This window comes from Camellia sinensis, chromosome 4 (assembly GCF_055761805.1).
Source record: "Camellia sinensis isolate YWXY chromosome 4, ASM5576180v1, whole genome shotgun sequence".
In the NCBI taxonomy this organism is placed as follows: Eukaryota; Viridiplantae; Streptophyta; class Magnoliopsida; order Ericales; family Theaceae; genus Camellia; species Camellia sinensis.
In genome coordinates this window covers 216,738,700-216,882,878 of record NC_138964.1, presented here as the reverse complement: position 1 = coordinate 216,882,878, position 144,179 = coordinate 216,738,700, and the positions used below count along the sequence as shown (strand labels likewise).

Below are 144,179 nucleotides of genomic sequence, written 5' to 3'. Positions count from 1 at the left end.
GGATGGAGCCGAGTAGCATCTATCTTGCAGAGTGCGCTTCTGATTCTGCCATTTATTAAGCTCCCGCAATTGCCCCCCCCAAACTCCCAATTGAAGGTAGTTATTGGGTGTGTTTGGATTCAAATTTTGAAGAGTCAAGAGCACTAAAAGTTAGGCGGTTTCACTTATCCCAATGTGAATGTCAGAACGCACACGCCTTTTGTCACGACCCAAACCCATCCCTATGGGTTTAGTACCGTAACCGGCCAGTAATCTGAGATTACCGAAGGTCTGCTTAACAGTAATAAAGTAATACAGAGTACAAGGGCTGGCGGAAGCCAAAACAGTAATTAAAAGATGTCCAATGAGCTGTGACAGTCTGTATGCAAAAAGACTTTTCAAGACACATATAAAATCAGTACCAAAACAGTATGTACAATATATACAATCATTCAGGACAGGGACTTAATCCTTACTAGAACAGTATAGTACAACATTATTCAGTCTATATAGACATAAACAGAGAGGGGGGAAAACTAAAACACCCAAAGCAGCCTCAACTTGAACAATTTTGGAACCTCAAAGTGAGGCACACAGGCTGGCTTGACAAAACATGAGTTAAGCTTGACGCCCCTAGCAACGGTCCGGTGCCTGAACACCTACAAATATATATGAGTAGTGAGCTAAAGCCCAGTGAATAACATATGCGTAAAGAGGTTAAGAATGAATGTCATTTCAGTATTGAAAACAGTCGTTTAAACAGTATATCAGTCGTTTAGTTTGTGGCTCATAATTCATGCCATACAATAATTCAGAAACTATAATAGTCATATGTGGTACATCCAATAGCAAAGCAGTACAGTAGGTCTTAGCAGACCGAGCAGTCAATGATGGCCATCATATCAGTAAACAGTAGTGGTTCCAACGTGGGAACCGACAGAGATCTCTGTAACAGTAGCAGTAACAGTTCAGTAACAGTAAATTGCTATGGATGCCATGAATACAGTTCACAAATAGGACAAACATTCATTCAGTAAATAGTATCATTTTATAAAGCAGTACAGTCATTGTTCAGAAAATAATCTCAATTAAACATATCTTTACAACATTGTTACTCACAGAGTTCTGGGCTACAGATAAGCTAGAGCGCCTCCGGATGCCAACCCTACACAATTACAGAGTGAACACACACAAAGCTACACAGTTGGAAAAATAATAACTTAATCTCCAATTTGCCTCGGTGTAGTTCTACATCAATATCCTCATTAAGATGCCTTAAACTAGGCCTAAGAATGCCTAGAATGGGATGAGGATGCAAAGATGCACTTTAAAAACATTTTCAGAATTTTCAGAAAATAGAGGTCCCGCTCGAGCGTGGGTTTCCCCGCTCGAGCGTACATGCAAACAAAAGGCGCCGCTCGAGCGTAAACTTTACCGCTCGAGTGAACTGCAAAAGTACTGGATGTGTGAAAATCACGTTCGATGGGCGCTCAACACCCGCTCGAGAGTGTGACACAAGTTGTAACGCCCTCAAAATAATACATAATACCCAACATTTTAGACATGCATTGATACAAAAGAAATCAACCATTTCTATTTATCAGAGTAATTCTTACAACTGTGTTACATGTTAACAACAAAAGTAAATGCCCTATGGGCTTACAGCTTTCCAAGTTAACACTTGGTTACAAAAAGAAGAGTACTAACTCAATATATATTAAGCCCTTGGCTTGAATTTACATGTAATACATCAAAGTAAACAAAAAAAGAGTCTTCAACTCTTATCATCATCCAAGCTATGTCCTTGGAGGTGGCATACTACCTGTACCTGAAAATGATGTCCCATAAAGGGTGAGCCAACGTCCAGTAGAGATATATTAAACACAGTATGAGCAATAACTAAGACATTAGCAATTGATAAATGTTCAATTTCCATAAATCAATTCATAACCCATTTTCATTTCATGACCACCATGCTCATGTCTCATTTCAGTTTCCATTTCTTATCAATTTCACATTTTTGCATCAACGGCTCAGAACCTGGCCAACCACTTATATGAGACAATGACTCATATTAAAAACTTCTCATTTTACAATAGATAAACATATTAGTTGTATCAACATCTCAACAGGTAAGCCTACAAGCTGTATCCACATTTCAACAGATATGCATATTAGCTATATCAACACTTCCAATGACAAGCATAAGAGCTGTATCAACACTTCTAAAGATAAGCATATGAGCTGTATCAACACATTATCTAACAAGCATATGAGCTGTATCAGTGGAGTCCATCCCCTATCTCCTCCCAAACAACATCCGGTTTAGAGGTCCATCCCCTATCTTCTCCTAAACCGTGGAGTACATCCTCTATCTCCTCCCATACACACAATGTATATACACAAAGGTCATATACACAATCAATCAATACATAACGTTAATGTATTCTATCAACCGTCATACTCTATATCATAATCAATTGATTAGTTTTAGTTTGCCTAATCGTCATGCATTGTCTACAACAATCAAAACTACCCTCCACCGGTAGCCCAAGCAATTATTTCTAAACAGATAATAAAAGCTTCAACAGATAAAAATATCAATGTTTTCAAAAGTGAGCGATTTATAAATCCAACTCCATCATTTCACAACATAATGAGCCAATTTCATTATTTCCAACTCAATTCCATAAGTTCACAATTTTTCCAAATTAATTATACCAATTAATTTTAAATAACAAATTAGGGCTTTCACCCCCAACTCTCGATGTTAACCCAAAGGTTCCAATTTCACCAACCAACAACTATCTCATCATTTTGAAACCCAAATTACAAATTATGAGCCCAATATCACAAAACCCTCTTTAACACATTTTGAAATCCTAAGTCCCAAAATCAACCATTTAAACAATAGGCTCAAAATCTAGGTTAAAACCCATAAGAGTGAGTAGGAATCCCTACCTCAAAAGATGAGACCCAACGAGGAAGATGGTGAAAATGAAGTTGCTCCAAACCACGAGTTTCTCGAATCAAAAGATAGCCCTCGACGAACAACAACCTTTTTGCAAAGGCCAAAGGTGAGGAAAACACCCTAACTAGATCAATATCTAGAGAGAAGGCAAGGTTTTAGAGAAAGGGGCTCTCAAATGGCCTTTTCGGAAAAGTAAGAGAGAGAAAGGGTGAGAAAAAGTGATTTAAAACTGCCCCACAGTCAACTGATATACGACATTCACGCTCGAGCGGAAAACACAACGCTCGAGCGTCAAGAACAAAAACTAGGTCCACTCGAGCGCAAAAAGGCCCGCTCGAGCGCCAAGACACAAGAATAAAGTAAATCCGCTTGAGCGTAGATTTCCCCCTCCCAGAACTTACACCCAAAGGTACTACCCGCTCGAGCGCCAAAGTACTCGCTTGAGCGCCACCGCTCGAGCGTAAAGAAACCCGCTCGAGCGTAAAAATCACACCTGCAGAAGTTTTGCAGGGACACGAAAAACTGGGAGCGTGCAATCTCCGCTCGAGCGCAAGAAGACCCGCTCGAGCGGACCTCCTAAAATCTGGGCAACAAAGAATTGAAACCAAAGCCAAACCAACCTGTAACAACTCTACCCAATACATCCTAAAACTCAATCAAGTGGAATTAAAGGATGATAACAAGGTATACCACTACCAACATCACGGAACCGAGTCCGGAATACAACAGAACAACAAAGGGACAACCGGGATCGCTATAACCTCCTCCCCTTAAAGAATTTCGTCCCCGAAATTAAACACAAGTTTTTCAAAAACAGGTTTTCTCCATTTTCAACAATATTACAACATAATATTAAACAACCCGACCCATTACCGGTCAATCCCATCTTTTTTCATGAGGCAAAACACATTATTTAAAACAACTTGTATTATCAACATGCATTCCTTTGAAATTTACCAATTTCAACTCATTTTTCACAATTCAATCATACATGCAACATTATCATCATGCTTGCATTTCCACGATACATTAACATACGCAATGTTAAAACAAATTTCCATTAGCCAAAACATTCACAATGCTTTACAACTTAAGACACATACAATGCTCTTAAAGTTCAACAGTATTATAGAATTTCATTACAAAATTACACATCGATAAACATGTCCGGATACTTCTCACGGACTTCCAACTCACGTTCCCAAGTGGCTTCCTCCACTCCGTGATGTTTCCACAAAACCTTTACCAAGGGAATGGTCTTGCCTCGCAAGACTTGATCCCGTCTATCCAAGACCCGCACCGGTCTCTCCTCATACGAGGCATCCTCATCTACCTCCAAGTCGGTCCAATCTAACACATGGGATGGATCCGGCTCATACTTCCGAAGCATACTAACATGAAAGACGTCATGAACCCCGGACAACTGTGGTGGCAAAGCCAAACGATAAGCAACTTCCCCAATCCTCTCGAGGATCTCAAAGGGACCAATAAACCGAGGGGATAACTTCCCACTCTTCCCGAACCTCATCAAACCTCGCCTAGGTGATATTTTCAAGAAGACATGATCACCTACCTCAAACGCCAAAGGCCTCCTCCTACGGTCGGCATAACTCTTTTGGCGACTCTGGGCTGTAATAAGCCTCCTACGGATAAGCTCAACTTTCTCCGTCGTCTCCCTAACCAATTCCGGACCCAACAAAGGTGCATCACCCACCTCGGCCCAACACACTGGAGACCTACACGGTCGGCCATACAAGGCCTCAAACGGTGCCATACCGATGCTAGACTGAAAACTGTTGTTGTAGGCAAACTCCACCAAAGGCAAGTGCCTCTCCCACGTCCCATTAAAGTCAAGGACGCAACCTCGAAGCATATCCTCAAGGATCTGAATAGTACGCTCGGACTGCCCGTCAGTCTGAGGGTGATAAGCCGTACTAAAGGTCAACCTAGTGCACAAGGCACTCTGCAAGCTCTGCCACAACCTAGCAGTAAAACGAGGATCTCTATCTGAGACGATCGTCACTGGGACCCCGTGCAATCTCACTATGTCCCGAATATACAAGTCGGCGAGATGATCTACCGAATCTCTCACGCGCATAGGAATGAAGTGCGCCGACTTAGTCAACTGGTCTGCAACCACCCAAATAGCATCACTACCCCGCTGAGTCCTCGGAAGACCTACAACGAAGTCCATAGTGACATGCTCCCACTTTCACTCGGCAATAGGCAAGGGTTGCAACAAACCCGCTGGCCTCTGATGCTCGGCCTTCACCTGCTGGCAAGTAAGGCACTTCGATACGAAAACAGCCACATCTCTCATCATACCCCGCCACCAAAACTGGCGACCAAAATCCCGATACATTTTAGTGCCTCCCGGATGCACCGCAAGACGTGAATGATGGAACTCTCGGAGTACTTCCTCTCGGCAAGACTCCGGCACAAACAAACGGTCTCGGTATCTCACACTCAGGTCGGGATACACCGTCAAACCCTTCTCAACCTTCCCATTTGAGATCCTCTCTCGGAAGGACTCTACCTCAAGGTCACCTCTCTGTGCCTTTAACACTCGAGTCACAAGTGTAGGCTGCACAACAACAGAAAATAAGGCCGCAGCCTCAACAGATTCGCCCAGATGCAAATCAAACTCGCCAAGTACACCCAACATCCCCCATTCCCGGATGGCTATACAGGCTACATCACTAATGGATTTCCTACTAAGGGCATCGGCCACAACATTGGCCTTTCCCGGGTGATAGTGCAACTCAAAATCATAGTCCTCATTGAACTCCATCCATCTCCTCTGCCTCAAATTCAAGTCCCTCTGTGTAAACAGGTACTTCAAACTCTTGTGGTCCGAGAACACCTCGAACCTCTCACCATAAAGGTAGTGCCTCCACATCTTCAAGACAAAGATCACTGCTGCTAACTCTAGGTTGTGTGTAGGGTAGTTCTTCTCGTGTATTTTCAACTGACGTGAGCCATAAGCTACCACCTTCCCCTCTTGCATCAACACACAACCCAGACCCTCTCGTGAGGCATCACAATAGACTGCATAACCCAACCCTCTCTCCGGAATAATCAAAACCGGAGCGGTGGTCAATCTAACCTTCAACTCTTGGAACGACTTTTCACAAGTCTCACTCCATACAAACTTGACCCCTTTCCGCGTCAATCTAGTCAACGGCGAAGCTAGCCTAGAGAAATCTTTCACAAACCGACGGTAATACCTAGCTAATCCCAGAAAACTGCAGATCTCAAACACACTCTTAGGCTGTGCCCAATCTTGCACTGCCTCAACCTTGGATGTATCTATAGACACCCCTTCCTCGGATACCACATGGCCTAAGAATTTGACTTCCCTTAGCCAGAACTCACACTTCCCAAACTTGGCATACAGCCTATGGGCTCTAAGCAACTCAAGCACCACTCTCAAGTGTTCCTCGTGCTCCTCCTCAGAAGGCGAATAGATAAGAACGTCGTCCACGAAAACGACTACAAATCGATCAAGAATTCCCGGAAGATCTGGTTCATCAAGTCCATAAAGACTACTGGTGCATTGGTAAGCCCGAATGACATCACCAGAAACTCATAATGGCCATACCGCGTACGGAATGCCGTCTTAGGAATATCCTCCTCCCTGACCCTCAACTGGTGGTAACCTGATCTCAAGTCTGTCTTAGAAAAATAGCGGGAACCCTTCAACTGGTCAAACATATCATCTATACGGGGCATAGGGTACTTATTCTTGACCGTAGCCCGATTCAACTTCCGGTAGTCTATACACAATCTCAAGGCACTATCTTTCTTTTTAGCAAAGAGGGCCGGTGCTCCCCACGGCGAAACACTAGGGCGAACAAAACCCTTATCTAGCAATTCCTGGAGCTGGATTTTCAACTCACTCAACTCGGCTGGGGCAAAACGATAAGGTGCCATAGAAATCGGCGCTGTGCCGGGCACTAAATCAATAGAGAACTCTATCTCTCGGTGAGGTGGCAAACTAACGAGATCCTCGGAAAAAACATCCGAATACTCACAAACCACCCTCGGCAAAACAATCTGGGTCTCGTCACACTCACCACTCATAAAGCTAGCAAGTAGACCACTAAGCTTATTCCGCCCTCGCGGATCATACATCGGTGGCAACACACTACCAACCCGATCCCCCAAGAAATGGAAACACTCCCCGCTCAAGGTACAAACCGTGACCCTCTGGCGGTAGCAATTAATAACAACCCGGTATGACGATAGCCAGTCCATACCCAAAATAACATCAAAACCCTTCATGGGCATGACAACAAAAGGAAAAGGAAGGCTATGGTCGGTGACCTCTATATCACACCCTCTAATACCTTGTTTCAAGATCAACTCACCACCAATAGGCGATACCACACATATAGGAGATGCTAACTATGCCAACTCCAATTCCAAAACAGATGCAAATGCAGCAGACACAAAAGAATGAGATGCACCCGTATCAATCAATACATTAGCAACCGAGTTGCAAAACAAGAAGGTACCTCTCACAACTGATGGAGCCGGTACTAGATCCTGCGCGGTAACAGCATACACGCACCCTGTAGGCCCCTGATCTACCTGCTCACCTCTAGGAGCAAAAGACTGCTGCACTGACTGGGATGACGAAGCTCCCGGATTGGCCCTCGAGGCCTGCATAGACTGAGTTGGTTGATAACTCTGCGTCTGCCTAGAACTAGACGCTCCTGAAGTAGCACTCAACTGTGGGCAATACCTTTTCAGGTGCCCAGGCTGACCACACTGATAGCAAGACAAAGGCTGGCCCTTGCCCTGACTCTGGCCCTGAGGTCTAGCTGAAGAAGAAGCAACTCGCTGACCCCCTCCCTTCTGCGGGCAAACTGAAGACTTGTGACCCAGCTGGCCACACGCAAAACAAGTTAAGCCTCCCTGACTACCTCTCCCAGAGCCCGTACTCGGCACTGGAAAGGTCGATCTAGCCACACCACCCTGAGACTGTTGAGGGTTAGAACTCCTCTGTCTCCTACCGTCACCCTGATCATCATGGCTCCTCTTGGAGCCTCTCTGCCCCTCATCCTCCTCCTACGTCATAATCTCTATATGAGCAGCAGCATTCACCAAACGTCCATGCTCTCGGATAAAGGATCCTCCAACCCTCAGCTTGAGCCCACGCCTCAACTTCCCCTCAAACTCGAAGCAACGGCGTTCCTCGGACACCACCAGTTCAGGTGCAAACCTGGACAGACTAGTAAAAGTAGCCTCAAACTCGGCCACTGACAAGCCCTCCCTCTCAGCTTCTCCCTAGCAGCTGAAGATAAAAACTTCTCCTGGAAGGCATTCACAAACGCCTCCCATGCACCACCAACACTGCCCTTCTCGTACTTCCACCATTGACCTGCATCTCCCTTCAGCTGGAAGGATGCCAGGGTCATCTTCAAAGCCCCGTCCTCGATGCCCAGCATCTCGAACGTCTTCTCCATCTGTTCCAACCACTCATCAGCCTTAAGTGGCTCCTTCGGATCCCCAACAAACTCGTCCGGGTTAGACCGGAAGAATTCCCTCTTCAAGAAGGAAGGCCCTGCCTCAGCAACCTGATTCTCAGCTTTGAGAATCCCCAAAGCTCCCACTATCTCTCGGGCCAGGGCGTCCATAGCCTGCTGACCCGCTGGCTCGGCCACGTTGGCCTGACCAACTCCCTCCTGTACTGCCGGAACGTCATCCGGTAGAGGTACCTCCTGCCTACCATGCCTGCCACGCCTACTACGCCCTCGTCCTGACATCCTAATAAAGGTAACCAAGACTATTAGCACATTCACAAATGTGCCGAAGCTAAAACACTCGCGTCCTAATGCATGGACAACTGTAATTCACTCCACGTAAGCATATAAACGCATAAACTCTTACGAATTTCATTTCCGGATAATGATAGTCCCGAGGCGTTACTAGAGTTCTGGTTAGAAACAGCATTGATCAGGTGCTTTTCCAACAAGACTCACAGAAACCCAAGGATCCAATCAACATCCTAGAAACTACATTCCATACCCACATAGTCACATAAGCATGTTATCAATTAAGCACATAGCATATGACACTACATCTAAGTCTCTATCAAGCGAGACAAACCCATTGCGATCCTAATCACTTCCCACGTACCCAAAGTATTCGAACTCGGTACGCTTTGATACCAAGTTATAACGCCCTCAAAATAATACATAATACCCAACATTTCAGACATGTATTGATACAAAAGAAATCAACCATTTCTAATTATCAGAGTAATTCTTACAACTGTATTGCATGTTAACAACAAAAGCAAATGTCCCATGGGCTTACAGCTTTCCAAGTTAACACTTGGTTACAAAAAGAAGAGTACTGTAGACACCCCATTTTTGACCGACCTTAAGACTCAGACGTCACCGATTGAGCGCTCGGTGATGTTGCATATTGTGCTCATTCAAAGGTCGCGGAGTCTCGGCCGTGAGCATTGCCTCCGGACTTCTGGGCTCTTTTGTGCTTTGCCTCGGTTTGCGAACCAGGTCCCGTTTTCTCTGTCTTCTTTTCCTAAAGGGAGGGAGAGGTCTCGTAGATCATCTCTCAGTGGCCGTAGGCTACGTTTCGTGGGTGTAGGCCGTTTTTCCTGTTTTGGAGCCCGGTTTCCGATTTTTGGAACCGTCGGCCGTGTGCCTCGGTTCGGGACTGCTTAACCACCTCCGTTTGCTCCGATTTTTGGTATACACCCCACCACTATCCATTCCAACAACTTGGAGCTATTTTTAAGAGCTTAGGAGCACCATTTCTCAGACCAAGAGCTGCTGGTCCATTGGTTTTCAAGGGTAAGCTTCTTTTCCTCTTTTTTTGTTCCTATCTTGCTCTATATCTAAGCCTTGCTTGCAAGCATTTTTGGGCTCCGACCCAAGCTGTAAATAGTCATATTTTGAGCTCCTTTTCATGTTTGATTAAGGAGCTTTTTCTGTTTAAGGTCTCCTACTATCACTTTCCTCTTTAACTCTCTTTTAGGCCTATTTTTGCATGGTATTTTAGGCTTATTTGTGAGCTGTTTCGTGGCTTGATGTAAACTGTAAAATATCTTGTTTTGAGGCCCTATTCAACTTTGTTGAAGGGATCTCTTTGGTTTGAGGCCAGCTACTATCACTTGTCTCTTTAACTCTCTTTTAAGCCTATTTTTGCATGGTATTTTAGGCTTATTTGTGAGCTGTTTCGTGGCTTGATGTAAACTGTAAAGTGTCTTGTTTTGAACCCCTCTTCAACTTTGTTGAAGGGCTCTCTTCGGTTTGAGGCCAGCAGCTACCACTTGCCTCTTTATCTCTCTTTTAGGCCTATTTTTGAGGGGAAATTTGAATTCATTTTCCCCCCCCATTTCCCCCCCCCTTTTCCTCCATTCCTCCCTCTATAAAACCAGAAGCTCCAGCTGCATTTTGGGTTAGAAAAAAATTTTGTTTAAGCCTCCTACATTTAATTTCTCTCTCTCTCTATATTCCTAGCATCAAAACCCTTTTGTTTTTTTTGGCCCATTTCTACACCACCACATAGCACCACCTCCCCACCATCCTTTCCAACACTTGGAGCTGGTTTTCCAGAGGCAAGGAGCACCTTTTCTCAAGCCAAGAGTTGTTGAAGCATTGGTCTTCAAGGGTAAGTCTTCTATCCCTCTCTTTGGCCCTATTTTTGCTCAATATATTAGCTCCTCTTGATTGCATATTTGGGCTCCGACCCTAACTTAAAATAGAATTATTTTGAGCTCCTTTTCATGTTTGTTTAAGGGCCCCTCCCTGTTTGAGGCTTAATTTTTACACTTGCTTCTTTACCTCTCTTGTATGCCTCTTTCTTGCATAGTATTTTAGGCTCATATTTAAATTGTTTCGAGCTTGGTTATAAACTATAAAGTGGCTTATTTTGAGCCCTTATTCAACATTGTTGAAGGGATCTTCACTGTTTGAGGCTTCCTTTTGTCACTTGCCTCTTTATCCCTCTTTTGGCCTTATTTTTGCATGTTTTGTTAGCCCCTTGTGCTTGTATTTTTGGGCTCCGACCCGAACTGTAAATAGTCATATTTTGACCCCCTATTCATGTTTGATCAAGGGTCTTTTGCTGTTTGAGACTCCATTTTTACACTTTGTGTTTAAACCTTCTTTTAGGCCTATTTCTTGCATAGTATTTTAAGCTTACTTGTGCATTGTTTTGGGCTCGGCCATAAACTGTAAAATATCTTTTTTTGAGCCCCTCTTCAACTTTTTTGAAGGGCTCTTCATTTTTTGCGGCCAGGAGCTGCTACTTGCTTCTTTATCTCTCTTTTGGGGCCATTTTTGCATGTTAACTTAGCCCTATTTGTGTTCACTTTTTGGCCTTGCTTAAAACTGGAAATATGCATGTTTTGGGACTGCCTTGATTTTTTCTTTATGCTTCATATTCAAATAATGCATGCTTTGTATAGCTATAAGTCATTCCATGCGCCTAGTTTCGAGTTTCGGGTTTCATTTCATGCATCGGGTGCCATGTTTCCATGTTTCGGGGCTTTTTTGCATCATATTTTGGTACTGAAATTTGCATGTTTGCATATCATGTTTCATACCTTGCCATGCTTTGTTAGAGTGGCATTTGTGCCTTAGGTTCGGTCCTCGGTTTGCGTGCACGTGTGCATGCACCTCGAGTGTCTCATTTTCATCTAATGGCCATTGATGTGAGTGCGGCTGAGGTCCACTCATGTTGGTGTAAGTCCATCGTGCATTGTGTATGCCATTTCAATTCATAGCATTGCGTATGCTAGGTTGTATGTTAGAGCATCGTGTATGCCATGTTACATCGCGCATTGTGTATGCCATTTCATAGCATTGCGTATGCTAGGTTGCATGTTAGAATTGCATTCATGCATGTCATGCATATTGCATTGTGTTTGGGATAGGCGTTAGCCCGAGCACGGGAAACGAGGGACGTTTTGTACTCCGAGTGACGGAACGTGTCTCAATTCCCAGTCACCGACACTCCGGATTATCCATGATGGAGTCTCGGTCTTGTTGTGTTTATGTGTGCATTCATTTCATATTAAGTTGTGCAATTCGACTCCTCGGCCATCATGCATCGAGATGCGTGATTGGTGGCACGAGGATCGAGGACTACACTCCCTGAAGAGTAGTCAAGCACACATATGTGAAAATACTTTGCCATGCCCCTTTCTTACTCTCTGTTACAGTAAATCAAGAGTCAGCAGCCTTTCGGAGCTTAGTGCGCATCCCGAGAACAATTGCAAACAGAGGCAAACCGGGGTATCGCAGTGGATTTTCACGCAAGGCGACTCAAGCATTCATCATCCATGATTCGGAACAGAGTCGAGGCAGTCCCTAACTTGCATGCTAGTTTACCGCTTTCCTAGTTAATTTGTTAATTAATTAGGGTTTTGTAATATTTAAGTATTTAATCGGGACTGTATTATTTATCCATTTGGGACTGTATTATTCTTTCGGACCCTCTGCGCGAGGGCAATGTTGTAATAAGTGTGCGTGTGTGTGATGTATGTCTTCCAACCCCACGTCTTTCTCCCTTTTATTTACCAGCTTATGATGGTTAGATTAGGGCATATTTCAATTAGCATATAGTATGATAGCATGTTTGCATTCATTCATCTGTTTTGCATGCACCGGGCTCGGCGCATCATACTAACTGCATTGTATTTTCAATTTCAAGTTGAATACATGTTAGCTATAGCATTTCATATGCCATGTTTAGAATAGCCGAGCCTGCTATAGTTGCATTTTTACATGTGTTGCATTAGACATTTCTGTATAGTTAGGATCATGCATGGATTTCTAACCTAGCTTCTGTTTTGGCTTGGAGTACTCGGTAAGTTTTACGCTTTAGCATCCTTGCATGCGTGCGAGTGAATGCCATGATAGCATGCTTACCATGAGGCTATGTGCTTATGTGATATAAACTGCCTGAATGCCTGTGGGTGAAGGTTGGGTTATTTGAATTAGAACAATTCATTAATTGTGAGTTTTAAGCCCACTAGATAGTGGTAAAATCATGTTTTCTAAGCCCACCTGAGGGTGGCAAATCCACGTTTTAGCGTACTTGCGGGTAGCACCATCAAACCATTTTCAAAATAAACAAACATGAAATGTTTTGTTCCAATTCAGACGATCCAATCTATACTTGTATGCTGTGCGCATCACATGTTTTGTTCCAAGTGACCTTCCCCAATCGTACCCAAGTTTCCGAGCCGAGGCAACTTTGGTAATGACGGACACGTGGCTTTAGGCAAACGAGTCAGGGTTTCCTAAATTTCCCCAAAATAAAATATTTAGGTGGCGACTTGTAGCACATCCGCGAGGGACCTCGCTACATTTCGGACTCGATTTGTTGTACTGGTTCTTAATCTGAACCAAAGAGTCCAAATTTGGCAAATCGTTTTGAGAAAACAGATTTTTAGAAAAGAAGTGCCAAACATGGACTGCTTTGCCAGATACAGAGTCGCCACCTAAATATTTTAAAATGGGGGGGATTTAGGAAACCCTGACTCGGTGCCAAAGGCCACGTGTCCGTCATCACCAAAGTTGCCTCGGCTCGGGAACTTGGGTACGATTGGGGAAGGTCAGCTATGAGCACCCCCTCTCGCCCGATCCGAAGATCGGCCTCTACTAACCGTGATATCCGTTTTTGAAAACATTATATGTTCTTATTCCAATTATTAACCTAGAATCACTATGTCATGCGCACAGCAAACAAGTATAGACTAGATTGCCTAATTTGGAAAGAAGCATTGCATATCCGTTTGTTTTGGAAAAATACTTTGGAATTTGCTACTCGCAAGTAGGCTAAAATACGGATTTCAATGAGTTTTTCCAACTCAAACAATCCAACCTTCATCCACAGGCATTCAAATAGTTTAACACATAAGCATCTAGCCACATGGTAAGCATGCTATCATGTTAACATTCTCACGCATGTGAGATGCTAAAGCATAAATACTTACATCGTACTCCATGCCAAAACAATAAACTAGTTAGCAAACATGCGTGATCCTAGTTCATGTTAAGTGCCTAATGCATCACATACAGAATGCAATCAGAGTAGGCTCGACTAGTCTATAAATGACATGTGAAAATGCACAAGTAGCATGTATTCAAGTTAGATTTGAAATACTTATGCAATTAGTATGATGCGCCGAGCCTGGTGTATGCAATACTGATGAATGATGTACGCATGCATAGCATAAGGTATGCTAAAGTAAACATGTCCTAATACTAACCATCAAAAGCAGGTAAGTAAAAGGGAGAAAGAAGTGAGGGTTGGAAGACACGCACACACGCACCCACACTTATTACAAATTTACCCTCACTCGGAGGGACCAAAAGAATAATACAGATAATTAACCTACAAGCTAATTAATTATTACAAATTGCCTAATTAGCTGACAAACTAACTAAGCTAGAAAAAAACAATAAACCGCCTCGGGAGGAGAGCTCGATGCAATGCGTGCTCGGGTCTTGCTCGGAAGTGCACCGCCATGCATAGGCTGCCTCTGTTTTCCTTTCTTTACTCCTCTGGAGGCTGTCAAAACCTCAGGATTGCTTATCTGGATACTGGGGAATGCCATCGGCTGGGTAGAATGCCCACCGGCAGTGGAATGTAATCACCGGCCATTGGTGAAGCTATCGGCAGAGGGAGGATTGCCGGTCAGCACTTAGAACTGCTGGTCGGCAGAAAGCTCCTGCAGAATCTGCAATTGACAGCAACAGAGGGCAAGGCAGAGCATGGCAATACAATTCAAGGCATATATGCACCAATCATGTCCCTTATCATGTTAGTGACTCAAAGGGACATGCTCCTTAGTTCTCGGACCATCAATCGCACATTTCAATGCGTGACCAAGTTATGCATTTCCATGTCAAATGCAATGCAAACAATCAAACCAATGGGGACTTAACCTCTATCATGGATAGTCAAGAGGCCAAGCATGCATGCCAATGCAATGCAACCTAAGCATGTTAACTAGGCATGCAATACGACAATGCAAATGAGCATGCAAGAAATGCAAGGCATAGAGCAATGTGACTAACAAGTGTGCAAGGCTAATGTAGGCATTCAAGCATGTAAGCCAATATGTGACTTCATTCAATCATGTGATTTCAAACATGCAACAACTCACCAATATGCTACAATATACAAGGAGAGCATGCAACAAACAAAGAGATGGACTTAAACATGACTTGGGCAGCTCTAATTAGGCCCAAAACTGTGGCCATAGTGCTATGAAATAAGGGCTAAATGACATGCAAACATGCATGCAAATATGGTCCAATTCCTAAGGCCCACCAAAGAAATATTGAACTACACTTAGTGCAACCACACATGGAATGAATTAAATGACTAAAAACAGAATTTTAGCATATTAAAACAAGGCCTAAAGATCACTTAGATGGCATCCAAATGACCTAAATTCAAAAGGCATGCACAAATGCCAAAACATGGAGCATGCTACACAAACTTTGAAAGCATTAAAGAGGTGTCCAAGGCAAGCATACAAGCATGTCAAAGGGACTGAAATGATGCTACAAATGGTGCCAAACCAATAAAACAAAGCAAATAAAGCATGCTACATACTCACACACTTAAGGCCAACAAGCCAAATGCAAAGGGGCTATACTAAACATGGAAAATGTGAATCTAAAGACCCAAGACAGACCTTAAGCATGTTAAAACATGACCAAAAACTTCACAAAGCTAAGCCAAAATATGCAAGCATGGTGGTCCAAAGGCAAGATGTATTTCTGGGCAAAATAGAGGAATACAAAGCAAGTGTATGATGCACATGGAATCTCACCAAACCATAAAAAATTAGTGAATAAAACATGTGAAAATAGGCTTAAATAACCACTGATACGCAACCATGGCATGCAAAAATGATGAGTTACTTTAGAGGGCCATGCAAGGAGTTATTAAGCACATGCAAGATAGACATTTAGCAAGGCCAAATCAACTCTGGAAATGGCTTATGGGGGTCCTAAAACCCACTGAAAAATTCTTGAAACAAGGTTTGAAAGCATGAAAATAGGAGCCCCTTTGGAAGGCCAAAAAGGGCAACAAACAAGGCAACAAGGGAGAGGGTCACCCCTCTCCTTCTTAGGACCTTAAACCACCATCCTCACCACTGAAATCCCTCAAGATTTCAGTGGTGAGGAGGCCCAAACAAGGTGGTCCCGAAGTTCACCAAAAATAGCACAAAATGAGGCCAAACAAGGCCTAAGAGGGGGTAAACGACCCCAAACACAAAAGTATCCTTAATGAAGTATCTTAAACACAAAAAAACAGAACTTTTTTATGTTATACACAAAGCTCAAATCAGCAAGCAAGACAGGCTAAAAGGGTGTGCAAAAACGGAGAATAAAGAGGGAAAATGGGTTACCTTTGTAGCCAAAAGGGGACAGCAGCCTCTAGACCCAAAAATGCAACCTTCAACCTCTGAAAACAAGACCCAAGAACCTCCAAGTGATGATGGAAGTGTTGTGCTAGGAGGTGTAGTTCAAATGGCCAAGAACTAGACCCTTTTGGACCCTTTAACCCACCCAAATGTAGAGAGAGAGGGAGATATATAGAGAGAGTGATATATATATCTTATATATCAGATTTTTTAACGCCTAAAATGGAAGGAGAGGCTCTCTTTATATAGAGAAACCAAGGGGGCAAAGCTTCTCTTGGAAGCTTTGAGCAAAAAGGCCAAGCTTCTTAGAGAAACTAGGCAAAGGGGTCAAGAGGTTCAAGCTTCTTCAAGAAGTTTCAAAAAAAAGGGTCAAGCTTCTTGGAGAAGCTAAAAAAAAGTCAAGCTTCTTGGAGAAGCTAAAAAAGGTCAAGCTTCTTGGAGAAGCTAAAAAAAGGGTCAAAAGGTTCAAGCTTCTTGGAGAAGCTAAAAAAAGGTCAAGCTTCTTGGAGAAGCTAAAAAGGTTCAAGCTTCTTCAAGAAGCTTAAAAAAGGTTCACAAGGGTCAAGCTTCTTGGAGAAGCTAAAAAGGTTCAAGCTTCCTCAAGAAGCTAAAAAAAGGGTCAAAAGGGTCAAACTTCTTGGAGAAGCTAAAAAGGTTCCAGCTTCCTCAAGAAGCTAAAAAAGGGTTCGAAAGGGTCAAGCTCCCTCAAGAAAAGGTCTCGGCCAGGAAAAGTGGCCGATTGATCAGAAACAGTGGCCGGCCGACCATCAATAGTGCCAACCGGCCATCACCAATGGCCGGTGGCAAGGAAACAAGGCCGGTGGCCTTAAGCCATCGCCGGTGAGGTGTGGGGATGGCCTACAAGCTACTTCCCACCCTCAGAAGCAAAACAACAAGTGTTTGGTGCAAAACCAGACACAAAACAGACAAGTCGAGAGGTCTTGAGGTAAGGCGCGTAGCCGAATCCTCCGAGAACTCAAGACGAACACAAACAAGGGTAATCATCGAGTGTTCAAACGATGACGTCCAAGTCTTAAGGACGGTCAAAAATGGGGTTTCTACACGACTCTGTATCTGGAAAAGCAGTCCATGTTTGGCACTTCTTTCAAAAATCTATTTTCTCAAAACGATTTGCCGGATTTGGACTCTTTGGTTCAGACTTAGAACCGTGACAATTTTAGAGTCCTGAACTGTAGTGAGCCCAATATCGAATGGAACGGGGGGGCTCATTCCTCCCGGGGTGTTCGGGGACGTCTACAGTTTCTGGCGACTCTGCTGGGGATTTAGAGAACTTGACTCGAACTCATGATATCTGGTTTTGACTACACTTATGTGTTTCTTTGCATTGCATTTGCATTGGTGCGCCTAGGACGCCGTGTTTGCCATCTGCTATTCCTGAACGGTTTGCCGGAGGCTTGTCTTGTCAAGGCATGACCATAAGACTGACCGGTTGTGGGCTCTGCCAGTATGGGAACACAAACCCCGGTTTTACCGGGGCACCCTTTTTGACCATTCGACCTAGTGCATATTCGAAATCCATAGTGACCATTCCAAACTAGGACAGGTTGCTTACCGGATATAGGTTGTTTGAAACCGTTGCGTGCGTAGTGAAACCCTAGCTCCTGACAAAATAGGACAGGGAAACCCTACCCCAACATAGGGTTGTTTTGGCTCTCACTTGCTTGCTATGTGCTTTTAGAGTGCGTCTCTACAGGAATGCATGTATCAGTTTGCAAGTCTGGGTATCAGGCCTACGGGCATCAGAATGTGAAGAAACAGTTTTACCCAAGGGTATCAGATTTGAGGCAGAATTTTGGGGGCAGAATTCAGTAGAGGGCACAGTCATCCTACTATGCTCGTATCTGTTTTGGTGAAGTTAGGCTGAGATGCTGCATGTTTTCTCTTTTGCTAGGTAGTCTGGGAACCATAGCTTCAGAAGGCTTCGATATCCCCCGTGTACATTGAACTAGTGCTGATAGACTTTGGTAGGTCAGAGATTCAATTCAAGGGCAACCAGTGTTCTTTCGCTAAGGCAAGGCAAAAAAGGGCCAGACAGGGCTCATTGGTTCATCTGATCCGACAGTCACCAGTCACATCATCAGCAGACCCGTGATGGCACAGGGTTCGGAAGACTTTGTGGCCGTGATAGCTGCGTTAAATCAGGGAACTGCCATACAGGCTCAGACCAGTATTGAAACGCAGTGCCCATCTGGGGCATCTGCTTCACATCCAGCTTTGGGACCCCAGCCGAACTTTGACCCACTTCCGCCAGTTGAAGATTTGCAGTGTCCAAATCCTCGAGAAAGGTTGACTCAAGCTCAGGTGCTCAGACCCCTGGTGCAGCCTAATGAGAGAACTCAACCCTTTCATGTTGATGAGTTCAATCTAACTGCAGTGAAAATTGCAAACCTTGAGAAGCAATTCAAAAAGGCACAGGGCCTTAACTCCATTCCCGACATTGAGGATGGGTACACCGAGGTTGCCGTACGGCTCACAGACAGATTCAAAATGCCACATATTGACCCTTTCGACAGGTCTGGAGATCCTATGGTACATATCCGGCTTTTCTTGGATATCCTGAAGCCGATGGGTCTGACTAAGCCACAGAAACTCTCTCTGTATGGAAGAACCCTGTCGGGTGTAGCAGCCACTTGGTATGCCAAATTGGAGGATACAGTGAAGCAAAACTGGGAAGAACTGGTTGAGGCCTTTGTTGATCAGTATTCCTACAATACCCAAGTTGAAATGACCATCCAAGAACTTGAAGCAACTCGCCAGAACCCAACAGAGCCTTTTGTGGAATTTGTTACAAGGTGGAGAGCAAAGGCAGCACAGATGACAGATCGTCGCCCTTCTGAGAGGGATCAAGTGCAGATGATGGTGCGAAACCTCGAGCATGATATGTTGCAAAAGTTGATAGTCGCTCCGCTATCCACTTTCAAAAGTTTGCATGAACTGGGGGTCCAGATCGAGAATGCGTTCAACAATGGGATCAATTCCAGAACAAGTGAACCGACAAAGAGGGTGATTTCAGGGAGTACCAACGCTGGTAGTAGCGCTATTCCCAAACCCACCGAAATCAATACAGTCGCCACAGCCGACCCTTTTGCCAAACCAAGCCTACAAACCGTCGGCCCAGCCCGAGCTCAAGGCAGAACTTTCACCCCCCTCTATATGAGCCTGACTAGCGCACTAAAAGCCTTGATGGAAAGAGGGCATCTCAAACCCCTCGATCCTCAACCTCTTCCTGACCTACTCCCAGCTAGACATAACCCCTCCAAGTACTGTGTGTACCATCAGCAGCGCGGTCATGGCACCGACCGTTGCTACCGCCTTCATCATGAGGTCCAAAATCTCATCGACAATCGGACGATAGCTCCACCTTCAGACCCCAATGACCGAACATCTCCTGCCTACCTCAATCTTATCCATATACTGCCATCCACCTATGACCCCAGCATATACATCACCCCAGCCCATCTACCCAAGCCTGAGGTGTTTATCCCAGAAAGCATGGACTTATGCATGATGGGTGCACCTGAACCTCAATCATCTCAAACCCGTGAACCCACTACTTCTGAGCTGAAGGGAATGATCGAAGATCTTCAGAGAATTGTGACAGATTTGGCCTCCGGGACATTGGCTCTGTCATCAGCCACATCACATACCAGGGAGTTCGTGTCAAAAGGCTCCTCAGTCTTGGAACGGGCTGTATTTGAGGAATGCCAATCCCTTGGCAAAGTGGAGGCGAGTGGAAAGAACAAGATAGGGGCGGACATGGATCCCCATGAACATCTTCTGTTGGCTGTTGAGGCTTTGAAAGTCGAGGGACTGAACAAAGAGCAAGTGCTCGCAGTTGTTGCAAAAACTGTGGATGAAACTTTCGCTACTCAAGTTGGGGGCAGTCTGAATCAAAAGGAACATCGGGAGAAGGGCTGTCATACCAGAGACGATCTTATTATCTCTAATCCTCCACTCGGAAGAGATCGGCAAACCAGGCCAGCACCTGCCAATACCTTTGTTGGTGCGCCCAGTAAAAATTCACAAGCCTTGAAGTACTAACCCCGAGGTCGGAGGGTCTTCCATGCCCTCTATATGCCTTTGTCCAAAGCTCTCCAAATCCTTGTTGGACAAGGCCATCTCAAACCCCTTGAGCCTCGGCCTCTCCCGAACCCTCTTCCGACTACACATGATGCTACCCAGTACTGCGCGTACCATCAACAAACTGGCCATACTACCGACAATTGCTCTCGTCTTCACCACGAAGTGCAAGATCTGATTGACAATGGGGTCATCCTCCCGCCGAGCTCAGCAAAGTCTATCGGCACTAGATCGGTGAACTTGGGGGATAATGTGACCATATGATCGGGGGATAAACCAGCTGCGGGTCGCACTCGATTAAACTCCAGACGTGAGAATGGCACGCACTATTCTGAGAAATACGTAAACACCAGTTTTTGTGCTTTCTAACTTGGGCATTGAGTCAGTCTTGTTGTTTTGTATAGAGTTAGTCTTTCCTTACTGAGTCAGTTGGGTCTGTCTTGTTGTACCGAGTCAGTCCTGTTTTGTTAGAGTCAGGTGATTCCGGGGGTGTTACCTCAGGCATCACTGTTTTGTTTTGTGTTTGTCTTTTTGCTTTCTTTTGAGTCTGTTTCTGTCTTGGAGCCAGTAATGCCAACAGATTTGAATGAACAGCAGTGATTTTCACATTCTTGTGTTCGCTTCTACCTTGTGCCAGTTGTGCCAGAAGTTCTGAATGAAACGACAGTGCTTTTCACCTGCTTTTCTGTGCTTTGAAAATCATTACATTGACCTAAGTTTTTCAAAACCTTTTAAACATTGTGATGAAAACAAAGGGGAAGGAATTCCTCAGGATTTGCAAAACTTTGATCAAATTGAGAGAAAGAGAGGCATGCTAAGCCCTTAATGAATGAAATCATGTTCGTTAACATGAGTACTGAGAAGGATCCTAGCTTGATCCAGATTGGTCCCACACCGTCTTCAGCGCGAGCGATTAGTTGCTTTCTTAAAAGATTTCAAAAAAAATGTTTTACACGGTCCGGCGAAGACCTGCGTGGAATCTCTTTTGAGATTGTGCAGCTTAGGATCGCTCTCAGCCTCGAGACTCGACTCCTTATTTTCAAACCTTGGACTAGAACTCAGAAAGTTCAAAGGTCAACTACAATGTAAGGCCTATGTGGCCGGATCCAGAGCAGCTCGTGAATTAGCGGCAACAAAGTCAGATCAAGAAGCTTGCGAAGCCAGATCAGGAGCACCCCTCGAACTAGGGGCAAGAATTTCAAATGTGCTCGAAGAGTCCAAGATGAAGATCGGCAAGAATGCCAAACCCCAGAAGGGAGGAAAGAAGAGGACATTGCTGAAGGACAACCAAGTTCCTATTCACAACACTAGGGGCAAATTCAGCCCTCGTTGGATGGACTCCTACATCGTCAGCGAACAGCAGCCACTCTCTTGGATTCAGACGGATTCGAGATCTCAGAACCATTTGACATGGACCAAGCTACACTTTTACCCTTGAGAGGCTCGCTGGGCCGAAAACCCGGAAGGGCTACCCAGGCAAAAGTTAGAGCAAGAAAAAGAAGAAAAAGAATAAAAAAAAAGAAAAATGCAAAGAACAAAAAAAAAAAGAGAAAAAGAAAAAAAATGAAAAGAAATGAAAAGAAAAACAAAGCTCGCAAGGTTGAAAACCCGGAAGGACGGCCTTGGCAAAAGTTAGAGCGCAAAAGGAGAGGTTAATACCCGAGTGTACCTTAACCCCAAACTACGTAAGGCTTGATTCCCATCTTTGGGATATGTAGGCAACTTCATTCTGAAGTCCAGCCGTAAAACAATTCAAATTCGATTGTGTCCATGCGATGGTTCTGGTCATCTTTGTCTTCTCTGTATCTGAGGATTTGGTTGTGTTCGTCACTCTGAGGACTGCCTACAATGGGCTGCGGTGCCATCCAAACAAGGGCAACTTTCCGTTGCCATTCAATGCGCCGCGGTGCCATTCAAACAAGGGGTAACTTTCCGTCGCCATGCAGCTCTCTTCAAGCACGGGGCAGTTTTCCTTTGGATCCGAGGTTGTGCATCTTAGGAGTAGGTTTCATGCTCGTTGGGTAAGTGGCCGTTTGCAAAAATAGTTTTTGAAAATTTTTACTGAGGTTGACTAGTTTTTTCGAAAATTGTTCCATCTTTTCCAAAAATTGGACTGTTTCTTGGACCCAAAAAAGGAAAATTTTCAGTGCTCATAGCTTGACTTGCATGATTTCAAATAAAAAATTGAACAAGCATGTTAATCAAACTCTTATGCTGATCAAAATTGTTTTAGTAGAAAATCAAAATAAAAAATGGTCAAAATGGTGAGCTAAGGGCACAGTTGAGTCGGGCTTCCTGTCTTTTCCCTATTGTTAATGCATTTGCTAGAAGGGCATCATACCTGCCGGAAAAGGGCACCACTGAAGCTAACCACAAAAGGGCTGAAAGCTCTCTCACCCTCCGAGCAATGAGGTATCAAGCCAAGTGCGAAACACGAACTGGAATGGATCAAGATATTCTACTCCCTCATCTGGACAGATCTGATCATGTCCAAACTCCCAAGCAGAGCATCGTCAACCGATGTCAGTTGCAGATTTGCTACACACCCAGTTGTAGCACAGCCCTTCTGTGGGAGAAACTCACTAGCCGCGTGTAGAAGAAGAAGAATCTAGCGGAATGCTAGGGGCAAGAGCCCATAACTTTCTGTTTATCCATCAACCGCCCAGGGGAGGGATTTAAAATGAGAGATTGAAGAATAGAGAGGTGTGCGCTGAGAGAAAAAGTGAGGAAAGGGCTTTTTCAGAAAAACAGAGCCTGAGGGCCGAGTGATGTGAGAATCACAAATAAGAAAAGGGTGGGAAATAATACTCAGAGAAACTGGCTCCTCGCGTACTGAGAGGTCTCTCGTCTTTGTAACACGTTTGAGTGTTGTGTCTTTTGTTTTGTCTCGATTCTTGCTTTGAGTCAGTCCGAGTGTGTCTCGATGTGTTTAGGTTGTTTACCTTTTGTTTTTCATTATTGAGTCTTTTTCGCTGTGTTCAGTTGTAGGCTCAATACTCAGTCGAGAACTCATTTCTCAATTTCAAAAAATCATCTTGTGCTCAGAGTGCTGTGCCATTCTCCACATTTGTGCAAAACAGGATTTGTTCTTTCATAAAACTGCAGGGTCCACCCCCGATAAGTGCGAACAGTAAAGCAAGGACCTATCTGAAGCTATATAAGTTTCGGACTGCAAAGCAAAAGAAAAGAGGAAAAATTTTGAGCATCTGAGTGTGTTTCACCTTCAGAAAATTCTGAGATTGCATTCCATATGTACCTCTTCAGGCCTTGTCAGTGCTCCGAAGAATGAGTGTGCCTCTACTCCAAGCTTAAGCATGCTTCAAGTTAGAATGGCAATTAAAGCAGCAGCAGATGTTATCTCTCGCCAATATGAACAGGGTGTGCCCTTTTTGAGCTGAGTGTGTTGCGAAGCCCTCTAAGAGGCAAATCAGAGGCACCAGAGTACATATTTGATGCTCCTCTATTGCGTAGAATGTGAACTTTCATATACACTGTTGTTGCATGCGTGCCGCGCATCGTTATGATTCATGCATAGAATATGCTTGCTTTCGATTCCGCATAGAATATGCTTTGCTTGTTTCATGCATAGAATATGCTTGCTTTGAATATTGCATAGAATGTGCTTCCATACTTGCATAGAAAATGCATGTATCTTCTGCATGGAAAATGCCCCCATACTTGCATAGAAGATGCATTTTATCGCACTGTCTTGTGCATTTCAAATCACTCGCGCTGTTTAGCGTATCGCACTTTCTTGTGCATTTTATCTCACTCGCACTGTCTTGTGCACTTACACTTTGTATCTCACTTGCACTGTCTTGTGCACCTTGTGGTTGTATCTCAATCACACTGTCTTGTGCATTTCAAATCACTCGCGCTGTTTAGTGTATCGCATTGTTTTGTGCATTTCTAATCACTCGCGCTGTTTAGCGTATTGCACTGTTTTGTGCAGTTTATCATTCGCGCTATTTTGCGCACCGCAATCGCACTGTTTTGTGCAGTTTATCATTCGCGCTATTTTGTGCACTGCCATCGCACTGTTTTGTGCAGTTTATCACTTGCGCTATTTTGCGCACCACAATCGCACTGTTCTGTGTAGTTTATCATTCGCACTATCTTATGCATTTCAAATCAATCGCGCTGTTTAGCGTATCGCACTGTTTTGTGCATTGTATCATTCGCGCTATCTTGCGCGTCCCACCTGCACTTGTTAGTGCATTACATTTCACTCGCGCTATTTTGCGCATCGCACTATTTTGTGCCCATTACTTGCATTGTGCATGCATTTTATCGCGCTATCTTGCGCATTTCACCTGTACTTGTTAGTGTATTGCATCGCGCTATCTTGCGCCGTGACCATTACTTGCATTGTGCATGTATTACATCGCGCTATCTTGCGCACCTTATCTGTATCGCACTGTTTTGTGCATTCACGCTGCTCATATTGTTTTGTACACCTTTAGCATCGCACTATTTTGTGCATCTGTTTAGCACTGTTTTGTACATTCACCTTGCTCGTACTGTTTTGTACACCTTTAGCATCGCACTATTTTGTGCATCTGTTTAGCACTGTTTTGTACATTCACTCTACATCACACTGTCTTGTGCACATTGTATTTTTGCATCATTTGCACTGTCTTATGCACTCTTTGGTCTAAGGAGACCTTAAATCTTGCATCATCACTCGCACTGTTTTGCGCATCGCACTTGCATTTATTCGCACTGTCTTGTACACTCACCTGGTCCAGGAGACCTTAAATCCTCTAAAGGTGCAATTCCTTTGGTGTTTGTCGTGCCCGAACGACTCCCAGTGGTTTGGTATAGCCACCTACCTATGTTAGCAGTGAGTTCCTAGGAGATCAACTGAGACGGTGGAAATTAGAGTTCGAATGGCTCTTGCCTAGAACGCAAAGGTTCGGGATTCCCGAGACTAAAGTCTGCTTTAAATACCCAGGGGTATATCCTCGGCTTGAAATCTATATGGCAGCCCCATAGATTGAGATAGCATCTGTATGCGCCTCAATTCTGGATACTGATCTAACCTAGTCTGTCACCCTGTTGGAGAATAGGGAAAGTTGCAACCATAGTCAGGGAGAAAAGTAGTACTTGTGGTTCAACTGAGAAGAAGAGGAAGATTCCCACATCAGCATGAGGTAGGACATTGCCGAGGTAAGTCATTACCAATTGCCCCTGTAAGATACCTTTACCTCTTAGCTATAACATTGCATCTTAGCCACTACATTGCAGTGCATTGCATGAGTCCTCAATTTTCAAACCGACTTCGCGTAGCGTATAAGTCCAATTATCAAACCGACTTTGCGTAGCGTATAAGTCCAATTATCAAAATCTTCCTGCATATCATTTTGTATCTTGCCCCCCGCCTGCGGGCATGCCTGCGGGCACATTTCTTTGTTATCTAGTATGTTTGTCTAAGTCTTCGGCCTTGTCAAAAATGGGTAGTCTCTGGGCTTTGACATTCACTCCCGTCACTTACGACTTTCGAGTTCTGTCAAAGAGGGGCAACTGTAGACACCCCATTTTTGACCAACCTTAAGACTCAGACGTCACCGATTGAGCGCTCGGTGATGTTGCATATTGTGCTCGTTCAGAGGTCGCGGAGTCTCAGCCGTGAGCCTTGCCTCCGGACTTCCGGACTCTTTTGTGCTTTGCCTCGGTTTGCGAACCAGGTCCCGTTTTCTCCGTCTTCTCTTCTCGAAGGGAGGGAGAGGTCTCGTAGATCATATCTCAGTGGCCGTAGGCTACGTTTTGTGGTCGTAGGCCGTTTTTCCCGTTTCGGAGCCCGGTTCCCGATTTTTGGAACCGTCGGCCGTGTGCCTCGGTTCTGGACCGCTTAACCACCTTCGTTTGCTCCGGTTTTTGGTATACACCCCACCACCATCCATTCCAATGACTTGGAGCTGTTTTTCATAGCTTAGGAGCACCATTTCTCAGACCAAGAGCTGCTGGTCCATTGGTCTTCAAGGGTAAGCTTCTTTTCCTTTTTTTTTTGTTCCTATCTTGCTCTATATCTAAGCCTTGCTTGCAAGAATTTTTGGGCTCCGAACCAAATTGCAAATAGTCATATTTTGAGCTTCTTTTCATGTTTGATTAAGGACCTTTTGCTGTTTGAGGTCTCCTACTATCACTTGCCTCTTTAACTCTCTTTTAGGCCTATTTTTGCATGGTATTTTAGGCTTATTTGTGAGCTGTTTCGTGGCTTGATGTAAATTGTAAAATGTCTTTTTTTGAGCCTCTCTTCAACTTTGTTGAAGGGCTCTCTTTGGTTTGAGGCCAGCTACTATCACTTGCCTCTTTAACTCTTTTTTAGGCCTATTTTTGAATGGTATTTTAGGCTTATTTGTGAGCTGTTTCGTGACTTGATGTAAACTGTAAAGTGTCTTTTTTTGAGCCCTCTTCAACTTTGTTGAAGGGCTCTCTTCGGTTTGAGGCCAGCAGCTACCACTTGCCTCTTTATCTCTCTTTTAGGCCTATTTTTGGGGGAAAATTTGAATTGATTTCCCCCCCCCCAAATTTTTCCCCCCTTTTCCTCCATTCCTCCCTCTATAAAACCAGCAGCTCCAGCTGCATTTTGGGTTAGAAAAAAATTTTGTTTAAGCCTCCTACATTTAATTTCTCTCTCTCTATATTCCAAGTATCAAAACCCTCTTGTTTTTTTTTGGCCCCTTTCTACACCACCACATAGCACCACCTCCCCACCATCCTTTCCAACACTTGGAGCTGGTTTTCCAGAGGCAAGGAGCACCTTTTCTCAAGCCAAGAGTTGTTGAAGCATTGGTCTTCAAGGGTAAGTCTTCTATCCCTCTCTTTGGCCCTATTTTTGCTCAATATATTAGCTCCTCTTGATTGAATATTTGGGCTCTGACCCTAACTGAAAATAGCATTATTTTGAGCTCCTTTTCATGTTTGTTTAAGGCCCCCTCCCTGTTTGAGGCTTCCTTTTTGCACTTGCTTCTTTACCTCTCTTGTATGCCTCTTTCTTGCATAGTATTTTAGGCTCATTTATAAATTGTTTTGAGCTTGGTTATAAACTAGAAAGCGGCTTATTTTGAGCCCTTATTCAACATTGTTGAAGGGATCTTCACTGTTTGAGGCTTCCTTTTGTCACTTGCCTCTTTATCCCTCTTTTGGCCTTATTTCTGCATGTTTTGTTAGCCCCTTGTGCTTGTATTTTTGGGCTCCGACCCGAACTGTAAATAGTCATATTTTGACCCCCTCTTCATGTTTGATCAAGGGTCTTTTGCTGTTTGAGGTTCCATTTTTACACTTTGTGTTTAAACCTTCTTTTAGGCCTATTTCTTGCATAGTATTTTAAGCTTACTTTTGCACTGTTTTGGGCTCGGCCATAAACTGTAAAATATCTTTTTTTGAGCCCCTCTTCAACTTTGTTGAAGGGCTCCTCATTTTTTGCGGCTAGAAGCTGCTACTTGCTTCTTTATCTCTCTTTTGGGGCCATTTTTGCATGTTAACTTAGCCCTATTTGTGTTCACTTTTTGGCATTGCTTAAAACTGGAAATATGCATGTTTTGGGACTGCCTTGATTCTTTCTTTATGCTTCATATTCAAATAATGCATGCTTTGTATTGCTATAAGTCATTCCATGCGCCTAGTTTCGAGTTTCGGGTCTCATTTCATGCATCGGGTGCCATGTTTCCATGTTTCGAGGATTTTTTGCATCATATTTTGGTACTGAAATTTGCATGTTTGCATATCATGTTTCATACCTTGCCATGCTTTGTTAGAGTGGTATTTGTGCCTTAGGTTCGGTCCTCGGTTTGCGTGCACGTGTGCACGCACCTCGAGTGTCTCATTTTCATCTAATGGCCATTGATGTGAGTGCGGCTGAGGTCCACTCATGTTGGTGTAAGTCCATCGTGTATTGTGTATGCCATTTCAATTCATAGCATTGCGTATGCTAGGTTGTATGTTAGAGCATCGTGTATGCCATGTTACATCGCGCATTGTGTATGCCATTTCATAGCATTGCGTATGCTAGGTTGCATGTTAGAATTGCATTCATGCATGTCATGCATATTGCATTGTGTTTGGGATAAGCGTTAGCCCGAGCATGGGAAACGAGGGATGTTTCGTACTCCGAGTGATGGAACGTGTCTCAATTCCCAGTCACCGACACTCCGGATTATCCATGATGGAGTCTCGGTCTTGTTGTGTTTATGTGTGCATTCATTTCATATTAAGTCGTGCAATTTGACTCCTCGGCCATCATGCATCGAGATGCGTGATTGGTGGCACGAGGATCGAGGACTACACTCCCTGAAGAGTAGTCAAGCACACATATGTGAAAATACTTTGCCATGCCCCTTTCTTGCTCTCTGTTACAGCAAATCAAGAGTCAACAGCCTTCCGGAGCTTAGCGCGCATCCCGAGAACAATTGCAAACAGAGGCAAATCGGGGCATCGCAGCGGATTTTCGCGCAAGGCGACTCAAGCATGCATCATCCATCATTCGGAACAGAGTCGGGGCAGTCCCTAGCTTGCATGCTAGTTTACCGCTTTCCGAGTTAATTTGTTAATTAATTAGGGTTTTGTAATATTTAAGTATTTATTCGGGACTGTATTATTTATCCATTTGGGACTGTATTATTCTTTCGGACCCTCTGCGCGAGGGCAATGTTGTAATAAGTGTGTGTGTGTGTGATGTATGTCTTCCAACCCCACGTCTTTCTCCCTTTTATTTACCAGCTTATGATGGTTAGATTAGGGCATATTTGAATTAGCATACAGTATGATAGCATGTTTGCATTCATTCATCTGTTTTGCATGCATCGGGCTTGGCGCATCATACTAACTGCATTGTATTTTTAATTTCAAGTTGAATACATGTTAGCTATAGCATTTCATATGCCATGTTTAGAATAGCCAAGCCTGCTATAGTTGCATTTTTACATGTGTTGCATTAGACATTTCTGTATAGTTAGGATCATGCATGGATTTCTAACCTAGCTTCTGTTTTGGCTTGGAGTACTCGGTAAGTTTTACTCTTTAGCATCCTTGCATGCGTGTGAGTGAATGCCATGATAGCATGCTTACCATGAGGCTATGTGCTTATGTGACATAAACTGCCTGAATGCCTATGGGTGAAGGTTGGGTTATTTGAATTGGAACAATTCATTAATTGTGAGTTTTAAGCCCACTAGATAGTGGCAAAATCATGTTTTCTAAGCCCACCTGAGGGTGGCAAATCCACGTCTTAGCCTACTTGCGGGTAGCACCATCAAACAATTTTCAAAATAAACAAACATGAAATGTTTTGTTCCAATTCTGACGATCCAGTCTATACTTGTATGCTGTGCGCATCACATAGTAAATCTAGGCTAATAACCGGAATAAGAACGCATAAAGTTTTCAAAACTAGATATCATGGTTAGTAGAGGTCGATCTTTGATCGGGCGAGCGGGGGTGCTCACGAAGTGACCTTCTCCAATCGTACCCAAGTTCCCGAGCCGGGGCAACTTTGGTAATGACGGACACGTGGCCTTAGGCAAACGAGTTAGGGTTTCCTAAATTTCCCCAAAATAAAATATTTAGGTGGCGACTCTGTATCTGGCAAAACAGTCCATGTTTGGCACTTCTTTCAAAAATCTGTTTTCTCAAAACGATTTGCCGGATTTGGACTCTTTGGTTCAGACTTAGAACCGTGGCAATTTTAGAGTCCTAAACTGTAGTGAGCCCAATATCGAACGGAACGGGGGGGCTCGTTCCTCCCAGGCCGTTCGGGGACGTCTACAAGTACTAACTCAATACATATTAAGCCCTTGGCTTGAATTTACATGTAATACATCAAAGTAAACAAAAAAAGAGTCTTCAACTTTATTAATCATCCAAGCTATGTCCTTGGAGGTGGCATACTACCTGTACCTGAAAATGATGTCCCATAAAGGGTGAGCCAACGCCCAGTAGAGATATACTAAACACAGTATGAGCAATAACTAAGACATTAACAATTGATAAATGTTCAATTTCCATAAATCAATTCATAACCCATTTCCATTTCATGACCACCATGCTTATGTCTCATTTCAGTTTCCATTTCTTATCAATTTCACATTTTTGTATCAACGGCTCAGAACCTGGCCAGCCACTTATATGAGATAATGACTCATATTAAACACTTCTCATTTTACAATAGATAAACATATTAGTTGTATCAACATCTCAACAGATAAGCCTACAAGTTGTATCTACATTTCAACAGATATGCATATTAGCTATATCAACACTTCCAATGACAAGCATAAGAGCTGTATCAACACTTCCAAAGATAAGCATATGAGCTGTATCAACACATTATCTGACAAGCATATGAGCTGTATTAGTGGAGTCCATCCCCTATCTCCTCCCAAACAACATCCGGTTTAGAGGTCCATCCCCTATCTTCTCCTAAACCGTGGAGTACATCCCCTATCTCCTCCCACACACACAATGTATATACACAAAGGTCATATACACAATCAATCAATACATAACGTTAATGTATTCTATCAACCGTCATACTCTATGACATAACCAATTGATTAGTTTTAGTTTGCCTAATCGTCATGCATTGTCTACAACAATCAAAACTACCCTCCACCGGTAGCCCAAGCAATTATTTCTAAACAGATAATAAAAGCTTCAACAGATAAAAATATCAATGTTTTCAAAAGTGAGCGATTTATAAATCCAACTCCATCATTTCACAACATAATGAGCCAATTTCATTATTTCCAACTCAATTCCATAAGTTCACAATTTTCCCAAATTAATTATACCAATTAATTTTAAACAACAAATTAGGGCTTTCACCCCCAACTCTCGGTGTTAACCCAAAGGTTCCAATTTCACCAACCAACAACTATATCATCATTTTGAAACCCAAATTACAAATTATGAGCCCAAAATCACAAAACCCTCTTTAACACATTTTGAAACCCTAAGTCCCAAAATCAACCATTTAAACAATAGGCTCAAAATCTAGGTTAAAACCCATAAGAGTGAGTAGGAATCCCTACCTCAAAAGATGAGACCCAACGAGGAAGATGGTGAAAACGAAGTTGCTCCAAACCACGAGTTTCTCGGATCAAAAGATAGCCCTCGACGATCAACAACCTTTTTGCAAAGGCCAAAGGTGAGGAAAACACCCTAACTAGATCAATATCTAGAGAGAAGGCAAGGTTTTAGAGAGAGGGGCTCTCAAATGGCCTTTTCGGAAAAGTAAGAGAGAGAAAGGGTGAGAAAAAGTGATTTAAAACTGCCCCATAGTCAACTAATATACGACATTCCCGCTCGAGCAGAAAACACAATGCTCGAGCGCCAAGAACAAAAGCTAGGTCCGCTCGAGCGCAAAAAGGCCCGCTCGAGCGCGAAAACCAGTCCGCTCGAGCGTAGATTTTCCCCTCCCAAAACTTACACCCGAAGGTACTACCCGCTCGAGCGCCACCGCTCGAGTGTAAAGAAACCCGCTCAAGCATAAAAATCACACCTGCAGAAGTTTTGCAGGGACACGAAAAACTGGGAGCGTGCAATCTCCGCTCGAGCGCAAGAAGACCTGCTCGAGCGGACCTCCTAAAATCTGGGCAACAAAGAATTGAAACCAAAGCCAAACCAACCTGTAACAACTCTGCCCAATACATCCTAAAACTCAATCAAGTGGAATTAAACGATGACAACAAGGTGTACTACTACCAACATCACGGAACCGAGTCCGGAATATAACAGAACAACAAAGGGACAACTGGGATCGCTATACAAGTCCTCGCTCGAGGGTGCAAAACCCCGCTCGAGCGGGCTGTAAACACAACAAAAGTGCTGGATACACAAATTTCCCGCTCGAGCGCCATTTACCGCGCTCGAGCGGGAGTCCAAAATCTGGAATTTCCAGATTTGAACCTCAAGCTCAAAATCAAGTTTCAATATGCCAAATTCGATCCTTTTGAGCTAATTTTCTGAAAAATACTTTAAAACTCATAATATAACATGATTCAAAGCTCAATTTGTAAAATCAAGGCCCAAAGGTGAGTCAATTAAACACAATCTCAACAATAATTCAAGAACATACTGCAAACGTAACATGCATGTGTTCAATCAAATCCAAAGCTTCAATTACTTGCTCAAATGAGCTCAATTGCCTCAAAAACAAGATGAATTCATGGACTAAGCTCAAATCCAAAGCTTCAATTACTTGCTCAAATGAGCTCAATTGCCTCAAAAACAAGATGAATTCATGGACTAAGCTCAAGATATGAACATGCATATGGAATTTCATGAAGAACAACCTCAAAATGCAAGACCATGCACATGCATGCATGGATTAAGCCTCTATTCAACAATCTAAAACCAATTTATGATCTTAAGCTCCTATTTACCATGAACCATGCAACAATTAACTTGAATTCACAAACAAGAAGGTAAATGCCCTACCTTAGGTCTTGAATGCAAGATATGAGAGCTCAATTATGCAAATTATCCTTCAATTCCTATAATTTCCAAGCAAAACCTCCAAGTTGAACTCAATTTCTCTTACTCTCTCACTCTAGTCGGTTTTAGCTCTCAAAGTGGCTGAGGAAAAGGGTGCTCAAACAATGTAAGGGTGAGAAGAGGAGTGGTCTAGCATAACCCACTAAGTGGCAAAGTTGTAAATAAGGCAAACTCTTGTAATTTATCAATATTTAATCTAATTTAATCATACCAAATCACATTTCAATTAAATATACCATAAAATCATATAAATCTTAATTAGCACAAAACATCAATCAATTTCAGATTCGGCCGCCGATAAGGCCTTCAATTTGCAGTTTAAAGCATAAAACATGAACAGATAATTTAACAATCAACAGATAGAATTGCATTCAAACTAGCACAATCAATCAATCAGTTTAGTAATTCAGTCAATTAACATGCTTAATCATAGATTAGCACTAATCAGTAGTGTTATCAGTAAACAATGCTGAGGATTGTTACACGTTTCAGTCATCATTACACTTTTCCGCCTCATTCGTGCATCTCTCGCATTTAATACGATTTGAAACCCCAGTCCCTTCGAATGTATGTTTTTTCAAATATTTGAGCCTCCTGGATTGCCAGTCAGTATCCCTTCTCTGATTCATTCCTTCTGCAACTTCTCCCCGTCTCTCCTTGTCTCCTTTGCCTCTTGTAAGTTTTATTCTATTCTTTTCTCTTTGTAATCTTATTTTCCGTGTTTATTTTAGATTTGGCATACCTTGAGTCCTCATTGGAATGACAAAGCACTTGAAAGACCTCCTTTCCGAGGGTTGTATTTCGGGGTTCCGACGACATTTTTCTATCCCTGATGATGTCCACCTATCTCTAGTGACGGACAATACTCTTGATATGGAGAGGGAAAATCAAAATACAATTGTCTTTCCTCTCCTATCCATTGTGGAAGGCGGAGTTTGTTTTCCCCTACACCCATTCCTTAGGGCCGTCCTCCGCCATTGGGGTCTGATTCCTTCCCAACCCAATGTGAATTTTTTTTTGAATCATCATGGGAATCGTAGAGTTGAACCGGCGCCTTAGGATCAACCTTGGTATTCCGGCCATTCAGCACTGCTATGCTTTAGCCAAATCCTCCAGTCGGCACGGGCGCTACTTTCTCAGGGCCAAGGACACTGACCACCACCTGGTAACCATGCTTGCCAGCTCTGGCAAACGAGTTGATGATGTGATGGTCAATATTCGAGGCAACTGGGAATTCGGCGAAGGCGAAGATCGCCTAGACCCTATACCTAGACGGAGGGGTGAACCAGGTTGCCGTGTAAATCCTCGTTTTTATTAATCTTTTTTTTACTCGGCCTTTTCTACTAGTCTAATCCTTTGTTTATGCAGGCAATAAGTTGAAGAAGATTTTGATTTTGGCCGACGAGGCGATCCTTGCTGAAATTAAGACTGCATTAAAGTATTTTGGCCGTTCAAACGTACAGAAGCGAGGGAGAGCCGCCCATATACTCCTGCGATACAAGCCTGCTTATACTACGTTCTCGGCAGCGGACGACATTCCGATCCCAACCGGTGAGCAACATCTTACGACTCTTGTCTTCCCCAGCTTCAAGATCCTTAGGCAAATTGGTTTTGAAGCATCCGATTCGAAGTGAGAGGTAGAGCCAGTGGTCGAGGTAGTTGCCGAACAAATGAGAGAGTTCGCTGCAGAGGCCGAGAAGGTCGACGAGGCTCTAAAATTAGCGTTTGAAGCGGCCAGTCTAAATCAGCCTAACTTGCCGTCCACTTCGGGTCGGGGGGAGTTTTCTTTTGAAGATATTTTTACTGGCTTAGAAGATCTGCCCGGCTCCTATTTCGAGGGTATGGCGAAGGAATCTCTTTCTCAGCTGGCACGAAAAAAGAATGCTGAGCGTTTGGCCGCCCGTCAGAAGGCCGAGGCCATTACTTCCAAAGCTGCCCTCCCTGAATCGTCTGAGAAGGTTGTCGTTGTTGAAACGGCTTAAATTGTTTCTATTGAGACGGAACGGTCAGTTGAAAGTCTGAATCCAGAGGCCGATAAGGGTAGGGAAAAGCGACCGACCAATTTTGAGGCCGTTTCTGAAGAAATTCCAGTCGAGAAAAGGCAGCGCTTGGAGGAATCAGACGTGGTTGTTCCTTTGTGGTTTAGCTGAAGATAAAAAACGTGCTGATCTCCTCTGACGCATCGGCTGTGAAAGACCCAGCCATGGCGTTAAGCCTGGCTTTGTCGGTCTCGTTGCCAGCTGACAAGGCAGCTTTCCGTTCGGAGCCAGACGCGTTAACAATTGCATTGGCCGCTCAGACAGCTTTTCTGGTATGTATATTGATCTTATATTTTGCGTTTCTGCGTATATTTGTTTTGGTTTTAACATTCTGTTTTACAGACAGTCGGCAGGATAGCCGAGATAGGGCGGCGTCAGCAAGAAGCTGTTGAAGAAATAGGCCGTTTAAGATCGGAGGTGGAGAGTGAAAGGAGTAGGGCTAACTTTGAGGCGGCAAGGGTGACGATAGAGAGTGCAAGAACGGAGGCCGAAATTGAGAGAGCGAAAAATGCTGAAGAGTAGAGATTGGTCACCGAGCAGAGGGCAAGCGCGAGCGATGAAGCGCTCAAGTCAGCCTAAAAGGTAGTTGCCAGGCTGGATAACGAATTGGAAAAATTCAAGAAGGCAAAAGAAAAAGCCGACTTCGAGACTTCCAAGGCGTACGAGGCCGGGCAAGACGCCGCCCTTGAGAGCTACGCAGAGAAAGCTCCTAAATTTGAAAATCGGGGATTCAAGCATGGCTGGCTTAAAGCCCTTGTTGCTGCAAATGTGACATTGGCAATGCCAATTCCATATGAGCAAGTGGACATCGAGCCGCTGGAGTCTGACCCCGAGGACCCTTAGGATACCACACTGGTTGTTTTTGCCTAGGAATTTCAATGTATTTTATTTTATTTTATTTTTACTCAGGGTGATCATCATGTATAAAATGATACTCTGTCTGTATTTAGTTTGTCAATGAAATTTTCCCTTGTTTTGTGTTATTCAATGAAATTTTTCCTTGTTTTGTGTTATTCCTGTACTTAGTTGAATGAATAGACAATTATTCTATTAAAAAGATGGATGATTGAAAAATTGGGAGCTATTCATGATTAAGATTTAAGGAATCTGCCCTTGCCTTAGATATGAACTTGTCCGCCGAATGAGTCCAGTTCGTGAAATGGCTGAGGTACAATCTTTTTGGCACCTAGCCAGTGCATGAGCTTCGTAAGCCGAATAGGACTAGTTCATGGAATGGCTGTGGCATAAATCGATCGGCATTGGGTTTAAATCCTTGGCTGGTTAGATTAATAAATCTGCCCTTATCCCAGCCAGTGCATTAGCTTTACAAGCCGAATAGGACTCGTTCATGGAATGACTGTGGCATAAATCGATCGGCATTGGGTTTAAATCCTTGGCTGATTAGATTAATAAATATGCCCTTACCCCAGTCAGTGCATGAGCTTCATAAGCCGAATAGGACTGGTTCATGGAATGGTTGTGGCATAAATCGATCGGCATTAGGTTTAAATCCTTGGCCGATTAGATTAATAAATATACTCTTGCCCCAGCCAGTGCATGAGCTTCATAAGCCGAATAGGACTGGTTCATGGAATGACTGTGGCATAAATTGATCAGCATTGGGTTTAAATCCTTGGCCGGTTAGATTAATAAATCTGTCATTGCCCCAACCAGTGCATTAGCTTCATAAGCCGAATAAGACTAGTTCATGGAATGGCTGTGGCATAAATCGATCGACATTGGGTTTAAATCCTTGGCCAGTTAGATTAATAAATCTGCCCTTGCCCCAGCCAGTGCATTAGCTTCATAAGCCGAATAGGACTCGTTCATGGAATGGCTGTGGCATAAATCGATCGGCATTGGGTTTATATCCTTGGCCAATTAGATTAATAAATCTGCCCTTGCCCCAGCCAGTGCATGAGCTTCATAAGCCGAATAGGACTCGTTCATGGAATGACTGTGGCACGATCCTTTCGGCTTAAGGCCAAGGGATTTGGCCGACTCGAGTGGAGAGCCATTGATCATTTGTATTAAAGGATTTGCCCTGGTCAGGGGTGAAACTGGAAAGCCGAAAGTCGGCGGCTTATGGAATGCGTGCATTAATAAGGTTACCTCGGGAACGCGATGCATCCATGAATTATTTAGAGAGGGGGTTGTGTCTAAACAAAACTCAACCTGTACGAGGAACTAAACAAAACTCAACCCTGCAGCGAAGAGTGAATGTCTAACATATTATTCTTCAATAGCAAAGGGGAAGGCAAGACATTGGCGGAGCTGGACTCGATGAATCGAGGTGGCGTACTTCCCCGAACGGGGGCTAAAGCATTTGCTGAGCATGAGAGGCGTCATTTTTCTCGTCGACGAAGCATGTCACCCAGAAGGGAGAAACGCCAACGGGGCAGTTCCCTTCGTCCGCGCAGCGAAGCCAGTGGGCCACCACGCCTATTGAGCTTTACAGTTTTTATCGATAACAAACCGATGACGGAGGCGGATTCAATCATCCGAGATCCAAATGTGGCAGTAGAATTTGCACGACAAATTTTTCCACCAGAAGTTCAGCAGTCGATGGTTGGTCTACAAGACTTCAAAGTGTTCCGAGAGGGCATTCATGGGGCGGTGAAGGGGCTGTACACCTCCTACGAAATCGGTATGCGTCTTCGTGCTGCTTGACGGGAGATAGAGCAGAGAGACGAACGCATTCGAAGCCTAGAAGCTCGTGTGGAGAAGGCCGAGTGTGAGCTGAGAAACGTCAAGGCTGGTGGGGAGCAGTCGACTGAAAAGTCTAACCTGATCGTGGAAGAAAAGGTGACACAACGACTAATAAGCCATGCGATCGTCGATCGGGATACGGCTAGCATGTTTGCGATTGAGACCGCCAAGACTAGGGCTTACGAAAAAGGCTTCCATGATGGCCGGAAGGTCGAAATAGAAAAAAACCAAGGAAAAGCTCGCCGATGAGGTCTGTCGATGCGAAAATCGGGGATTTCAGCATGGGTGGATCGAAGCGCTGAAGGCCGCGGATACTCTCCGTGCAGCAGGTGTTTAGTCGGCTTCACCGTTATATCATCGCCGCAATCTTCCCTTTGATGCGTACGAGATAGAGAAGAGTGACGATGAAAGTGGCGCCGCATAAACTTTTATGTAAAAATAAATACATTTTGTATTTATTTGTTGTTTAATCAATAATGTATTCGAAAGCAGTTTAATAAGGACATATAATTTTCACAATGTTTTTGTTGTTGTACCAACTGTTTTATGAGTGGATTTAATTATGATATTATGATTTTTTTATTCCAACTCTGGTAGTATGAAATTATACTTGTTGATAAAATGACCATGACCATGAAAATATACATAGTTGGCCGAAACGTAAATTGCGCAAGGTGCCGCGAATTCGGCCTAATCATCTGGATATGGCTCTCGGAATTTGGCACCTCATTCGGCCCAGGCTCGACGGTGTCATGCACGAATGGGGCTCTAAATCTGGAGAATTGTGCTCTGAATCCGGAGTCTTAGTCGGCCTAAAGGTGTCATGCACCGATGGGGCTCCAAATCCGGAGTCTTAGTCGACCCAAACGTGACATCTGCGAAGGGTGCTCCGAATCCGGAGTCTTAACCGGCTCAAAGGTGTCATGCACCGATGAGGCTTCGAATCCGGAGACTAGCCTTGGCCAATCATGACATCCATGAAGGGCGCTCCAAATCCGGAGTCTTAGTCGGCCCAAAGGTGTCATGCACCGATGGGGCTTCGAATCCGGAGACTTGCCTTGGCCAATCGTGACATCCGTCAAGGGCGCTCCGAATCCAAAGTCTTAGTTGGCCCAAAGGTGTCATGCACCAATGGGGCTCCGAATTCGGAGACTTGCCTTGGCCAATCATGATATCCACGAAGGGCGCTCCGAATCCGGAGTCTTAATCAGCCCAAAGGTGTCATGCACCGATGGGGCTCCGAATCCGGAGTCTTAGTCGGCCCAAATGTGACATGCACCGATGGGGCTCCAAATCCGAAGACTTGGCCAATCGTGACATCCATGAAGGGCGCTCCGAATCCGGAGTCTTAATCGGCCCAAAGGTGTCATGCACCGATGGGGCTCCGAATCCGGAGTCTTAGTCGGCCCAAATGTGACATGCACCGATGGGGCTCCGAATCCAGAGACTTGCCTTGGCCAATTGTGACATCCACCAAGGGCACTCCGAATCCGGAGTCTTAATCGGCTCAAAGGTGTCATGCACCGATGGGGCTCCGAATCCGGAGTCTTAGTCGGCCCAAATGTGACATGCACCGATGGGGCTCCGAATCCAGAGACTTGCCTTGGCCAATTGTGACATCCACGAAGGGCACTCCGAATCCGGAGTCTTAATCGGCCCAAAGGTGTCATGCACCGATGGGGCTTCGAATCCGAAGACTTGTGTTTTATCGGAACACTTTTGAACTGGATGGCGCAATAAATAAACAAGGATCTTTGCATTACAAAAGTGGAGCGTGTACACGTTGAACCATTCAGAACTAGTATTATTCCCCACAAGTCGGGTTTAATGATAGAATTTTCGTAAGTGCGTTGAATTCCATGGCCGTAGAAGACTCCGTCTAGACATGTCTTTTAGCCGATATGCCCCTACTCCAGCGATCGAGTCGACCTGATAGGGGCCGTCCCAGTTAGGACCCAACTTTCCATCGGCCGGTTTTTTGGCAGCGGGAAGTACCTTCTTCAGGACCAACTCTCCAGGTGTGTAGCGGCGTAGCTGAACACGTTGATTATACGACTTAGCAAGCTGCTGCTAATACCACGCCACGGATGCAAGGGCACAGTCTCTTCGTTCTTCAATCAGAACTAAGGCCTCGTTTGGGAACAGGCTAATTTAGTAACTTTTTGGCTATTTGGTTAAAATATGAGCTAAAAAAAACTAGTATGTTTGGGATGACTTTTTGGCTTTTTACAAAAAGATGTGCAAAAAGTAGAGAGAAAAAAGAATCTTTAAATTTTTGGTATGGGTTGTTGGCTTTTTGGTTTTTTTAGTGACTTTTTAGCTTTTTGGCTAAACGGGCAGCTTCCCAAACGAGGCCTAAATCCAAGGCAAGCATCATGTCGTTTTGGCCTATATCAAAAACCTTCGATTTCCAGGTTGGGAGGCCGATTTCCAGGGATATGATTGCCTGGGTTCCAAAGCATAGTGCAAACGGCGTTTCCCCAGTGGATCGTCTCGGCGTAGTTCGATGAGCCCACAACACACTCGGCAATTCTTCGACCCATTTGCCTTTAGCTTTTTCTTGATGCCGTCCAAGATGGATTTATTAGAGGCTTCGGCTTGACCATTGCTTTGGGGGTAAGCCAGCGTGGAAAATTAGGGCCGGATACCATACTTGCTGCACAGCTATCGGTAGACGCCACAATCAAACTGGGTGCCGTTGTTTGGGATGGGAGCTCTCGGAATGCCGAATCGTGTAATGATATTTCTCCATACAAAGCGCTTGACATTGGTGTCTCGAATGTGCGTTAATGCCTCGATTTCAACCCATTTCGTGAAGTAATCTGTGGCGATAATGAAGTATCGCTTGTTCCCTGGGGCCCTCGGCAATGGTCCTACGATATCAAGCCCCCACTGGGCAAACGGCCATGGACTAGTGATAGAGCTTAACTCTTCAACAGGCAGATGGGTTAACGGGGAGAACTTCTGGCACTGCTCACATTTTTTCACATAGCATTCGGCATCGGATCTCATTGTCGGCCAATAATACCCCTGTGTTATAGCTCGATGGGCCAAAGAGCGTCCGCCAGAGTGTGCACCACAACTGCCTTCATGTATTTCAGTCAGAAGCTCTTCAACTTTGTCCGGATGCACGCATTCTAGGTATTGACCAGAAAGGGACTTTTTATAAAGCTTTCCTTGCGGATCCAAGTAGTAACGCAGGGTTTTGTTTCTCAGCTTGTGCGCTTATTTCTTGTCCTCTGGGATCTGTTCGGAAGATAGGAATACGGCAATGAGATCCATTCAACTTGGTCCAGATTCTGTGACTTGACCTGGACTTCTTCCGAAGGACCAATGCTTGGCTCCGGGATCAAACCCACCTCGATGGTTCGTTTGATCTCTGAGTTAATGGCAGAGGCTAGGCAGGCAAGGGCGTTTGCATACGTGTTCTGATCACGCGTTATCTGATTCAATTCATGATGGTTAAATTTTGTCAGCAAGGAGTTAGTCGTTTTCATGTAAGCCGCCATACGGTCATTCCTTGCCGCGTACTCCCCTTTTAGCTGATTAATCACCAGTTTGGAATCGCAAAATACAAACAGACGCCGAGCACCCAGAAGATGTGCATTCCGTAAACCGGTCAAAAGGGCTTCGTATTTGGCTTCGTTATTTGATGCTTCGAAGCCGAGTTTGACGGCCTGCTCAATTACTGCGCCGTTTGGAGCCATGATTACTACTCCAACTCCACTGCCCCGTTGATTGGATGACCCATCACAGTACAGCTGCCAAATGTCCCCAACATAAATTCTCCAGTTCGGCTTAGGTCAAATTTCATCAGACTTGAAGTCGACAAGACCCCTGGTAAATTCAGCCACAAAGTCGGCAAGCACCTACCCCTTGATTGAGGTTTTAGGTAGAAACTGAATGTCGTATTGGCCGAGTTTGAGAGCCCACTTTGAAACGCGTCCTGATGCTTCGGCACTATGTAGCATTGATCGGAGGGGGTAATCTGTTAGCACCCCGATGCTGTGCCCCTAGAAGTAATGCATCAGTTTTCTTGCCGCCATGACCAGGGCCAGGATGAGTTTTTCCAGTAGGCAGGTAGCGTGTTTCGGCGTCTACCATTGCCTTGCTTACATAAGACACTGGCCGCTGCTTCTCCAGCTCTTCCTTTATCAGTACGGCGCTAACGGCCCGGTCGAAAACTGCCAGATACAAGATGAGCGGGTCACCTGCCGAAGGTGTTGTCAGGAGACGAACTGATCGGAGGTAGGTTTTCAGACCGTTGAAAGTGGCTTCGCACTCCGCGAACCATTCGAAAGCCTTGCCCTGCCGAAGTGTATAGAAGAATTGTCGGCAGCGGTACGTAGAACGACTGATGAACCTGTTGAGTGCGGCTACCATCCCCATTAACTTCTGTACTTTCTTGACTGATCGAGGGGAGCCAAGTTCTAGGATTGCTGTGATTTGCCTTGGGTTGGCTTTGATTCCTTGGTGGTTGACAATGTAACCCAAGAATTTGCCAGAGCCGATCCCAAACGCACATTTGGAAGCGTTCAGCTTCATTTTGTATTTACGTAGAATGTCGAATGTCTTTTTCAGATTGGCTATGTGATTTTGTTCTTCCTTGGACTTTACCACCATATCGTCAATGTACACTTCTATAGTGTGGCCGAGTTGCTCTTTGAAATGGCAGTGACCAATCTTTGGTAGGTTGCTCCTGCATTCTTCAGCCCAAAAGGCATGACCTTGTAGCAGTAGGTTCCTCTTGGGTTGAGGAATGCAGTTTTCTCTTCGTCCTCTGGAGACATGGCGATTTGGTGGTAGCCTCTATAAGCATCGAGAAAGCTCATACGTTGATGGCGTGCCGTTGCGTCTACAAGTTGGTCAATTCTGGGTAGGGGAAAACAATCATTGGTGCAGGCTTTGTTTAGGTCCGTGAAATCGACGCACACTCGCCAAGTCCCATTTTTCTTCTTCACAACCACTGCATTAGAGAGCCATGTAGGGTAGGTCACTTCCCTGATTGCCCCGGCATCAAGCAGCTTGTCAACCTCCTCAACAACGGCGGCAGTATGCTCTGCGGCTGACCACCGACTTTTCTGAATGATCGGCTTGCACTTAAGGTCAACATTCAAATGGTGCTGTAAAACAGACGGATCTATGCCCGGCATCTCATAAGGAGTCCATGCAAAGATGTCAAGGTTGTTGAGTAGGAAGGAAATTAGCTGCAGTCTGTTGGCTTGATTCAGGGAGGCGCCGACCATGAAGAACCTGTTTGGGTTTCCGTCGATTTCGACTCGATCTAGGGCTTCCGTCGCCTTTTCACTCAGGAGCCGTCCAACATCATCGAGGCTCTCTCGATCCGGTATCTCAATGGAATTCACTTGAAACTCTTTCGGCGTCTTTTCAGCAAGGATATATCATGCTTGTGCTGACTTCTGTGAACTACGAATTTGTTCAATGCCGCGTGCTGTCGGGAAGCAAAGTAGCTGATGATAGGTGCTTGGCACTACCTGCATAGTATGCAACCAAGTCCGCCCTATGATGAGATTATACGGCGATGGTAGCTTCACGACCAAGAACTCCACATCCACTGTTTGGGAGCCCGCTCGAACGGGTAGTGTGATTTTCCCCAAGAGGTACTCTGGATTAGCGTTGAAGCCGAATAGTGGATAAGGGGCCGGGGAGAGATCCGATTCAGAAAAGCCAAGTTTGGTGAATGTCTTGTAGTACATAACCTCCGATGTGCTCCCCGGATCAATGAGTGCGCGCTCAACTGTGAATTGGTTTATGCGTAACCCAATTACCAAGGGATCGGTGTGGGGAAGTGTCACTCCGGCTAAATCCGAATCATCAAAAGTAATGCTTGCAGCTTCATGGGGCCGTTTAGACGGAGTGAGTTGATTTTGAGGATCGAGATTCAATTGAATCGTATGCACCGTGGATGAAATTGGCAGGCTGTATATCATGTGGATCACACCGAGTGGAGGGGAATCCTGTTTTAAGGTTATTGCTTTAGTTGAGTTGCCCTTTCGGACGTACTGTTGCAGTCGACCGTCCTGTACGAGTTCCTCTAGGTGATCCTTCAAAGAATAACAACTCTCAGTATCATGGCCATGATCCTTGTGGTACTCGCACCGCCTATCCCGTCTTCGCGTGTCGACAGGTCCCACCATTTTTTACGGCCATTTGAAGAATGGAAGATGTTGGATTTTGGACATGACCATGCCGATCGGCTCTGACAACTCAGTATATTTCTTGTTGGCGCGCCTTGTGCGCCTACTATCGACTTGCAGCTGTTCATTTGCTCGATGGGAACATTGGTCGCTTGATCGGCAAGAATCCCGTCTCTTATCTCGTTTTGCCCGATGCCGTGGTTTAGGGCTCTAAGGTGCTACAGAATTTAACGGCTGAGCAATTTCAGCAGGAGCCGTCTTGTTGGTAACATTTCCGGCTTTAACCCGCAAGGCATCATCTTCCACTTTACAGTATTCTTTAACTTTCTTCATCAACGACCAAACTGTTTTGGGGGGCCGTTTGGTCAAAGAGCTGCGGAGGGCACTGTCGGGATGTAACCCCATCTTGAAGGCGGTGATGGCCATGGAATCATTGCAAGCATCGTCTACCAGATTAAAACATTTCTAATACCGTGCCGAATACGTACGAAGGGTTTTCTCCGGTTGAATTTGCATTGCCCAGAGGGAGTCGGCTTGCTTTGGCTGGACCTCATTAGTGATAAACCTTGCCCTAAAGGACTTTTGGAGTTGGTGGAAGCTTTTAATCGAAGTCGGCTCCAGTTTATAATACCACCTGACAGCTAGTGGTCCCAAATTGCTCGAGAATATTCTGCACATGAGAGCCTCATCATCTGCATGCAGTGTCATGGCTTGCTTATAGTGGCAAATGTGATCGGTGGGGTCTGATTTACCGTCGTATAAGGTGAATGACGGCATTTTGAATTTCTTGGGTAGCACTGCCTTTGCAATCCGTCGCACAAAGAGATCGTGCTGGTCTTCTTCATCTGAACTGTTTCTTTTTCTCTTATGCCTTATATGAGGACTCTCTTCAGAAGAACTGGTAGTTTCAGGTCGTCCCTTCTTCTTGGGTTCTAGGGATAATGAGTCAGAGTCACTATCAGTGTCGACTTGTCGGGCTCGAGGTCGTCGACCACCTGTCCTCGGAGGTCGTTCGGGATCTAAGCGTACAGCTTGTTTGGACTTCATCACCTCCAAGGCCAGATCTTGACGGAGATGATCATTCTCAGCGATCATGTTCTCCAACCTCTGTTCATTTTGCTTTGCTTGTTCCATGATCGCCTGCATTGTCTCATGCTCCGAAGTTGAGGGTGAGGCGAAGTTCAAGGCGCGCCTTGCGGTGATAGTCTCCGATCCAAGCATGGTTATTGGAGTGAGGTCGTCTCTCTGCATGGTTTCATCAGTGACTATCGAAGGGTCTTCTGTTACGCCCGCCATAGATGTATTTGAGTATTCCCACAGATGGCGCCAATTGTGGAGATGTGGTTTGGAAATACTCTTCTGGTCTTGGGGGACGCTCGTGATCCTCAGCTAGCCACCTAAAAAGGAATCAACACTCCGGTCGGGGGTGCTGGAATTAGCACTCCAACCGGTAAGTCAGTCTCTACTCTCTGGATTACTTGTATTTTAAGTTAAGTGTAATAGTTCTCACATACCTTTCTTCGTTTGTTGCTCCTTTATTTATACTCGTTTCCTGGGCCTCGGGGCCTGGCCCACTTTTCACTCATTATTCTCTTATTTTCTCGGCTTCATAGTTCAATAGATACTCGGCCTATCTAATGCATTTGGCCTCCTGATCGTGTAGGATGGAGCCGAGTAGTATTTGTCTTGCAAAGTGCGCTTCTGATTCTGCCATTTATTCGGCTTCCACACAGAGTATAAAGCACTGATCGCAGGATTAAAGCTGGCAATTGCAATGAAAGCTGACGAGGTAATAGCCTTTTGTGACTCACAACTTATCGTTAACCAGGCAACGGACGAATACGCAGCCGAGATAAAAGGATGTCGACCTATGTAAAAGAGGTAGGCAGACTAGTAGCCTAATTCCAAAATTGCCGGCTACAGCAAGTTAGCCGAGATGACAATAGCCATGCCGATGCCTTGGCCAACCTGGCTAGTGCAATGAAACCAGGAGAGGCAAGGACAATAATGATCGAATACTTGTCAGGTCTAAGTGTAGAACCACTAAACACAGAGCATGAAGCAATGTGTGTGGATATGGGACCAAGCTGGATGGATGCAGTAATACTATTCCTTAAAGAGGAAAAACTGCCAGACGATCACAAAGAAACACACAAGATCAGACTGAAGTCGACAAGATTCAGTCTGACAGCAGAAGGACATCTCTACAGAAGATCTTTTACTGGACCCCTTTTGAGGTGTGTGCATCCTTCACAAGTTGAAGACTTCTTGTATGAGATACATCAAGGAGTATGTGGAAACCACACAGGGCGCAAATCACTTGCTCATAGAGCCATAACTCAGGGGTACTGGTGGCCCTATATGTAGAAAGATGCTGAAGCCTATGTCAGAAAATGTGAGAAGTGTCAAAGGTTTGCACTTTTGATATATCAACCAGCAACGGACTTGAACCCAGTGTCCAGCGCTTGGTCATTTGCCCAATGGGGCATGGATCTTGTTGAAAAACTGCCTCAAGCAACTGGACAAAGGAAGTACATGCTAGTGGCAACAGATTACTTCACTAAGTGGGTGGAAGCTGAACCCCTCGCAAAGATTCGAGATGTTGATGTGAAAAATTTCATATGAAAAAATATCATCACCAGGTTTGGGATCCCAAGAGCAATAATAACAGACAATGGTACACAGCTTGACAGTAAGCTAATCAAGAGCTTCTGTGCAAAGTACAAAATCAAGAATTATTACTCTACTCCAAGCTTTCCTCAAAGCAATGGTCAAGCAGAAGCATCCAATAAGGTCTTTTTGGATGGGATCAAGAAGAGGTTGGAAGCAGCTAAGGAAAAGTGGGTGGATGAGTTACCTAGTGTACTTTGGGCATATCGGACTACATCGAGAAGATTAACTGGGGAATCCCCATTTTCTATGGCTTTTGGCGTAGAAGCAGTAATCCCACTAGAGGTCAGCATCCCTGGGATCAGAACCCAGGCAGTAGAAAATGGGACTAATGATGCATTCTTAGCCCGAGATCTAGACCTATTGGAAGAAAGAAGAGAGAATGCAACAATTTAGCTGAGGATATACCAGCAGTAGCTTGCCAGGGCTTATAATAAAAAGGTTAACCCACGAGAATTTCAAGTTGGGGACCTCGTCCTAAGAAAGGTCGTTGGCAACAAGAAGGATCCCAGAGAAGGCAAGCTTGGCCCAAACTGGGAGTGACCTTATAGAATTATCTCGGTCCTGTGCAATGGGGCATATCGGCTTGAAGACAGTGAAGGCAAAGAGTTGCCAAGACCCTGGAATACTTGTAATCTGAAATTTTTCTATCATTAGATTTTTTGTTTCTTGTTATTTAGCCGAAGTAATAATAAAGTCTTAGCTTGATTTTTAACCTTGTGTGGTATGACTAACCAGTCACTTGGCGATGTTTCTGATTGCAACATGATGAATAACTTAAACTTATTATATGGCAGAGTTTCTACTTGCCTATAATAGAGTTGAACTAAGTTGGCGATATTTCTGATTGAAACATGACGAATAACTTAGACTTATTATATGACATAGTTTCTACTTGCATATAATAGAGTTGAACTAAGTTGGTGATGTTTCTGATTAAAACATGACGAATAACTTAGACTTATTATATGGTAGAGTTTCTACTTGCATATAATAGAGTTGAACTAAGTTGGCAATGTTTCTGATTGAAATATGATGAATAACTTAGGCTTATTATATAGCAGAGTTTTTACTTGCATATAATAGAGTTGAACTAAGTTGGCGATGTTTCTGAGTGAAACATGACGAAAAACTTAGACTTATTATATGATAGAGTTTCTACTTGCATATAATAGAGTTGAACTAAGTTTGTGATAGTTCTGATTAAAATATGACGAAAAACTTAGACTTATTATATTGCAGAGTTTCTACTTGCATATAATAGAGTTGAACTAAGTTGGCGATGTTTCTAACTGAAACATAACGAATAACTTAGACTTATTATATGGCAGAGTTTCTACTTGCATATAATAGAGTTGAACTAAGTTAAATTAACCTATAACAGTTAGATTAACAGGGCGACCGAGGTTGATGACCTCGGCTAGCCTCTGTTTGAATGTAATCTCGGCGACAAGATCAATACCACGTACTTAATGAGAACCCAAGTGGAACTTAAGTTCACATTGGGGGGCAGAGGGCTGGAAGAATGATGCTTAGGAGTTGGAATTTACAAGCCAAGATTGATTTAACACTTGTTGAAATTTTAAGAAAAATTTACAAGTTGAAGTTAAGCCAAGATTATGTTGAAAAAAAGTATCTACAAACTTGCCGAGATTACCATGTTGCCAAAACTTGGAAAATAATGGAAGACAGAGGCCTTGATAAGTAAAGGTAAGGTGCTAACACTTGTGAAAATATTTTCAAGGGTTAAGCCAAGGCCGAGATAAATAGTTGGTGGGTATATCCGGGGTACTTTACCCCGAGGAGATTGCACAGTTAAGGTGTACTTCAAAGACATGCAAATTATTCTAAGGATAGAATCATACAAGAATAAAAAGAAGACAAACATACAATCGCATTGAAAGAAAAAATTTGAGAGTGCATTCAGATAAGGAAAGAAGGCACTTCGGCATGACATTGAAGAGTAATTGTTCAGATCACAAGAGTGGCACGTCGGCCAAATTAAAGTTAACATTGTTCCAAAAGTAAAAAAAAAGTACAAGAAAGAAAGAAAGAGATTATAACAAGATTATTCGGGAGACTGGGTCTCAGTCCTAGAAGACAGTTGTGATGACTTCTCGACAGCCTTCTCAGCCTCAAGCCCGGCGTCGATCGATGCTCTTCTCGGCGATTGGCACCTCGGAGGTTGTCTTCTGAGAAGAGGCACCCTTTGAAGTTTCATCTTCCTTATCCTGAGTCAAGTCCAAGACTTGCTCATTCAGAGTTGGGAACTTGGCCCCAGCAGCTTCGGACTCCTTGGTTTCCTTGCCCTCGGCTTCCTCCTCGAACTCAGCCTCGTCCTCGGATTGGCTTAGAGTAGGGGGAAATGACGGGACGATGCGGCTGTTTTCTCGGAAAGGCGAGTCCTCGGGGACGACCAACTTTTTCAGAGCAGCCATCCAACCAAGGGTATAGCCCTTGTTGCACGCCTGTCTGACTTGTTTCTTGTAATCTTCTCTGACGTCTAGTGCCCCCTCGGCGTACGCCTTCTTGTCCGCCGCTTTGATCTCGACCTCTTTTGTGGCCAGGCCATCTTGAAGCTCTTTTTGGGCCTCGACCATCTTTGCCTCGGCCTCTCTCTTTTCGGCCGCAAGGACCTTGGCAATGGCCTTTGCAGCATCAACCTTTTCCTCGACCTCGTCCTAAGCCTTCTTGGCTGCCTCGGCCTGAAAGGTCTTCATCTTTGCCTCGGCCTTGTTGATGGTCTTCTGCAAGCCAGCAGCCTCCTTGGTCTTGTTGGCCAATTCCTTCTTGATGGCAAAGGCTTGCATTGCAAATGAGTGACCATGCTGGATCGCCGAGAAGAAATGGACAAAACAAGTTAGTAAAACTCTCGAAGTATGAAATAGCAGAAAATGAAAAAGTACCAAGTGTTAAGGGCTTACTTGGACGGAGTGTTGCAACATTAGAGCGAAGTTTTCATACTCGCTGAATTCGACATTGCGATTGAGATCTTTGGGAAGGAGCAAGGCGGTAGAGAGGGCAACGCCGACTTTAATGTCGTCGGCGTTGTCGCTAGCCCTGACCGGTTTGTCCTTGATGGTGATTGGGGGGGCCCAAGGGGCATCAGATTTCATAGATCCCGAGGTTGTAGTGGATTTAGACCTCGGTCTTTTTGACCGCGTTGACTTAGAGGGAGGAGCATCGGCGGGCCTCTTCTCGGCGGCGGAAGAGGACTTCTCGCTTTCGGTCAGTTTTGAAATTGGCAAGGTATCCTCAGTGTCAATCTGAGTTACTGTTGCCTTAGCTTAGGCTTTCTTCAGCCTTTTTGGCTTTGGTTTCGGCTGAGATTAAGAAGATGGAGATTGGATGGTAGTGACGTTCGGGATATCAGCCAGAAGATCATCAGTAACTGCTTTCTTGCGACCCATCTCGGCGGCAGCTACGGTTCGGCGTCGGCGTTTGCGTTGAGAATGAGGGATTAGTTGTGGAGCCGAGGTTGATGGCTGTTCCAAAGAACCAGATGTTGATCCTTGGTCAGGCCTTGATGATTCGGTTTGAGAAGTTGTAGCTGATAGAGGAGACTTGGTCTTGCTTTTCCTTGGGACGTCGGGAAGTACAGATCTGTAAGTCGGGATGAAATTCAGAAGCAAAGAAGCCTTGCGCTGGTTAACAGGCAAGTCCAGCAGCTTCTTGAAATCCTTGCTGGGGTAGAAGGTTTTTTGGAAGTTCTTCGAGGGTTGAGGAAGAACTACAAAGACAAAACGAATGGACGTCAGCACATGCATGAATATCAAAATAAGAAAGACTTGAAAGCTAGAAAAAGTGACACTTGGCTCTTACCGTCTCCCTCTTTAAAAATTGTTCGGCTTAGGGGATAGAGGTGAAGGTCATCATCAAGTTGAAACTCCCAGTTACTCGAGATGATGAAGTAATCGTCTCCAGTACCCTTGTTTGAGAGTCTGGGAGGTCGGCAACAAGTTTGTATTCGGTCGACCTCAGCTTAAGGTAGTAGATGTAACCTTTCTCTGACTTAAGGCCACATATAGTGTAGCAATACTGGATGTCGGCAAGGGTAACCCTAGCGTTCTTTCTTTTGGCTAAGGCAATTATGCCATTGATAACTCGATAAGAGTTAATGGCAAGCTGCGTTGGGTTCAGTTTGTAGTAGTGTAGAACTTCTCTGAAAAGGATGTCAAGTGGGAGCCTAAGTCCACATTCTAGAAAGGCTACCACTAGGAAAGGCATTGAATCTATTGTGGGCATGATGGAGTCATCTTCCCCGGCCAACCTAAGATGAACGTCGGCAAGGATGGCAAATTCCTGCCTAAGGTATTCTAACTTAGTTAGGGTATTTACTCTCCACCTAAACATACCCATAATGTCGGCTAAATGGAGAGGGTGTTGATTTCAGAAGAAAGTGTTTTTTAGGGTTTTAAGGACCTCGGCTTAAACTCAAAATGGATGTTGGGGCAAGGGTTTTGAGGATCTAAAGGGAATTTGTTTCAATTCTTCCTAAAATCTGTAAGTTCTAAAGGCAAATCCCAAAACCTAATTCTATGGAAACAAAAATTGAAGGCAAGAATCTGGAAAACACACAGAAAACAGAAACAAGAACATGATTCAGACTCAAGAAAACGAGCAAAAACTCAAAGAACACTGAGTACAGTTTGTACAGGTGAACAAGGCCAAGAACAGTGGCAAAATAAGCAAGTGTATGAACAATGTGTACATAAAGGTCATGGATCAAAAGTAGATCGAATAAACATGCGAATGATGAAGTTTAAATCACAGACAGAGGCTGAAGAACACGAATGTGTTTGTCATGGAAAGTAAGCAGAGGCAACAGAAGTATGAAAAACTAAAGAAGGGGGAAAAAGTAACTCACCGAAGAAAAAGAAGCCGGAGTGAGGTATGCCGAAGTCAGATGATAGTAGCAATCGGAGAAGGGCAGCAAAAGTCTAGCCGGAGGAGGTGAACGAAGTGGTTACAGAGCTTGAGAGCTTGAAACAATGGAGGATTTGGGAGAATAGAGAGAGAGAACTTGCACGAAAATGGTGGTAAAGAAGTGAAAAGACGGAGAGAGAGATAAGTGATTTTGATCAAACACATGAAATGGCGGCAAAATGGTAATTATGGTGCCTAGGACGACGTGCTTGTCAGTCGACGCACGCGAGTACGATGCGACTTGATGGCGTGTGTCAGGCACGTCTCAGTGGGGGAAAGACGCGTGGCAGAAATGGTTGAAATACTGTGCGTGACAGCTCATACGCGTGTTAAAACTCTTGGAGTTCTTGATTTAATGGAACAGGACCTCGGCTAGGAGGACGATGTCGGCTGGGAAATTTGAACAAACTTGGTTATTAGTTCTGAAGCATTGATAAAAACAGACTAAGTCTTGGTCGTATTGAGCTGATGAATGATGACCTTGGTAATGAAGGATAGGGCAAGCTTAGCCGACGTGCTAAATGGAAGAAACGATATAGGTTCCATCACCTCAGGATGCTGAGGTAATAGAACCTAGGGGCAGTTGTGGAGACATAATTTTTGAATGACAACACGTAACCAAGGTGGCACCGAAGTGCCAGCCGAGGTGCCATGTGTCCTGGTTATGATGCCGAGATTATCTACGAAGATATCGGAATCCGAGATAAGCGAATAAGTTGTAAGACTCCTGCAGTGAGGGGGGGCTTCAACTAGGATAAGGATAAAACTCTTAAGGAGTTTATCTTTATTTATTTGGGAGTCCTGGATGGACATTGAGCCAGAGCCCGTTGAAGCTAGGCTTCTAATGGGTTTAGGTCAATGTTGGCTATAAAAGAGAGGCACCCTCGTGGGTCTAAAAGATGCTTTTTGTATTCTGAATAGTGAGTTAAACAATTGCTATCTTTGAGAGATAACTGACTTGATCGTCGGAGTGCCCCCGGGTGGACGAACCACCGTCGTAATCTTTTCTTTTTGACAGGTCATTCGGCCTTAATCTATTCTGCCAGTGTTCTCCAGTTGAGTACCTGTTTGGCAGTGTGGTCAGAAATTGACACACACAGATGTTATTTATTTATCATCAAGTTTTTTAAAATATTTTTTCAAAAAATAGATTTTAAAAGTTGAATGAAAAAGATAATTTACACTAAATTTTAAATGATATCAATCTTAGCTCTCAATTACATTAAATAGAACATTTATAACTGCTAGATTTATTTAATTTTCATTTTTAAGTATACAAATATTTTTTAAAAATTGATTTATTTTATTATAGATAGGAGGTTAAAGTAAAGTGTAAATATCATTATTCATACTATGTAAAAACATAATTGGCCCACTCCATTAGTGTTGAATCATTTTGTAAGTTTTCTTTAAATAGCTTAATTTTTTTAAAAATAAAAAGTGACGTAGATAAGAATTGTACAATCACCTAATGCATTGTTAATCAGCGTAGAACAGTTGTAACTTGCTAGCAAGACTTCTCGACATAAATCAATATTGGCATCAATTACTTGTAGTTGCTTTTAATTTTTTAAATTTTTGTGTAAATTGTATTGTATATGTATTATTCTATGATTAAGTTGTCCGAGGTAGATTTCTTTGAATATTCTATAGTCTAAATTGTGAAATTAAATAAATAGATTCACGAATAAATCAAAATTATATACGAAGAACACATGCGTAGAATTATAACTAAATTATAATAGAAATACCAAACAGATTAAAATGGTAAAGAAAGCAAATCGAAATCTGCACGGCAATAGTTTCCTTAAAACAGATTTTCACCGCTTCACGGGTTGAGTGCTTGAGGAATTTCGGTGTCTGTTTCCCAAGATACAACAGTCAAAAACCAGCTACGGCAGAAGCACTCTCTATCTAGCTTAGCGAACAAAACCCGTGGCAACATTCTCTCACTGTGGGAACTTTTTGGTAAATTGACTTGTAAAATAAAAGCAAAATTTGTTGTATTTAAACTAGACAGGAGAGTCTCAATTTATACATGTATACAGGAGAGAGGAGGAGTCTCTAACCTTTATGGCTGGTCACTAATGCACCATTAACCCGCCTTTATGGCTGGTTACTAATGCATTATTAACCTCTGCAATAATTCAAGAGTTACAAACATATTATACACACTAATCCCACTACCTCTTTCATGAAACTAACTTCATGAGTCAATTTCTCATTCAATCCTCAATGGTTTTTGGCCATTCTTTTTGTAGTGTAAAAATCTCATTGCAAAGCATCCAAACCCATTTGGACTCAACACAATAGATGGTTGAGACCCACATTAATATTTAATTAAAGTCACCAAAAATCCATAACTCTTTTGCTAAGCTATTGGCACAAAACACACTGTAAAGTGAGTCTGCTAAGCTGTTGAACACATAGTTTCGACAAAGATAGTCTGTCTGCTTTCATGTGTCAAGTGCCATGATTTTCTGCTTGTCTGGTTCATTCTTTGCCACGGTTGGAGGATCCTCGCTCAAAACCTTTGCAAGGTTCAGCCTGGTCAAGTAGAATAACATCTTTTGTTGCCATATCTTGAAGTTTACCCCATCAAATTTCTCTGGGCGCTCATAGTGATTGAGCGGTTCTCTCGGAACGGTTTGAGTAACACTAGGGTTGACTACAGAAGTCACAGTTGGGGTTAGCAAGTCAGTTGCCCAGGGATTCAGATCCCCACCAACATTTGCAGTAGCAGCATCATTGGTGATAGATGGTTAGGACTCACTTTAATATTTAATTAAAGTTGCCCAAAACCCATTTTTTCAAGCATATTTTGCATAGCTCAGTAAGAGACACACATTGGATGCTTGAGATTTGATATGAAAAATTGTGTACTAAAAGCTGTCAATTTTTTTGATTCTTTAGTCAATTGAATTTGCCAAAATCCACTTTTACAATCAAATTTGCTAAAGATTTTCGATTCTTTGGTTAAGTTAATCAAAACATTTTTTCGTGGAATAAAATATCCATCAAATTTTAAATTTTCATTTAGCTATTTATAGTTGACTATCATTCGGGCTTTTCCTCTTTTAATTTCAGCATGGTTTCTTACCATAAAAGTTGGCCTAGAGTGAGAGTTTCTAGTTTCTTTAATTAAATTTTTGTCTAAAAGTTCCTGGAGTTGAATATCAAATTCATCTATATCTTGTCTAGTATAGATCATTGGTCTTACTCTAATAATAACAGTAAGGTTTTTCAATTTTAAACTACAATAACGTGAACTATGTTGCCATAATTTTAATGGATGTTTACTAAAAAGTTTCTTCTAAAATTTTACAAATCTAATGTGATTCATCAGTAATTTTGATGATGAGAGTTAAATTACGCAAATAAAGTTAGAAAAAACATAACGTCTTTTACATACCCAAATAAAGCCTCTATAGAGAAAGTGGACGAATGTGTGGTATTTACATTATGTATGTGACATCCACAAACTCACTCTTTCTATAGGCGTGTTTTAGGCGTGCGAATGGGTGCGATTGTAGCATTGCTAATAAAGTTAATGTCACAACTTAATATTTTTGGATAATCAAAAATATTATGAATCATGAAAAAGCTGTTTCAAAATCAATTTCAAAATAAAATTGTGTGGTGTAAATTTAAAGTTTGTGAGATATGGACTACACCCAAAATGATTTTGATTCATAAATGTGTTTTTCTGAATATTTTCTTAATATTCTTGCTGAGTTTTCAGCATTATTGTTGTGTAATTGATATAAGTTATTGCCACATAAACAAACAAACAGACCCAATAGTCCATTGAAAAATCTTTATACTAGTTAAAGAATATTTGAAAATTAATTAGCTTTTCTCTCCCAAATTTTTTTAAGAAAATTTAATATCTTCCCCCTAAGCCATTTTTTTTTATTAATTAGCTTTTCTCTCCCAAATTTTTTTAAGAAAATTTAATATCTTCCCCCTAAGCCATTTTTTTTTTGGAAAAATATTAGAAGTATTATAAACTTGAATTATACAATTTTTTTTATTACATATATATTCAAGACTAGAGGGAAAATATGTATACATTAAGTTAGGGTTCGTTTGGCATTGGCTAATATAACCAACTTTTTTGTGTTAGGACATTTTTAGTCTCGTTTGATTTTTATTTTGAGGCTTTTTTGACTTTTGTGAGAGAAAAAGTATAATAATTATTATAGTTAAAAAATAATATTTTGTCTTATTGACTTTTGTAATCAATTTTGTCTTTTTGTGATTATTTAGCTCCAGGGCTTATCTAGTTTAATTTTTTTTTGAAAAACTGTCAACTTCCCAGTGTCACCTAATTTAAGTATGTAACTCGGCTTTCTTTCAAGAGAGGGTGACAATAAGAGGTTAATATTACCTTAACTCTTTCTTAAAGATCACCATTCTCAAAACTTGAAGTAAAATCAAAGAAGAATCAAAGGAATCAAAAAATTTATTGACTATAAGTACAGCTTCTAAACAGCCTTCCAACAAAATTGCAATCGATCACAATGAAGATGCCCAAGTCATTTGCAGCTTCATTTCTCTTCCTGATATGGCGTTTTATATCATCTGGTAACTCTACAAACTGAATTCAATGCTTCCATTTTTCTTTCTCATACATCTACAACTTCAATTAGGGCCACAAACGAAGATCTGTTCTTGAACCTCTCGAGTTTGGCTAGCTAGATTTTATTTTTGATAATATATAAATTATTTTCTATTATTTTATTTGTTAATGTTTGATTTTGTGCAAAGTTTTTTTTTTTTTGATTTTGTGCAAAGTTACATATTTAATTAATAAAATTATTAATAATATGAGCCTTCTATTAATGTTTTTCTCATAATCTTATATTTTCCTCTTAATATGCAAATTAATTTAGGCTTATTTTTCTTTCCAAGCTCAAACTCAACTCATTTAAATAATCGAGTTGACTCGAGTCAATCTCAATTTGTCAACTACTATACGAGCCAAGCTCATACTCGATTTTTTAAGCTCAACTTAAGCTCGATTAATTTTTTGCTAGCTGAGCTCGAACATTCTACAATTCAACTCGACTTATTTACAGTCCTAACAACATCTTTATTCTGGTAGGCGATTCAGTGGCACAAGCATACACAATTTATGCGACAAACACATGCCCCTTCCCAATCTGGCCTGCAACCGCCCCAAACAAAGGGCAGCCAGTGATAGCCGATGGCAGTTTCTACCTCCCACCCGGCCAAACCAAAACCTTCCAGGCCCCTGGAACGTGGAGCGGCCGCATTTGGGCCAGAACTGGCTGCAACTTCACCTCCAACCTCAAACCTGCTTGTGAAAGTGGTGACTGTGATGGACAACTTCACTGCAACGGCAAAATAGGCCTCCCACCAGCCACACTAGTCGAAATGTCAATCCAAGTCGACAAAACGAAACCGAGTTTTTATGATGTGAGCTTAGTTGATGGATACAATCTCCCTATTTCTGTCTCAACAAACCCAATGGCTACAAAATGTCGGATTAGAGGGTGTTCGAAAGACATGAAGAGAATGTGCCCACAAGAGCTTCAGGTTTTGCGCAAAGACGGTGAAGTTGTGGCGTGTAAGAGCCCGTGTTTGGCTTTTGATGCTGATGAATTTTGTTGCAGGAATGAGTTTGGGAGCCCGGAGAAGTGCAGGCCGAGTGTTTATTCGACGATTTTTAAGGATGTTTGTCCTGATTATTTTAGCTATCCATTTGATACGCCGACTCCATTGGTGAACTGTACCTCGGATGAGCATGTGATAACTTTTTGTCCTTCGAATTGGGGGAGTGGTGTGGCCAGGATATGCAGAGCAGAGTTCAAAGCAATTGCTTCTTGTATGGTTTCCTTACTATTATCCACTTCACTGTGGTAATAGTACTTAAAGTTATTATTTTATCATTGATAAGGATCAAATTTGTATACCTAAGTTATTATTTTGTGAAAAAGATCAAATTTGTATGGTCTAAATATTGTTTATGTTGTGTTTATCTTACTTTTGATCTTTTATTGAGAAACTCCAATATAGGTAAATTAGTAATAGTGGGTTAATATATATCATTAAAAATTTCAATTCATGTATTGATCTGTGTAAGATTGCTCGTTCCGCTTAAACCTTGCACTGCACACATCTCAATTCTCTTACTATATGTTGATTTGAATATGACATGATTAATCAAATATTTTTAAAATGTAAATTCATAACAATATTTTGCAATTATCTTGGTTTTTAACAATAGTAAATGCATTCTCAAAAGTTGAAACAACGTTTGAAAAAGAAAAATGATAATAATTTTTGAAACATTTTGCCAAACAAATTATTTTTGTGCTTTTTAAAAATAAAAACATAAAATAAAACCATATATATAGGCGATCATCATTTTGTTTGTTCTTTTTGCCTTGCCAACCTGGCACAAATGTTGGGCTAGATTATAATTGGGCTCGTCATTGGGACATTGAGAGGTCAGTTTAAAGCCCATTATGCTCTTGACCAATTATGGACAACAGTATACAAATCAATCTCTACCAAAAGGCCATTTAAATTATAATGTGTTTGGATTGGGCCCAGTTCCCCATCTAGGCCCAATTCTCTCTCTATTTTATTTCACCTAGCACTATGGTTTTTCGTTTTCGTTCAGCTTTGCGAACATTCATAGTCGCCGCTTAGGGTTTGTGTTTCTATCTATATATACACAGAAGAGTCATCAACTCCGCGCTCTACAAGCCGAAGCCACTTCTTCTCTTCGTCCATCTAGGGTTTCTCTGCAAATTCTCTAGCTGTTTTTGGTTTAGATTGTTTTAATTTGTTTGAATTGAATTGAATTGAATTGATTTGAATTTCATTTGATGAGAAAAACTGCAACAATATGATGGATATTAACATTCCATGATTCGTTGTATTTAAGTCTCTGATGATTCGATCTTTGTCTGTGTATATATAATAGTATGACATTATGTTTTTCTTGTGTTTTTGTTTCAATCTTTTTATCATTTTCTATTGAGAGATATGATGAGTATTCTAATTGGTCCGTGTTTCAGATTCAACCGTGACCGATAAACCTTAACCAAGCTCTGATCTCTCTTTCATTTCCTAATTATTTTTTAGTTTTTCAAAATTGTATTTGTTTCTGCAAATTTAGTTTTTTTTTTTTTTTTTTTTTTAAGCTTTAAAAATTGGGTTTCGAAAGGCTCTGTGATTAAATGCCTAATTTGTTGGGCAATATACGCTATTCTGATTCTAAATATGAACAGAGAATTTTTGTGATAATGAGAGCCACTACTGATATTAAACAGAGGTTTTTTTTGCCAATTTGTGTGTGTGTTTTTTTTTAAAAAAATTTTATTTGCTTCTGCTATGATGAATTATGAAACAATTCACATGTCAGACTTCAGAGATCTGTATAAAGATCTATGAGAAGACTAATTCATGAATTCTGAGCAGTTTTTAAACCTTTTTACAATTACAATTGGTCTTTGTATTCATTATACCATCTGAAGTGGATGAATCACTTGTGTGTAAAGAAATGGAATCACTTTTTTGAATGAATGTTTTACCAGAAATTGTGATAAAAGATTGGGTGCTGCTTAAGTGTGCAACTCCCTTAAGGTTGCACACCATATGCAACTCAATTGTTAGCCGTTAGATTACAATAATTGATCAAAACTATTGAATTGTTTAATCGTGAAAAAGTTGAAACCGAGGCAACCGGTTAATGCTTGTATTTGCATGATTGCATCCCACTCACTCTCTGTATTTCGTCTCTATCTCTCTCTGTTCTCCTCTCTGTGTAAGGTTGAGTCAGTGTAACTGTTGATTTCCATTAACAGAGAGAAGCACCTGTTGGGTTCGTTCCATTGACGAAGCTCTGTAGGGAACAGTATAACGGGCGATTTCCAACAACAACGTAACTACAAGGTTGTGTTGGTTCCATTGTTGAAGTGAAGCCCTTCTCTCAAACTAGATATGAGGTATGGAGCTGTCTCCCTCTCTCTGTCTCCCTCTCTGTCTCTCTGGCCTGTTCACTTCAGCTATTTTCCCTCAACTAAACCCCCATCCTAATTTCAACCGCTCTACGCTTCGCTCCAACGGAAACCCCCCAATTGGCAGCTAACCTTTCTCTTTCTCTTTCTCAAGCGAGTGTTTGTGTTTGCACAAACAGCTAAATCGTGTGAAAATGTCATGTTTGTGTTTGTGTTAACAATTTTCGGTCATCAAGTAATTGTTTGTAGTAATGTCATGTGCAGTATGGCCCCAGCGGAAGTTAAAAGGGAAGGTGATGATTATGACATTCCAAATGAAGCAGATGACATTCGTTTGATGAATGAAAGTCGGGCAGAACTTGATCATGGTTGCGAAGCTGGTCCGAGCAATGAAGAAGCAACCAACATGAACGTTGAAGATGGCGGAGCTGATGTGAAAAAAGAAATGGTTGACAATGCTCATCGCAATGACATGGTTGGTGATGTTGAACGTGCTATTCTGGAACAGAAATTTGATTCGGTCGAAGATGGAGAAGATTTCTACAATGCGTATGTTAAAGCCAAGGGATTTAGTATACGAAAATCCAGATTTAACACAAATAAAGAGGGAAAGGTCGTTAGTAGGCTGTGGTTGTGTTCAAGGGAAGGTCAGAGATTACCAAAATACTTGGACCGTGTTACTGAGAAGAGTAGAGCTCCCAAGGCACTAACAAGAGTAGGTTGCAAAGCCCAATTTCGCATACGGTACGATGCAGATGCTGGTGAAGGGGGAAAGTATGTTGTGACTCACTTCGCCGCAGACCACAACCATGAATTGGCGGAACAACACTGTGTGATGTATTTGAGGTCACATCGCAGTTTAAACAGCGCTGACAAAGCTCAAGCAATGGCTATGTGCAATGTCGGTGTGAAGACTAGCCAAATCATGGACTATATGGTAAATCAGTCCGGGTCTTATGAGAATGTTGGTTTCATTCGTACGGATCTACACAACCATATTCATGCCGAACGTAGAGCAGAAGTTGAGGATGGTGATGCGCAGGGTGCGTTGGTTTACCTATGTGCAAAACTTGATGTTGATGGACCTTTTTTTTACAAGTATGATGTGTGTAACGATAACAAGTTACAAAATTTGTTTTGGGCAGATTCGAAATCGCGGGTCGACTACGCAAAGTTTGGTGATGTGTTGATATTTGACTCAACTTACAGAACCAATGCATACAAGAAACCTTTTGTCATGTTGGCTGGTGTGACTAGCCACTTTAGGACCACGATATTTGCATGTGTTTTGCTAACTAATGAGACAATTGAGACATACACATGGGTTTTGGAAACATTTATGGAGGCGATGGGCAATAAAGCACTTGTGTCCGTACTGACAGATGGGGATAAGGCGATGCGAGAGGCAATCAGAAGAGTATTTCCAGACGCAAAACATCGATTATGTAATTGGCATCTTGGGAAAAATGCTGTTTCAAATGTTCACATAAGTGGCTTTGCACATGCTTTCAAGCAGTGCATGGACATGGAAACGGATGAGACAAAGTTTGAGCATGGCTGGACGACAATGGTCGAAAAATTTGGACTACAAACCAATAATTGGGTGTTGGAGACATATAAGAAGCGTCATATGTGGGCTGAGGCATATATTCATACCAACAATTGAATGTCAAGGACGTGTTCTCTTTGCCGGATGGTCAGAAATGCTATTATATTCATAAGTACAAAGTGAAGGATAGATCATGGATAGTAACACACAGTCTAGTGGATGCTGCAATGAGATGTTCTTGCATGAAGTTTGAGTCGTTGGGGCTACCTTGCTGCCACATGATATGTGTTATGAAAGGTGAAAATTTAATGCAAATTCCCCCAACTTGTGTGCTGCGTAGATGGACAAGGGCTGCAAGCAAGGATGGTCAGCAATGGCCTCAACCCTCAATTGATAGCACTACAACACAGACGGCCCGGTATGGGATATTGAGTTCTTCCTACAACGAAATGTGTTTCTATGCCTCGCAATCAACGGAAGATTTCAAAGAGGCTAGGGATGCATGTCTTCCAATGACGAGCCGGATGAAGGAGTTATATGAGAGGAATTTGAACGGTGGGAATGGAGACAAAGGGAAACATTCATTCCGTCGACAATTTGGAGTAGAAGATCCTGATGTTGTGAAGACAAAAGGGAACCCAGGACGGGCCTCGTCCAACTGTCAAAGACCAAGAAAATGTGGGAATTGAAAATGCATTGGGCACATAAAGCGAACGTGTCCTAAGGTTCGGTTTAGCCGAACAGTGGGTACTAACTCAGATGCAGATACACCCCACATAACTGACCGTGAGTACAATGCGGAGTCATTGCCCGTTCGCTGCAAAACTGGGTTGGTGGATCCAAGTATACCGCACATTAAGCAACAACGACTATTTTTCGATGTTTCTCCTGATTCCAAGCAGCCTGTGGGCCAATACGGTAGTGTTGAAGCAGCAGTGTGGAAAAATGATTCGAACACAATTGATGAGGTGAATCAGGTAATTGTATAATTTGTATGATTTACTTATTCCCTTAATTTATTAGGTAGACAGTACTAGCTATTGAAAACACATGGAAATAATGTATGTAGTTTTCATTTTGCACGGATTGCTGTACGTAACGTGTAAATAATTGGTTATGTACAATGTCAGGAAATGGCACAACGTTACTTATGTACAAGGTCACGAGTTGTAAATTTCCCATATTATTTAGAGTCATGTTGTCATTTGTGTTTGCAGTAACTTGTCATTTTGAAAACTAATTGAAGGTGAGGTTAGATATATATGGGTTGTCTGTGTATTGTTTTGGGTGGGAAATTGCTTATGTCTGTATTCCAAGATTCCTATTGCGGGTTGCTTGTTTCTGTTCTATATTTGGTTGGATCTAACTGAAGGGTTTTTTGCAGTGTGGTTTATCAACTAACGATGTGTTTCGCTTCGTATTGATTTGTTATGACTTGTGTCGGTAAATTAGTATTATATTTCGAGTAAAATACGAATTTTGTCCAAGTGGGTTTGCAAAATTACATACCAGCACATGCATTTTGTATATAATTCAAGTGGAAGTTAATTTTGGGTGTTACTTGGAGAAAGTAACCCAACGAACTCGTTACTTTATCTCCATGCCGATTGGTATATGAATTACGAGTTACGAATAGGAGTTGTAAAATTATTTAATGTTTACTATGGAAGTATGGGTTTATTGTTAGTAAAATTATGATGGGCCTATATCGACAGCAACGAAGCAGTAATTTAAAGTTGACAAGTTCAAGAAGAAAATTAAGCAATTGTGGTATTGGTTCAAATGTCTGAAATGGATGAAGACTTCTTTCGATGAACTGATGGTAACAAAGTAGAAAGTAACAAAGTAGAAAGTAGAAAGTAAGTTGTTGTGTTGTTGTGTTGTTTGTAACAAAGTAGAAAGTAGAAGGGAAAAAACTACACAGAAGTTACAATGTAGAAAGTAAGTTGTGTTGTTGTTCATGTCCTCTCTCTCTGCAAACATTCTGCCCTTTATAGCTATAAAATTCCCACGACCCCATGATTTGCCAATTCTGCAACTGCTTCTGTGCAACTTCTGTAACTGCACGGTCATTTTCGTGTATTGAAACCACATAAAAGCTTTACTTGTACCTGTCGAAGTGCATATAATTGAAGTTGCCACCTGTGCCCAGGTCCTTTTAGCCTTTCCTCGACAGATACAGACTCCCAATTCGTTCATGTTTTCTCTTAGATGGGGCCCACTAAATCCATGAGAACTGCCTGTAACTGCTCCAGCGTGTAAGTCAGGTGGCATGCAAGATTCAATGTTAGTTGAATGGAGCGGTTGTTGGGAGGATGTGGGAAAAATAGGTGCAAAGAGGAATTTTTAATCTAATATCCAATCAGAATGTAGCTGAAAATATGAGTGAACTTTTTTTTAAAAAAAAGTAGTTCCCATTTTTTTGATTATAAACCCGAGATGTATATTTTGTTTTTGATATAAATAAGTTGTGTATTTTCGTTACGTAAAATGTAGGACAACAATTGTGTTTAAGTCATTACAATACAGAAAAAGGTTATTTCAAACATATTTTCAAGTTTACCGACATTGAATATATTTTGATTAAATAACAGGGAAAATTCAATATTTGGCAGAGTTTGATGATTCATAGTCAGGGGTAGTAACAGTGAGTAGCCAAGTGTTGCAGTTCAGTGGCCCAGTTTGCAAGGATTGTGGTTGTGTTTAGTGGACAATATTCTGTCGATTTTTGTCTCATAATGATGAGGGACATGCCCCACAATGGTGAAAAGGAAGGTCGACAGGGAAGAGTCAATATTTGGCAGAGTGGACTTGAAGATTCGAAGTCAGGGGGCAGTTACAGTCGCAGTTATGGTGTAGACGTGTGAGATCATGCAATGATGGGCCACAAAAAAAGTATACGGATATCGAAATCAACGATCTTCGTTCTAGGCATTCCAAGTATACTAAACCTCTATTTCTATCTGTCGATCTCCCTTTTCTTGTGTTTATTTCATGGCCACCAACTGTTTGAAACTTCTGTCGACAGAGCAAGGCTCCTGCTTTGTCTCATGCTTCCTCCTGAAAATATGCCCACTAACTCATAATGATGAGGGACATGCCCCACAATGGTGAAAAGGAAGGTCGACGGGGAAGAGTCAATATTGGTTTTCAGGGGACTTGAAGATTCGAAGTCAGGGGCAGTTACAGTGGCAGTTATGGTGTAGACGTGTGGGATCATGCAATGATGGGCCACAAAAACAGTATACGGATATCAATACTAAACTTTCACTTCTATCTGTCGAGCTCCCTTTTCTTGTGTTTATTTCATGGCCACCAACTGTTTTAAACTTCTGTCGATAGAGCAAGGCTCTTGCTTTGTCTCATGCTTCCTCCTGAAAGTGTGCCCACTAACTCCATGACTGGTGGTAAAAACTTCCCCTATCACTTCTAGGTGACCCACATGCGGAGAGCCCACTTTCAGGTCGTGGACATTCCTTCAGACTTGGCCACATGCCATCGATTAAGTGGACCATCTGTCGACAGAGACTGGCAAAACTTGGTGCAAACAATGGCCCCCATATTCAAGTTAAATATTGCGGAAGTGATTGAGACCCCCTCCAATCACCACCTGCACCACCCCCACCCCCCCCACACACACACGTGGGGGCTACTGATTAGAGAAGGAAAAAAAAATAAGAAATTGAAAAAAAAATAAGAAATTGAAAAAAAAATAAAAAAGTAGCCAATCAGAGAGAGGGGGCCATGGGGATCCCCCCTTGTGGGGTTCCAAGTCATATGATATTTAACTTCAACGAGGGGGCCATTGTTTGGGCCCAATAGCAAATTTCTTAATACGGGCCCAAAACAAACATAAACTATAGCCCAATATAAGAGCTTTTAAATATACTGGTCCCATCATAAGCTATAAAAGACCCACTCTTTCAACTTCAAACCACTTCATTTCCCTCTGATTCGAACTCTCCAGACTGTACTGCTTCTCAACCATTGCCGTTCAAAACCAGAGCACCACAAAACCCTAAGCCATGGCGTTGAAAAAATCTCAACCATCTCCATCTGAGAAGAACAATGAAGACCTACTCCGCTTCCCAGACCCTATCAGATCACGTATCGTTCCTCTAAAATTTGCTGCAACCCTATTGCCCAGCACAAGCTCTGTCGCTAAGGCTACTCTAGGCCACTACCTTCGCGTCTTACTTCCCAGACGAGCTAGCTCCATACTATCCCCTTGGTAATGGTGAGAACCTTCTTCTCAACCAAGCTGGACTCAAGTGGACTAACTGGAATGTCAGCAAAAACCCACTCAGAGGGTGGAGGTCACCAGACTCTGATTGGCGAAGCTGGGCCAGGAGAATTGAAGGTCACGACGCTGAAGTATGGAAGCACCAGGGCATTGGTGAAGCAATTAGATTGTCGACTAAAATTTATGACGTGGACAAAGGGCTGATTGCTGCTGCTGCATGCTTTTGGTCGCAGTCTAGTAACTCCCTATTCCTCAATTTTGGTATGATTTCCCCTACCATCTTAGATGTAGCTCACTTGACTGGTCTCCCAATCTTGGGCAATCCAATTCATGCTCTCCTTGAGCCTCTAAAAGTGACATTTACTTTAAACACTGACATGTGCTATACAGATTTTTCCAAAAAATACCAAGGCAAGCCTGGTTCCCCTGTCGATGACAAAGAAAGAACTATTTTTACTTACTTTGGCTTTGTGAGTTTCTTTTTTGTGTCCCTGGGTACAAGATCACGAAAGAATACCTCCCCCTTGCCTTGTGTATGCAAGATGGCCAACTTATGGCTTTAGCCCCTTATCTTCTTGCCACCCTTTACAAGGTCCTATTTTTCTTTGTCAACAAGAAGATTTCTGGCAACTGTGGTGGCCCCTTCTGGCTCTTCCAGGCCTGGTTGTATGCCTATTTCCCTGAGGCATGACCCCCACCACCTAACACCTTGAAACCTGTTTGCTACTCCTATGCTGAGCAACTGCTCACTTATAACAGCCAACCCATCATCACTTTCAGAAATCATCTTACCATGTTTTACAACCTTCCTTCGCAGAGACCTTCCAACCTGTACATGCCATTTCAAAACTTTGAATTCTCCTCCAGTAGACTTCGCTTCCTCTTCACAGATCTTTCTGATTTACACAATGAGCAAGTCCAAGAACAAAATGAGAGTTGGAGACACATTCTCACCTCTAGACATGTCTTGGTTGGCTGTTCCATATCCTCCGCCAAGCTATCCAGCTGTAGTTTTGAGACATACTGTCCCAATCAATGGTCCAGGCAATTTGGTCTTTCCCAGGCTATCCCTTATCCTTATTTTCACCCAACCATCCATGAGGAGATTGGGTCCAGAATCCACTTCAAAGATCCTACACAAGCTGAATCCATTCTGACAGAGAACACCAAACTTTTCCAAGATTTTGGCCCTTTCTTCTTCAAACCTACTTCGGACTGCTCGGCTGCTTTTGACCATTGGTGGGGACTTATGTCTGCCATTATTTTCTGCAAGCCACTTGAAAGCTGCCTTAACGATACTTGTATTCATATTCAGGGCCGCATATCCTCGTCTTCCAAGCTTAAGGCTACAGTATCCTTCTTTCATATACTTCATATCCCTGACTGTGTCATGCAATTTGTTTTGTTTTTTTCTCTACAATACTAACTTGTTTAACCTTTGACAGCCAAAATTGGGCCTGCTGCTGAACCATTGGTTAGGGACCAACGTAAAGGCAAGGATCTAATGGATGCAACTACTCAGACAAACACCCCCTCAGTTTTGAAATTAATGGCAGTCTCTTTCGCAGCCACGCAGACACAAGCACAGAGAGGAACTACCACCCGTACCCCTGCCGAGACAGAGGTCATGGCGAAGAAGAGAGAAGAGCCTTCCACTACTCCTGCTCTAAGCACAGACCTAAGTGAATGGGATATCCCTCTCAGCCAAATGGTTGGCCAAACAACATCAAATCCTTCAGGGCAGCTCTACCAAGTAAGCCTTCACTTTACATATTTACAGCATCTTAATTTCCATTCACGTCCGACTGATCACTTACTTTTGTGCAGAGAAAAAGAAAGAGATTACTCGTTGCTGCTGCTGATGATGACGATGCTTCCACTTCTCCTCAACACATTCATCAAATTCCCAGTCCAATCATGTACCCACAGAACCCACTGTACAACCAACTCCACCACCACCTGAAGCATCGCAACAAACTTCCTTACAACCTGCTTCACAGTCTTCGCCACAGCAATCTACACAATCTGCAACACAACATCCTTCCACTTCTCCTCAACACATTGTCCCTTTTGTCTCTAGCCCTCAACCATCACCATCCAACCCCTCCAATTCCCAAACTTCAAACAAAGAATCATAGAGGATTGAATTTGACATTTCAATCAACAGCCAATCCTCTCCAACAGATGACAACACAAAATCCCCTCAACCAGAAGTTCACCACAACTAAGGTAAATAGAAATACAAATGTTACTGTTCGTTTGGGAAAAAAAAACTTTTCTTTAAGTAACTGGTATTGTTCTCCAATTTACAGGGATGGACATAATACAGGACTCATCTCCACGACCAATGGGCGAGACAGAACTTGAAGGTCCTCATGACTTTCCCCTGTTAACAGAACCAGAGAAAGAGCCTCAAGGCGCTGATGCTGCCATTTCATCAGTACCAGAAAGAACTCGTCCTGATGCCACAACCACAGCTGAACAAGGCCAACGTCTGCGCACACGTTATCAGGACAGGTGCTACCATTTCCAACCTCATCCTATTTACTCTTTATTACTTGCAAGCATATATTCTCACCAAACTATTAATGTTCACAGGCCGTCGGTCCATGCCAGGATATTTGGGCCGAACTTTCTATTCTTCAACAAGATCTAGACGAAATATCCCCATTGCCTCAAAGGCTACATCTGTTTGATGCTGAAACTCAACAAACCTTAACCACCTTCATTAACCTCATTAACACCCCAGTTGAAGAAATCATTCTCCACAAACCTGATGAAACCTTGGCCTGTCTTTCTGCTGTTGTAAACCTCTCCCCTAATCCTTTCAAGCCCATTCAACTAAAGCAATTGGCCAAGATCATCACGGAATGACCAACCCTTTCAGAGATGGTTCAGACTTGCTCGAAGGATATTCAAACCAAAAAGGATTTCCTAAACGAAGCCCACACCATATCTACTTCACTCAAACTCATCCAGCAAACCTCTGCAGCCATTCTTCAGCAACACTCAGCACTTGAACTTGAGGAAGCCAAACTCATGGCAGGACTTGCCTCTGTCCGGCAAAGAAAGACTCATCTGCAGCAGCAACATGACCAACTTAATCAAGAAGCAAGGATGATGTTCTCCCAAATTAGACATCGTTCTGCATCCATTTAGACAACTAAAGCTGAGTTGGACCAAGCCCAAGCCATGCTGGTAGATGCTCAATCAGAGTGGGGTGTTCTAGCCGTTCTGTTCCCCAAATCCTAAGCTAGTTTATATATGTATTCTTTTGTATTGCACACCTAGGAATGATTTGAAAAGGTAGGAATGATTGCCTTTTTAATGATAAGATTGTTAATGGGCCTGAGTTGACTGAGATGGTGAAAGTGAGGGTTGCACTTTGCTGTAAGCAAAGTTATAGAGGCCTACAGTATTCAGTGGACGACATATATTGTATTCTGGATAGTATCAAAGTCTGATTGAGGGGGTGGTGTTTGGTGTTTTTTGCTGTAAGGGTGCAAGAGTTTGGTCAATCTGTGGTATGCAGGATTTTGGTCAGTCTGTGGTATTACCATATCTTCTTGGTGGCTACTTTTGCTCTGCTGTGCTTCAATGTTGCTATGCTTTGCCTTATTTTTGGCTTGTTGCTCTGGCTTAGTTTATGGGGTCAAGCATGCTTATTTCTGGTTGCTGCTCTGCTGTGCTTCAACTCTGCTCTGCTACATATGTACTTTGCTGCTGCTATACGGGATCAACGAATAGGCTTAAGTCTGCTGCTGCATATTGGCCTTTTTGCAATTATTTGAATGATGTTTTGGTGTCTGTATTAGAAGTCTGCTGCTGGATTGGGGAAAGTTATTGGAGGTTTGTTGCTGGCCTTGTTGTAATTGTTGGTCTGCTGCTGTAGTTATTTTTTTTTTATTTGGAGGTTGAAGGATCAGGCTCAAGTCTTAATGGAGGTTGAAGGTTCAGGCTCAAGTCTCAATGGTAGCTGTATGGTCTGAAGTTTGTTCATGCTGCCTTGGAGTTTCATCTGGTTGCCCTGTTATGTGGTTTTGTGAGGATGGGCTTGGAGTTACATTCTTATTGTTTTCCTTCTGTTTTTGTTTCTCTTCGTTGGTCTCTCACCAACTAGGAGGTTGGAGCTTTTTGAGCTCCAACCTTCTAAGCTCCAACCTCCTCTTTGTTGATGTATCATTGACACCTTGTATGTGCTTTTTCATCAATACATTTTTTTGTTTTGCTGAACAAAAAAAAAAAAAATGAATATCAATACTCTGTGTTTTTAATGATCTGTTGTATGGTTGTTTTTATTTTTTGTGCAATTTTTCACCGTTTGTGCATTGTTATGAAGTAATCAATTCCCCTTCAAAGTGCATTATAGTCACCGCTATTTGTTTGTTCTGTGAGCTTTTTTTTGCTTTGTTTTGGACAAAATCATGGCATTCAAAAAAATCGAACAAACATAATTCATGTGGTAAAAGCGAACAAACATTACTACTTTCAACTTGCATTATTTGTTGGACAAATATCACATTGCACTGGACAAAATTACTATAGTCATTTGGGCAAATATGACATTGCATTGTTTGTTCTGTACCCATGACATTGGAATTATGTGTATCACATTACGTACAGGCCACGATAAAAGCAAACAAACATTACTACTTTCCCTCGTTTGTTCCAGTACCAAACATTGGAATTATGTGTACAATCAATACGCGTGGGAAACTAGTATTATCACAGCTGCGACCTAAAAAGTTATCACGACAAGCTGATGCAGTAATCCAGTTGTGGTTGGGCATCGAAATTACTCTCGTACTGGCAGGCCATGATAAAATCGCTGCCCTATTTGTTGTAATTGTAATCAATCACATGCACGAACGATACTCGCCCATCTTTGTATTGTTCACATCCATAACGAAGTCAAGCACCAACTTTCGGCGCACAGAAGGATGAAACTATGTACAGAAAGCGAATAACACAAATCAGGTACAGTTACAGCGGTAGGAAATAAACGAATTTATTTCGCAATTGGAAATTAAGCGGTACAATGTACCTTGTGTGGACCGCTGGGTATATCAGGCCGCTGCATGTACTTGATCACAAACATCCCACAGTCGAAAGTGCTACAAATGAAATGTAACATTCAATTTCTCGTAAAATATAAGCAGGTTCGTTAAATGAGTGATTCAGGAGTGAAGTCAATGTGACGCAGGGTTTGTGGATTACTCATCCAACTGTTGTAATGGCCTTTGTTCTAACATGCGGACCTCAAAGGTACACACGTCTACAGCATATTCATTTCCAAACTGTAGTTGCAGTAAGGCATGCATTGTTTGAACCTGTTGCAGAATGAGACGGTTAGTTTATGTGAAGGATGTGACAGTGTGGAAGTAGATTTGTGAAATTCAGCACGACATACCAACATTTTTGCCGCGTTCAGCTTGTTGGTGTCCAGTGTGGCGGATGCCAATGAGTCAAATAGGTACGCCACACGGTCTACCATATCTATTTTTAGGCACACCCAATGTACTCCTCTATAATTGAAAGGCATGTAAATCTACACATAAACACAAGTGAAGACATTGTTTAGAGGGCATGCGAACATGTACGCACTTTCATATTTACATTGACATTCATGTAAATGGGATCGACATTCATATTACCGACGTTCATATTAAATCTACTCGCTTCAATGGGATGGACATTCATATTACCTTCTGACATGCATCAAGCACCCCAGTATATCTGTCATGTCCAAAATATGATTTGACGATATTTTCATGGTTCAGAGGTTGAGTTTTTTGATTTAGTATCAAAGTCTGCATATTTAGTGTGTAAAGTTCAGTCAGCCAAAGTTTTTTGAAAATATGCCTTCTGCAATACACAACCGACCTAAAACACTTACTTACCGACACATATACTGGAAAGAACCACGCAGTATGCCTCCCGTCTTTGTGTACTTGCCGCTGTCCGTTAGTCAATTGAACCGCGACCAAGTTGATTGGCTGGAACATTGTAACAGACCAGGCAACTTACGAAATAAGGTTTGCCATTTGTTTAAATGTAATACGAAATAACGATGTCCCTACATGGATATGTCCATCATGCAAATATAGTGGAAATAACATTGTCAGATGCCACGACTTACAGTGTCGGATAGCCATGCCCCTGGTTTCAGCATGCGCATGTCACGTCGCGTAGCACATTCGCAAGGCATTTCATGTAGATTCATAGACACGACAATGTCCCTACATAAAACGTATACATCAACCAGTAAGAAGCAGCCTACAGCCTAGTAAAACTTAAACGTATCTAGCTGAACTCTACAACATAAGATTAGTTTTTTTCTGTTGTACAACTATGACAGATATTCCTGATTCTACTAGGCTCCAATCCAATGAAGATTAGTTTTAAGTTTTTAAAAAACAAAATGAAAAGACAAAGTTTTAGATATTACAACTTATGACATGTCCAATAGTATTTGCTAAAATAATATGTGAAAATTGAAATGCTCATTTACAGGTCAGCAAGTTAAAAAAAAAGAAACACGTTTTTTACAAACTGGAGCCAACAATATCCCAAAATGATCAAAATGGAAAATGTAAGCAGAGTAGAAGAAAATAGCTAGGGAAAATTGCACTTCATTATAAGTTTTCAAAATTTTTTTGCAAATCATTGGTAAACTTTATTAAGTTTCATAATTAAAATTATAAAGGTTTCCATGAATTTGTAAATATTTTTGTGAAAATATCAGTGGTTTGCAATTTTCCCAATAGGTACATGTGTGCAGGATAAGACAAAAAGAAGAAAACTTCAGACAAGAAATTTAGCCACTGAATTTTCCATAGCCCACTGCATTAAATTCAAAGAAAATCCTACATACGACATGGATAAACCCATCATAAACCCATCAAAATCATAGAGAATGAAAAATTAAAGAACTGATACCTACAAGAATCAAATAAACATAGCACGACATATGAAAATTGTGGAATTCAAACTTATTTCACAAATACTATGGAACAGGTTAATTGCGAGTACTAAACTCATCCGTACCTTTCATTGTTTCTGTCGTCAAGTACAGAGTCAACAACTTCGTGTTCGGCCGCTGATAAAACCTCTATGCTCTCCAGTGTTATCAAGTCCTTCTATCAATATAAATAATCAAGTAACATTAAATCCTCCTATTAATATAAACAATTAACTAACTCACCACTGTTCAGAAATTTAATTTGAAAAGTACATAACACATCCTTATGCATCTAAAATTGGTGAAGCGATGTCTAACCTCTGAACGGAACCGCTTGTCCAACCTGTGCAGTTTGGACAGGACTTTGTCCGAAATCTGTAAGACAATTGTACAACATTTGTTACTGCAAACTTGCACTAGAATGACAAATATTAAAATACAACACAAATAATGGTTCTATTATGATCAGTAATGCTGTCGGCATCAATTGGTAATGAAACATACGAAAGGTGAAGTGATGTGGCGACTTGGGAATTTTTCGACAGTAAGTCGAGTACTTATTTTGCTATCGTTGCACGAATGCATATCCCTTACGTCTATCGCTTCAACACCTCTTCCTCTTCCCTTTCATGTGCCTATTACAATTTGTCCCGCTCCCAATGTTTGGGCAACCTTACAAGCAGAAGGATGCACATTGTCTGCTTCTCCTCGCATTGGTGGCAAGGTTTGCAAATCATCAAAGGAAGATAAACTCTGTTTTGCAACGTTCTTCATGGCCAGAAACTGAACCGAAAGAGATTTGCTTTCTTCGCTTGCGTATGTTTCCTCCAACGCAAGGCCACGGTTGTTGTGCATATCCCCAACTTCTTGGATGGTACGCAACTGTCCAACGTGCATATCAATTAGCTCATTGGACAACATTCCATTCACATAATTGTCCTCCCAATCCACCCCCTGTAAATCTTGAACATTACCCTCATTTGGGCTACCATAATAATTTGGGAAGACCACGCCGCCATCATGCAACTCGACTCCCATGGTAGGGTCAACACCCTTTTCCTCTGAGCGAGGCAATTGTGCTGTTTTCGATAAACCTGCCAGCACTTGCTGCATCATTTGCTTCATTTAAGCAATATGTGTCTGTTCAGTAAACGGTTGTTTCCCAGACAATATAGCTGCAACCAGTTCGTTCAGCATTCCTTTCAGTTCACCAATGCTGGAGGATATGTTAATGTTACAATTTCTTTCAGTCGACTCCACCTAATCACACAAACACATTCATTAACTTACTACGATATTTCATCTTCAAGTAACCTCTGTGAACTGTGTGAAGCATGTGTACTGATTGCTTTTGCTTACCTTTGCATTGTCAACAGCTTCCTTCCCTCAAAAATTGAGCAACATGTCCCTTATTTCCACATTGCTGTGAAGCACTTGCTTCATGGTTTCCTTCAGTTCACCAATGTCGGTCTCAACCTTGCTTAAACGAACATCATCAATCTGTGGTTTCTGTTTGTTATTGACATGGTGTGTGTCAATTGCGTCATCAATGTCGTTGCTTTCCGCTTTTGTTGGATGAAACTCCACCTAACATAGTTGTCAAATCGGGATTCAAATCATAAATGAAAATGGTAATGCACTGAATCGTTAATCGATCTCAACTGTGAATCGTAAAGTTTCGGTCTGCTTTCTTAAGTTTCACACAACATATGTGTACACAGTTTACATATTAAATATATCTAATAAAAATTAATTACTCCATCTGTCTGAAATGAAAAAAAAAATTGTTATAAATGATGCTCATCTGGTGTGGATAAAAACTTCACAGTCGATCCCATGTTTCCCACTTTACCTTTTCCCAATTACATAAACAAAGAGAAACTTTCAATTACAAACTAACTAACAATAACTGAACGACAATGTTTTGACCTTTTTACAAGGTTAAAAAACCAAAATCTTCAAGCTTTTCCAAAAATCTGACTTTAGGGCTTAACCAAAATTCATTTCGTAACAGAAGTAGTACATAAAATTGAATTTGTAAGGCTACAATATCGTCCACATGGAAACTTCATGTTTCCCCCCCAAAAGTTCGAGTATTTCAGAGTAAATAGGGAGGGACAAACTGAAAATATGACGTACGCTAAGGAATGGGTCACTGTTTGTCACTGCTTGTCACCTAGTCATAGGAACACAAATTCTGTCTGTCACCGTTATCCATAACACAGGTGGGGCAATGCTGTCAAATGTGCAGAACGAATGGGTTGATTACCTCATATTGCTGCAACATTTGCTTCCTTCCCATACGTCGCCTTGTCTCCCGTATTTCGGCATCACCCTAATCATTTAGCCGAGGGATGGAGTGTGTAGTAGCCGACGTACTCTTACAGGGAGAGGCAAAACGATCCAAGTAAAATAGCTGCATTATAAGGGGGAAAAGATATTTACTATACACTTCCGAGCAAAATAATCCGTATTCGCTAACAATGCATACAACTTACAACACAATCATATGTACGTGTTTATGTGTCTCGATGGCAGAATCCCCATGCAGCTTTCCGGTTAAAAAGATAAGCTTTTCGTGGTTACAAAAAATGTGGCCCGTACAGGTATATTTGTCATGCTGTTCAATAACAGGTAAGTTTGTATTTCGCAACGACTGACATTTTATTGAACCATATGCACAGCAATGGATGAAATATGTAATCGGCATGGTACAAACAAACAACGGTCGATTACGTTACCATTAGAAGGAAAACACATCCAGTTGCCTCGCGCTAAACTTTCATCTTATACTTCCGAACACCTTTGACAAGGAATTGCAATGTCACCTTTGCCCAATTACATGCCCCCATACCGGTCACGTCCTTCACGGCATGAACGAACGACAGGCTCAACGCGGTCATTATGGTAGGACACAACATGGCCCCCAACACGTACAGCGCAAACTTCCGCCGAAACTCGTCATCCGCACCATCACTCTCAGTCAGATAAACTCTCAACTAGTTCAAAGGAATGATTCCATTAACAGCTCCAACCTCTTCGTAGATATTGGGATATGCGTCTATTGAACCAGTGAACTGCACGTCATTGCCTTCTGACCGTATACCCAATAAGACATGCACTTCCTCACAGGTGAGCCTCAGGTGACGGCCATGAACAGTCAACGAACACGTGTCGGGATCGAAGTTTTGTACCAACCATTGGCACATGTTGTGATCTATATGGGTACACTTTAACCCGAGGAGGCCACCGAACCCAATATCAATGACTGCCTGCTTTTGTGCTTCGTTACACCGGTTCACGATATCAACAATTGCCTTCAATGATATGCGGACTTGTATTTTACTCTGCAATGTTATTAACGTGAACATTAATACAAAAAATTAACCAACATTGTGTCGATAGCAGGTCCTCCCCAAATGCAGTTACGAAGACACTAAGCACGTAAGTACCTTTGCAGATTTCTTTGCAACTTCTTCACCCAATTCCTTGGCACTTGCCTTAGCCATGTCCTGAAACCTCTTCTTCTCATCACAGGGGAGTTCCTTCCACCTTTCCCTAATATCCTTTCGGCTCTGTAAGTGTTACACCAACGTGACGCACATACAGGACAAATAGGAGCTGTGAGTCCAAAATAATTGTCACCAAAAGTTGTATCACTCGCAATGTGTGCACATTTTTTGGTATTTACATATGTTTGCACATACAAATTACTATTTCGCACACAGTTGAAATAAAAACGGACATGGAATTTTACAAATAATCGAAGTTTATAAGAACATGCAATATGGCGTCTATGACTGCTGGAAATCGCTGAATGCGACACAATAGAAGCACATGACTGGTGTGCGCATGGAATAGAAGTCCATACTTTGCTATCACAGCAGTCACGTGTTTCCATCACGGTACTCTACTTACTACATGTCTGCACACTAACCATATTCGGTCCGGGGTTGTCTGCTTCTCGTCTTTCCTTGAATTATCCCTGGCTGCAACCATTGTCAATTTCGGCGCAAGTATATGTTAGATATGGATGGATATATATACATATATGTACACAATTTGTGACACAAACAAATTTGGTTCCAACTACATAATAATGCATCCGTAATGTCCAATTTTGGTTGCTAAAAATATAATAACCACATCATTTCTGCAACAACAATTATAAATGGTCCAAATTATTTTGGCCCTTACTTTTGGTCTCTAAAATCTTAATTTATTGTGAGTACAAACTGAAATTTGCACAGGCGCAAGCTATGAGTTCAAAATATGTAATGCAGAATTGTGCAAAAATACTGTCACACGTTTCTGACGAGAGGGATTTGTACTGTGAGCCGCTTTGAAGGACACGGATCGAACCTGTAAAAAACAAATGGCCCAAGTGGGCGCTTTCGACGAGGGCTCGGTAATGTCAACCCTTTCCATTCGTGAACCTTTGCCACTTGCCTTCAATGTTTTCCTTTGCCTGTAACAAATATCAGTGTAAATGAAATTTTGTTCAAGGCCAAATTACATCGGTGGTATGTACGTTTTGTGCATTCTATCATCTTCGTCGGTTAACTTTAAAGTTAGTCAATCTTGCCTTCCCATTTCAAAAGTTGTGCCATTTTCGTGAAATTGGTAACATCGTTTTCCGTTGTCACCGAAAATTATGAACTGAAGTGGTTTAGTATAACTCAGTGAATTATGGATTTCACAAATTCTCTCCGCAGAATACGCGACATGTGCCGTATGTGCATATATTCTAGTAAGAAATTGACACAGTTTTAATCCATTACACGAAATTCATGATGCAATTTGAGGCTATCGCAAATGTGTCAAACTCAAATCGCACAACCTTCTGATGGCAGTACATAACAGCACAATATGCCATACATGAACATACCGTGGTATTTAGTAGGTACAGGAAACATAACCTTGCAAACCTAACTGTATCAAATACTGAACGGCATAAGCTCACAGTTGCTTCGCATTGTCTGACATGTCGCCCATATCTAATTACGATAATTCCTGCAAAGAATTTCATGCAATATTCATAAGGATGCAGAAAGAATGTTACTCCCAAATTGTAACAAAACGAAATTGACTGTTAACAACTTACAATCAACGGACCATTGAGTCGTACGTGCATTGTACGAGTGGTACTTTTCGTTTATTTTCAAGTACGATATGTTTTCGTTAATTTATGCAGATATGGCATGCCACTGTTTTACGAAAATTAATTGGCCATATGTTGTACTCGTTTTATAGTATTTACGACTTCAAGCCCGAATCAACAACCAATGCGCACACTTGAAACAGGGCCACATCGGACATTCAACCCAACAGCACCCATACGCAACTTACCTTCATGTAGAGAAATAAAAACCCGACTACACTGCTCAACGAAAACCGTTTGTCACTTTGGAACTCCTCAATGGCAATATCAGTTTGTGTAGACACCCCATTTTTGACCGACCTTAAGGCTCAGACGTCACTGATTGAGCGCTTGGTGATGTTGCATATTGTGCTTGTTCAGAAGTTTCAGAGTCACGGCCGTGAGCCCTACCTCCGGGCTTCCGAACCCTCTTCTGTGCCTTGTCTCGGTTTGCGAACCAGACTCGGTTTTCTCTGTTTCTTTTCCTAAGGGAAGGGAGAGGTCCCGTAGACCGTCTCTCAATGTCCGTAGGCTACATTTGGTGGCCGTAGGCCATTCTGCCCATTTCGGAGTCCGGTTCCCGGTTTTCGGGACCGTTGGCCGTGTGCCTCGGTTCGGGACCGCTTAACCATCTCCTATTGCTCTGATTTTTGGCATACATCTTATTTTCTCCCTTTTGAGGGACACTGGGGTCCCAGAAACCCACTTCGTGGCCGAACGCCACTTTCGGTGCTTAACAGCCCATTTTCGGGATCCCGAACTGCGTGTTTTGGTCCCCGAGCATTCGTTTTGCAACGGTTTTCGTTCATTTTTGGCAGGTACCTCTGTTTTATCACTGGGAAGGTCACTGAAGGGTGGGAGGCCAGCAATTGTTGCAGCAGCCAGTTATCTCTCCTCCGGAGCCTCCCGGCGCCCGTTTTTCCAACTTCCGGGCTAATGTTGAACACCCTAGGGTTAGTGTTGCCAACTTTCAACCACATATCTGTGATCTACACACATGAGAGGCCACTAAAAGTTGGTGGCCGGCCATTAAGGTCACCTGACCCTTTTGACCCCTTTCTTCCGGGCTAATGTTGAACCCCTTGGACCCTTTTTCTTGAACTTTGAACCACATATCTGTGATCTACACACATGAGAGGCCCCTAAAAGTTCATGACCGGCCAGTAATTCAACTTGACCCTTTTGACCCCCTCTTTCCGAGCCAATGTTGAACCCCTTAGACCCACTTTCTTGGAATTTTAACCACATGGTTGTGTTGTACACACATAGGAGTACCTCCCCAGTAGCTGGCCGGCCAGAAAATCACATTGACCCTTTTGACCCCTAGCCGGCTGGCTAGGGGGTGTGGCCGGCCGGCCACCTCCAACAAAAGTAATGGGTCGGCCTGCTTCCTTGCACTGTGCACTTTACAGCTGTGGGGCAATATCCCCCAGATATTATCTGTATCCGGGGGATATTTTGTGGGGGAGTTTTGCTCTCCTTCTCCCCCACCTTTACACCCCCTTTTGAACCCTTTTAACCAGCTGGTGGCCTCACTTACAAGGGTTAGAAAAACTCTCCTTCAAGCTTCCATAGCCAACTCCATCTTCTTCCTTCTCAATTCTTCAAAAAACCCTAAGCCCCTAACCATCATTCCTTCTACACCACCAAGCTCTACCACCACCATCTCATTTCCAGCAACAAGGAAGGATTCTTGAAGGCTAAAGAAGCTGCAAATCCATCCAAGAAGCAACAAAAGTTTGATTCTTCAAGGGTAAGTAATACTTTTACCCTTTTGAACCTTTTTCTTGATCTAGTTCTAAGCCCCACTTCTTTTTGGTTTCAAGCTCCGGCCCTAACTGAAAAGGGCCATCTTTTGAGCTCATCTTCACTTCTCATTAAGGGCTCAACCCTGTTTGAGCCCTCCATAATATACTTGCTTCATTGATCATCTTGTATGTCATGATTTTGCATGCTATTTTTGGCCCATGAGCAATCTGTTTTTGAGCATGTTATAAACTGATATAAGGCTTATTTTGAGCCCCTCTTCAACATTGGAGAAGGGCTCAACATTGTTTGGTGCTTCCATGTGTCACTTGTAGTTATATCCCCTATTTGGCCCCATTTTTGCATAAATTGGAAGCCCCCTTTGCTTCTGTTTTTGGCCCTTGGTCCGAACTAAAAGTGGCCTTATTTTGGCCTATACTTCATGTTTCATTCACACTTTTTTTCTGTTTGGTGATTATTTTATATACTTCATGTTATAGCACCTTTTGAGCCTTGTCTTGCATCACATTTTTGGCATATTTGTATACTGATTTGAGGTCTGCCATATACTGTAAATGTTCATATTTTTGGTCCATCTTCAGTGTTGTAGAAGGAAATTTTTCAGTTTGGGTTTTTCTTATACCACTTGCTTCATTACCCCTCTTTTGGCCTCTATTCTTGTATGCTATTTTTCCCCTACCTATGCTTGCTGTTTGGCCATGTTTATAACTGTGAAAGTGCATCTTTTGGGATTGTCTAGCTTCTGTCTTTGCATTGAATGTCCATATTGTGCATGTTTGGCATAGCTATAGGCCATTTCGGGTGCCTAATGTTGCATTTCGGGACATTTCCTTGCATTTCATGTCATTTCGCTTCATTTCGGGACTGTTTTCCCCCATATTTTAGTGCTGAAATTCCATTAGCATGCTTGCATATCATTTTTGCCATATTTCATAACATTTTGTCACCGCCTCGGTTTGCGTGCCCGTGTGCACGCATTTCGAGGCACTTCATTTTTATCCGCCGGCATCCTACGTGAGTGTGGCTGAGGCTCACTCATGTTGGTATAAGCCCATTTGTCATTCCCATGCCATTTCATCGCATTCCATCATTGCCTCGGTTTGCGTGCCGGTGTGCACGCATTTCGAGGCACTCCTTTTTTATCCGCCGGCATCCTATGTGAGTGTGGCTGAGGCTCACTCATGTTGGTATAAGCCCATTTGTCATTTCCATGCCATTTCATCGCATTCCATCATTGCCTCGGTTTGCGTGCCCGTGTGCACGCATTTCGAGGCACTCCCTTTTTATCCGCCGGCATCCTATGTGAGTGTGGCTGAGGCTCACTCATGTTGGTATAAGCCCATTTGTCATTCCCATGCCATTTCATCGCATTCCATCATTGCCTCGGTTTGCGTGCCCGTGTGCATGCATTTCGAGGCACTCCTTTTTTATCTGCCGGCATCCTATGTGAGTGTGGCTGAGGCTCACTCATGTTGGTATAAGCCCATTTGTCATTCCCATGCCATTTCATCGCATTCCATCATTGCCTCAGTTTGCGTGCCCGTGTGCACGCATTTCGAGGCACTCCTTTTTTATCTGTCGGCATCCTATGTGAGTGCGGCTGAGGCTCACTCATGTTGGTATAAGCCCATTTGTCATTTCCATGTCATTTCATCATATTTTATCATTGTCTCGGTTTACGTGCCCGCGTGCACGCATTTCGAGACCCACATCATTGTCTCGGTTTGCGTGCCCCGCGTGCACGCATTTCGAGACACATATCATTGCCTCGGTTTGCGTGCCCGCGTGCACGCATTTCGAGACACATATCATTGCCTCGGTTTGCGTACCCGCGTGCACGTATTTCGAGGCACCTCATTTTCCATAGCATTGTACATGTTAGGATTGTAACCTAGTTGCATTTCATGCGTTTCATGCATTATCGCATCGTGTCCGGGATAGGTGTTAGCCTGGGCGCGGGAAACGAGGTACATTTCGTACTCCGAGTGACGGAATGTGTCTCAATTCCCCAGTCACCGACACTCCGGATTATCCATGATGGAGTTAGGTTTTAGCTGTAGTTTCATGTGCATTCATCCTATATTGAGTTGTGCATTTCGACTCCTCGGCCATCATGCCTCGGTATGCGTGATTGGTGGCACGAGGATCGAGACATGCATATATCTGTGCAAATACATTGCTATGCCCCTTTCCTGCTCTCTGTTACAGCAAAACCAGGAATCAGTAACTTTTTGGGGCTTGGCACGCATTTCAAGAACAGATGTAAATAGAGGCTAATTGGGGCATTCCGGTGGATTTCCGCGCAAGACAATCCGGACATGCATCATCCATCAGAAGCAAGGCAGTCCCTGGCCTGCACGCCAGTTTTATTTGCTTTCTTAGTTAATTCTTTAATTAATTAGAATTTTGTAATATTTCGGACTGTAATATTCTTTTATTTGGGGACTGTAATATTTGGACTGTATATTTATTCGGACCCTCCGAGTGAGGGCACAACTGTAATAAGTGTGCGTGTGTGTGTTGTATGTCTTCCAACCCCACGTCTTTCTCCCTTTTATTTATCCGCTTTTGATGGTTAGATTAGGGCATGTTTAAATTAGCATACAGTATGACAGCATGTTTGCATCATTCATCTGTATTGCATGCACCGGGCTCGGCGCATCATACTAACTGCATTGTATTTTCGATTTAAAAGATGAATACATGTTAGCTGTAGCATTCCATATGCCATCTTAGAATAGCCGAGCCTGCTATAATTGCATTTTGCGTGTGTTGCATTAGACATTTTTGTATACTTAGGATTCATGCATGATTTCTAATGTAGTTTCTGTTTTTGGCTTGGAGTACTCGGTAAGCTTTATGCTTTAGCATCCTTGCATGCGTGTGAGTGAATGCCATGATAGCATGCTTACCATGAGGCTATGTGCTTATCTGATATATCTGCTTGAATGCCAGTGGGTGAAGGTTGGGTTATCTGAATTGGAATGAATCATCAAATGTTTCAAGCCTACCTGCGGGTAGCAAACCATTTTCAAAAACAAACATGAAATGTTTCGTTCCAATTCAGGCGACCCGGTCTATATTTGTATGCTGTGAGCATCACATAGTAACCTAGGCTAATAACCGGATTAAGAACTCACAATGTTTTCAAAAATAGATATCATGGTTAGTAGAGGCCGATCTTTGATCGGGCGAGCGGGGGTGCTCACGAAGTGACCTTCCCCAATCGTACCCAAGTTCCCGAGCCGAGGCAACTTTGGTGATGATGGACACGTGGCCTTTTGGCATCGAGTCAGGGTTTCCTAAATTTCCCAAAATAAAAAATTTAGGTGGCGACTCTGTATCTGGCAAAGCAGTCCATGTTTGGCACTTCTTTCAAAAAAAAAAAAAAAAAATCTGTTTTCTAAAAACGATTTGCCGGATTTGGACTCTTTGGTTCAGATTAGGAACCGTGACTACAAAGTCGGGTCCGAGCTGTAGCGAGGTCCCCCGCGGGCTTGTTACAGTTTCTGGCGACTCCGCTGGGGATTTAGAGAACTTGACTCGAACTCGTGATATCTGTTTTTGACTACACTTGTGTGTTTCTTTGCATTGCATTTGCATTGGTGCGCCTAGGACACCGTGTTTGCCATCTGCTATTCCTGAACGGTTTGCCGGAGGCTTGTCTTGTCAAGGCATGACCATAAGGCTGACCGGTTGTGGGCTCTGCCAGTATGGGAACACAAACCCCGGTTTTACCGGGGCACCCTTTTTGACCATTCGACCTAGTGCATATTCGGATCCATAGTGACTATTCCAAATTAGGACAGGTTGCTTACCCGTTTATAGGTTGTTTGAAACCGCTGCGTGCGTAGTGAAACCCTAGCTCCTGACACAATAGGACAGGGAAACCCTACCCCAACATAGGGGTGTTTTGGCTCTCACTTATCTGTTATGTGCTTTAGAGTGCGTCTCTACATGAATGCATGTATCAGTATATGAGTTTGGGCATCAAGCCTGCGGGCATCAGTTCAGTATTGTCAGTATCAAGCCTGCGGGCATCAGATTAGTATATGAGTTTGAGTATCAAGCCTGCGGGCATCAGTTCGGTGTTGTCAGCATCAGGCCTGCAGGCATCAGTTCAGTATTATGGGTATCAGGCCTGCGGGCATTAGCCAGTATTTACGAATGAGTTATCTGCGGATATCAGATTCTGTTTCAGGGAACAGTGATACAGGGATAGTAATCAGTGTTCGAGGCCAGTGTGTATTTCAGCTTATTGACTGTGTGTTGATTATGCCCGACTGTGTGTCTTGCATTTTATTTTAAGCTGTTATGCTGTCCGTTTATCTGTTTATTTATTTCCTTTTCGCTTTATTTATCTTTTTGCTAGGTCAGTTTTAGCACGATTGCTTCCAACCCAACAGGCATTCCCCAAGTACCTTGGACACGAGGTCGTCGACTCCACCGATCTGAGGATCTAATCGACGGACAGCCAGTGTTCCGTTCTCTACCCCCTGTTACCAGAAGGAAGCCAAAAAGGCGTAGTGTGTCAGAACAGAGGTTGTCAGAGCAGTGGGTTACTTCATCAGAGGACTATAGGACTGAGGTCTCAATTACTGCTGCAGAGATAGACATACCAGTTAGACAGATGGATCAACCGAATACATCAGGGATGGAGGCTTTAATGCGCCAGATGCAGGAGAGCATGAGACAGATGCATGATGACGCCACCCGTCAATCAGAGTTTTCCAAACAGCAGGCCACGATCATGGCCCAGCAGGCCGAACTAATCACCAGGCTGCAACAACAGAATACAGCGTCTGCTTCACAACAAATCCCTCCTCCGGCAGGGGCTCCGTTACCTGAACAGGCACCTACTGTTCAGAACGCCCCACCAAACACCCAGAATACTCTACCGATTGTCCAAAATGTACAAGAGGACATGAATCTTCCAACGGGGCCAGCTCCGCCCCCGCTTCCACCACAACTGTCCAAGGTCCATACATCCAATCACCCGGACTCTCCATTCGAGGTCGAGGTTGATCATACAGCTCTGAAATTGAGCAAACTGGAGAAGCTCTTACACGAGGCCGGATATCGGAGATGGATATACCGAAGAGGCCGTAACACTCCCCGATAGGTTCAAAATGCCACAAATCGACCGTTTTGACGGGACCGGTGACCCCATGGTCCATATCCGACTGTTTGCGGATGTCTTGCGGCCAATGGGCCTTACACGACCACAGAAGCTCTCACTATTCGGCCGAACCCTGTCGGGTGTGGCCTCCCACTGGTACGCAAGATTACAAGATGAAGTGAAAAAGAATTGGGATGAGATGGCTGAGGCCTTTGTCACACAATATTCATACAACACTCAGATCGAGATCACAACCCGCGATCTTGAAACGACAAGGCAAGAGCCCAAGGAATCTTTCTCGGACTTTGTGATCCGATGGAGGGCAAAGGCGTCAACAATGACTTTAAGGCCCACAGACAAAGATCAAATCCGGATGATTGTGCGCAATCTCCACCCAAAACTGATGCTGAGAATGATTGTGGTCCCCTTCCCCACTTTCGCAGATTTACATGATATGGGGGTGCAAATCGAAGACGCAATGAAACAAGGTCTGTTTGACCATGATAGAGAACAACCGAGGAGGACGTTTAACCGTAACAACAATTCGGGCCCGAGTGGCGCTGCAAATACGAGAGCCTCGGAAGTTGGTATGGTCACCACCACTCCCTCTCCCCCTCCAAGGCCCATGACCGCCACACCATTTTCCGGCGCGTCCAGAAGCAACACACAAGCCAACAGCCGATTCCAACCACGAGGCCAAAGAACCTTTACCCCACTATATATGCCTCTGACCAAAGTTCTGGGAATATTGATCAGAAAGAATCATTTAAAACCCCTAGAACCAAAGCCATTGCCGAATCCACTCCCCCCCTCATATGACCCGTCAAAATACTGTGCATACCACCAACAACACGGTCATGACACCGACCGTTGTTACAGATTGCGTCATGAGATCCAAGATCTTATTGACAAACAGGTGATCGCACCTCCCGATCAACCCAATGTCACCACCAACCCTCTCCCATCACATAACCAAGCTCCTCCCCCCAAAAGAATTAACTTTATCCAGACTGGGGTCGCATCTTACGATCCTAGCATCTATATTACCCCCACCCACCTACCCAAGCCAGAGGTGTTCCTCCCCGATTGCACTGATTTCTTGTGCATGGTGGATATCTCCAAAACCCGACCAGAACCGATGGTGGTGACCGTCGAAGACAGGGCAGGGCAGATTTTGGGAGGAAATGAGATTGTTGAATCTGAAACTGGGCAGAATTTTGTTGGGGGAGCCTATGATCCAAGCAAGTACATCCTATCAACGAGCCGAATTGGGCTAAGTGTAGAATTTCCAGAGACAGGAGAACTATGCATGATCCGGGGGGATGGATCTGGGCTGTGGGCAGATGAGCTGACAGCCGTAGAGGAGGACTTTGCTAACTTGCAATGCGTCGATTAATTGGTATGATTACGAGGGATCAGAGGAGGCCATGGGATGGCTCGAAGATCAACCGGATGCAGTGGGGGAAACCTAACCAGAACAGAGCCCGGCAGGGGCAGAAATATCAGTTGTGGCCGGAATGGCCGAAAACCAAGTTGAATCGCCGGAGAACGCCGGTGTTAAGAATTCCGTTCGAGATATGGGCATTATGGATATGGGAACTGTTGAACAAATAGCTGTACTGACGCAGCTGGAACAAGGAAAGTTTGAGGAGGCTGAGAGAATTAGAAAAGTTAAAGGCCCTGAGGGAACTGTAAGTGCCGTGTGCATGAGGACAGACGATGCTGCGAGTATATGGACAGAGAGCACTGAGAGTGCGAGTGGACCGGAGCCAGACAGGTGTCTGTTGGCTGCCAGTGGAATGTGGTGGGAAGATGACGACTTGTGTCTTGCCCACACGGATGAAGACTGGGGGAATAACCAGCCGGATGATACTTGGTACCTTGATGAAGTGGATCATATGACAAGAAGTGGGCGGTACTTCAACCCCCACACCTGGACCAACCCGAGGCATCCGGGAAGGATAGAGAAGTGGAGAGACAGAAGGAGAAGCAGATTGAAGATGAAGCTGTGCTGAAACAGTTAAAGAAAATACAAGTAGACATCTCCATCTGGGGACTACTAATGGCATCACGAGTACACAGAGAAGCTGTTCTATCTGCTATGGACAAGTCCAAACTCTCCATAGACACCACGCCTGAACAGCTGGTTGGGCTGGTTTTTCCGGGAGGAGGTTCCCCGGCATTAACCTTTTCGGACAAGGAGCTACCACCTGAGGGCACAAACCATAACAAACCTCTCTATATTTCTATGGAATGTAGAGATAAGTGGATACCGGTGGTACTTGTTGATACCGGGTCTGCAATTAATGTCTGCCCAACCAGAACGGCATATGCGATCGGGTTGAAGCCCGTGGATTTCGTCCCAACCACCCAAGTGATCAGAGCATACGATAATACCAGCAGAGAGGTGATGGGGACTGTTAAAATTCAAACCAAGGTTGGTCCAGGACAACACAGCATTGAATTTCATATCTTGGACGTTCCCGCAACCTTTAACCTACTTTTGGGGCGACCGTGGTTGCACCAGGTCAAAGCAGTCTCTTCCACTCTACATCAAATGCTAAAGTACCCTCACGGGAAAGGGGTAGCGATCGTTTTTGGGAATTCATCAATCCATCCACCGCCGGAAGTGTCCACACCCGTCTTAGAGATCGAGCACGGCACGGAGGATGTGTTTTTGTCGGGGTTCACTTTGGCCGAGGCTCAAGTGGTTCAGAATGTCATGGCTGCGAATGAGGGCATGTATGTTAGTGCACAATCCATATACCTCATGAACAAGCTAAAACATACCCCTGGGATGGGATTAGGGAGAAGTGGCTGGAAGGGCGTCTCAATGTTGGCCGAAGTGCCACACAACCCTCACGCTTTTGGACTGGGTTATCTGCCCACCAAGGAAGATTGGGTGAGGAAAGGAAAAGAAATGGCCGGAAGGGCCAGGGCAAAGAAGGCCGGGAAGCCATTTGATTTAATGCACAGGCCCATCTGGGGTACCCTAAACGGACGTTTCGTCCGGGAGGGAGAAGATTTTCCATTCTGCGGCTTCCCGGAGCCATGGCTAAACGCGGAGGGGACGCGCGTGCCTGGTTTTGAAATCTTCTTCGACATACAGTTATCTGGGGATGACGTTGCCGAAGCGCAGACAGACCCACCAACTGAGGTTGAGCAATGTGAAGCAGTGGATCCTGAGAGCACAGAGCTTGAAATGGGGGTAGCACTGGCGAGTCTACTATCAGATCCTCCGATCGGCCAAGAGTGCTTGGGGGATAACTCTTCGGTTTCTGTGATTGGAGATGAAATAGCTGCGGGCTTTCCAGCGCCGATCTTGGATGCATCTATCGCACCTTCTCTCGTCTGGCAGTATGAAGAAGGCTTTTTATCTAGCAGTTCCAGGTCAGGTAGTGAGCCGGAATCTGATTCTACCGAATCTTGTGCGTCGGAATCAGATTCCAGCTCGACTGAGTCTGAGTCCGGTATTCCTGGGGGTGATAACCCGGATGCCACAGTCCTGTCTAGGTCGTCTTTTTCATTTTCTTTTGAGTCTGTTATAACAGAGGAATCTGACGGCTTGAAAGTATTTAATGAGAATGATGTGGATGTGGTTTCCGAGTATTTTTCTGTGCCTTTGATTTATTGCTTAAATCAGGATTTTCAAAATTTTGATGAAAACAGCGAGGAAGAAATTCCCCCAGTTTTGCAACGATTAATTGATCAAGAGCAGGAAAGATTTGTTAAACCTTTAATGGATGAAATCACTACTGTGAATGTTGGTACTGAGAAGGACCCGCGGCTGGTCCAGATCGGGTCCACGTTGTCTTCAGAGGAGCGCGAGCGCTTAGTCGCTTTATTAAAAGATTTCAAAGATGTTTTCGCGTGGTCCTATGAAGACATGCCTGGAATCGATCCTGAGATTGTACAGCACCGGATCCCTCTTGATCCCGAGGCCCGCCCTGTCAAACAGAAACTCAGAAGGATTCGCCCGGACTGGGCTCTCAAAATTAAGGAAGAGGTCACCAAGCAAATTGACGCAGGGTTCCTGCTGGTATCTGAATATCCAACTTGGTTGGCCAACATAGTTCCGGTGCCAAAGAAGGACGGCAGAATTCGGGTCTGTGTAGACTTCAGAGATTTGAACAGGGCCAGTCCGAAGGATGACTTTCCCTTGCTACACATTGACGAATTGGTGGATTTCACGGCAGGACACGCCTTGCTTTCGTTTATGGATGGTTTCTCAGGCTATAATCAGATAGTAATGGCACCCGAAGACCGAGAGAAGACTGCGTTCACTACCCCGTGGGGGACATATTGTTATAGAGTGATGCCATTCGGGTTGAAAAATGCTGGAGCTACGTATCAACGGGCAGCAACTACAATATTGCATGATATGATCCATAAGGAGGTCGAGGTGTATGTGGACGACATGATTGTCAAGTCCAAAGATAGAGAGGGCCACTACACCGCCTTACAAAAATTCTTTCAAAGGATCAAAGAGTTTCGGCTGCGACTGAATCCCCAGAAATGCACGTTTGGTGTTACAGCAGGGAAGATGTTAGGGTTTCTGATCACACAAAGGGGCATCGAAGTCGACCCTTCCAAAATCAAGGCCATCTTAGAAATGCCACCACCAAGGACTGAAAAGGAGGTGCGAGGCTTTCTGGGTAAAGTGCAATTCATAAGACGGTTTATTTCTAAATTAACCTTGACTTGTGAACCACTTTTTGGTCTCCTGAAGAAAGGAATGAAATTCCAATGGGATGGCCGATGTCAAGCAGCTTTTGAGAAGATCAAAGAGTATCTACAGAACCCACCCGTGTTGTCGCCGCCAGAGCCGGGGAGACCGTTGATACTGTATCTTTCGGTAACTGAGACTACCATGGGCTGCATGCTTGCGCAGGAGTCAGAAGACAAAGTGGAAAGGGCCATATACTATCTGAGCAAAAAGATGCTGGATTACGAGACCCGCTATACACCGCTGGAGAAGGCTTGTTTGGCCTTGGTATGGGCAACCAGGAAGCTGCGGCACTACCTGTTAGCCCACTCTGTAATGTTGGTTTCGCGTTTGGATCCCATTAAATATCTTTTCGAGAAACCAGCACTTACAGGTAGGCTGGCTCGCTGGCTGCTGTTGCTCTCCGAATTTGATTTAAAGTATGTAACGCGCAAGTCAGTAAAAGGCAGAGCGGTAGCGGAGTTCCTTGCCGACCACCCGGTTGAGGGGGATGAAGCGATTGAATATCTATTCCCAGATGAAGCTATTCTACACGTCGAAGATGAAACCTGGACAATGTACTTTGACGGAGCGTCAAACCAGTATGGGTATGGGATAGGGGTGTTGCTGATAGCGCCTGATGATTCCCGTATTCCTTTAGCATTCAAGCTCCGGTTCAAAGTTTCCAACAATGAAGCAGAGTATGAGGCATGTATTGCTGGCCTGGAAGCAGCCCTGGAACTAGGGGCGAGACGAGTGGACGTCATTGGGGACTCGAACCTTGTTGTGTCTCAAGCAAAAGGAGATTGGAAAGTCAAGGAGGAAAGAATGATAATCTACCACCAAACCTTGGATCTGCTAATTCCTCGGTTTGAGAAGCTAAATTTCACCCACCTCGTAAGAGAGAACAACAGGTTTGCAGATTCACTAGCAACTCTATCTTCTATGATAGACATTCCGTCCGGAGTCCGGATGCGTCCAGTCATTATTGATCAAAAGTTTACGCCAGCATACGAGTCAATTTCCGCCATAGATGAGGTTCAAGACGGCAACCCCTGGTATTACGACATCTGGAACTTCTTGGAAAAGGAGACATATCCACTAGGGGCAAATGCCAAGGATAAGAGGGCTGTCAAAAGAATGGCTGCTCAGTTCGTTATCTGCGGGGGAAAGCTGTACAAAAGGGGTCATCTGGGAATGCATAAGCTCTGTGTAGAAGCTGAAGAGTCAAGACGCCTGATGGAAGCCATCCATGGGGGGGAGTGCGGTGCACACATGAATGGAGTAATGCTGGCCAGAAAGATCCTCAGACAGGGCTACTACTGGTCAACCATGGAGGAGGATTGTATTAGCTTTGTTCGGCGATGCCACAAGTGTCAAATTCATGCGAATCGCATGAACATCCCGCCGTCAAAACTGTACAACATGACTTCTCCATGGCCTTTTTTAGTCTGGGGAATTGATGTGATCGGAGCTGTTACCCCGAAGGGGTCAAACGGGCATGAGTTTATCCTAGTAGCGATAGATTATTTCACAAAGTGGGTCGAGGCTCAATCATACGCGGTGTTGAAGGCGTCGCATGTCGCAAAGTTCATCAGGAACAACATCATCTGTCGCTACGGGGTGCTAAACGAGATAATTTCAGATAATGGTTCCCATTTCAAGAAAGAAGTGGTAGACTTGTTGGAGAAATACAATGTGGCTTTCCATAAGTCATCTACATACAGACCGCAGACCAACGGAGCAGTTGAGGCCGCCAACAAGAATATCAAGCATATACTGCAGAAGATGGTGGGAACCTATCGGGATTGGCCAGATAAGCTGCCATTTGCTCTGTGGGGCTACAGGACTTCAATCAGAACTTCTATTGGAGCAACTCCATATTCATTGGTCTATGGAATGGAGGCTGTTCTACCCATTGAGATTGAGGTTCCGTCTTTACGAGTGTTGGCTGAATGCCAGATAGCCGAGGCAGATTGGCAGCAAAGCAGATTCGAAGAACTCATGCTCTTTGATGAAAGAAGACTGAAAGCACTGTACCACATCCAAGGTTATCAACGCAAAATTGCCCGGGCTTTCAACAAGAAAGTTAAGTCCAGGAATCTGAAAGAGGGAGATTTGGTGCTCAAAGACAACCGAGCTCCCATCCACGACCCAAGGGGCAAGTTCAAACCCAATTGGACTGGTCCTTACATCATCAAAGCTATCTGGTCAGGTGGAGCTGTGGTTCTGATGGATCTAGATGGCTTGGAGTTCTCACAACCGATCAATATGGACAAGTTGAAGAAATACTATCCTTGAGAGGCTCGCTAGGCCGAAAACCCGAAAGGGCGACCTAGGCAAAAGTCAGAGCACAAAAAATTAGAAAATATAAAAACTGAGCTCGCAAGGTTGAAAACCCGCAAAGGGCGGCCTTGGCAAAAGTTAGAGCGCAAAAGGAGAGTGAAAATACTGGAGTGAACCTGAGCCTGAACTACGTAAGGCTTGATTCCCATCTTTGGGATACGTAGGCAACTTCACCTCGAAGTTCAGCCATAAACTTTTCCCCGATCAACTCTGTCCATTTTGATCATCTCAGTCATCTTTATCCATCAGCATTTATCGTGATCTCCGGTACAGTGCTGTTCAGACTAGGGGCAACTTTCCGTTGCCGCGACGGTGCAAAGTTACTCAGACTAGGGGCAACTTTCCGTTGCTGTGGAGTGCCGCATTGTTCTTCAGACTAGGGGCAACTTTCCAGTTGCAGGGATCTGGGGTTGTGCATCTCAGTGACAGATCCCCGGTGTGTCCAATTCTGATCCACATCGAAAATAGTTTTGAAAAGTTTTAATGAAAATTGACTTTGTTCAAATCAATCTTTTTACGACTAAGACCATTTTTGGACCCTAAACGGAAAATTTTCAGTACCGCAACTTTCAATTTCATTGATTTCAAAACTGAGTTCTCCTGCTCTTGCATTACAATCGAGGTTGCTTTTTAGTACATTCATAATGAAAACTTGAAAATGCTAAATAAGCAATAAATTTGGGGCATAGTTGAATCAAGTATCTCTGCGTCCCCTCCCAGAGCCGGATGGAGCATCTGATGCCAAGCTGGGCCCAACCTGTGCCTCTTCATTGAGCCAATCCAAGCACTCATCGGATAAAGTGCGACTGAAAGTCGAAGCAGGGGCTAGGAGCTCTCTAGTCCTCCATGCCGTGGCATATCGGGCAAGCTGTGCACCCCGGATTGGGAAAGCAGCTGGGTACTCAATCCCCTCCGGTGGACAGGTCTGATCATGGCCAAACTGACGCAGGAACCGGAACGGAAAATAGAATACGCAGTGGGTCAGACCAACCAATTGGATCCCAATCATGCGAGACATACTATAGCTCATTACCGAGAGGTTGAGCCAAGGACAACGCCAAGCAATGCCGTCTGCAGACAAATTGCACATCCAATCGAACCACCACCTTTCGTCAAGAGCATTGACTAGGCGCTGCCGAAAGAAGTAGCCTCGAGCTGAATAAGCTGGGCAAGAGTCCACAACCTGCAACTTGTCCATTAACCATACCTAGGGGAGGGATGGAAAATGAGAGAATAAAGAACAGAGAGATGTACGATGAGAGAAAAGTGAGACAAGGGTTTTGTGAGAAAAACCGAGCCTGAGGGTCGAGTGATGTGAGCGAATATATATGTAAGGTTGGGTGGGAAACATTACCTGCAACAGCAGTGGACTCCCAGCGAACCTAGTCGCCTCCCGGCGATAGACAGAATCTAAGCCCATCAATGTCTCGGCCAAGGTCATGGCAATACAACTCTTTCCTTCTCTCAAACCTTGGGCGACTTCAATCAGGCGAATGCTAGCCCCGCCGAAGCCCGAGGAAAGCAGAAAGTGAGACAACAAACATAAGCAGAGGGCGTGTTGCCGAAAACCCTGCCAATAATGGTTGCTGCGGTCACCGGCGTCGGAAAAACGATGGATCAAGCCGAGGATGTCCAATTCCCCACTGCAGATCAAAGACCGAGCGTCATGCGCTGTGAGCCCACACATCCGCCCTAAAGCCTGAGCATGGCCAAAACGGAGCTGCGGCAAGATTACTTCAGAGCATTCAGACTCCATCAAAACCTGAAAATCTTCGAAAGTGGGACACATCTCTTGGCCGCCAAAGCTGAAAACATGCGTCACTGGATTCCAGAACCTTGCCGCGGCATGGAGAAAAGGAAGCTGTAGCGGAGTACGGCTCAGCGTGAATAGTGCATTCAAGCCGAAACCCCGGAAATTTAATTTTTCCGAGCCATCTAGAGAAGAGATCCAAGATGCGACATTTTCTGCGAGAAACGCTTCCATCTTTGCCTAAAACTAAGATGAAATGAATGTTCCCGAAGTTGAGGCTTTTATAAAAGGAAAAACACTATTCACAGGGACACGTGTCAAAAATCTGGTGGCTACAGGACTGGATGGCCGGCCAGCCACTTTTCTGGCTGGCCAGCTATTTACTTTTTCAGAAATAGCCGGCCAGCTGTCTCTCTCCGCCAAAAATGGCCGGCCAGCTCCCAGGGATGGTTGGCAAAGCTGCAGTGTATCTCCTTGGCCTTGTTTTACCCTTCGAGGGAGAGTTCCAAGCATTTCCATGCAACGAGAGAGTCAAAGGCCTCCGTTTCGGATGCGTTCCGGTGCCCAGATCGTCAGAAGTACACTTCGTTGTTGTTGTGTTTTGATTATGGAGTTGTTGTTTTGCTTATCGAGTTGTTTGTCGAGCGGACATGTTTTGTGTTTTTGAGTCTTTGCTCTCTGTCTAAGCAATTTTTGTTAAAGTCTTGTTTATTTGCGTTGTTGCATTTTGCTTATCGAGTTGTAAACTTGCTAAAGATTCTGTTATATCTTAGTAAGTTGAGTTGCTTAGTTTGTTGCGTCGGTTCACTACCTGACTTGGTGATTACACAATGCGCATTTCCATTCGATCTCTTTTTTTTTTGTGCAAAATAAAATGATGCGATACGATGCTAGAAGTTTAAAATACAAACACCTTTTCAAAAGCTATTTCATTTCATCATGCTTTACAACAAACAAAGGTACAAGTTTTGCAAAAAAAATAAAAATAAAAACTGCCTAACAATGTGCAAAGTGCTATAAACTACTAGCAAAAAGAAAAATAAAGCAGGAAATAGCAGCATCAAAGTCCTCAGGAGCGGGAACGAGAAGCACTCCTCATCCTCTTCTGCGGAACAATCTCCGCACCGTCATCATCATCTGAGTCGGAGCCTCCCTCCTCAGCAGATGTCTCTGACTGACGATCGGTAGCCTCCTCCTCCTCCTCCTCAGCATCCTCCTCCTCCTCATCAGGCTCCACCTCCACAACGTGAGCCCTGCGTCTGCGGACGGGCCCTCCTCGACCTCCTCGGAAAGGCCTAGATGGCCCGGATCCTCTGGAAGGCCGAGATGGCCCTGCCCCCTGAAAAGGCCCAGATGGCCCGGCTCCCCAATGAGGCCCAGGTGGCCTAGTCTGCGGCTGACCAGGCCATGAAGGCATCTGAAAACAAAGAGTTCAATTCAAATGCATCAGTCCAAATATATACATCAGATGCAGATACAAGCAAAGGCTACATGAAGTGGGTGCATGTAAATACAGTGTACAAGTGGGGTGTGTGTCAGATGTGCTCTACACAAATAGTCTATCGATGCAGTAGAAATCAGCATGTCATCAGAAGTATGATAAATGCCAGAAAACTGAAGGGTACCTGGATGCCCGCGACAGACAACTGCGCCTCCCTACGCAGGACCATGCCCTCGAGTGTGGCCACCAGTCCAACCACCTCCTCCATGTATCCTCGCGATGGCTGCAAAAATGAGCTCATAATCATCAGTGAACAGAAAAGCATCTAAACATCTAAATGATGAATGAAAGCAAATGGAGCATACCGGCGGTCAGTCCGGATCAATGGCGTATCGATCACTGGGCATCGGAGGCTCTAGCGGAATCAGAGTCGGAGAGCTAGCCCCATACTGCCACGCCATCAACTCAGTAGGCATATCTGGCCACCCAGGATGAGGATGAACCGATGGAGCCGGAGGAACCGGTCTACTCCCACCTCTAGATGTACCGGCCCTGCTAGTAGAAGGGGCGCCTGCAGCCTGAGCCCGAGCCTGGCCCGAGGATGACATACCGGCAGGCCTCATCATCGGGATACGAGCTTCAGTCAATGGAGGCATCAAATATATGTGACGGTAAGTGGCGTAGTCCCCCTCCTCAATGTATAGTAAAGCATCAGTACCCAGCATGGCGCCGACTACCTCTGAGTAAGAGAGTCTGTCAGCGGTCCGCATACTGGCTGGGGGTACTGCGGGAATATCCTGAGAAAGATACCCCCATACCTGGCGCAGAAAGCGCTCCCCCAGGAACCATACCCTGCCAACCGGCCCTTCGAGCAGGACCCTATACTGGGAGATGTCCGATGCTCCGGTATACTGAAGTCGGAGGCCATCACCTAGAGACGCCCAGGGCTGCCATGTAATCTGCGGATGATGAATGCATAAACCAATCAGAAATCGAGAATATACAGAGCAAATCAAAGATGAAAATGAAAAGAACTGAAAGTTCTGAGGTACCTCTGAATGTCGCACAGTGTCGAAATACTGTCGCAGGCGAAGGAGGGTCTCTCGAGGCCTCGGCCGGTGCGGGCCCTCGAATATCAATGAATATGGGGTCACGGGAATCCCTACCACCTCCAGCTCTGGGGCTAATGATGGGAAGTATACATAGACCCATAGCTGAGAAAAGCAATGCAGAATGTAAGTACGAAATGCTGAGAGCAAAATATAGACTGTAAAAGTGCGCTGTGTGTGTGATGTATAAGTAATGAGAAGCAGAAATGTAAATTAAGGGGACAGAAAGTACCTCCCAGGCTCTCCAGTAGCCGCCAAGCAAATCACCCCGCCCGCTGGAGGTCGCGCTCATATAAAAGTAAAGGGTAGCCAGGCCGGCGCCACCCCAATCATATCTACTGACCTGTGATAGGTCAACCAGAGCGCTCAGCAGGTATAGCCCAATGGTGTTCCCTCTGTCGGCGAACAGGGTAGTCCCGAAGAGGAACATCAAGAAACCACGGGCATACTGCTCCGTCTCCTCAGGAGTCTCGGGCACCATCTCCGCCCGCCGGAAATGGGAAGAGAACCAAGTGTATCGGACTCTCCCAGAGACCCTGTCAACAGGTGGGCGAGCCCCCAATAAATACATCCAGGCGGCCTCCCACTCGCCCATATCCTCATCGTAGGGGATGGACCAACCTCCGACGTCTAAACCGGTCAATACAGCGAAGTCAAAATGGGTCATGGTCATATCCCCGGTAGCAGAGAAATGAAAGGAATTGGTGGTGTCCCACCATCTCTCTACCAAAGCTGCCATCAATGTCCTCCTGGCAGGACAACGTGACAACCCGACGCAGAAGGGCCCGAACCCTGCCAAGTCGACTAAGTCTCGAACACCCTCCGGGAGCTCGGCATACCAATCCCGCGCACTGGTGGAACCATATCCCCGCACACTGCGGGAGCAAACCTGCATTCAGAATGAATACATGTGTCAATAATGAAATGAAATGGGCTGTGTGCCAATGAGATAAATGGGCTGTGTGCCAATGAAATAAATGGGCTGTGTGCCAATGAGATAAATGGGCTGTGTGCCAATGAGATAAATGGGCTGTATGCCGTTGAAGTGGAATAAGCTACATGCAAATTCAGTTAAATTGTGGGCTGCGTGTTCAACTTTCAGTTAAATTGTGGGCTGCGTGTTCACTATCTACCTGGGCTGCGTGTTCAGAAAATTTGAAGTTTGGGCTGTGTGTTCAACTTTTCAGTTAAAATTGTGGGCTGCGTGTTCACTATCTACCTGGGCTGCGTGTTCAGAAAATTTGAAATTTGGGCTGCGTGTTCAACTTTCAGTTAACTTGTGGGCTGCGTGTTCACTATCTATCTGGGCTGCGTGTTCAGAAAATTTGAAGTTTGGGCTGCGTGTTCAACTTTCAGTTAAAATTGTGGGCTGCGTGTTCACTATCTACCTGGGCTGCGTGTTCAGAAAATTTGAAGTTTGGGCTGTGTGTTCAACTTTTCAGTTAACTTGTGGGCTGCGTGTTCACTATCTACCTGGGCTGCGTGTTCAACTTTCAGTTAACTTGTGGGCTGCGTGTTCAGAAAATTCGAAATTTGGGCTGCGTGTTCAACTTTCAGTTAAAATTGTGGGTTGCGTGTTCACTATCTACCTGGGCTGCGTGTTCAGAAAATTCGAAATTTGGGCTGCGTGTTCAACTTTCAGTTAACTTGTGGGCTGCGTGTTCACTATCTATCTGGGCTGCGTGTTCAGAAAATTTGAAGTTTGGGCTGCGTGTTCAACTTTCAGTTAACTTGTGGGCTGCGTGTTCACTATCTATCTGGGCTGCGTGTTCAGAAAATTTGAAGTTTGGGCTGCGTGTTCAACTTTCAGTTAAAATTGTGGGCTGCGTGTTCACTATCTATCTGGGCTGCGTGTTCAGAAAATTTGAAATTTGGGCTGCGTGTTCAACTTTCAGTTAAATTGTGGGCTGCGTGTTCACTATCTACCTGGGCTGCGTGTTCAGAAAATTTGAAGTTTGGGCTGCGTGTTCAACTTTCAGTTAAATTGTGGGCTGCGTGTTCACTATCTACCTAGGCTGCGTGTTCAGAAAATTTGAAATTTGGGCTGCGTGTTCAACTTTCAGTTAAATTGTGGGCTGCGTGTTCACTATCTACCTGGGCTGCGTGTTCAGAAAATTTGAAGTTTGGGCTGCGTGTTCAACTTTCAGTTAAATTGTGGGCTGCGTGTTCACTATCTACCTGGGCTGCGTGTTCAGAAAATTTGAAATTTGGGCTGCGTGTTCAACTTTCAGTTAAATTGTGGGCTGCGTGTTCAGAAAATTTGAAGTTTGGGCTGCGTGTTCAACTTTCAGTTAAATTGTGGGCTGCGTGTTCACTATCTATCTGGGCTGCGTGTTCAGAAAATTTGAAGTTTGGGCTGCGTGTTCAACTTTCAGTTAAATTGTGGGCTGCGTGTTCACTATTAATCTGGGCTGCGTGTTCAGAAAATTCGAAATTTGGGCTGCGTGTTCAACTTTCAGTTAACTTGTGGGCTGCGTGTTCACTATCTAATCTGGGCTGCGTGTTCAGAAAATTTAAAGTGTGGGCTGTGTGTTCACTTTCGAATTCGGGCTGTGTGTTCGACAAATCAGTGCTTGAGCCGTGTGTTCACAATTAATTAGTGAGCCGAGTGTTCAGAAATTCAATGTTGAAATTACATATTCAAGATGTAAGCAAAGTACTATGTCATAAGCTAAACTGCGTGTTCAAGCATGGCAAAGGTGCGAAATCTATGTAAAATACAGAAGATGAGATAAATACCTCTCGGGCCTCGTGAGAGAGATGCTGCTCCGGCTCTCTGAGAAGCAGATCCCCGGGTGCTCCCTCGTCAAAACTGGTAAAATGACAGAAGACAGCGCGCGGAAGAACGTGTGTTGGCGGACGGTACCTCCCGGGGATGAAAGGTCGGGTCCTCGGAGGTAGAGTCATGGGATCGAAATCATCGCCGGCACCTGGAAAACCTCCGCCATGGGAAGAAGTACCCGCCATTTCCAAAGAATCTGTAAAGGGAAGCAAAAATGAGCAAAATGAGGCAAAATTGGAAAAAGTCAACAAAAGTCAACTCTCGGGAAATAAAAAGTCAACAAAAGTCAACTCTCGGGAAAATATTCCAAATATTGAGACAAACTTACCTCAAGTGGCGAAAATGCAAAAAGAAGTTCCGAAACCGGAATTTAATAGCTTCCAAGTACTTAAAACTGAGTGTTTTTGCGAAAACAATTTGCGCAGGGTGTTGGAAAACGCGCGTGAAACTTAAAATTTGGAGAGGAGAATGTTGAAAGAGGCAAGAAATGAAGAGGGCTCGGCTGCCTTTTATAAGCCTCGAATCTTGGTTGAAGAGGCATGCCAAAAAGAGGGAAAAAGACCAAAATAGCCCTGGAAAAAGGCCATGGCCGGCCGGCCCCTATTTCTAGCTGGCCAGCCATTTGCTTTTTGCAGAAATGGCCGGCCAGCCATTAGCTTTTATGGAAAACGGTTGGACACCCCCCCTTGGGAAGATAAACGGCCGGCCATGCTCCCCACATGCTCACCTAGCTCTCTGCAAATTTTGAGGAAGATCAGAGTTCCCAGGACCTGAAAAAGTTCAAGAAAAGTACACTTCCGGTCGCGAAATAGCTCCGTCGGGACTTCGGCTTCAAGTTTTGACATATGGCTCATCATCATTCATCGAAATCAAAGTATATCCTTTTTGAATGAGTTGTAACCTTTCAAGGAAGCGGATCGGAGGTCGTGGTCAAGTCGCCTTCGCCGAAACGCGCATTTCCGTACTCGTTGTTTCACGACAAACGGGCGCCCTGATTCTTGCTCGTGTTACATTATCTTACATTTTCACGAACATACCTACATTAACATGCACGTTTCTTGATGTTAATCATACTTTTGTGTTTAAGCATGCGTTGTCACGCATGTTCTACTTTTGCATTGCGATGCATTCACTCACCGGCACTGCGTGTGTCGAACTTTCGAAATCACATCAAATACATGTTGTTAGCATATTGTGCTTGTTGCAATTTCTCTCTTTTGCAGGCACGATATTGTATGTACGGTTCAATTGAGGCTGGTGCGACCAGACGAATCGCGCAGGTATCGTATCTTCTCCGTGTGAGACGTGGCGGGGATTGAATGATCCTCCGCATTCTTAACTGCATGAAATGTAGTTGTTGCTTTGCATTCTTGCTTAAAACTGTTGCATCTATTTGCGAATACTTGCTTCATTACAGCTTGCTGCATTTGCACGATCATTGGGTTACCTTCGGCTTCTTGCATGTCATTTGCATTTTGCCCCCTGCCTGCGGGCATACCTGCGGGCGCATCTCTGTTTATCTTGTATGTTTGTCTAAGTCTTCGGCCTTGTCAAAAATGGGTCGTTTCTGGGCTTTGACATTCACTCCCGTCACTTGCGACTTCCGAGTTCTGTCAAAGAGGGGCAACTGTAGACACCCCATTTTTGACCGACCTTAAGGCTCAGACGTCACTGATTGAGCGCTTGGTGATGTTGCATATTGTGCTTGTTCAGAAGTTTCAGAGTCACGGCCGTGAGCCCTACCTCCGGACTTCCGAACCCTCTTCTGTGCCTTGTCTCGGTTTGCGAACCAGACTCGGTTTTCTCTGTTTCTTTTCCTAAGGGAAGGGAGAGGTCCCGTAGACCGTCTCTCAATGTCCGTAGGCTACATTTGGTGGCCGTAGGCCATTCTACCCATTTCGGAGTCCGGTTCCCGGTTTTCGGGACCGTTGGCCGTGTGCCTCGGTTCGGGACCGCTTAACCATCTCCTATTGCTCTGATTTTTGGCATACATCTTATTTTCTCCCTTTTGAGGGACACTGGGGTCCCAGAAACCCACTTTGTGGCCGAACGCCACTTTCGGTGCTTAACAGCCCATTTTCGGGATCCCGAACTACGTGTTTTGGTCCCCGAGCATTCGTTTTGCAACGGTTTTCGTTCATTTTTGGCAGGTACCTCTGTTTTATCACTGGGAAGGTCACTGAAGGGTGGGAGGCCAGCAATTGTTGCAGCAGCCAGTTATCTCTCCTCCGGAGCCTCCCGGCGCCCGTTTTTCCAACTTCCGGGCTAATGTTGAACACCCTAGGGTTAGTGTTGCCAACTTTCAACCACATATCTGTGATCTACACACATGAGAGGCCACTAAAAGTTGGTGGCCGGCCATTAAGGTCACCTGACCCTTTTGACCCCTTTCTTCCGGGCTAATGTTGAACCCCTTGGACCCTTTTTCTTGAACTTTGAACCACATATCTGTGATCTACACACATGAGAGGCCCCTAAAAGTTCATGACCGGCCAGTAATTCAACTTGACCCTTTTGACCCCCTCTTTCCGAGCCAATGTTGAACCCCTTAGACCCACTTTCTTGGAATTTTAACCACATGGTTGTGTTGTACACACATAGGAGTACCTCCCCAGTAGCTGGCCGGCCAGAAAATCACATTGACCCTTTTGACCCCTAGCCGGCTGGCTAGGGGGTGTGGCCGGCCGGCCACCTCCAACAAAAGTAATGGGTCGGCCTGCTTCCTTGCACTGTGCACTTTACAGCTGTGGGGCAATATCCCCCAGATATTATCTGTATCCGGGGGATATTTTGTGGGGGAGTTTTGCTCTCCTTCTCCCCCACCTTTACACCCCCTTTTGAACCCTTTTAACCAGCTGGTGGCCTCACTTACAAGGGTTAGAAAAACTCTCCTTCAAGCTTCCATAGCCAACTCCATCTTCTTCCTTCTCAATTCTTCAAAAAACCCTAAGCCCCTAACCATCATTCCTTCTACACCACCAAGCTCTACCACCACCATCTCATTTCCAGCAACAAGGAAGGATTCTTGAAGGCTAAAGAAGCTGCAAATCCATCCAAGAAGCAACAAAAGTTTGATTCTTCAAGGGTAAGTAATACTTTTACCCTTTTGAACCTTTTTCTTGATCTAGTTCTAAGCCCCACTTCGTTTTGGTTTCAAGCTCCGGCCCTAACTGAAAAGGGCCATCTTTTGAGCTCATCTTCACTTCTCATTAAGGGCTCAACCCTGTTTGAGCCCTCCATAATATACTTGCTTCATTGATCATCTTGTATGTCATGATTTTGCATGCTATTTTTGGCCCATGAGAAATCTGTTTTTGAGCATGTTATAAACTGATATAAGGCTTATTTTGAGCCCCTCTTCAACATTGGAGAAGGGCTTAACATTGTTTGGTGCTTCCATGTGTCACTTGTAGTTATATCCCCTATTTGGCCCCATTTTTGCATAAATTGGCAGCCCCCTTTGCTTCTGTTTTTGGCCCTTGGTCCGAACTAAAAGTGGCCTTATTTTGGCCTATACTTCATGTTTCATTCACACTTTTTTTCTGTTTGGTGATTATTTTATATACTTCATGTTATAGCACCTTTTGAGCCTTGTCTTGCATCACATTTTTGGCATATTTGTATACTGATTTGAGGTCTGCCATATACTGTAAATGTTCATATTTTTGGTCCATCTTCAGTGTTGTAGAAGGAAATTTTTCAGTTTGGGTTTTGCTTATACCACTTGCTTCATTACCCCTCTTTTGGCCCCTATTCTTGTATGCTATTTTTCCCCTACCTATGCTTGCTGTTTGGCCATGTTTATAACTGTGAAAGTGCATCTTTTGGGATTGTCTAGCTTCTGTCTTTGCATTGAATGTCCATATTGTGCATGTTTGGCATAGCTATAGGCCATTTCGGGTGCCTAATGTTGCATTTCGGGACATTTCCTTGCATTTCATGTCATTTCGCTTCATTTCGGGACTGGTTCCCCCCATATTTTAGTGCTGAAATTCCATTAGCATGCTTACATATCATTTTTGCCATATTTCATAACATTTTGTCACCGCCTCGGTTTGCGTGCCCGTGTGCACGCATTTCGAGGCACTTCATTTTTATCCGCCGGCATCCTATGTGAGTGTGGCTGAGGCTCACTCATGTTGGTATAAGCCCATTTGTCATTCCCATGCCATTTCATCGCATTCCATCATTGCCTCGGTTTGCGTGCCCGTGTACACGCATTTTGAGGCACTCCTTTTTTATCCGCCGGCATCCTATGTGAGTGTGGCTGAGGCTCACTCATGTTGGTATAAGCCCATTTGTCATTCCCATGCCATTTCATCGCATTCCATCATTACCTCGGTTTGCGTGCCCGTGTGCACGCATTTTGAGGCACTCTCTTTTTATCCGCCGGCATCCTATGTGAGTGTGGCTGAGGCTCACTCATGTTGGTATAAGCCCATTTGTCATTCCCATGCCATTTCATCGCATTCCATCATTGCCTCGGTTTGCGTGCCCGTGTGCACGCATTTCGAGGCACTCCTTTTTTATCTGCCGGCATCCTATGTGAGTGTGGCTGAGGCTCACTCATGTTGGTATAAGCCCATTTGTCATTCCCATGCCATTTCATCGCATTCCATCATTGCCTCGGTTTGCGTGCCCGTGTGCACGCATTTCGAGGCACTCCTTTTTTATCTGCCGGCATCCTATGTGAGTGCGGCTGAGGCTCACTCATGTTGGTATAAGCCCATTTGTCATTTCCATGTCATTTCATCATATTTTATCATTGCCTCGGTTTGCGTGCCCGCGTGCACGCATTTCGAGACACATATCATTGCCTCGGTTTGCGTGCCCGCGTGCACGCATTTTGAGACACATATTATTGCCTCGGTTTGCGTGCCTACGTGCACGTATTTCGAGACACATATCATTGCCTCGGTTTGCGTACCTGCGTGCACGTATTTCGAGGCACCTCATTTTCCATAGCATTGTACATGTTAGGATTGTATCCTAGTTGCATTTCATGCGTTTCATGCATTATCGCATCGTGTCCGGGATAGGAGTTAGCCTGGGCGCGGGAAACGAGGTACATTTCGTACTCCGAGTGACGGAATGTGTCTCAATTCCCCAGTCACCGACACTCCAGATTATCCATGATGGAGTTAGGTTTTAGCTGTAGTTTCATGTGCATTCATCCTATATTGAGTTGTGCATTTCGACTCCTCGGCCATCATGCCTCGGTATGCTTGATTGGTGGCACGAGGATCGAGACATGCATATATCTGTGCAAATACATTGCTATGCCCCTTTCCTGCTCTCTGTTACAGCAAAACCAGGAATCAGTAACTTTTTGGGGCTTGGCACGCATTTCAAGAACAGATGTAAATAGAGGCTAATTGGGGCATTCCGGTGGATTTCCGCGCAAGACAATCCGGACATGCATCATCCATCAGAAGCAAGGCAGTCCCTGGCCTGCACGCCAGTTTTATTTGCTTTCTTAGTTAATTCTTTAATTAATTAGAATTTTGTAATATTTCGGACTGTAATATTCTTTTATTTGGGGACTGTAATATTTGGACTGTATATTTATTCGGACCCTCCGAGTGAGGGCACAACTGTAATAAGTGTGCGTGTGTGTGTTGTATGTCTTCCAACCCCACGTCTTTCTCCCTTTTATTTATCCGCTTTTGATGGTTAGATTAGGGCATGTTTAAATTAGCATACAGTATGACAGCATGTTTGCATCATTCATCTGTATTGCATGCACCGGGCTCGGCGCATCATACTAACTGCATTGTATTTTCGATTTAAAAGATGAATATATGTTAGCTGTAGCATTCCATATGCCATCTTAGAATAGCCGAGCCTGCTATAATTGCATTTTGCGTGTGTTGCATTAGACATTTTTGTATACTTAGGATTCATGCATGATTTCTAATGTAGTTTCTGTTTTTGGCTTGGAGTACTCGGTAAGCTTTATGCTTTAGCATCCTTGCATGCGTGTGAGTGAATGCCATGATAGCATGCTTACCATGAGGCTATGTGCTTATCTGATATATCTGCTTGAATGCCAGTGGGTGAAGGTTGGGTTATCTGAATTGGAATGAATCATCAAATGTTTCAAGCCTACCTGCGGGTAGCAAACCATTTTCAAAAACAAACATGAAATGTTTCGTTCCAATTCAGGCGACCCGGTCTATATTTGTATGCTGTGAGCATCACATAGTAACCTAGGCTAATAACCGGATTAAGAACTCACAATGTTTTCAAAAATAGATATCATGGTTAGTAGAGGCCGATCTTTGATCGGGCGAGCGGGGGTGCTCACGAAGTGACCTTCCCCAATCGTACCCAAGTTCCCGAGCCGAGGCAACTTTGGTGATGACGGACACGTGGCCTTTTGGCACCGAGTCAGGGTTTCCTAAATTTCCCAAAATAAAATATTTAGGTGGCGACTCTGTATCTGGCAAAGCAGTCCATGTTTGGCACTTCTTTCAAAAAAAAAAAAAAAATCTGTTTTCTAAAAACGATTTGCCGGATTTGGACTCTTTGGTTCAGATTAGGAACCGTGACTACAAAGTCGGGTCCGAGCTGTAGCGAGGTCCCCCGCGGGCTTGTTACAGTTTGTCACTCGTGTAGTTTGTATACCTAATCGTACGTATGGTTTCAATGACCTAAGGAGGAACAGTTTAATAGTTGAGAAATGGTAATGTCGTGCGAGTGGAACACAGTAGGTCATAATAATAATGTGCTCCGAAATAAAAAATAGACAGAATCACACATGCCCGAGAAAATGGTGACTGTTACCGTCGGCGACCTGGTGCAGTCGAAATGGAGAGACAGAGAGAGAGTGTGTTACTGGAGGTGGACAGCAAAATTGAAATGGAGAGAGAAGGAGGGACAACAAAGTTGCCGAAATTTGTATGTGGGAAATGGAAATGAGTTGGTGAGATTAGAAAGGCTACGACATGTGGGTCATCATGAAAAGTACTGCATTTGTGGGATTTCAAAAGCGCTGTCTGGCGACTTTGGTTTTTGTTCCAAATTTGGGAGGGAAACGGAAACGTACGTGACACTACATATTAAGGCCAAGTTTGGCAAGTTGGGAAAAAAAACCAAAAAGTCAAAAAGTTATTACTATTCACAAAAAGTCAAAAATTACGCCTACACAACTCCGAATTCTAATTTTTCCTTACACATTAATTTATACAATTTTGTAATACACATTTTTTCATAAAAGTCAAAAAGTTAACCCAAACATCCATATTTTTTTCCTCATTTTTTTCATCCACAAAGACAAAAATTGCCCTTTTTTAATCTAATTTTTTTCCTCACTTTTAAATATAAATAAATGTACTTTTTCACTTTTTGTGAAATATGGGTTCCGTTTGGGTTGGGGGTTGAAATGATGTGTGTGAGAGGTGATGTGACTTAAAATAATGTGATTCAAGTCAAAATAGTGACTTTTTGACTTTTGGCTTTTTGTAAACATGCCAAACCAGCCCTAAAAGGTGGTTAGGAAGTTGCTATTTTTATGTTATTTTAGTATTTTCATATTTTTTAAATTTAATTTTTTGTGTTTTCAAAGTAATAGATTTTGTTGTACTTGGATATGATGTTTGTGACAGGAAATTTGCACTGATTATATGTGTTAATGCTGTTCGTCCCAGTGAATGGATCAGATAGGTCTAAGCTCCTCCAGCCCGTGTCCAAATGATCAAGCCCACCAGATAACCTGCAGGCAAGTTCAACAGGGAACAGAGTAGTCCCCCAGCGAACTCTCCGACGAGCAAGTTAGGAAGAGAAGCAGAGTATATGGGAGAGGATTCGAGAGAGAGAACTTAACCTTTTTCTTGTCTACAACATTTGCTTATATCATTTTGTCATCATTTCGTTGTCCCTTCCGACCTGCTCTCCTTGCCGAAAGCCTATGCTGTAGCTTACCTTGCTTAGGGTAAGGGGGTCCTGTTCTGACGGAGAGGTGTTGTCGTAATAAATGCTGTGATAGACTGCATTAATGGTGATGCGTAGTGGCAATAACTTTGCAGATCTTTGTCTACTGATGTGGCTCGTCCTCCACCCGCCGCGTGTCTGAATGCTATTGGTTCTTGGTGCCATATTGGATTCCAGCTGTTTCGGACTCCATCGGCAGGGTTATGCATTGGGCCTCGAATGATGGGCTCTGGTTATTTATAGTGGTTCATGGCCTTTGTGGGCCTGTCTATGTTAGTAGTCCCCCATTCCCGAGTGCAGCTTCAGACCAGCAAAGGGAATATGTATGAGGAAGATGGGTTCGACCAGGATGGGCGGTCGAGTTGGTGAAGCGAGCGTAGGATTGTCCGACCGTGGAAAGGGTTGATCGCGCGAAGGCCGAGCGGAGGACCTGCCGGCCGAGCTAAAGGGCCGACCGTGAAGAGGGGCGATCGTGCGAGAAGGCTGACCGTTGAGGGCAGGCCGACCCAAGGGGCCGACCGTGAGGACAGGCTGACCGTTGAGAACAGACCGACCCAAGGGGGCCGATTGTGAGGACAGGCCGATCGTGCAAGAAGGCCGACCGTGAGGGCAGACCGACCTAATGGGCCGACCGTGAGGGCAGGCCGACCCAAGGGCCGACCGTGAGGACAAGCTGACTGCATGAGAAGGCCGACCGTTGAGGGTAGGCCGACCATGGGGAGGGCTGATCGTGTGAAGGATGGACAGATTGGCGCGGGGCTCAAGGGGCGGCGTGGAAAGTGATGATTGGAAGTAGAAAAGACAGGGTAAAGGGGATGGACAGTGCATCGTGGCCGTACACGTGGCCACATCCCGCAAAATGGAGAAAGATTAGGCGTTGGATCAGAAACGAAACGTTAGGTCATTGTGGGTGTTGAAGAGACGGTTTTGGCGGATGATTTTGAAAAGTTTTCAAACTGGCGAAAATTAATTGGGACCCTTGGAATACGGGTAAACCGTGGGCTTTTGGCATTATTCGATTCACCTACCTATGTACGAAAAATTAAAATATTCCAAGTGTGAATTCCTTTGTTGCTCACAATATACCTCTGCAACACTTTTTCAATTTCCTTGTTCCTGTCGCCGAAGCGATTCGCAGACATACCACATAAATGGCCGAAGAAGGGAGTGCGATTGTCAGGGTGGACCCGCTTGGAGATGACGATGCTGTGGAGCTAGCGGCGCAGTATAGGATAGAGAGGGTGGGGGAGCCGGTGGTACGATCCCACGGTTCCACCATGATAGCAACTCCAAAGCCAATTAGCTAGGCGGAACCAGATCATTGGCACACGAAGGCTGACAAATCCACGATTACTGAGGCGGAGTTGGAGGCTATCTGCGAAAAATACCAGATCCCTGGGGATGTGGAGTTGTTGCTACCGACAGCAACGGAAAGACTGTCTGACGCCAGGCCAGGGGAGTTTTCCCTTTATAAGGAAGCTCTGAAGGGTGGACTGAGGTTACCACTGCCGCAAGTGGTGGTGAATGTGCTTAACCGTCTGGAGGTAGCACTGGGGCAGCTAATGCCTAACGCATGGAAGATCCTGCTTGCCTGTGCCAGTGCGTGGCCGAAGGCAAATGGAGGGGAGGCCATGACAGTAGACGTGGGTCACCCTGCAGGCTGCAGTGGGGAAGGGGTTGGTGGCGGGTCTGCCATCGTCAATCAAGGGGTAGCGGCCGCGATGGTTCTATGTGTCTGCCAATGGGGGGCTTGGAGCGCGCACCGTGTGGAAAGTGCCCATCAGGTCTGTGGAGCTAAAACTGGGGGCAGCTGCGGAGGGGAGGGTGAGGAGGGTGAAGGAGTGGAGGGAGAGAGAAAATGACAAATAGGACGAGCTCGTTCAGCCGTCGGCATTGTTTGAGGTGGGGTTGGGGCCAAAGCCAAGTAGTGGGGATCTCGACCGAGCGGAGTTGGAGGCGAGGAGAAGGGTGCAGGAGGCAGAGGATCAGGCTATTGTTGCCAAAGCCCAGCAATTCAAAGAGTCCCAGGCCGACCGGCCACTAAAACCTATTGCGAGGGAGCGGATTCGACCTCGCCCCAAACCCTTGGGAGAGAAAAACTTGGGCGATTTTGTACCGCGGCCGCCCCTAGCAGACCCTTTGAAGGAGAGGTCGTTGAAGAAGATGGAGGCATTGGGCGTAGGAAAGAAGAAGAAGAGAGTGAGTCAGAGTGAGGAAGTGCCTGCCCAGAAGAGGAGGAGGGAGATGAGTGTGAAAGAAACCAGTGCGGTCGTGGGGTCTGAAGGGGGAGAAGTGGAGGGGGCCTCAGGAAGGGTAGGTGGCCCAGAAGTGGTGGATGTTGCCTTAGAGGTCATGGAGGTGGTGCTAGTGGTGGCGGCGATCGCCGTAGGGGTCGCAAAGGTTGTCCCCGAAAGGCAAGTGGAGGATGAGGCTGTTGGCCCTGGGCCAAGGAGGGAGGGACAGCCTCAGGGAGGTCTTGTACCTCAAGAAGGAGGAGTCGGTGGGACCACGGCGATCTACCATGCTCATGCGGTGGCGGGGCGGCTGGAGGGAGAAGAAGGCCCAGCCAGAGCAGGGGCAGATCGCCTTGTAGGGATTGTAGAAGAGGCAGCCCTGCGCTCGGCCTCCAGATTCAACGAGGCTGAGCTGCTAAGGGGGTTATACTCTGCTCAAATGGAGGTAACCACCTTAGCAGGGGCCCTGCTGAGGAAGGCGGGGGCTGCCAAACTCAAGGCAGATGAGGCCAAGGCCCAGCTTGCAAAGTTAAAGGAGAAGAGTGCAAGTTAGGAGAGTGCCCACACTGAGCTGCAAACGGTTAAGGCGGAGCTGGAGGACACACGCCGCCAGGTTGTGTCGCTCGAGTTCCAACTTGCTGGCGAGCAGAAGAAGTTGGACGAGGCCCAAAGAGTCTACGCTGTCGCGGTCGAGCGACATGAAGAGGCTATGAGCAATAATGAGGAGCTGGTCAGGCAAAAGGACGAGGCGGATAGCAGAGTGGGCGATCTCCAGAGGGAACTGGAGGGCGAGCGCGCCAAGGCAGGGGAGGAGAAAGGGAGGCTCCAGAGGGAGTTGGAAGTAGAGAGAGTGAATAAATCAACTTGATTTTTTACAGGTATGATATACTGAATAAATCATAAAATATGAACGGTTCAGATTATCAAAATTGGGCCTAAAAGTAGGCCCGAAGGCTCTGCAAGGACGGGCATAGGGAGGGGCTTGCAAGGAGAGGATCCTCGTACGGGGAAAGGGGGTCCCAATCTTTATTCATACTGTCTTTTGTTAGTGATTTTTTGGCTTATGGACTAAAAATTAAAATAAAGATTGTTTGGTTTGTTTTTGGGAGAGTTGTTTTTGAAAAAAATTTTGGGGAGAGAGTTTAAAATTTTTTTTGGTTTGTTTGGTTGTGTATTTTGGGAGAGTTGTTTTTTAGGGAGTTTGGGATGATTTGATATTTTGGAAGAATTTGAGTAGATGTGTGTGAGAGAAAAAGTGATTGGGAAGGAGAGAGGAGAGAGAAAAAGTGATTGATTGATGTGTAAGAGAGAGAAAGTGATTTTGAAATTTTTTTTTAGAAAAACTCAAACCAAACAATTTTTTAGAAATTTTTTTCTTTAAAACTCGTCTCCCAAATGCAAACCAAACATAAATTTTTGTTTTCCCGCTCTGCTATACAGGTTATACAGAGTATACACCTCAATCTCATTCTCACTTCCCCTCACTGTCACACTCACTCCTCCTCCACCGAACCTAGCTTGACCGGCGACCACTCCCGACGGCCACCCACTCGTAAACCCAACCCACCGCTGTAGCCCTCATTTTCTCTGCTTCGCGAACCATAGCTCGACCGCGACCACTATCGGCTGTAGAGAAGGAATTTGTTGACGATAACGTGGGCTTTCAGGCCATAGATGAATCAGGTTCGTCCTCCAAACGCTGAAATCAAAAAGTTAGGGTTGTGATTCACAAAATAGATTTGAAAATTACTGTTATGCAGATAGATAAATGGTATGCTTGAAAAATATGGCACATATTGTGACGAACATTTATGTATTTACCTTTTAGAGTTAAAGTATAAATTTTGCAGAACGTAGTATGAATACGCAGAAACTGATCCAACATAAAATGAAAGGATCACATCTTTGCAGAACATAGTATGATTATGCAGATTGATAATTAGTTGAACAAATGCATATAGTTGTGTAATTTTCAATGTGTGATTGATAATGTGATTTTGCTAAATTTGTTGTCAATCACGCATGAATTGTTGTAATGAACTGCTATCAACTAATGTGTTAGTTGCGCGACTTGAATTAACTATTATCAACATTGATAACTATTATCAAACTGAACTTAAATGTTCATAACTATTACTAATTTGTTGATAAGTATTTCAGTGTGCTTTGTTGAAAATCACATGTGTCATTTGTTGATAACTATTTCAGTTCGATAACTACTGAATCACAGTCTCCAACAATCTGCCCCTAATCATTTCACTTCAGTATGATTTGTTGATAATAGTTGTTTAACATGTGTGATTGATAATTTACTTGACATTGAACTGATATGTTTGTAAAACTGCCATGTTTGTTCAGATTAAAAATGCTATGTATGTAACATGTGTGTAATTAATCACAAATGCTATGTTTGAAACTGCTGTATTTGTTCAGTTTCAAAATGCTATGTGTGTACATTGAGCTGCGATGTTTGTTCAAATGCTAGTAACAGTTTAGTCTGTGTAACCTCTGTGCAAATGCTATTAAACATGGCAGTTTGAACAAATAGATGTTTTCAGTAAAGACACACTCTGTCCCTCAAATTAAACTAGACCTGCTATTAACTCCATCAAACAGAAGCATAGCAGAGCACTACAAATTTCTCATGTATGCAGATTTAAAAAATGGCTTCTTCTTCTAACATTAGCAACATAAGATTACAAACGAGGCTGTGCAATTGTGGAAGAACCGCTGCCATACGTATTGTCAGAACAATAAGAATGGAAATGAAGGGCGTTTGTGCTTTGTTTGCCCATCAAAATATGTAAGTATGTATTGGAAATTTTAATCCTTTAGTAGTCACAGTAATATTTGTCGTATTCAACTAACTGATTGTCATGCATTGTAGAGTACCACTCCCACCCCCCATTGCAATTACTTCAAGTTCGTGGCTGAAGATGATGAAGGCGTTATGTCCACAATTCCTTCCAACACTAGAGCTGGCGATGCTTTAACAGTAGAACACTTCAACGATGTAAGGACGAGGCTTCATGACTTGGGAAATGACCATGGTCGAAGGCTTGAAAGGATAGAAAATATTATCAAAGCGATGGTGTATTTCATTATATTTTCTAGGGCCTTGCTACATCCCCCTAATTTTTGGCCCCCTAATCCCCCTAACTTTCAAACCAAGGGAAAAAAAAAAAATTGCCCAATACGACGTCGTTTTGGGCATTAGGGGGATTAGGGGGGGCATTTTTAGGGGGACAAATCATTTTCCTATTTTCTATCATTGAGAAATGATTTGTCTCCCTAAAAATGCCCCCCCTAATCCCCCTAATGCCCAAAACGACGTCGTTTTGGGCATGTTTTTTTTTTGCCTTGTTCTGATTTTTCGGGGGATTAGGGGCCCCCAAATTCGGGGGATGTAGCACAGCCCTTTTATTATTTTGTACTTGATCATGTAACTTTCGTACTTCTTTGTATTTTGGGAAATTGAATGGAAGTTTGTACCAGTTTTTGTTGTATTGTACTTCATGATGTAAGTAATGTTTATAGAATGAATTTTATTATGATGTAACTTATGTAACTTACTTAATAGCTTTGTGGAATGAATTTTATTATGGAATAAATGTACGGAATGAATTTTATAAGTTATTATGATGTAACTTATAATGTTATTCTGTAATGAATTTTGGGAAACATTGGTGTCATTGTAAGAGCTTTGTGGATGCTATTTGGCAAATCTGTGGACGAATTTTGTGGATGGTATGTGGATTGATTTTTGTGGATGGTATGTGGATTGATTTTTGTGGATGCTATGTGGATGAATTTTGTGGATGCTTTGTGGATGACTGAATTTTGTCGGTGCATTGTCACTTATCTGTGGCCTGTTATCTGTTGCAGGTTCTCTTATCTGGGTGCATGAATTTTGGTTGTAATGAACAACTTCTGTTATGTGTTGCAGGTTTGTTTGTAATTAACAGATTTGGCAAATCTGTTATCTGTCAACTAGTATCTGTTTGTCACTTATCTGTGGCCTCAACTATTATCTGTTAGCAAGTTGAAAGCAGATATAGAATGCGTGGTACATTTCTTCACCATCGTGCTGACTTCTTCATTAATGAATATCAATACTCTGTTTCTGCATGATCTATTGTATATTTTTTTGTTTGAAGGGGAGCTGATTAGTTCATAACAATGCACAATGGGAGAAAAATTGCTAATGCACAGGTTAACCCCATGGGGTATGCTTCCACACAACCGTTGTGTTTGAAAAAACAAAACATTTTATGCCCATATTGATGTTAAGAGTGTATGAGACCGTTGGCTGGTTGTGCACAATTTTTTATTGCAATTACAGCTTGTGATTCCAGTCAATGATTTCGACACTTAAACCTTATTGTCCATATTGAACGATTCACAAACATGAAGTAATCAACAAAACATAGGTTAATGATAGTTTCTGATATCGGTCGTTGACATTACAAAAAAATTACCTTGTCATCGTACCAACAAAAATCATAAGACAGCTTTTAGTCGAGGACGGTGACCCAAAAAAATACCTTGAACAAAGTGGACATGATGAAGACATTAACGCATGCACCGTTGCAATGGTTAGCAGAGTATGACGGTCTGTTAGTTTCTAAGTCGTTTATTTTTGCGCGACGATGCCATCTTACAAGACTATGCTTACTATGTCATACACATGTCCAGGTCTGCTAATCCTCGCTCAAATCAACAACCTCGGAGTCTGAGTAATCTAAAAGGTCAGGGTCCGACACCAGTGCAGGATCCTCCATTATAGCCTTGATCGCAGACGCCGAGTTCGATCCATGTATCTTCGACTCTGCCTTTGCGTCCTCTATCCATGAGTTCCTAATGAGTCGACGAGTCATTTGATCAACCTCACTTTGTAAAAGATGCCTAAGTTAGGAGTCGCCAACATGAGGGAATTGCCGCTGCATTTCAACTGATCAGGCTTTTGTGACCTTCAGAAAAGCACATCGACAGAGGTGTTCACACTGAACTTGTTTGGCAAACAGTGAAACTGGAATTCCAAAATACTTCCCCAGGCAAGCATCTTGTATTGGGGTGCAGTTGTAATCCTGTAGAGGTTCAAAACTCCACAGTGGGAACCCTGTTTCAAAGAAACGTCGATCACCGAAGGAATCGATATACCCACCTGCATAATCCAATTCTGGTGACTTCGGTCGGGAGCTGGCAGCCGTTGCAAGTGATTGTCCACGACCACGTTTACCGTGGTGTGCATCCATAGGTGTGAAGGTTCTTGATTGAGTCCAACTTTGTTTTCGCAGGTTCACGAAGAATATATCGACACAAAAACAAACCCAAATGCAAAGGAAACAACACTGGTTCCAACTTTTTTGTGGTTGGTTGTAAATGTTAAATTACCTTAAACCCGTAGTCATTAATACGTTGGTGGTAGGTTTAAAGATGTGAACACACTTATTGTTGTTTGGTGGCAACACCTACCCAAACTGCGTAAAAGCAACTTAATGACTGCGGGTATTTCAGTTAATAGGTTCGGTGCAATTGGAAAGGCATATGTATCTGATAAGAGCAATTTTGCTAACCTTTATGGATGAGTAGACATGTAATTGGGTTGGGGCACAAATACAAATGACGAATGTGAATGTATGATGAACTGTGGGTGTGGAAATCAATGACAGTGGGATAGTACTGATGGAAGGTACAATGCATGTGTGTTGGAAATGCCAAATAATGGACGATCAGGGGTACTGAACGGATGACTTGGTGCATGCAAGAAGGAACGAATATTTGCAAGATGAATTCGGCCAGTTTGAGAAATTAATACGATGTATGTCACAATGCATGAGGTCTTCTGCAAACATACAAGTCATGTACCATATATTACAAATACTTACAGCATAGTGTTGTGTAATATTATGAATCTGTACATTCATTTAAAAAAGTAGTCAGTAAAATAAACCATACACATATTCCTACAAAATGTCCGATTCGAACAAGATTGAAGCTATTGTTGAAGCTCATGTTGCTTCTGTATTCCAGCAGTTGCAAGCTATCTACGAAAGGCTGAATGAAGTGGACACACGGTTGTCAAGTTTGGAGCGGCAAGTCGGCGCTATCAAGCAGAATGTTGATTGGCTGACCGATGACAAATTGGCGGCGGACGAAGCGAAGTCTGATAAGACAATGGATGAGGACAGTCAATCAGACAGTATGGACAACTCTTCAGAAGACGCTGCTGATGATGCAGCAGATATGTAGATTTGATTTATTTTTTTTTTTAACCTTCCCTGTAAGCCATGAAAGTTTTGTTTTGGCTGGAGTCATATGTGCTAATGGGCTGATATATAACTTACCTACGAAGAGTATTGAGTTTTCATTCATAATGTGGTTTTTTTCATTTTTGAAAATTAATTTTCCCTTTTTTGTAATTAAATTATAAATTAATTTCGGTAACAAAACTAGCCGTAAATTATATACAGTTACAGTCGCATTCATCCGAACAAGAAACATGCGAAAAGAAAATAGTACTAAGTCAGCAGCCACATCGACATGTTTGATCCATGTTTACATTTGACTTGCACTTTGCAGTTGGTCCATATTTACATCGTCCAGCAAAAACAATACTAGGGAGCCATAATTAACATCCATATCGAAATCAAAGAATAAAAAATTAGTTAAGTCCTATTGCCACCCAAATTACTAGCGTACTGGCGGCCCATTCCCATCACTGGCCTAGCTTGTGGCATTGCTCATATGAAGGCACTCTCGGTACTCTGCGATCTTTGCATTATTGACATCCATAACGATGTCAACCAACAACTTATGACGCACAGAGGGAGCGAACTTTGTACAGAAAGATCATAAGACAAATCAGTTAAAATTGCAGGACATACGAGGAAGGATTTGATTGACAAATGGAAATTAAGCGGTAGAATGTACCTTGTGTGGACCGGGGCTTAAATCAGGTTGTTGCATGAATTTGATGACGAACATCCCACAGTCAAACGTGCTACAAAAATAATTTCACATTAAAGTTGTCGTCAATACTTAATAGGTTCGTTAAGTCAGTCATGCGGCATAGACATTAATGTGAGGGAGGGATTGTGGATTACTCGTCCAGTTGTTGTACTGGCCTCTCATCTAATATGCAGCGGTGGAAGCTACGCACGTCTGTAACATAATCATTTCCAAAGTGTAGTTGCAGCAAGTCGTGCATAGTTTGAACCTGTTCCACAAGGTTGAAGTTGGTTTACGTAAAGGATGTTCAAGTTTTTTGTAGTGTTCAGAAATGCACCAGAAGGACATACCAAAATTTTAGCTGTATTTAGCTTCATTTTGTTCGGTCGGTTGGATGGGACTGAGTCGAATAGGTAGGCTACACGGTCCACCATATCAATTTTAACGCATAATCAATGCACTCCTCTGTAATTGAAAGGCATGTAAATCTACACGTAAACACAACGACAGACCTTATTTAGAGGCCATGCAAACATGTAATGGCTTTCATATTTTCATTTTAATATAACGGGATGAACATTGATATTACCCTCTGGCATGCATCAATCGCACCAGTGTATCTGTCATGTCCGAAAAATGATGTGACGATATGTTCATGGTGCAGAGGTTGCATATCTTTATTTAGAATCAAAGTCTGCATGTGTAATGCATAAAGGTCATTGACGGAAACATTTGTCAAAATATGTCATACACAATACACAACGTAGCTTTAAACACTTACTTACCGACAGATATATGGGAAAGAACCAATCAGTGTGCCTCCCGTCATTGTGTAAATCCCTCTGTCGATTAGTCAATTGCACCACCACCAAGTTGATTGGCTGGAACATTGTATGCAAGACACAAGGCAAGTTGATTAGAAAGGTTTCTGAGTTCAAGGGTACTGAAAACGCCAGATTCATATTTGTGCAGCCAACACTTACAGTGTCGGATAGCCACGACCCTGGTTTGAGCGTGCGCATGTCACGCCGGGTGCCAACTTCACATGCCCGTCCATGAAGATTCATGGAAACAACAATGTCCCTACAAGCAATAAATGATCCTTAGAACGATAGTTATTTCACAGTGGACTGTCATTTAAAATTTGCAAGTAGTAAATGAAACAATACATTTCATTTTTGCTATCGTCAAATACATAGTGAAGAAGTTTTTGTTCCTTCGCCGATAACAACCCTTCGCTGTCCAACATCATCAACGAGTCCTACAAAAATAAACAGCCAACTAACAGTACACATTTCATAAAAATATTGAAGCTTACATTACAAGGTCGGTAGTCATAAAAAAGAACATGAAATGATGTAAAAACTGTGAGCCTCAGAGTTTTCCCAACTTGTGATGTTTGGTGCGGAGTTTGTTAGAAATGTGTACTAATATATGGCAGCAGTCATAACTGTAAACATGCAATTCTTTGACAACTAGTACAATACAACACAGATGATTATAAAATTACTGATGCACATTATTGATGTGGGCAATACTTCGGTATTCAGAACTTGTGGGGCATTAAAGGCAGTATTTGTACCTTGTTCACGTTGTCCACACCATCAACATCCACAGGTGAACTGTTGTCGTCAACTCCACTATTTGTTTTGCTATCGATGCACAATTGCATATCCCCGACCTCAGTGGCTTGAACTCCACTTCCGCGCATTTTTCCTTTTCCTTTTCCTTTTCCTTTTCGTCTTCCCATTGCACTTCCTCTAACGATTCCAGTTGCTCCCAATGGTTTGCCAAGCTTAGTAGGAGAAGTATGCACATTGCACGTCACGTTCTTCACACCCACTGGCTGAAGGTCAGGAGTGTATTTATCTTCAGTTTCATATGTTTCCCCTGACTGAAGGCCTCCCTTCTTGTTGTTGTCCCCACCTTCTTCGATGTTTAGCTTGTGCCCATCATGCAAATGACTTTTGTCCCTTGCCAAGGTTCCCTTCAAAATCTGTTGTTGGTGATCCACCCCTTGTACATTTGAAATATTACACTCCATTGGGTTAACTTCGTCAGATGGTTTGACCACGCCATCGTCATGCGCCTCGACTCCAACAGCAGGGTCTACACCCTGTTTGGCCACGCTTGCCAGTTGCGGTGTAGAGAATATACCTTCGATGAGGTGGTGTAGCATTTGCTTCAGTTCACGTAAATTGGTTTGTTCAGTGAACAGTTCGTTGCAGCCCAAACTGAAACGTTGAAGCAGTTGCTTCAGCATTTCCTTCAGTTGAGCAACATTGGAGGAGAGGTTAATGATACACACATCATTGCCTTCCACCTAATCATACATACACATTCGTGAACTTAGTCTTACAAACCATCTTCAAATGATGTGGCTCAACTGTGTGAAAATTGCGTAATGCTTGGATGGATTACCTTGTCATTGCCAACAACTTGCTTGCCTTCGAAATGTCGCAACATCTCCATTAAATCTGTTTGGTTGTGGAGAACTTGCTTCATCATTTCTTTCAGTTCGCGAATGTCGGATTCCAAATTGCTCATACGGACTTCATTGTACTGTCCTGTTTGTTGGTTCTCGACATGGCATGCATCCATGTCAGCATCATCGGCGTTACTGTAATCAAAATCCACCTAATCATAGAAACGCATAAATGAAGTCTGACATTGTATGTTGAAGACAAGTGGGTCGATGGTGTGAAATGTGCACAGTGGTAGGAGTGCTTACCGCAATTGTTGGGAAATTTTACTTCCTTCTGATACGTCGCGGCGTCTCCCGTATTTGGGTATCACCCCAATCATGAAGCCGAGGTGTGGACCGCGTCGTAGTCGAGCTCAGACAAACACAATCAAGGTACAACAGCTGTGGACATTAAGGGGCACACCATAATTAAGTTGTTCTTCCCACAAAAATGAACTATATTCAGTAACAATGACATTCATTATTCTCAATTTTGCAGTGGAACGTACATAGCATACCGATTTTGTTAAGGATGCTGTCAACTTTATAGGCACATATCATGCAATGTTTTTTGGGGAAAAAAATGTACAGCACACCAAGGACTTTATTGATGAAACCAAGAAAAAAATTTTATGTACATGTTCCCCTCTTCGCAACGTAGTTTTAATTGGTTCCTTCATTGAGGTTCGGCATACTTTTTGCCCTGTACTCTTTGTTCTTAAATTCATGACGGTAGTCACACAAAATATATTTCTGCAAGTACCATACTTGGTCAGGAAGAGTGTTGTTTGTCGTACTCACAAAGCAGGTACCATTGTATGTCCCAATCAAGGCCAATTTGTTGAACTATGACAGAACAATGCATGAAACACATGAAGGGGAGAATGGAAAAAAAAATCAAGTTATTGGCATACCATTAGCAGGAAAACATATCCAGTTACACCGTGATGACCTTTATACTTGCGAACACCGTTGTGAAGGAATTACAGTGTCAACTTTGCCTAATTACAAGCTCGCATACGATTCACGTCCTTCACGGCATGAATGAATGATGGCTTCAAGCCGGTCATTGTGGTAGGACACAACATGGCCCCCAACACGTACAGCGCAAATTTCTGCCGAAACTCGTTCTCCGCACCAGCAGTCTCGGTCAGATAAAGTCTCAACTTGTTCAAAGGAATGACTCCGTTAACAACTCCAACCTCATCGTAGATATTGGGATATGCTTCTAATGACCCAGCCAACTGCACGTCATCGCCTTCACACCGTATTCCCAATAAAACATTAACTGCCTTACACGTGAGCCTGACTTGACAACCATGAACATTCAATGAACTACTGTCAGGATCGAAGTTCTGTACCAACCAGGCGCACAAGTCGTGATCTATACGTGTACACTTCATCCCCAGGAGGCCAGCAAACCCAATGTCAATGACTGTCTGCTTTTGTGCTTCGTTGAACCGGTTACCTAGCTCAACAATTGACTTCAATGATATGCGGAGTTGCCTTTTACCCTGCACATTTTTTACCCTTAAATTAATACAAAAATACAACCAACAATGTCAACAAAGCAGGACCTAGCCAAATGCATTTACGAAAACATGAAGTACGTAATGACCTTTTCAGACTTCGGTGCACATGGTACTATTTTGGCGTGTTCCTCAGCGCTCGCCTTAGCCATTTCCGCAAACCTCTTTTTCTCATCAGAGGGGAGTGCCTTCCACCTTTCCCGAATCTCCTTTCTAGTTTTTAACCAAGAAAATGACAGACGTACAAGACAAGTAACAACTATGAGTCCAAAATTACTGTAACTACAACTTTATGCCAAATGCAATCCGCGTGCATTGTTGGTAATTAAATAAGATTGCAAATACAAATAACAGTTGCAGCAAAAAGTCAGCGACAAAACGTAGCTGGACTTTTACAACGAATTGAAATTTACAAAAACAATAGGAAGGTGACATTATTACGTGCTACAATCCTACAAACGCGAAACAATCAGAAGCCCACTACGACCATTCAATACAACGTGTGGATAGCAACCTAGCGATGTGTTTCCATCATAGTGTATTATAGAGAATACAGATTTCGACACTCACCATTTTTCGTCGAGTGTTGTCTGGCCCTTGCATTTCCTTGAATTGTTGCTGGCTGCATGCAAGCATCGTGAAGCTTATCATCACTAAATGTTAAATATGAATACATATATATATGCAAGTTTTTATGTCAAGCTGGCCCCGAAATCGGCATAAGACAGCTTTCGTACATCCGGGACTGAATCGACACCAATTTAAACATTTTCAGACATGCGGAACAAAACCAATTTGAAACATCGCAAACTGAACTTCGACGAGGCGCGTAATTTTAGTACGAAAAATGTAATTCCAGATTGTCAAAATAAACAACTAGTACCTGTAACAAATAAATGGTGCAATTGGCCGCTTTCGACAAGAGCCAGCGATAGTGTCAGACATTTGGATATGTTGTTCGGCAATTGTCTTCAATCTTTTCCTTCCCCTTATGAAAGAGCAAATCATACAAATTAGATTGAAGGGAAAATTACAGGGGTGGTGTACACATTTTGTCTGTTGTCTAATTTGGATCGATGCACTTTAAACTACCTAAATTGTGACAGTCCATTTCAAATTTCGTGGACATTTTTGGTCAAATTGCTAATGCCGTTTGTGATTTTTAAAACAAAGATTGTAATGTCAATTGATTGAGATTATGCAAGTTCAGTAAAGTTATAAGTTGACTATAACAAAAAGTACAGTTGCCACATATATGCATATTTTCTGATACAAAACAGTGAAGAGTTGTAATCAAATGGACGTAATTGAAACAAAAGTTCAAAATTGATGCTGCAAAGCGAGGCCATTCAAAATTTGTGCAAAACAAATAACACAAACACAAAAGTACACGGGCTGCTGTAAGAATTGATCCCGAAAAAAATCAGCGTATTCCTTGGTGATGGATTTCGTTTGTTTACAAACATATGTACGAAACCAACTGGTAGCAAGTCTTTATGGAGAAAACTAACATTGTTGGTGCGAGGTGACCAATATCCATCAGATGCAATGACGACAACTCCTGCAAAGTATTCCAATCAATATTTACAAGAACACAAACAAACGGCTGCAACATGTGGCTGTTAACCTCAAAATTTTGCGTAAACACAGATAACAACACGCAGAATTTCCCAACACATATACAGATTTTGAAACAGACAAAAGAAAGGACACACATCAAAATTTTACATTTCGTTCACAAAGCTTACAATTAAAATAATTATGTGTACATGCGATAAATGCATAATTTCCCAAATATTGAAGAGGAAGGACTATATTATGTTTTTCATTTAGGGCTGAATGACTACACGCACATACTTTTACGAAGGCCCGACTACAAAGGACAAAGAAGCAACTGAACTATTTCATGACGGGGTTAAACAATCAGGACACGATTCTGCTGTCAGAGAAATTGGTGCTCATCCCAGGCACAAAAACCAGATGAAACCCCATCCATCAAGTTGAGGGCTTCAATTTCCTACTGAGCAACTTGGTTGCAGAGAATCGAGGTGGCTGCATCCTGGCCCATGCTCCATTACCTTCGGGTGGTTAGACAGTGGGCAGATAAGAGAAGAATACTTTTCCGGGCGTACAAGCAAGTTTCATTAATTGTATGTCACAATGAAACAAGCAAGGAAATTGAAGCCCTCAACTTGATGGCTGGCCTTTCCAACAACTTAAGTGGCCAGAGACGATGGCTGAAAACCAATACCTTCTCCCCACCTGAGTCGGACAACCCTAACAGATTAAGGAAGAAGTTTGCCTTCAGTCCTTCTCCAATATCCAACTTTTCTAAGATGTGGTCCATCCGGGCATCGTCAATGCCCTCTGTTTCTGTGGTTGACGTGTCTGTAGGTGAACTCTTTAGGAGGGATCTCAACTGTGTGTGTACATACAGTGTGCTCCCATCCCAGGTGATGTTCAATTGCTTAACGAAGTTGTTCAGTTCTTCAAATTTACGAGCTGTCGTAAGGGTGAGGTGAAGAAATTTAGAAAAGTCAATAAGCCCAGGCAATTCACGAAGAAAATCTCATTTGTAGAAATGGACAACCTTGCCTGTCATTGCACGCAACTTTTGAATGGCGGTTACCTTTCTCTTGAAGTTATCATCTTGCATATATATACAACAGTTACATTTGAAGAGGAAGGTAGCTGTCATTCATGAGTTGCGGGCTGTCTGGACTTTATTGAGCGAGTTCATAAAATGCGTACTCTCATTTGTCTTTTTTATGACTTTCGCGCAGAATGAGAATGGATGGGTACGTTAGTAATATTTGTTGGCAGGCAGTGGCAGTCTTGCTTGTTTCATTGTCACATACAATTGATGAAACTTGCTTGTACGCCCGAAAAAGTATTCTTCTCTGATCTGCCCACTGTCTGAGCACCCAAAGGTAATGGAGCATGGGCCAGGATGCAGCCACCTCGATTCTCTGCAACCAAGTTGCTCAGTAGGAAATTGAAGCCCTCAACTTGATGGCTGGCCTTTCCAACAACTTAAGCGGCCGGAGACGATGGCTGAAAACCAATACCTTCTCCCCACCTGACTCGGACAAGCCTAACAGATTAAGGAAGAAGTTTGCGACTGCCTGAGAACAAATATTACTAACGTACCCATCTATTCTCATTCTGCACGAAGGTCATAAAAAAGACAAATGAGAGTACGCATTTCATTTCTACGCTCAATCAAGTCTAGACAGCCTGCAACTCATGAATGACAGCTACCTTCCTCTTCAAATGTAACTGCTGTATATATATGCAAGATGATAACTTCAAGAGAAAGGTAACCGTCATTCAAAAGTTGCGTGCAATGGCAGGCATGTTGTCCATTTCTATGAATGATATTTTCTTCGTGAATTGCCTGGGCTTGTTGACTTTTCTGAATTTCTTCACCTCACCCTTACGACAGTTCGTGAAGTTGAAGAACTGAACAACGTAGTTAAGAAGTTGAACATCACCTGGGATGAGAGCATACTGTATGTGCACGCACAGTTGAGATCCCTCCTAAAGAGTTCACCTACAGACACGTCAACCACAGAAACAGAGGGCATTGACGATGCCCGGATGGACCACATCTTAGAAAAGTTGGATATTAGAGAAGGATTGGTTGCAAACTTCTTCCTTAATTTGTTAGGCTTGTCCGAGTCAGGTGGAGAGAAGGTATTGGTTTTCAGCCATCGTCTCGGGCCGCTTAAGTTGTAGGAAAGGCCAGCCATCAAGTTGAGGGCTTCAATTTCCTACTGAGCAACTTGGTTACAGAGAATCGAGGTAGCTGCATCCTGGCCCATGCTTCATTACCTTCGGGTGCTCAGACAGTGGGCAGATCAGAGAAGAATACTTTTCCGGGCGTACAAGCAAGTTTCATCAATTGTATGTGACAATGAAACAAGCAAGACTGCCACTGCCTGCCAACAAATATTACTAACGTACCCATCCATTCTCATTCTGCACGAAGGTCATAAAAAAGACAAATGAGAGTACGCATTCATGAACTCGCTCAATAAAGTCCAGACAGCCCGCAACTCATGAATGACAGCTACCTTCCTCTTCAAATATAACTGTTGTATATATATGCAAGATGATAACTTCAAGAGAAAGGTAACCGTCATTCAAAAGTTGCGTGCAATGACAGGCAAGGTTGTCCATTTCTACAAATGAGATTTTCTTCGTGAATTGCCTGGGCTTGTTGACTTTTCTGAATTTCTTCACCTCACCCTTACGACAGTTCGTGAAGTTAAAGAATTGAACAACTTCGTTAAGCAGTTGAACATCACCTGGGATGGGAGCACACTGTATGTGCACACACAGTTGAGATCCCTCCTAAAGAGTTCACCTACAGACACGTCAACCACAGAAACAGAGGGCATTGACGATGCCCGGATGGACCACATCCTAGAAAAGTTGGATATTAGAGAAGGACTGAAGGCAAACTTCTTCCTTAATCTGTTAGGGTTGTCCGACTCAGGTGGGGAGAAGGTATTGGTTTTCAGCCATCGTCTCCGGCCGCTTAAGTTGTTGGAAAGGCTAGCCATGAAAGTGAACGCTTCAACTCTTGATTCAGAATTGGGTGTGGGAACGAATAGCTCTCTACAAAATTTGAAAATCGTCATCCTCATTTCAACTCTTTCAATTGGCTTTCCTATGTTTTAAGTTGAATACCGTCAACTATGCATGAACTTCAGCACTGAAAGAAAGAGTTGGTTACTGTGTTACACGGACTTGGGTACGGGTGCCGGGTGCGGTATGTATGTACAGGTCCGACTCATTAAATCTTAACCCTACATTCAATGGTACGTGGTGTGGGGAAAAAATATCATATTTTTAATCTAATATGTGACATAAAATGGTACTATATGTAACTCACAGTGTCAAAATCACATTTATAGTAATTTCACAATAATTTGCACATATAATAATTGTGTTATATACAATTATATAAGAAGTGTCTGTTGAAAAGTATCCGACACATATCCCATACCCTTGTCCGACTCTCAGGTGTCTGACACAGGTATTTGATCTATTTTGAAGAGTCCGTGTACCACATATTGTTTCTAAACATAAGTTCCGGCAATATAAAATCACCGAGTACTACAAAATTGAAAGCAGAATTCAACCGAGTGTGCTACCTGTTGCGGAAACAAGATTAGTCATTGTTTGTTTATCGAGTTTCTTACTTTTGCTTTTTTGGCTACTCAAAAAAAAAAAATTGTTTTTCCTGTGCCAACATTACACAAATTTTTTTTAAAGTCTTCTTTCGTTATATATAACCCAACCTAACAAGTTCGCCATGTAAATGCAGAACACCTTTTATGCTTGTTGCTAACTACTATGATACCTATGTTCAACTTGCAGCACTGATAGCAGAGGGAAGACTTCCTATTCGAAAGGGAGAAAATACAAAAATCGAGTACAGAACCGTTCCTATTGGTTCCATTTCGGTTAGCAGAGGGAAGAGTTCCTATTCTAATAGCACAAAATACGAAAATGGAGTACAGAACAGTTCCTATTGGGTCGATTTCGGGTTGGGTGTGAAGGTATATGCCAATGATAGAAGACAAACAAGGAGACAGATAATGTACCAGCACGAAATAAAGGAAATACCAACCGGATTAGACGAACCGATGGTGGTGCTCGATTAACCCTTGCGGTTGTGCTCCACCGACAAAAATCAACTTAAAAAAAGTATTTATGCACCCACTTCCATGGCTAGCCTTCCCAAGAACTTAAGCTCGGCCCTCAAATATTTTTCTCTGTAAAACCCTACAGCTACGGGGAAATGGAACAACGGAGAGACGGGCAGAGAGAAAGACAAACAAAGAGAGAGGTTCGAGATGGAAGAGAGACGGACGGGCCGACGGAACTTACACCTCTTCGGAACACTTCGGCATTTTTTAAAATTTTATACTTGTTCTGACAACTTACACCTTTTAATGAAAACCGACATCATTTATAAATTAATTTTCTTCATAAAAGTTACACCTTGGAACTTATATCTTTACATTAATTTTCTTAATAAAAGTTACACCTTGGATCTTTTCTAAAAACGAAACATTCAGCTTTATTGGGATTGGTCTTCTTTGGGAACTTATATCTTTTGTAAAAATGAAACATTCAGCTTCGATGATTGGTCTTCTTTGGGAACTTATACCTTTTGTAAAAACTCACAAAGTTTACAACTATTCCTAAATTTTACACCTTTCCTAAAAATTTACACCTTCTCTCGGAAATATTTACAACTTCTTGAAAAATTACACATTTTGTGGAAAAACCTTTTTCATAAAATTTACACTTATTATTTCAAATTACACCTTTAGTGAAAAACAAAACTTACATCTTTTCTATGGTCATTTACACCTTCTTTGGACAAACATACACCATATTTGAAAAGGTTATACCTTTGTCAAATAATTTCTTTTAACAAACTTTATCAAAAGCTTATTTTCCATAAAACGTGTAAATTTTCAAAAAAGGTCTAACTGTCTTCACCAAAGATGTAACTCCTATTTAAAAGGTGTAAAATTTTTTAAACATGTTCGCTTCACAAAAGGAGTACCTTTTTAAAAGAGGTGTAAGCTTTTAAAATAAGGTGTAAACCTGCTGAAAACATATTTTCCATGGAAGGTATAAATTTTTTAAAAGGTGTAAGTTTTGCTGGTAGAAAAGTTGTAATATCCCATAAAAAGTGTAAATTTTATGAAAAAAGTTATTCACAAAAGCAATAACCATTCAGAAACGGTGTAAGCATTCCCACAAAAAGGTGTAATCATTCAGAAAAGGTTTATGTTTTTAACAAAAGGTATAAATTTTATTCAAATACTCCTTCCATGCAAGGTGTATATTTTCAAAAACATGTATGTAGTTTTCACAAAACATGAAAGTTATGTCACAATGGTGTAACTTCCCATTGAAGGTTTAAATTTTAGGAAAATATAATTCAGATTTCCATAAAAGGTGTAAGCATGTTCAGAAAAGATGTAACTTATTTCAAAAAACGTGTAAGTTCTGTTCTCAGAAAAAGTGTAAGTTCCAATAAAACGTGTAAATTTTTTAACAGACATGATTTTTAATAAATTAGTAACTTCTCACAAAAGGTTTAAGTATTTCAACGAAAAGGTCTAAATTTTATAAAATAAATTATTTCACAAATGTGTAACCTTTCACAAATAGTGTAAGTTTTTTCACAAGGGATGTGAGTAACTTCGCAAAATGTGTAAGTTCCGTTTTTTCCCCCCAAAACCTGGAAGTTCCTAAAATCCAATCACACTGTATTTGTATTGTTCAAATAACGGCAATGTAAGAGAGAAGGACGTTTCGGAGGGCTTGGCCTTTCTCTCAGTAGAACTCCGTTTCAGAGACGACGAGTCTGGGAGGGCTTGGAATAGCGACTCCAAGTCCAAATCCAACCAAGTATGTCAATGTAAATGAGAACCGTTTTTAATATAGAGAAACGGACAGAGAGAGAGAGAGAGAGATAGACTGAGATCAACAGACATAGAGACCTAGATGGACAGTGATCGATAGAGCAGCCACTCCGAGATCGACAGAGGGACCGAAACCGACAGAGATCGACAGAGAAGAGACCCGCATGGACACAGACAGACCAAGATCGCTGGAGACAGACCGAGATAAACAGGGATCGACAGAGAGAGACCAACATCGACGGAGAATAGGCCGGCATCGACACAGAGAGACCAAGATCAATAGCCAGAGAGAAAAAAACCTTTGATTTGCGGCGGCGGTGCTAGTGGAGGTGCCGATCTCAGAAGGCTGTGAGCACCGGAGGCCACCGACGCTTGGGTGGTCAGCAGGGGTCACGAACCCTTTGATTTGTTCAGTGGTTGTCCCAATTTGTTTATGAACACTTCGAAATGTTACTCCTTTTGTGTTTACTACGACTACTTTGAAATGAACACTTGATGTTACTCCTTCTGTGTTTACGAACATTTTGAAATGAACGCTTTGTTACGCCATTTGTGGTTATGAACACTTTGAAATGTTACTCATTCATACTTTTCGTGAAAATACTTACACCATATTTGAAAAGTTACTCATTTTGTTCAAGAATTTTTACCCCTTGTGAGTGGCAACTTAAAGCTTCGTCGGAAGTCACTTATACCATTTGTGAAAAAAAAAAAATCATCAAATTTACACATTTTGCTTAAGCTTACACCTTTTCGTGGAAGGGCTTACACCATTTTTGAAAAGTTACTCCTTTTGTATAAGAATTTTTGGCATAACATTTATATTTTTTCTTCCAACTTACACCTTTTGTGAAAGCCCAACTTAAAGCATCTTCGGAAGTCACTTATACCTTTTGTGAAAAAAAAAATTCATGAAATTTACACCTTTTGCTTAAGCATACACCTTTTCGTGGAAGTGATTACACCATTTTTGAAAAGTTACTCCTTTTGTGTAAGAATTTTTGGCATAACATTTATACTTTTGCGCTTATATACTCTTTCACAAAAGGTGTAAGTTTGAAGAAAAAGTATAAATCTTATGACAAAAATTATTTCACAAAAGGAGTAACTTTTCAAAAAAAATATAAGCTCTTTGTAGACACCCCATTTTGACTGACCTTAAGACTCAGACGTCACCGATTGAGCGCTTGGTGATGTTGCATGTCGCGCTCGTTCAGAGGTTTCAGAGTCTCGGCTGCAAGCCTTGCCTCCGGACTTCCGAACTCTTTCATGCTTTGCCTCGGTTTGCGAACCAAGCTCTGTTTTCTCTGTTTTCTCTTCCCGAAAGGAGAGAGAGGTCTCGTAGATCATCTCTCAGTGCCCGTAGGCTATGTTTCGTGGTCGTAGGCCATTTTGCCCGTTTGGAGTCCGGTTTCCAGTTTTTCGGAGCCGTTGGTCGTGTGCCTCGGTTCGGGACCGCTTAACCACCTCCGTTTGCTCCGGTTTTTCGTATACATCTTATTTGCTCCCTTTTGAGGGACACTGTGGCTCGAGAGACCAACTTCGTGGTCGAACACCACTTCCGATGCCTAACAGTCAATTTTCGGGGCCTCGGGCTACGCATTTCGGCCCCCGAACCTTCATTTTGCATCGGTTTGGGTTCATTTTTGGCAGGGACCTCTGCTTCATTGTTAAGAAGGTCGTAGAAGGGTGGGAGGCCAGTAATTGTTCTGACAACCAGTTTTATTCCTCTATCGCCCTCCGTCGCCTGTTTTTCTCACTTGAAAGCCAATGTTGACCACCTTAAGGCCACTTTTTCCAACCCTAAACCACATATTTGTGTTGTACACACCTGGGAGGCCACCAATATCACATTGCTGGCCAGTAATTGTGTGTGACCCTTTTGAACCCCTCCTAAAAGTGGCCTTTTCTCTCTCCTGGTTTACTTTCTCCAGTTTTTGACCACATGGTTGTGTTGTGCACACATGGGAGGCCACCAATCTGGGGTGGCCGGCCACTAATGCTTCTTGAGCCTTTTGACCCTTGGCCGGCCGGCCATGGGAAGGGCCGACCGGCCACCTGCAACTTAGATACCCGGCCGGCCATGATCCCCTTCTCTGGTACATTACAAATATGTATTCTGTTTCCCCCTAGATTGTGTATCCGGGGGGCTGCACTTTTGGGGGGAAATTTGAATCCATTTCCCTCCCTTTTTTCCCACACTTTTGCCTATATATCCAGGCCCCCCAGCTGTGTTTTAGGGGTTACAAAAAATTGGTTCAAGACCCTTGCACTCAATCTCTCTCTCTCCCTCTATTCTAACCCTCAAAACCTCCTTAATCCTACACCATCTACCCTACACCTCATAGCACAAAGCCTCCATCTTCCATTCTAACAATTTGAGGCTGTTTTCCAGAGGTTGAGAGCCACCAAACTTGGTCCAAGAGTTGTTGAAGACATAGGCTACAGGGGTAAGTCTCCTTCTCCCTCTTTCTTGCCTATTTTTGCTCAATATATTAGCTCCTCTTGCTCGCATATTTGGGCTCCAACCCTAACTGAAAATAGCATTATTTTGAGCTTCTTTTCATGTTTGTTTAAGGGCCTCTCCCTGTTTGAGGCTTCCTTTTTACACTTGCTTCTTTACCTCTCCTCTATGCCTCTTTCTTGCATAGTATTTTAGGCCTATTTTAAAACTGTTTTGAGCTTGGTTATAAACTGTAAAGTGACTTATTTTGAGCCCTTATTCAACATTGTTGAAGGGCTCTTCACTGTTTGAGGCTTCCTTTTGTCACTTGCCTCTTTATCCCTCTTTTGGCCTTATTTTTGCATGTTTTGTTAGCCCCTTGTGCTTGTATTTTTGGGCCCTAGTTTGAATTGTAAAGTGGCTTATTTTGAGCCCTTCTTCAACATTGTTGAAGGGATATTCACTGTTTGAAGCTTTCTTTTGTCACTTGCCTCTTTATCCCTCTTTTGGCCTTATTTTTGCATGTTTTGTTAGCCCCTTGTGCTTGTATTTTTGGGCTCTGGTCCAAACTGTAAATAGCCTTATTTTGACCCCCTATTCATGATTGATCGAGGGACCTTTGCTGTTTGAAGCTCCCTTTTTGCTCTTTGTGTTTAAACCTCTTTTTAGGCCTCATCTTGCATAGTATTTTAAGCTTGCATGTGCACTGTTTTGGGTTTGGTCACTAACCGTAAAACACCATGTTTTGGGCCCCTCTTAAACTTTGTTGAAGGGCCCTCCTCTGTTTGAGGCCAGCAACCATCACTTGCTTCTTTGTCTTCCTTTTGGCCCATTTCTTGCACAATAGTTTAGCCATACTTGTGTTTGTTTTCGTGGCTTGTTGTAAACTATAAAGTGCTTCATTTTGAGCCCCTCTTCAACTTTGTTGAAGGTCTCTTGGCCATTTAGGGCCAGAAGCTGCTACTTGCTTCATTATCTCTCTTTTGGGGCCATTTTTGCATGTTAACTTAGCCCTATTTGTGTTCACTTTTTGGCCTTGTTTAAAACTGTAAATATTCTTGTTTTGGGACTTTCTTGATTCTGTCTTCACAATTCGTGTTCAAATAATGCATGCTTTGCATAGCCATAGGTCATTCCATGAACCTAATTTTATGTTTCGGGTCTCATTCCATGCATCGGGTACCATGTTTCCATGTTTTGGGGCTGTTTTGCATCATATTTTGCTATTGAAATTTGCATGCTAGTATGCCATATTCCATGCCTTGCCATGTCCTGTTAGAGTGGCATTTGTGTCTTAGGATTGGTCCTCGATTTGCGTGCATGTGTACACGCATTTCGAGTATCTCATTTTCATCTCATGGCTACTAATGTGAGTGTGGCTGAGGTCCACTCATGTTGGTGTAAGTCCATCGTGCATTGTGTATGCCATTTCATTTCATAGCATTGTGTATGCTAGGTTGCATGTTAGCGCATTGTGTATGCCATGTTACCTCGTGCATCGTGTATGCCATTCCATAGCATTGTGCATGCTAGGTTGTATATTAGTTGCATTCATGCATGTCATGCATATTGCATTGTGCTTGGGATAGGAGTTAGCCCGAACACGAAAAACGAGGGACGTTTCGTACTTCGAGTGACGGAACGTGTCTCAATTCCCAGTCACCGACACTTCGGATTATCCATGATAGAGTTTAGGTCTTGTTGTGTTTATATGTGCATTCATTTCATATTGAGTCGTGCAATTCGACTCCTCGACCATCATGCATCGATATGCGTGATTGGTGGCACGAGGATCGAGGACTACACTCCCTGAAGAGTAGTCAAGCATACATATGCGAAAATACTTTGCCATGCCCCTTTGTTGCTCTCTGTTGCAGCAAATCAGAAATCAGCAACCTTCCGGAGCCTGGCACGCATTCCAAGAACAATTGCAAACAGAGGCAAACCGGGGCATCGCGAGGGATTCTCCGCACAAGGCAACCCGAGCATGCATCATTCATCATCCGGAGCAGATTTGAGGCAATCCTTGGCTTGCATGCCAATTTATTGCTTCCTAGTTTAATTTGTTAATTAATTAGGGTTTTGTAATTATTTGGACTGTAATTATTCATTCGGGACTATATATTATTTTATTCAGACCCTCTGCGCGAGGGCAATGTTGTAATAAGTGTACGTGTGTGTGATGTATGTCTTCCAACCCCACGTCTTTCTCCCTTTTATTTACCCGCTTATGATGGTTAGATTAGGGCATGTTTCAATTAGCATACAGTATGATAGCATGTTTGCATTCATTCATCTGTTTTACATGCACTGGGCTCGGCGCATCATACTAACTGCATTGTATTTTCAATTCCAAGTTGAATACATGTTAGCTGTAGCATTTCATATGCCATGTTTAGAATAGCCGAGCCTGCTATATTTGCATTTTTGCATGTGTTGCATTAGGCATTTCTGTATAGTTAGGATCATGCATGGATTTCTAATTAGCTTCTGTTTTGGCTTGGAGTACTCGGTAAGTTTTTATGCTTTAGCATCCTTGCATGTGTGTGAGTGACTGCCATGATAGCATGCTTACCATGATGCCTGAATGCTTGTGGATGAAGGTTGGGTTATTTGGATTGGAACAATTCATCAAATGTGTGTTTTAAGCCCACTAGATAGTGGCAAAATCATATTTTCTAAGCCCACCCGAGGGTGGCAAATCCACGTCTTAGCCTACTTGCGGGTAGCACCATCAAACCATTTTAAAATAAACAAACATGAAATGTTTTGTTCCAATTCAGGCGATCCAGTCTATACTTGTATGCTGTGCGCATCACATAGTAAATCTAGGCTAATAACCGGAATAAGAACGCATAATGTTTTCAAAAATAGATATCATGGTTAGTAGAGGCTGATCTTTGATCGGGCGAGCGGGGGTGCTCACGAAGTGACCTTCCCCAATCGTACCCAAGTTCCCGAGCCGAGGCAACTTTGGTGATGACGGACACGTGGCCTTAGGCAAACGAGTCAGGGTTTCCTAAATTTCCCCAAAATAAAATATTTAGGTGGCGACTCTGTATCTGACAAAGCAGTCCATGTTTGGCACTTCTTTCAAAATCTGTTTTCTCAAAACGATTTGCCAGATTTGGACTCTTTGGTTCAGATTTAGAACCGTGACAAATTAAGAGTCCGAACTGTAGTGAGCCCAATATCGAACGGAACGGGGGACTCATCCCTCCCGGGGCGTTCGGGGACGTCTACACACTTCCACGAAAAGGTATAAGCTGAAGCAAAAGGTGTAAATTTGATGAATTTATTTTTTCACAAAAGGTATAAGTGACTTCCGAAAAGCTTTAAGTTGGGCTTCCACAAAAGGTGTAAGTTCGAAGCAAAAGGTATAAATGTTATGCCAAAAATTCTTACACAAAAGGAGTAATTTTTCAAAAAAAAATATAAGCACTTTCACGAAAAGGTATAAGCTGAAGCAAAAGGTGTAAATTTGATGAATTTATTTTTTCACAAAAGGTATAAGTGACTTTTGAAAAAGCTTTAAGTCGGGCTTCCACAAAAGGTGTAAGTTCGAAGAAAATATATAAATGTTATGCCAAAAATTCTTACACAAATGGAGTAACTTTTCAAAAATGATGTAAGTATTTTCACGAAAAGGTGTAAGCTTAAGCAAAATGTGTAAGTTTTCGTTTGTTTACACCTTTGGTAAGTCAACTCACAAAAGGAGTAAGTGTTCATAAAATGAGTAAATGATTTCACAGAAGGCGTAAGTTTTCAGAAAAAGGTGTAACTTTTCAGAAATCAGTTACGTCTTTTTCTGAAATTTCTTACGCCTTTCGTAAAAATATACCTCTTTTGTGAAAACTTATACATTTTTTGTGACCATTTACACCTTTAGTCATATAATATATTATTTTATTAATTTACCTGGAAAAGGTCACCAATGTGTAAGTTTTCAAATATTTTGATATAACTCAATACATACAAATGTGTAAATGCAAAATAGAAGGGTATAAATACCTTACATACCATATGCAAGGCACACTTAGAAAAAGTCTTAAAAGATTAGACTGTGAAATAAAGAAATTTTGAAGACTCTAGTTTTGCTTTTCTTCAAAATGGTGAGATTTGGCTCCTGCCTCTATGTGTACAAAAAAACTAAAATACAATATTTATTACAGCGGGCCATTTGCAGCCATACAAAATTCTTTTATTGATTGTGTTTGGAAATAATTTTTTTTAATTGTATGAAAAATTTGTGAATAAGTTGTGTATGATTTGTTTTTGCAATAGTTTTTAATTTTTTTTTAAAGGGAGATGATAATTCAGAGGAAATTTTAAAAGGAAAATTCAGATTAGTAAGATTTGTAAATTTTTGATAATTATTTTTTATGGAGATGTAATTATTTTAGGAAGTTAATTATCATTTGATGATTTGCATTTTTGATATATGATTTTTAACTTAAAAAAAATCATATTGTCAAACCATCATGCATGGCAGATACTTCAATGTAGGAGGCTTGTCTGATGTCATAAAATTAATTTGGCTAAATAATTTGCGAAATAAATGAATGCAGTAATAATTAGTGGTACTCATTTCACCAGCCAAATATAATATTATAAAATAATAAAAAAATATAAATTTGGTCGTACTTCACAAGGATGACCAACATGTGGTCAAGAGAAAAAACATTTACCTAATTTCTGTATTTAACTTTAAAAAAAATCTAGATCAGATCATAATAAGCAAAGCAGTAGAAGAAAAAACAGAGGATTCACGAACCCAAAAAGATCAAACATGATGGTCAAAGATATGTTTGCTCAGCTCGGATCGATAATAGCCAGTGTGATGTTCGTTTGGGCAATATTTAAGCAATACTTTCCTCATGAACTCAGATCCTCCCTAGAGAAACACTTTCAAGGAATGGTGAATTTTGTGTATCCTTTCATTCAAATTACATTCAATGAGTTTACCGGAGAGAGACTCATGCGCAGCGGAGCTTACTCGGCCATCGAGACTTATCTGAGCTCGAAATCCTCCATGCAAGCGAAGCGCTTGAAAGCCGATGTTGTGATGAACAGTAGTCAACCTCTGGCTTTGAGTATGGATGATAATGAGGAGGTTGAAGATGAATTTGAAGGTGTGAAGCTTAAGTGGACTTCTGGGAAGAACATTTCCAAATCACAACCATTTTCGTTTTATCCAGTCAGCGATGAGAAGAGGTATTGTTGAATCAACAATTCATCTGAGCTTAAACATTTAAATAGAGAGTTGAATTAAACAAAAAATTTTATACACGCCTCTGTCTTGTGATTGGTATTTATGAGCTGGTGTAAGTATTTTTAAAGTTGGAAAATATTAAATTCCTTTAATTTTTATAAAGAATTTGTTATTAAAATTAAGGCCGTTTAAAAATCTGTTCAAATCAGACCAACCCGTATGGTTTGGTTCGGTTCTATTAAGGATTTGTTTGGTTTTGGTTTAAGAAATATGAAAATCATAAAAACGGTTCGATTAATGGATTTTATGAAAAAATCACAATTTCAATCGAACCAAACCGAATTTTAAAAGATATATATAGATATATATATACAATATTAAGTTTTATTTTTATTAATTGGTTATTTGTAATTTTAATGATATTAGGATGATATAGGTATGTAGTGTTAAGTAATGCTTTAATATTATTAGTTTTTATCCTGAGTTAAATGTAATTAGTTTGAGTAATTATTTTACTAATATTAATAATTTATTCTTGTAAATAAAATTTTTTGGACTCAAACCGAAACCGAACCGTTATTTCGGTTTAGTTTTGGTTCGGTTTTACAAGTGTAATGGTCTGGTTTGGTTCTCAAAATCACAGAACCGTTAGGATCAGTTCGATTATTAAATTTTCTCAGAATCGAACCAATCCGGACCGTATATACCCCTAATTAAAATGATCTGAGTGTGAGTCATTTGTAATTTATTTTCATATATAATGATGAAGATTAGGTTTCTTAATGAAGAAACACAATATGTTACATCTTTTGGGTAATAATTTGTAATTTATTTTCATATGCTGTTTTTAAATGAAGAGACAACGTTATTGTTGAAAAATAATAGTTTTTCGGCAATTTTAATTCGAGATTAAAGTGGGATCTAACCATCGATTGATGTGGGTCTTAGTGGTTTTGTATTCTTTAAGTAAGAATATTACAATGTAAGAATAATGAGCTGAAGCCATTAGATTATAAATATGAATTGTCTCCTAAAATGGACATTAATAAAAGTTAGGCTTAGATTTGGTTGGGTCTAGGTTCGTACATATGCTAGGTTTAGTCTTGGACTTGGAATTGGAATTTGACTTAATCTTGAGCTTGGGTTGGGCTATGCTGTGTTGGGTTTAGCTTGTGTATGTATTTGAGATTGGGCTTGGATGAGGTTGTGACTCAACACCCGTATTCATTTTGTGGCCCATCTAGTTGGTTTATTCAATATCATTATATACATATTTATTTATATATATTAAGCACATGAGAGGTTTAGACTTATAACTCTTATCTTCTGATGATGAGTTGATGGCTATATTAGTGGTCATAGGTTTTCAAACTTTGTAACTCTAATCCTAATGACTAGAGTTGATGAACTTGGTTAATGACATTTGATAGCCTTATTGACGTTAACTTTCATGACTAAGGTTCTCTTCTACTAGTATAAATAGAGGCGCTTTTTCTCCTACTTTGTAGGATAATTTTGGAGGAATTTTTGGTAGAAAATAGAGATAGTGATTTAAGATAAAAATTTAGATATGTTTTTTTTTTTGCACTAAAGGAAATTTTTCCTATCTTTTTTTGCTAGCCTTCCTTTCTTTGGTTCTTGTTAGAGAGATTACAGTCATTGTCAAGTTCCCTGAAGCTATAGCTGGTTTCGACTATCGTATCCTGAGAGACAGACGCTGACATACCTCCAGCATCTATGACGGTAAATCTGTTCTAAGAAAATTGTGGTATAACACAGGTTTCGATTTGTTTTTTTTCTTATAATTTGTTTTTAAAATTTTCAGAATTTAGTTTACCTCGATGATTTTAATCTTTAATTCTCTATGTTAATAATTTGTTTTATTAGTAATGTAATCTAATTCATTTATGTATTTTTAGTTGTGCATTTTATTTTATATTTCATTCTTTAATAAAAAAAATTATTTTGTCATTTTTATTTAATTCATTATATATATATTTGTATTTTTATGAAAAAGTATCAACACTTATGACATCATTTGGGTAATAATTCTCCTCACTTTTTGTGGAATAAGGGGTGCTGTTATGTCTTAAGGCACAACAGTTACTGTTGTCCTTTTTTGGGAGGTTTTTTGATAATCTGAACCTTTTGTATTGTAAGGTTCATCAAGAATATTATTCCTGTAAAAAATCAAATTAATCGGATATTCATAACCCATGATTAGCTCCCAATTATTTTTAAAAATTTATGAAAGTTATGTTAATCGTTAATTTTTATAGAAATAAATATGCTTTGATTATAGGGTTACAGCTATCCAATCAACTTGATTTTTTGTATAGATGATCTACTCAACGAATTTTACAATATGAATAGTTCAGATCATCGAAAAACACTAGAAAAACTTTCCCCAAGGAGCACAACAAGCACAGCAGAACCGCCTCTCCGCTTTTTGTGTATCACTCTTTGTTTAATAATTAGGTAGGCGGGCAGATTCAATTATGGGAGGGATTTATCGTCTGCTTTTATCATAACAAATTGTTGACTAATAACAATTCATTTAAAATCTTGACCTGCTTGATAGAGGGATAACTTTATTTTGGACTTTTGATTTATAAATAAATTTTTTTTTTGTATAAAAAAACACTTGTACAATGTTGTGTTAATAGTATTTTTTGTACAATACTGAATGTTTGGATTTAAAATAGAAGGATCACAAAAAACACATCATTATCTAGAAAAATTACTTATATATACCAGTACTCTTTATTTATTTATATTGTTTGGTTGATAGAGAATGATTTACCTATGATTTACCTATGGTATCATGCAAGCAATACCCCAGAATTAATGAATAATAAATTTTTTGTTGTGGGTCTAAACAGGTATTACAAGCTCACTTTCCATAAAAAGCACAGGGATGTGATCATAGGGCCATACCTAAACCATGTCCTGAAAGAGGGAAAAGCAATCAGAGTAAGAAACAGGCAGCGAAAGCTTTACACCAACAATGGATCCCACTGGAGCCACGTAGTGTTCGAACACCCTGCGACGTTTCAGACACTGGCAATGGATGCAGAGAAGAAGAAAGAGATAATCGATGACTTGATCACATTCAGCAAAGCAGAACAATTCTATGCAAAAATTGGGAGGGCCTGGAAGCGCGGTTATCTCCTACACGGCCCTCCAGGGACTGGCAAGTCCACGATGATCGCTGCCATGGCAAATCTGCTTGGTTATGATCTTTATGATTTGGAATTAACGGCTGTGAAAGATAATACTGAGCTGAGGAAATTATTGATTGAGACGTCGAGTAAATCGATTGTTGTGATTGAGGACATTGATTGTTCGGTTGATCTTACTGGGCAGAGGAAGAAGAAGGAGAAGGAGGAGGAAGATAAAGAGAAGGATGCATTGAAGAAACTAGCAGCGAAAGAAGAAACTGAGACTAAAACCAGCAAGGTATTGTTGGAATTACTACAATAAGATTGCACAAATTGAATACATATATCTATATATATATATATATATATATATTTGAACAAACAATTGAATAGAAAACAGTAAAATAACACACTAAATTGTTAATAGAAAATCTAGTTTGTGACTGACTCAGAGAAGCGGCCGAGCCAAGGTTCTAGTTGAGGTGGGTTACAAAGTTTAGTTTGGCAACAAAAAAAAATAAAAAATAAAATTATTATCGATAATTCAAAACTATTTCAATATTGTACATAACACTACAATTAAACTATCTTAATATTCAAATTTATAGAACTCTCAACAAATATAAAATAAAATAAAAAAATTATTAATTAAATACACAAAATAAAGATCAAGGAGTCAACCTGGTGGTTGAGTCATTCTCTTACTTGGAGTGAAGTCTGGATCCGAATCTTCAAACGTAATTTCCCTCCCCATATTCCTCTTCATTCTCTTGAAAAAAAAGCACAAATAATAGAACTAAATGTGCTTTTAAATTTATTTGTGATTGTGTGTTGAGTCTTTTTTTTTTTTGAAGAATGAATGGAAAAGTTAAATATATTTTTTTAACCTCAACTTAAAATGTAGTTTCTTCGAAGTGGCTTTGTCAGTAACTAAAACCATTGTTCCTCCTTCACATGAGGTATAGACAGATTGCAATAGGTATAAAATTCAACCCATGTGCTCACTGGCGTTTTTAGTCTAATGTTTACTTCCATCAAGAGAAAATGAACGAATCAAATGGCCAAAAATAATATAAAGTGGTCAAAAGATTTAAACATTTTATTCTTATTAAAATTCTGTAACAGGTAACTCTTTCCGGGCTTCTGAATTTCATTGACGGGCTTTGGTCGGCTTGTGGGGGAGAGAGACTGATAGTTTTTACGACCAACTACATGGAAAAACTCGATCCTGCGCTGATTCGGAGAGGGCGAATGGACAAGCATATTGAATTGTCCTACTGTGGATTGGAGGCGTTTAAGGTTCTAGCAAGGAACTATCTTGATGTTGAATCACACTATTTGTTTCAAGAAATTGAGGCTATGTTGGAGGAGACAAATATGACTCCTGCAGATGTTGCAGAAAATTTAATGCCCAAGACTGTTCCTGCTAATGCTGAAACTTGCTTGAAGAGTCTGATCAAAGCTCTTGAGAAAGTGAAAGAGGATGCGAAAAACAAAGAATTGGTAGTTGAAGAAGTGACAGATGATAAAGAGAAGGAAAAATCAGATGAAAAAGAAAGTGAAGTAAAAGAAACAACTAACTGAAGAAGCAAATGAGAACAGTAGCAGCTTCCAATCTATACTAAACTTAACACTCTTTTTGTCTTGTGCTTTGTGTTGTATCTTATTTGAAAGGACAAGTTGATAATTTCACAACATATAAAATAAAGTTACAGGATTTTATCTTGATAGTATTTTGAAGAAATCGCAAATCAGTGGACAGTGGAAAAATAATTGCACTACAGATAAAAAAAATTCTTGTGCAATTCTGACATACAAAAAGAAGTTGCACCAGACACAAGAAGGACTTGATATTTGCATCACCATGAAAATTAAATATATTTTTGCTATCCCACTGCTTTATAATTTTTCCTAGTATTTTTATCCGAAAAGTAGACTGTAGGTTGTAATTGAAGTTCATGTATTATGAACCATACTTTGATAAACTTTTGGTCACACATTTCAAATTTTAGGTAAAATTCTAGTTAGTTTTTATGAACTTCTCCAATGTTGGTCATATTCAGATGGAAATATGACAAAAAAAATTTCCAAAAATTCTACAGATCCAAATGGATTTAACTATTTAATGGTCGGCCCAAAGTTGATAGACTGAGTTTGTTGGGCTCAAATGAATCTTGATGAGGCCCATTCTCTCTGCATCAGGTACGGGCTAGGCCCTTTCCCAAAACAACAATATGATAGAGAGTTCTAAATTTTGAACTCTAAAGAGAGTTCTAGTAATGTAGTAAAGATAAAAATAACAAAAGATAAATTACAGATACATCCCCTGAGGTTTGCTTAAAGTACAAATTACCCCTTGCAGTTTGAAAAATTACAAATATCCCATTGTTAAACAATTTTATTTATCAGAATTAATTACAAAAAATAAAATTCATAATTGCTTTCCTATACAATAATAAAATTACCTAAATTGTTAATCGAAACATATTTCTAATATCATTAAAAACTGTTAATTGATTTGATGATTCATTAATAAAAAGGGCGATTTGTTATGAAATTACAAACCTTAGGGGTAGAATGCAATTTTTAGAACTATAAGAGACAATTTGTATTTTAATCAAATTTCAAGAAATGTATTTATAATTTATTCAAAAAAAGTCAAAACATCACATCAATAAAGTAGGCCCCACCTCTAGAGTTCCTTTAAAGCTCAAGTATTAGAACTCCAAAACATTTTTGTTTTCCAAATCACCGTCCAGGCCTCAAGCCTATTCTGGGATTTTCTAGGCTATTCGGTTTTGTTTTTTTCAAGAAATTGGGCTGAACCAATAGCCCGACCCAACCTTCATAGATGTAGGCCCAAACACTAGCCGAGTCTCCAGGCCTGCGATGGCCTAGGCCGACCCATTACGGATATACACATTGACAACATTCTTTCTAATTATCATGACAATGATCAAATAATTTACATTCACTTCATTTGAAGTTGAAAAAAAATACATTAACAAGTTTCACATGTTTAATGTTATTACACTGGTCACTCTTTTAATAAAGTTAAAAAAATTAAAATTAATATAAATAGAATGAAAATAATGACATTATTTTTACAATCATACGACTAATAAATTTTTGATGAAAAAATAAAAAAAAATTATATAAAATAAACTTTAAAAGGATCCAGTATAATTATATTAAATTTATAAAATTTATTGTATTTTGCTAAGTATCAAAGTGGTCACTATAATTTATACTAATTATTAGGACGCGTTTCTCGTGTGAAAAAGTTATTCTTTTTTTTTTCCCCCCCTAATGTGTGTGAAAATGTTCTTGAAAATGTGGGCTCCGTTTGGTGGAGCTCTCAAACTTTAGTTTTACTTTTTATTTTGACTGTGATTACTAGAAAACAGGGTTTTTGAGTCGGCAGCGTGCCGTCGCAAATAGCGGATTTGCCGACGCAAAAACTTTTTGCGACGGCGTTTCGACGGCAACTCAAGGGACGAAAATGGTGGGGTCGCAAAAAGTTTTTGAGTCGGCAATCTGCCGACGCAAAAATTTTTAATTTTTTGAGACGGTAGATTGCCGACTCAAAAAGTGGTTAAATGTTTTAAAAAATTTAACTCACAATTTTCTCATTGAGGCTCCCAAGGTTCAAACACACACCCATTTAGACAAGTTGACCCAAGGTTACCGCCCCAAATCCACTTCACCACCATACCTCTTTCAGATATTAAATGAGATATATATTATTTATAGTATATACACTCAATATTAATATAAAAGTATATGTATAAATAAATATATTTATTAAATATAATCAAGTAAATATATATATATCTTGGCTATAATATTTTTTTTTTGCTACGGCATCAGTTGCCGACACAAAAAGGTCTAATTTTTTGCGTCGGCATAAATTTGCCGACGCAAAAGGTCTATGCCGACTCAAAAGGTCTATCTTTTGCGTCGGTAAATTCAACCGACTCAAATAATGCTATCAAATATTAATTTTTTTTGTCGGCCAACGGTGCCGACACTAAAGGTTTGGTATTTGAGTCGGTAACTCTGTGCCGTCTCAAAAAGGTTACCTTTTGTGACGGTAAAATTTGCCGACTCAAAAAACCGACTCAAAAGGCCATTTCTTTAGTAGCATGATGTTTGTTTATAGTTTTTAAAAATTAATCTGTGTGTTTGGTTTGAATTTTTTGAATTAAGTTTTTTGAAAACTGAATTTTTTAGTTTTTTTGTTTTTAGTGAATATTTTTAAAATTTTTAACATTTTTTTTTTACCTTTTTAGATGCACATTACTTAGATGTATCTAAAAAGTAAAAAATTTGTGAAAAAATATTTTTAGAAATTAATAAATACATAAAAATATAAAAAATGTACTGAATTCTCGTTTTTTTTTTTTTGTATTTTTAGTATTTAGTGAATTTTAAAAGATTTTTTTTCAATTTTTTTTTTTTACTTTTTAGGTATATTTATGTTAGGTATGTCTAAAAATTAAAAAAAATTGCTCAAAATATTAAAAAAATTCAGTAAAAACAAAAAACAACGGAAAATAAAACAGTAGAATTTTCTAAAAAGTGTTTTTGAAAAATGATAACCAAACATGCTGCTACACTCATTTTTGAAAAATCAGTCGAAGGCGGGAAAATTTGAATTAACCGGTCGTCTCCTCATACGTCCAGTCGGTTGTCCCCGGAAATCCGGCTGATTCACTGGAATAGTCAACATTTTTATTTTTTTATTTTTTATAACAAGTGCCACCTTTTATTTTTTATATTTTAAATAAAAAAAATTTGGGATTTTTTAAATTTTTTTATGAACTTTGAATAGAATTTTGAGTTGTGTATTTGGTTATGACTTGTAAGTTTTTATATCAAATATCATATGTCACATCAAATTTTTCACTCAATTTAAAATTCTTTTCAAAACTCATTTACCAAACAAATTTTTCACACTCAAATCATAATTCTAAAACTCACAAACTCAAAATACAATTCTATTTTCAAATCATATTTAGAAAACTCTACCAAACGCTACCTGTTTTTCTCCACATGCATTGTTATGGACTTCGCCAGTACGATATCTGACACCCTTAAGATTTGGTCTAACTACATTATACTTTTTGATGTTTTAAAAATTACATTATCATTCTTATAGTTAATAGTCTCATTTCACAACTTTTTATTTGTTTAAAAGTAACAACTTTTAATAAAAAAATAAATAAAATTACATTGAAAAAAAAAGTAAAGTAACGGAAAGGGAAAAAAATAGAGGAAATAAAGTAAAGTAAGAAAAGAGAGAATGCATGAGTTCAATGTTTTCATTCCGTTTAAATAATTATAATGACAGAAAATTAGTGTAATTTTTTAAATATTAAGAAGTAATATGTATTAAATCTAAATCTTCGAGGTGTAAGTGTAATTTATTCAAAAGTGAATAAATACTGTGAGTTGTTCTTTTGGACTGCTAGCAAAGTGGATGTGTAAAAGCATAAATCTCTATCTCTCTCTCTCTCTCTCTCTCCATGTTTGTGTGTGAACAGGGAACTAATTGCGACTTGCTAGGTGGGACAAACAAGCGAGGTTGTTTTGTAAATTTCTATGCTCATTACTCTATTTAGGCCTCGTTGGGGCATATTTTTTTAATTTTTTTTTTGATTTTTTAGCTAAAATATAATGTGAAAAAAAACTAGTATATTTATGATGAATTTTTAATTTTTTACGAAAAAAGATGTGCAAAAAGTAAAGAAAAAAGATAATTTTTGACTTTTTAGTATAAGTTGTTGGTTTTTTAAATTTTTTAACGATTTTTTGACTTTTAAATTAAAAAATAATGTTGTCAAACGAGACCTTAAAACAACCTTAATATTGCATTTACTTTGACTTGTTTTGGGTTTTTCTTTTATTATTTTGTTACCTCTTTCTAATCCTGAAAGTTTCTCATGGGTCTTTAGTATGCATCTTGTTTAATGCTTTGATCAATTCACATTGGAGAGAGAGAGATTATTAATAGCCATGGTATAGTGCTACATGTAAATCTCAAACTACTAATATTATAGTATTATGATTTATAGTAGAAATATTAGAATTCTACGATTTAAATTCTTAAATATACCAACAATAACTTTATATAGTTGAATTTGTGATAAATCAAAAGTTACACTTATTAGTGTACCGTGTCATTGTGGGTCAACCTAGGCGATATTTTTTTAAGAGTCTCAAACATTCTTCGTTATTGTAGTACGGACTTTGTTTTATTTATATTTGATATTTTAATTTTATCAATTGATCATCAACTTATCCAATTTGTACATAAATAGTATTCATTGCTCTTTTTGTCACAATTTTGTCCACTTTTGTACAAAAATATTATAAATTTGTATGAAAACTATGAATGAATCATTTAAATAAAA

The 144,179-nt window shown here is 42.2% G+C and overlaps 4 protein-coding genes and 3 non-coding genes across 9 annotated transcripts; all 7 read left to right on the top strand.

Moving 5' to 3' along the window:
* Positions 1–55,965: 55,965 nt before the first annotated feature.
* On the top strand, positions 55,966–57,458 carry LOC114303498 (thaumatin-like protein). Of its 2 annotated transcripts, none has more exons than XM_028248617.2 (2): positions 55,966–56,061; positions 56,582–57,458. In XM_028248617.2, the coding sequence occupies exons 1-2, from the start codon at positions 55,998–56,000 to the stop codon at positions 57,361–57,363; spliced, it is 846 nt and encodes a 281-aa protein (XP_028104418.2). In that variant the 5' UTR covers positions 55,966–55,997; the 3' UTR covers positions 57,364–57,458. The 2 variants fall into 2 exon arrangements, with proteins under 2 accessions (XP_028104418.2, XP_028104419.2); XM_028248618.2 differs by having other exon boundaries at positions 55,981–56,061; positions 56,591–57,458.
* Positions 57,459–58,114: 656 nt separating this feature from the next.
* Positions 58,115–139,496, top strand: LOC114296780 (AAA-ATPase ASD, mitochondrial). The gene is made up of 4 exons (XM_082867564.1): positions 58,115–59,065; positions 133,451–134,604; positions 137,485–138,061; positions 138,889–139,496. Exons 2-4 carry the CDS (start codon positions 134,180–134,182, stop codon positions 139,345–139,347), a joined length of 1,461 nt encoding a protein of 486 aa, XP_082723690.1. The 5' UTR covers positions 58,115–59,065; positions 133,451–134,179; the 3' UTR covers positions 139,348–139,496.
* Positions 58,325–58,405, top strand: LOC114315536 (small nucleolar RNA Z199). Its single transcript, XR_003647833.2, has one exon. It is a non-coding gene; the product is annotated as a small nucleolar RNA Z199 (small nucleolar RNA).
* Positions 58,675–58,763, top strand: LOC114315537 (small nucleolar RNA U54). Its single transcript, XR_003647834.1, has one exon. It is a non-coding gene; the product is annotated as a small nucleolar RNA U54 (small nucleolar RNA).
* On the top strand, positions 58,835–58,932 carry LOC114315538 (small nucleolar RNA R64/Z200 family). The gene has a single exon (XR_003647835.1). It is a non-coding gene; the product is annotated as a small nucleolar RNA R64/Z200 family (small nucleolar RNA).
* On the top strand, positions 59,064–62,276 carry LOC145789926 (protein FAR1-RELATED SEQUENCE 5-like). 2 transcript variants are annotated; one of them, XM_082867566.1, is made up of 3 exons: positions 59,172–59,456; positions 59,733–60,511; positions 60,614–61,275. In XM_082867566.1, exons 1-3 carry the CDS (start codon positions 59,452–59,454, stop codon positions 61,132–61,134), a joined length of 1,305 nt encoding a protein of 434 aa, XP_082723692.1. In that variant the 5' UTR covers positions 59,172–59,451; the 3' UTR covers positions 61,135–61,275. The 2 variants fall into 2 exon arrangements, with proteins under 2 accessions (XP_082723691.1, XP_082723692.1); XM_082867565.1 differs by having other exon boundaries at positions 59,064–59,456; positions 59,733–62,276.
* LOC145789927 (uncharacterized) lies at positions 66,618–69,534 on the top strand. Its single transcript, XM_082867567.1, has 4 exons — positions 66,618–67,013; positions 67,088–67,489; positions 67,573–67,777; positions 67,859–69,534. Exons 1-3 carry the CDS (start codon positions 66,765–66,767, stop codon positions 67,582–67,584), a joined length of 663 nt encoding a protein of 220 aa, XP_082723693.1. The 5' UTR covers positions 66,618–66,764; the 3' UTR covers positions 67,585–67,777; positions 67,859–69,534.
* Positions 139,497–144,179: the final 4,683 nt, after the last annotated feature.

Bases quoted from the DNA above. Each gene is read 5' to 3' on its own strand.
- LOC114296780 (XM_082867564.1), top strand. From the start codon at position 134,180: ATGATGGTCAAAGATATGTTTGCTCAGCTCGGATCGATAATAGCCAGT. The intron at 134,605-137,484 runs GTATTGTTGAAT...GGGTCTAAACAG, and splicing joins CCAGTCAGCGATGAGAAGAG to GTATTACAAGCTCACTTTCC. The intron at 138,062-138,888 runs GTATTGTTGGAA...ATTCTGTAACAG, and splicing joins CTGAGACTAAAACCAGCAAG to GTAACTCTTTCCGGGCTTCT.
- LOC145789927 (XM_082867567.1), top strand. From the start codon at position 66,765: ATGGATGCAACTACTCAGACAAACACCCCCTCAGTTTTGAAATTAATG. The intron at 67,014-67,087 runs GTAAGCCTTCAC...ACTTTTGTGCAG, and splicing joins CTTCAGGGCAGCTCTACCAA to AGAAAAAGAAAGAGATTACT.
- LOC114303498 (XM_028248617.2), top strand. From the start codon at position 55,998: ATGAAGATGCCCAAGTCATTTGCAGCTTCATTTCTCTTCCTGATATGG. The intron at 56,062-56,581 runs GTAACTCTACAA...TTATTCTGGTAG, and splicing joins ATGGCGTTTTATATCATCTG to GCGATTCAGTGGCACAAGCA.